Raw genomic sequence first — 144,179 nt, forward strand, 5'->3', positions numbered from 1 at the left:
AACATCTCCACCTAGAAACCTATCCAGAAGTCCCAGATGTTGCATCTCAATGGTGAGGCCAAGCCCAGCTATTATTTTGTGATAGAGAACACAGCCATGGTGTGTATGTCACATCATCTATCCTGGTATTCTGAACGGGGCTTAGAGCATCATGTAGGGTGGAAATAGATGGTGGATTCCATCCTCAGAGATAAGCTAAATTTCATTTCTCAGTCCAATTGCCTTCTGAGAAGGGGAGTCATCTTGTCCTTTGTTTCAGATAGTCAAATGTCTCAAATGAGGCCCACAAAATAGCTCTCAGTTCAGTACTCAGACGAAATAAATTATTTCAGTGTTTCAAACGCAGCCAACAATGTGTACAACCTAATAGTGCAAGCCAGGCATATTTTATCTTTACAGCTTGCTTTCTGAATTCATCAGGGCTCAGGGACATTTCTCAACGGGAAAAAGAAGTGGTTCTCTTTCCTCACGACCCTTCCCAGTGAATGCTATGGTGCTAAAGGGAGAAATAATCTCAACGAGCCTGCAATGTTAGGCTGCAAGGAGGCCCATAATCCAGGGAGTTTTAGCTCAGGCAGCAATCTCATAATTATGAATGGAAAAAAAAATCCATCTGATTTGTATTTTGTGTTTGAGGATGTTTATGGAAATTGTCCATATCTTGGGAGAGTTGCAGAATCAGAGTACCCCCCCTCCACTCATCTTTTTAAATGAGGACCAATATCCTATATCAGAAGACATATCACACATGCATAACGATGATACATCTTCTGTCCAAACCCCCTTCCCTCCATTGCTCACTTTTTCTCTCTTGTATGCTACACAACATGACTGTTGCCTGGCTTGTATTGAGTAGAGAGAGTGTCAGAAAAGTATCCAGCAACTTTCTTATAGCTTGATAAAGAGCAATGACATTATCCTCAGAGACCTCTCAGAGGACTTCCAGGTGGTCCAGGAAAATGTTTGTCACTGTTTAATATAAGGGACACCATTTTACTACTATTTAATATATTTAATATATGGGACATTTAATATAAGGGACACCATTTTATTATGTTACTAAATATAATGGGACTTGAGCATCCATGGATTCTGATATCCGCAGGGGATCCTGGAACCAAATGCCAGCAGATACCACAGGCCCACTGTACTTGTTTTTGTCTATTAAGTGTGAACTTGCAAGGTGGGAGAAAGAATTAATGATTTTGTGATAAGGAAAGGTAGAAAAATAAATCCTGACATTGAACTGGACTTTTCCATATCATGCTTACAGTCACATTGGTCTTTGTGGCTTTAAAAAACAAGGCAAAATGACCAGGATAATATCTTTATTAGGACCAAACAAAAAGTTACAAAATAGTCTTGTTCAGTCTGGATCTTATGTTCAACCAAAATGGGGGTTGGGTGGGGTGTGTATTAGGGTCTATAAATGGAAGCCCCCAAAATACTAGGATATGACTTCAAAAATACACAAAATGTAATTTCAGAATTAAAATAGAAACATTTATGATTTCATGACTTGTACAATTTTATGTAGGGAGTAGGATCCTATCTGAACGGGTGTTTATCTTGACACACACATATGACCATGATACAGCCATTCCTCTTCCTTAGAACAAATGAATGAACTAATGGTTCCTTCTCCTTAGTAGATAACTAATATACAATTTATATTAGACATATGCAATTTTCTACATTTTAAACAATGTATGTACACACACACATACACAAATGCACCCTCTCTCACAAATATACAGGAGTAGTCTTGAAAACAAACTTTAAGTGTAAGAATATTACTATGAATTACATATAAGTAAAAGGAAGATGAGTTAAATATTCTACAGAGAGGAAAAATGGTTTTTCTGTGGAAGTAATGTAAAAGGGCTAGAAAGTGGGGAAAAACTGAAGCAAATCTGTTCTATTGCAGTCTTGAAAGATCAAGAGAACACTGGATGATAGAGAGATGATGATCCTTGAGTTATTTCTTATTTAGTTCTAGTTACTGGAATAATCTATACTCAAGTGTCTTCCTTTCTTAATATATGTGCAAATGTATCGCTCCATCTGCTATAATATAGCAGAGCTTGATAGTTCTGCCTACAGTGGGCCAGTGTTGTTGCCGACTATTGCCCAATCTGGAAACCTATTTAGCTGGAAGAGTTTAATTCCCCAAGTATTTATTGCCAGTGTCACAACTACTAGACCAATCAGATTGACTCCAAAGCCAGCTTTAATCTATAAGTAAAAAAAAAAGAAAAGAAAACAGACCTCAGTATATAACATCAGTTGGGGCAGTTCATCAGCCAGTTGTTAAGAATATCAGGCTATAGGTAGACATGGGTTCAATAAAGTTATAAGGTTATCAGTTTTATTTTCTTAAAGTTAGATCAGAAGTCACAACTTTGTGAAATTTGGGAACGGAAGAAGGTCATAGTTTAAATCTTACTCCCAAACAACTACAATGTCAAATTATTACTGTATTAAGTTGGAGATTGCCACATCTAATTGATTCAATCATAATTCTTGTCATATTGCTCTTAGTACTTACCATATCTTTTATCCGACAGTGGCCATAATTGAAGACAATGGCATTTGGGGGATTGCCCACTGGTAACATCACTGCAAAAGAGATGCACATGGTGACAGGGATCAGGGTGTACAGAGGGTTGATTTGCAGGGTTTCTGACTAGAGAGAGAGGGGGAGAGAGAAAGAAATTTGTGTTAATAGCTGAAGAAGGAAATTCCCTAACAGAACTGTGATTTCTTCAATTACAAAGCATGGGTGAGGAAACCTCCAGTGTCCCTCCATCCTTTATTATATCTTGCCTTTCTCCCAGGACTCAAGGTGACTTGCAACAAGACAGAATACAATGAAACACATATAGTTAAAAACATGCAAACTCAAGATTAAAACAGTATTAAAAACAATTGAATGAAAACCAATTAAAATCTTACTTTAAAACAGATTAAAAACAGTATAGCACCATAAAAATCAGTTTTGTCCAAATCAGTTTTCAGAAGCTTGCTGGAAAAGAAAGGTCTTAATCTGTCACTGAAAGGAAATCAAAGAAAGAGCTACCTTAACTTCCATAGAGAGGGAGTTCCGAAATGTGGGAGCACCCACAAAGAAGGCCTTCTCCTGTGTTCCCACCAGCCATGCCTGTGTAGGTGGCAGGATATAGAGAAGCACCTCTCTTTAGAGCTTGGGTTGGCTCATATGGGAAGATATAGATCTTCAAATAGTCTGGGCCTGGACTGTATAGTGCTTTATAGATCAAAACCAACAGCGTCGCAGCCAGGGGAACTGCGGCAATAAGGGGGTCAGCCAAATGCAACCTATGGGGATTCCCCCATTGGCTCAAATGGGATTGAGTGGGGACCCAGCACCTCTCCCTGGTATGAGAAAATTCTCCTGCACAGCACTACTCTTCTGAGATCCTCGAAAGGGAATGGCGAGATGTAAATAAATACATCATCATCATCATCATCTAGGAAGGTGAATGTTGTGCGGGTTATCTCAGACTATGGATCAAAGACAAGAATGGAATAGTCTCCCTATGACACTCAGGCTGGCCTTCTGTTAGTGATATGTGCCAGCCTAACACTGATATATGTATTTTATTGGTCATAACACAAGGAGAGATTCAGTATCTCTGTTGTGCAATGATGCCCACAAAATTCACCTGACTTTTGCAGGACCCCCTGATGTGGCCATTTATTGGTGGTAGAGAGTAGGGGCAGCAGGAAAAGAGCATCTGGCTATGTTCCTTATGTTGACACCATCCTCTGGGACCTCCAGAAGGCTGCTTTGGTGTTGTGAATCCAGCTGCAGGAACATACCTGGACACATCTCCTTCATCTCAGCAAGGTGACCCAGAAGGATACCATGCTTGAGGGTATGGAAAGCCACTGAGAGGTCCAGCAGAACCAACAAACACATTCCTCCTGCCTAGTTCTCATGTAGATCATCCAACAAGGTGAGTAAAGTTATCTCTGACCCTTAGGTAGGCCTGAAACTGGACGGAAATGAATCTAGATAATCACTGTTATCTATAAATGGCTGAAGCTGGGAGGCCACCACATAATTCAGTACTTTGCTCAAAAATGGAATGTAGGAAACTGGCTGATAGTTGTCTATCACAGGTAGGTTCTGCATCACAAAATAACTATACCCCACTAAATAGTGATCTGTCCATGGCAATGGGGCTATAGACAGTTCCTCCACTGCACCACCCCATCCAGTACAGAAAACACTGCTCAGAGTGTACCCAGAAGCATGACTGGGCCAAGATCACACCTGGGGCAGATCTATGGTTGTCATGGCAAGCAAGAAGTTCTGAGCCACTCCCAAGAGGACAGTTTCAGCATGGATGTTGAAACTGATCAGTACAACAACTCCAAAACCAACCCCAAGACCAACCCAGATTGCTCAGGAAGGGAGATGGTTGAGCAGCTGCATAGGTGGTACACCTACCAAACTCTCATCTGTCCTGGTCAACCACCTTCAGGTACACAAACATGAACCCAGAAGATTTTGGAATGGAATCCCAAATTACCACTGCAATTCTACCTCTCTCCCCCAAGTCTCCCCTGCTTCTGTGCAGAGAATCTCAGCATTAAAGCTGAGGGAGATTGACCCCCCCCCCCCAAAAAAAAAAAATCTGGCCAGGTTTCTCTAATACACACAAGTCTCTGTTCATCCAGAATCACATCCTGAATGGCAGTTGTTTTACCATCCTCTAAGCTGGCATTCCCTGGCAGAATTTTCAACTCAGGAGGGTTAGCCAAGGCTATTCAAGTGATTTCAGCTGGAGACAGTTAGCGAGCAACAAATACCCCGTTTCTTTCCCCACAGCATGTTACTTTCTGGCCTAGTGCAGACATAGGAAGAACAAGGAGGAGGCCATTCTGGCTATCCTGAGAAGGGAGTTCCAGGGACAGCCACCACTAAATCTCTCTTTTATGTCTTCACCAACTGTGCTTGCGATGGTGGTGGGACTGAGACAAGGGTCTCTCTTGGTGATCTCAGAGCCCAGGCTGGCTCACACAGAGAGATATGGTCTGTCACATAGCCTAGACCTTAGCCATATAGGGCTTTAAAAGTCAACAAGTAATATTAATTCCACAGTATTGTTTTTAGGTGGGCACTTGGAAGAAATGTTGCCTTTCTCCCTATTTTTGGAAAGTATGTTTTTGTAAAAGAATAATAACAAACAATGAAACAGTAATATGTTAGTAATGCAATGCCAACACGTTAGTCTTAAAGTAACAAGCAACATAATATGTGTTTTCAAAAAGTAACAACTAATGTTGAAGGGTTCCTTTTTTCCAAGTAATTTTCTAAGCTCTATTCTACCTTTGGTTGTGGATCACTTGGGTTTCAGAGAAGAGTTTTTTCCAGCCCACATGCATAAGCCTCTTGGCTGAACCTAGGACCTTTTTTATACATAAAGCATGCCCTTTACAACTGAGCCCTTTCCCCAAACCAAGAATCTCAAGTCTATTCAGGAGGGCTACAACAGCTGTGGCACTAGCAAAATGTCCAATACAATATTTATGGAATACTGTTGGAATACTAGGACAATATTGGCAGTGGCAATAGGCAAGTGTAGAGCCATAAGGGAAGTAAGACACTGAAGAAAAATGCTCAGAGCTGGCAGATTTTGGCTCCTTTCACACAACACAATTGTAGTTGTTTGATACTATTTTAATTCCCATGGTTGTACCCTATAGAATTCTGAGATCCGTAATTTGGCGAGACACTAGAAATCTCTGGCACAGAATTCTAAATATAGTACCTCACAAAACTATCAATTCCACGATTCCATAGGATGAAACTACGGTATTTAAAGTGGTGTCCAAGTGCTATAATTATGTAATGTGAAAGGAGTCTCAGTCTGCCTTTCCTCACTGCCACTGTGTGACTCTGGAAAAGTACAACCACTAGCACAGTACACTAATATGATTCTGGCCATTGCACATGAAAGTCTTCAAGTGTGCAAGAGACTGATGGATGCCCTAGCACCAGGGCTGGGAGTACTGAGTCCTGTCCTACGCTGTGCAAACCATATATTTTGGACACCTACTCAAGAAATCACTCTTAGTTATACTTAGAATTATATAATCCCCAAACTGTACTCACCATACTGCATAAAATAGGCAAGAAGATTGTTATGGTGGCTGGATTGCTAACAAACTCTGTTACTACAGAAACCAAGAGGCAGGCCAGCAGGCTGACAGCCCAAGAAGGAAGGCTACTCAGAGATAACATTTGCCGCCCAATCCATGTGGAAAGACCTGATGTCTGAAGGAAAAAAGACATTGGTGAAAGAGAGAAAAAAAGTTGGGATTTTCTTGTCCCTAGAACATCTTTTCCAGGCATGAATCCTCCCATTTGGTAAGATACAATGGAATGCAGCCAGAAATTCTGAGTTGGGCTGCACTATAATGATGGTGACCAGCACTGAAAAGTAATATTTTGTCAACACATTATCAATTAGGCTCCCAGAAAGTTATATGTTCACACAGAGAAGAAGCACAGCCCTGTGGGATCAATGGCTGATCTAGCCCTGCTCTGGGAGTCAAGCTGAGATGGACCCAAGGGTCGACCTAGCCTCTATGTACCTCCACGGGTGTAAACTCAACCACATAATTGACTTGATCACAGAATTAATGTTTCTGCAAGCTGGTTGCACTGCTATATGCAAAATGATTATAACAGTGCTGAAATCTACCAGTTCTACTGTGATCATTTCATGTCTGGCTACAGAGTCATAGCCAGACACTTCTCCAGTCCTGCCCATTCTCCATGAGACATGGAATAGCCATGCAGAGGGGCTTCAGGGACTGGATTGCAAAGGCTTTGAACACTATGTGGGAAACACCAACCTCTTCAATGCTTTGAAAATGACATATGTAGGCAGAAGGGAAACTTGTATATGCATATGTCACCGACAGTATGCTAGTGAATACCTCTAGTTCTAAAGTTCACCCCAACACTAAGTGTAACCAGGATACTCTTTACAGTGAAAGCCATGAAAGGATAAGCTGCAGAGCATAATTTCAGCTCATTGTCACTAGGGCATAAGGAGAATATAAAGACAGAGGGAGGCAATTCAATTGAGAATATATAGAAAAGGTGAGGCAATATCACCCATGCTAAATTAGCATTGTGGTATAGTGGGGTTGGAGAGAGGGGCAGCCTGGGGTCCCTTTCAAATGGACTGTCATGTTTACCTTTAAAGATAAAAAGGAGAGGAACACAAAGGAATCAAACAGCACATATCTGGTTTATTCTCACATAAACTTTTGTGATATCAATCCATATGGAGGAGTGGAGTGATGTCCATAGACACTCATGCTAAAAGAAATCAGTTAATCCAAAGGTTCCTTCATCATTCCCTCCCTTTCCATTTTCCATTTTTGTTTTTGGCCATTTTTAACATCACCCACTTCTGGCCGATAGCTCCAGACAGCTTACCCCTGAGGGAATGTGGCGCTTGTGAAGAAAAATCTCTCCTATTTTACAGAAAGAGACATTTTTGCCTGGAAGACAGACATTTCAGTGTGTGGTCTCCATTTAATCACAGAAGATTGTCTCAGATTTGGGGATAATTCTCTTACCTTGCATCCAGCTGCTAAAGCATAACCTCCCCCCACCAGGACTACAATCTCCCATGGCATTGTTTTCTCAAAGTCTTTCCAGGTGATGATTGGCTCCCCTGGATTAATGTCGGTAGAATTTGTAACATCTCCTGTAACAAAGTAAAATACATCTAGAACAAGTCTGCCCCTATTACTGGACCTCAAAGAGCTCTGCTCCAACCCTTAAAATATATAATTTTAAAAAAATTTAAAACCTTAAGTCCTTACTCAAAGTGTCCTTCCCCCAATAAACTTCTAGATTGCTTCATGGGTTTTTAAAAGGCCTGTAAGGCTTCATCCACAGTGCAGAAATAATCCAGTCTGACACCACTTTAACTGCCATGGCTCAATGGTATGAAATTCTGGGAAGTGTAGCTTGTTGTGGCACCAGAACTCTCTGATAGAAAAGGCTAAATGTCTCACAAAACTAAAATTCCCAGAACTCCATAGCACTGAGCCATAGCAGCTTAGTTGGTGTCAAACTGAATTATTTCTGCAGAGCGGATGCAGCATAAAACAGCTGGTTGTGAAAACATGGTGACATTGTCCCCACCTACTTTATAATAGGTGGCATGAAAGTCTAAGTTTAAAAAAATCCAAAAAATGTGGGGGAAGCCTGTGGGCTTGTGAGGCTGGAGACCAATAGTTGTTAATAAGGTTATGTCAATTGCAACTATATATATAAATCCTTTATACCTTTGTTTTTCTTTCCAAAGCATGGTTTCCTTGATGGAATCATGAAGAGGAGAAAACCAAGGAAAACAGAGACTGTGGCATCAGTCCGGTATCCTTTCCTAGAAAAGAGACATTGGCATCTTTTACAGTAGGCAGGAGAAATAAGCAACACAAGGATGCTTGACTCATATTGTTTCCTCTCAGTAAGGTAACCTCATATTTTAGTGTTTCATCTTAGTTCCTCCCAATGCTATGGCATATGTTACAGGAATTATGATGATTGATGATGATGATGATGATGACAATTATATCCAATGACAATTATATCCACAACACACTTATACGTAATGCTTTTGTGTGTTCAAAGCACTTCACATCCATTATCTAGTTATAATCCATAGAGCAACGAAGTAAACTAAGTTGGAGACTTCCACTTTATCACAGCTCATTGGATGGTGGACGAAGGCTTATAAAATCATAGAGTTAGAAGAGACCTCAAGGACCATCAAGTGAAACCTCCTGCCATAATTTGCAAATCTGATTCTTGAAGCATGTATCATTGAGGAAATCCTGTGGTCATGCCATGAATGGTGATGGGTGGAGGTCTTCAAAGAGGCTGGAGGGCCATCTTGCTCCAGCCTATGGCAGCTGGTGTCTTCCATGTCAGTGGGCCATGGGTCTTAGCCCAAACTGGGTCTTAGCCCAAACTCAAAAGGTGCAAACTGGCATGCTGAATCTATTTGGGGGATAGGGATCATCACCTTGGATACCTCCTATAAAGTTTGGACTACAAACAGAAATTTAGGAATGTAATTTTTTGTATACATATAATTTTGCTATCCCCCCCCCCCCAAAAAAAAAAGTTTCCAAAAGCAACATGGCTCCGGAGGACTATTTGCATCTTGGGACTTATTCCCCCCCCCCCCAATGCACATACAAACCATTTTCCCCATAGAAAACAATAAGTAATCTTGTTTCTGTTCAATATACCCAGCATTCATATGGATAAAATACTGTTTTCTACACTAAAAACCATATAGGTTTTTTAAATTAAATTTTATTAGTTTAAAAAGAAAAATACAGTGTATTAACTGACATATATACATCTTTCTATATTACAGTTATATGTTCAATTTATATAAATCAACTATTCCAAATAAATATATTTAGCATTTATGTTGACAATATTAACCTTCCAATAGGAAAAAAACCTATAAAGGATGGTCATCATTTTCTTTCTTTTCTTGCTACATTATTCTACACAACTTCTTTTTAACTTAGTCATATTAATTATTTTGATTGCCTCAAAAAATACAAAGCTTGAACTCAATACAAACGCACATGAAAATAAAACTGTGAGTACAATTGTCTCTTAGCCAGTCATTTTCAAGTAATTATTCTAATTCATGTAGTTCCACTTTTTATCACAGTAAGAGTGGAGGCTTATCCATCATTCTTCAGATTTTGTATCTGGTTCTCCCACCAAAGATTCTGATATTTTATCTATTTCAGCAATCTCTGACATTCCCAGTAGCCAATTATCTATTGAGGGCATCCTCAAACTGTTGTGATTCTTCATTTTGGGGGTTTCCCAACACTCATGAACCCCCCTTTTTGATATGTTTATCAAACATCAAATATTTTCTAATATTCTTTCCACCTAGAACAGCTTCATCCACTGACACAGAAGCCATCATCCACCACTGCTTCTAGCACTGGCTTTCTGCATAAAACAATTGATTTCACTAGAAACCCTACAAGTCTCCCTTTAATGGTATGAATCTTATGTTTTGTTGTACAACTTACTTTTCAAAGAAAGATGACCAGCCTGGTACAAATCCGGGCTCTCTTGTAAACCAGAGCAAAGTCATCAAGATGAAAAAGAATGCTGTCACCATCTCAGGATAACTGGAAGAGGCATTTAGAAAAGAAAGCATTTAATACTCCCTAGAACCAAAACTTTTGCTGCTTAATTCTATTCAGACTGTAACATTCAGCTCCTCTGTGATCTTTTTGGCCTTGCTGCTTGTTGGTTCCTTTGTCCACAGTCATACACAGGAAGGATAATCTGGAAGCTTCTTTTACCTTATATTTCCCAGTTTCTCGTATTCTTCTTGGATTCTCTTCTCGGACATCTCTTCGCGTTTGGTCTTCTTCTTCTTACTTATTGAACAAGTCTCTTTAAAACTGAGAATAATAAGAGAGGTGGAAACAGGAAGCATTAGATTATGGAACTAAAGCTTTATTTGCACCAGATAATCTCTATTTTCAGTATGTACTTTGTAGTTCACATACTGGAGGCAGCTGAACTACGTAATTAATAAGAAAACACATTGGCAAATGTTTGTATGTTTCAATGTACATCAAACAAAAAGAAATATATCCTTTTGCATATGCTCCAATGAAATCAGTGACTTTACTTCAAAGTACAGGGTACAATCTGTTGGACGTACCCTGTTGAAATGAATGGGATTTATTTGCTGAATAGTATGGGCTCCTTTTAGGCACGGAAGTTTTTCTTTACACCCAAACAAAAAGATAAGAGTCCTGATAGAACAGACTAAGGGCCTATCTAGTCCATCGTCCTGTTTCTCCAAGTGGTCCTAAAGATGTTTTGTGGAGAGCCTGCAAGTTAGTCATGAATGAAGTAGTTTCCTCCTACTTCTCTTTCTTAGCAACTTTGGACCAAAACACACTGCAGAAATAATCCAGTTTGAGACCACATTAACTGCTCTGGCTCAGTGCTAGGGAATCCTGGGAATTATAGTTTGTTGTAGCACCGATGCTCTCTGACAGAGAAGGCTAAACGTTTCACAAAAATACAGTTCCCAGAATTCTCTAGCATTTTGCCAGGGCAATTATAGTGGTCTCAAGCTGGACTATTTCTGCAGTGTGTTTTGGACCTAAGATCCTTTCACACCACACAGTTCTACCACGGTGATGCCACATTAACTTGTATGGCTCCATCCTAGGAAATTCTGGGATTTGCAGTTTAGGGCAAAGTATTTAGAATTCTCATCCAGAGAGCTCTAGTGTCTCACTAAAATACAAACTCCAGGGTTTCATAGGTTGAACTGATGGCAGTTAAAGTGGAATCAGAGTGCAAAATTGTGTAGTGCAAAAGGACCCTAGTATTCAGAAGGATGTTAGATCTTATCTTGGAGATAGCACATAGCCATTATGATTAGTAACCATAGATAGTCTTAGCCTCTATAAATTTCCCCAGTCTCTGCTCTATTTCATACACTTTAAATAAATGATATTAATACAGATTGATTTTCATATAATCAATTCATTGCTTTGGCTTCTAGAAACCTTGGATTAATGCCCACTAAAGTTTGTAATTTAACACTGACAGACATTTTCCTATGATCAATTGCATCTCATTGTTGCAGTTGATTTTACTGTTTATTGTTTCTCTAGTTGTTGTGAGATATCTTAGGAGACTTAATGTTGATGGGGAAGGATGATTTTTAAGTAAATAAATAAATTTTTAAAAACTCACTCTCCCAACATTTTTAGATAAACTAATAAGCCTCTTTATAATTCAGGGATAAGTGCAGCTGGTGGATTGCATATAGCGCCCGCAGCCTTGGCCCATTTGTTCTCAAAAGTAATTTGGAATATTTTTGTGTGAAAAATTGTCCCCCAGTGTTCAAGATTTGCTATGTTCCCCTGGCACATTTTAGGTCTGAGTGGGACCTTTTTTCAAACAGAAAGACACCCAGAAATTGACCTTCTGGTCACTTTCTGTTGAAACAAAGGCTTACCCTAGACCTAAAATGGCTTAGGATATCCATAATGTGTCAAAATTGCTTCTTTAAATAGCATCTGAGTGGGGGAAAGGGAAAATTTTGTTTTGGGGAGTTGGAGGACAGCAGAGAGGGCATTTACTCTAATATTTTCTTATTTATCTGTTCACAGAAAGGTCTTTTCCAATTCTGCTATTTAAGATGCTGTAGAATCCAAGAATTGAAAATGGAGGACCAATGCACCCCACAAGAACCCCTCAAGGGGCAGTGCAGCCCCTGAACTCCAGCAGTTGCCTATCTCTACTCTTATTGTAGTTGAGGACTTGGCCATGATAAATTATTTGGAAGGAAGTCACTATCCTAAAAGTTATTAGACATGCAATCATTGTGTAGCTCAGCCAAATGTAATCTAAGATTGTCTTGTCTAGCCTAAATAATTTACAGACATGACTACATTAAAGTTCCACCCCACTGTAACTGAGGGTTAAAAGTCAAAGCCAAACAACTTTGCTTTCCGTGTCGGTGAGTAAATTTTATGCTTCTCTGTAAGAAAGGCAATCACAAGTACATTACATGGTTGACCAGATTTAAATCTCATTTCCTTCTCTATGCAAATCAGGAGCATGACCTGGGATCAAGATTATCATCTTCATAATATCACAGGACTGGACTTCTTAATTTAATTGAAGTAGTTCCAAATATTCTTGCATTACAATTTTCCTTTTCTGTAGTATTGCTTTTATGCTGAGAGCTTGGAGAAAGTATTTTTTTTGGTCAACAATTTCCAGAATCTTCAGACAGCATGGGCACTGGCCATTCTAATGGGGAAATTCTGGGAGATTTAGACCCCAAAAATAACTTTTCCATGATGTGATCATATGTGATGACTTAGTGGTGCAATGCGTCAAATTCTTGCTCATTCTTTAAACTCAGTTGATGCCCTTGGGCCAGTCACAGTCCTTCAGCTTGACATTCATCACAGGGTTTCTGTGACAATACAGCAAGAAAAGAACTAAACAAGAACCATGCATGTCACTCTGAGAACCCTGGAGGAAGTTGTAGGCATGAGGGTAAAAATAAAATTAATAATAAGCTGAGTTATAAAAACTGCTTCAGCATTACAGAGGCTATGTTGGCATTTGCTGGTATGTAATAATAACGCAATAATATATCTTTGACCCTTGACTGATGGCTTTGCATGCCATGTGTCCCTGGCTCAGCCCTTCAGCAAACAAAGAGACAAGCTCCATGAGCTCTAAGATGGTCAACTGTTTATTTAGTGTTTTAAAAGCCCAAAGCATTTTGGCCACCCTAGGCCTTACTCAAGGGCTGAAAACAAATATAAAGACATTTAAGATACAGTATTTTTAAAATACTTTATATTCAAAATGTTATACATGAATGAAATGTTAAAATGAATGAATGTTAAAATGAAATACAGTATTTAAAAAATGTTTAAGAACCCTCATCAAACTGTGATTCAAAAATATCCATATAGTTCTAAACAAGTTATACATAAACAAGTTATACAAAAGAAATCACTGGCGTTGTGAACATTCTCCAACATACATAGAGATAAAGGGAACAGACACTGCAGTAGACCATCTTAGAGCACATGGAGCTTGTTTCCTCTTTGTTTGCTGCTTGGCTACATACTTTCAGTTCCTTACCTATCTTGGCTCAGTCCTTGACATTTGCAATATCTTGGATATCAGGAGGAAGAAATTGCTTTCTTGGCCTGTGAGTGTCTTCTGGCCAAATAAGGAATAGATGGATATTGTTTTAACTCTGTATTTGTTTGAGCTTCCAGAATAGGTGGTAAAAAAGACTTCTACTGGAGAATCTGAAGAATCATGGGGTTAATGGTCTTATGATCTAAGTCAGATATATCATGTCCGTTTTATTTTCTGCTAAGTGGAAAAATCACACAAAAATATGGCATTCTACAGTAATGTAGGATGTGAACTCCCCCTCCCCGTGTTCAGGTTTTTCATTCCTAAAGAGGCTTAGAGATGGTTAAACAGATCTATGTATCTCCTTGAGTTTAGGGGCCTGGAGAATAAAGTCCTTGATAGCTCAAGATCAGTTGAATACAACAATGGCCCTCCACATATTTTTAGATGGTGATTCCATAACCAATGTGAGGTTGAAGGCTTTCATGACCAGCATCCATAGGTTTTTTTGTGGGTTTTTCGGGCTATGTGGCCATGTTCTAGAAGAATTTGTTCCTGATGTTTCGCCAGCATCTGTGGCTGGCCTCTAGATGCCAGCCACAGATGCTGGTGAAATGTCAGGAAGATACTCTTCCAAAACATGGCCACATAGCCTGAAAAACCCACCAAAAAAACCCCAAAACAACTATGGATGCTGGTCATGAAAGCCTTCGACTTCACACTAGAAGAGTTTGTTCCTGATGTTTCGCTAGCAGCTGTGGCTAGCATCTGAAGAAAAAACCCACAAAAAACTATAAACTCTTCTAGCACGTGGCCACATAGCCTGAAAAACTCACCAAAAAACCCTATAAAAAGATTCCAAGATTCCATTACCCTTTACCATTGGCTATGTTGGTCAGAGCTGGTGGGAGTTGTAAGGCCACAATTTCCAGACCCCACTCTATATGCTTTATTTGTGTAGCCTCTTTTGCAGAGTACTCCACAAGGTTGGTGAACTGCAATTGTTGCTGGAGTATCTCTTTTCTCTGGTGCTTATTTATGTTTCTCACATTGTATTCCTGCTTGGCTTGATCACAAATCCCTTTACTCTTGAAAATGGCAGCTGGGGCCTAGGGAATAACATCTTGGAAAATAGTATTGTGCACAAACCTAGTTGAGGTTGTGTGGTTTGTGGAACCAAGCAGTGATCAGTTCCTAATGTAGGAGTGACCAAGTGCAGAGGAGCAGTGGCCAATTTTCACCTCCCAGTCCCACCTCCACATGCACACTGCACCCAATTAGATATAGCCCAAGTTACCTCTGTTTTTTGTTATATCCCAGCCAAAATAGTGAACAAATACATTTTCAAGACTTTTTTTAAATTTAAAAAAAAAATGGGTTGGAGTAGACTTTTCAAAATTGGTGAGACTTCAAGGGCCACAAAAATGTGGCTCAGGAGCTACATCCAGCTCCTCTCTAACTGAACAGTATCTGGGGAGAATAGGAGGCTTTTGACATGATGACTAATCTGTCTCATCAAGAATTCCTGCAATCTCCATTCAAGGCCCAGTTCTTTCTAGTCTCTAGATGTTTAATGTGGTATGCCAGATTATTTTCCCGCTAACTCATTCTCTACAGTTTCCTACCCTCCCACAACTTTCTGCCTTGTGCATTCCTTGTATTCACCTCCTTCACTTTTCCTACCTGCTTTAGGAATTATAGCCCCATCTCTAGCTCTGTGATGGGTTTGCCTAAGGGGCTGTGTCCAGAGACTCCTATCAACTTCTAGGTATGTCTGTGGTTGCTCATTGCCTACATACAATGTCATTGATGGACAAAGGTGTTCACTGCTACTTTAGATCAATATTACAAATGCTGGGGCATACGGGAGAGAGAAGCCTACTGGTCCCCAGTACTCTCCCAAAATGCATATGGGGCTTCTACTTGAATTCTGTTCCATAGGCTTTCTTCCTCCCATTTTCTGTTTTTACATGCCCTTCCCCATCAGCCGTGTTTGACAAAATATCTGCGGTGTATGTGTGTGTGTGTGTGTGTGTGTGTGTGTGTGTGTGTGTATAGTTCTTGGACTATTGCAGCACCAAGGTTCCAGTGTAATATATCCTTGAATGAACTGCAGTAAATAGGAGTCAGAGATTAATGAGCCTCAGAATCTGTTAAAGTTTCATAAAAGCTTTAATTCTGTTATGCATTTATTTTTTTTTAAAGAGAACTTTGTTAGTGGAAACTCTTGGAACTACAACCTGGAATGTGAATGCTCTTTGTGAAATAACTGTGGATCATGTCAGGACTTGCTGTGGGATTATACATGATTTCTGATTTATTAGAGCCCATTTTTATTGGGAAATAGAAAAGCTCAGGCAACGGAATGGAGCAATTGCATGTTCTAAGCCAGACATTGACAGGGTCAATGTCAATGAGAGGTCATTGCCATCATCTAGCTATTTCTGTACTAGCACAACAACCATTTCTTCTTTTAAAATAGTTCAAAAGGTGACTTACAAAACAGAAGAGCATCATTAATGAGCCAGTAGCGTGGACTGTCTTCACCAATGCAGCAGATGGCTGGTAGGTTAGGGGCGGTGTGAGTTATGATCATGGCAATAGTGTCAAAACCATGATTAGTGATCAAGAATATTTAACAGTTACCTAACTGTAGCTGTTTTATATTCACATTATTGCCACAATCATAACTCACCCCCCAATCTACTTTACTGGACATCAGCTGCATGGGAGGAAGGAAATCCTTTCTTCTGATGATGAGAGCATGGTTGATTGATGTTTATATCAGGTTTGTAGGGATGGGCCCAGAGAAGTTATTTGGTTAAGTACTTAGTTAAGTATAAACTGGATACAGGATTCTGGCCAATATTTCAATGCAGAAATATTTCCTATGGGGAAAAGGCAGTTTCCAAGGCAGAAAATGCTGTAATTGAGGACTTGTTCTGCACAAACTTTGTACGATGGTTGATCTGCCTATAAAACAGCATTTTCTGCACAGGATACAGCATTTCTGCATATAAAATAATATTTCTGCATATTTTCTAAGCAGAAAACACTGTTTTCTCTCTAAAACCACCATGTGTGATTTTTTTGCATAGACTAAGCGGCTGTAAAGATCGGTTTGAAATGCCAGCGTGGGGGTAGCATGGGGGTGTGGAGTTTGGCTGATGCATGCCCCAATGCCACCCACACAATGGCATCACACTGCCTGCCCAACCACCCAGCGGGCGGCATCACAGCACTTCTTTGGCACGGTGTTTATACAACGCATGCTGAATGGAGTGCCGAAAAGTGCTGTGGTGGCAGCAGGGTCACCTTTTTGCCGGCTCTAAGAGAAGCGGCATTTTGCCATTTCTTTTAAAGCTGGCAAAACACTGGATCAGGACCACAGCATGTGGTTGCTGCAGCCCCAATCTGGTGTTCAAAGAGCCGGCAGCAAGCTGCTCCTATGGGGCCATCTGTTTTGCCCCTAAGTCCTGAATTGTGAATGGGCTGTGAAAACTGTGTGATTGCTAAAGACTTTCTTGAACTGGGAAGAAAATGGATAAAATTGTTCATTTCTTCATTCGTGAAAATTTTTAGCAAAGAATTGTATCCTTAATAAAAAAAATAGACCATTAACTTAATATAAGGAAGGGAATACTTAATAGGCAAATTTGCCCATACACTGTCTGCATACAGAAACTTAGTGCAGCTAAGAAAACCAATTCTTTCCCAATCTTTTATCTCAAGAAAATACACTGATGTCTTCAAGTTCAACTAGTACAAGGTTATATTTCTGTTCTGAAAAAGTTTCTGAAAGAAAAAGGGCAGAGAAAGAGGAAACAAACTCATTTCATCCTGCACTCTCCTGTAAAACAGTGATTCAAAGATCACTACTTTTTAGATGATGTTAGATACGTTAAGACATGGGGAACCCTGGCTCTAATTGAGCCTTGGTGCTTGTATGTTAACAGGATCAAAGTACTATATTTGAATGATAAGTGTCAGAATGTTGGACTGTTAAATAGAAATGAACATATCTGTCGGTTCTTAATCCCCATCAATTTCACATGTTTATTCATAAATCCATTCTGCTCCGCTTTTACCTTTATGTGCAATTGTTTAAAAATCTGCATGAAAGTACGCATATAAACATTGTTTAAACATATATACAATATTTGCATGTACTTTCTCACAAAATACTCATTTCTAAATGTATTTATCCTAAAATATGTATTTTGATGCATTTGGGTACATTTTCTTTTGGACAATAACAGTTCTGTAAAAGTTGGAAAAATATGAAATCATCTACACATTCCTCCAGGAGGTGCAAATCATTTCTTAATACAAATTTCTCAAGAATGCCTAGTGTTAAAGGAACGATTCTAATCTTTGGGAAGATATGGTGTGGTCTTCTATTCCAAATAGGGGACTTTTGCACATATCCCGCATATTTCACTTACTTGCAACCCAGGAAAAGCCAGTGCATCCAGAACCAAGTTAGCACCAACATGATAAGGGAGATGGGTAAGCTGAATAAAAACCAGGTTCCAAAATTTACCACGTCAGCATTGGGGTAATGGCTGTAAAGAAATTTAAAAATATGCCTATTATAACCATTTCTTTGATGCTTTCTCAAGCATCACTGATGAGTCTTTTTGCTCTTACAGCCCACTTCAAGATACATTCATACTTACTGTGCGTGCCAAAAATATTCCAAAGATTATATGAAAGAAATATAGATAGAAGTATGCAGAGGAAGGATGCAGAACTGCAAGTAGCAGCTTCTTACTGAGGTACATATTGCATAGTGTAATAGTGGTATCCATCTATCTGTCTTGGGGGTGAGTGAGTCAGTAGCATAAGTTTATTCTTGTTTTTAGTTTTGTTTGTTTTGTGATTGTTTGTTATTATTGTTTGTATTCTAGATATATTGATAAAATGTGTTTGTGATTGTGAATATGTTTAATAGAATGATTTTTTAAAAAAATATTCTCCCTGTCACCTCTTCTACATGGCTGCTCTTTAACAAGAACAGCATAAACAGAAATGTAAATTTTGATCATGTGCTTCATTGCCATAAGTTGGAAATGATTTGAAGGCAAACAACAACAACAGCAACATGGAGGGTGCAGAAGTGATGAAGAATTGCACTGTGTCTTGACAGCCATTTGTGTCCAACAGGTTCTGATTTATCTACTCCAGACTGTGATGGATGGTTGCTTCCATATCAGTGTGGTGGTGAACCTGTCCTGGATTTTAGTCCAAATTTTAAAGAAGCTATTCAAGGTGCTGAACCATATCCTAAAATAGATTCAGAACCCTGAATGGCTCCTTAAAACCTGGTGTAAATTCATTACCTCACCTATTCAATGATGAAACTAGAAAGTATAAAGTGTAAGGTAGCCCTCCACAGAATTTGACCCCTGGCTTATATGAACACAAGTTGCAGATAAGACCTCTGTTCTATTTGGCAGAATGCGAGAGCTTTTGGATAAAGATTCTGACCATTGTCTTTAAATGTTGTTCTCCCTTTCATTTCCTCTCTTTCTTCATGAATCCTTAAAAGTACATTTGCATGCGAACATTCATAAAATCATCATTTTTCTTTTGAAGTAGCCTGGGCACGCCTTTGGCTTCATTAATTTCCCCTCTATTGTTAACATAATTTGCTACATTAAAAAGCATAATGATGTTGCACTTGAAAGATTATTACTTTGCAGGGGGAACAAATCACCCGAACAGATGGAGCTATCATGGACACAAAAGGATCCTCCCTCCTTCCCAGCCACCAACCCATTCCAGAGCCTGTAGTGATAAAGAATTAAGGAAGAATGTGCACAGAAATGGAAAAGAAAGCTGTTCTGCCTACGTACTGTTCTGATATGTAACAGAAATCAGCCAATTTAAATCCCCATTTAGTAAAGGAACACTCTGAGTAGCTTTAAGAAGGTCATGATTTCTCAGCTTCAGCAAACCATCAACAACATGGAGGCAGTATTGCCTTCTCTTAAGGGTTGTAGTGAGGGGTTTGTACTATAATATATCAGAAATATATGGATCATTTAGGCTAAAGTCAACAGAATTATGTCTCCTTTCCATCTAACTCCAAGGAAGGTGCTTTGGTACTAAACCACTGTCTGCTATCAGAAAGGTGCTCCTGGCCAAATCGAGGAAAAGGGATATATTCATTGCTGGATAGCATTACACTCCACCCAAAATCTCAGATGAACAATTCGGTGTACTTCTGGACTTATGTGGATGCTCAGTTTTCAGCCGTGGCCAGGAGTGCATTTTTATAACTAAAATTAATGTACCTGATGCATCCATTCCTGGAAATGTCAGATCTGACTTGACACATGCCTCGGTTACATCCTGTTTGGATGACTGTAACATACCTGTGTGGGCCTGTCTCTGGAAGCCATACAGAAATGTCAGCAGGTTTAAAATGCTGCAGCCAGGCTGCTGACCGAGACTGGTTACAGGCTGGTAACTCCCCCACTGAAACTGCTTCAGTGCTTACTGGTCCATTCCCAGGCAGAATTTAAAAAGCTGGTTATGAACTTTAAAACCCTATGCCATCTGGGTTCAGATTTTCTGAAAGACTGTATCTTTTCCTACAGGTCTACCCACAGTTTAAGATCCTTGGGGGAGAGCTTTGTATTGGTCCCACCACCATCACAGGCACATTTGGTGAGGATATGGGAAAGATGGAGGGTGGACTCCTTCTGGATGTTGTAGTCAGAGATGGGAGAGAGCCTTCTCAGTGGCAGCTTCATCCTCCTAGCTACATCAGGTGCTCTAGGCTTTATGGGAGCCACCTGTATGTTAGATTACCTGTGTCAAAGACAGGGGTGTAGCTACATCTAGCATTGCAGAAAGCAAGCCACCAAAAATCCTTTATACCTAGAACTCTAATATTTGTTGTATTTACATTCAGAGAGGTAATTTTACCTGTGCCTTTTCTTTGGATGACTTAACTGTATTTCTAATTGTTCAATTGAAGTTTTAAGTTACTACAATGCTAGAAATTTGGGGACTGAAATTTTTACTTGGATGGACAATGCCTTCATTTTCCCCCTCTTCCCCTTAATAACTGCACCCTCGTTTGGCATCAAGAGCCGCTGAAGAACTGGGTTTAACACTAAGACCAGATTCCTCACACTTGCAGCAGACACCCCTGCCAAAGTCAACTCAACTTTAGGCACATAGGAAGCTATCTTATTCCAAGTGATGACACTGGTCCATATAGTCCAGTATGGTCAACTTGCAGGGTTTCATCCAGCAGTTCATCCTGTCCTATCTGGAGTTGTTGAGGAATCATCCTGGGATGTTCTGCTTTCCAAGCAAGGTACCACTACACTGAGCTATAGCCATTTCTTAAGTTCGGCTTCATTTTACTTACATTGCCCCTTCCAGTTTCTTTAGGCTGCTATAACAAGATTATAAGTGTGTTTGACAGGGGCTCTTGGAGTGAGCTAAACAGCACTATGTACATTATTACTTACTTGTTGAAATACTCCAGGAAGATGAGGTTAGTGGAAGTACCTATGATGGTTGTGAGCCCCCCAATGGTTGCTGCGTAGGAAATACTCAGTGAGAGGCACTTGCAGACCATATGATCATGCTTGGATGGGTACTGGTGTTTACTTCTTAGGTCCAAATTCTGAGGCTGAGGTGGCAGGACAAGGATCTGTGCCTGTAAAAAAACCCAGATCATCTAGGTTAATAATAATAAAATAATAAAAATTTTATTTGTATACCACCCTTCCCATGATCAGGGCGGTGAACAGCACATCACAATACAACAATCATATACAATACAATAAAAACAAACTATTAAAAATACTAAAACCCCATCAACCAGCTACCATTGCTGTCGAAGACGGGGAGACTAGCTGGAACTTGTATCAGGGAATGCCAAACGGAACAGGAAGGTTTTTAATTCCTTCCTGAATTGGGCCAGGGAGGTGGCCGAGCTGAGCTCTATGGGCAGCGTGTTCCAGAGGGTCAGGGCGATGATGGTATATGCCCTCCTTGTTGTGGAGGCTAATCTAGCCCCTGGGACCCTGAGTAGTTGCTGCCCAGATGTTCTGAGTGTGCGGGGCGGAATGTATGGGGAGAGGCGGTCCTCAAGGTATCCTGGGCCCAAGCCATGTGGGGCTTTATAGGTTATAACCAACACCTTGTATTGTGCCCGGAAGCGAATGGACAGCCAATGCAGATCTTTAAGTATAGGTGTAATATGACTGGCCCTGGAAGTACCAGTGACCAGTCTGGCTGCCATATTCTGTACCATCTGTAGCTTCCGGGTATGGTACAAGGGTTGCCCCATGTAGAGCACATTGCAGAAATCCAATCGAGAGGTTACCAGAGCGTGTACTACCGTTTCAAGGTCTCTCTGGGCCAGGTATGGGTGCAGCTGGCGAATAAGCCGAAGCTGATAAGGTTAGCAGAAGACTTTTAGAATCTACAGAATGCCAGACCTACAGGCCAATAGGTAGTGAAACACAATTCCAAAATAATAAATAGCACCTTTGTGGTGCCTTAACAATGCTGCTATAGACATTGTACCTCAATTAATTATTTCATTGTCAGCCATAACAAAAAGGTATACTGCTTCTCATGAGGAAATTAGAAATTAATCTAAAACACCACCTCAAGAATTGATTGTTACAAACAATGATTGATGGTGGCTTTATAAATTAAATTAACATGTTACATGGAATTGAAAGAAAATAATCTTTCAGCTATGTTTGTGGAGGAAAGGATTTATTTATATTGCACAGAATCAGTATATTTTCAAAATAATATTTACCCTTATACATGATATCTACTTTTTAAAACCATAATTCTTTTTGGTTTCTGTAGTATATTGCACCATTGTATTTGTTTTGAAAGGGAAGCTATAACTCACATACTTGGGAATATGCCCCATTGAAATAAGTGGGAATGACGCCTGAGAAGATGCATGTAAGATGGCTCTTTTTAACACACCCACCTACTCACCCCTGCTTCCACACCCTAATCTAGTTTGATTGGCTAAATCTTTGGATTCAGCTATTCTTTCTCTTCTATGTCCCTATTCTACAAAAGCCCTAATTCCTCCTGTCTCAGATGAGTAGTCTCTGGCCAAAATCCTACTTAAGGCAAATGGAGTGGAAAGCTGGTATACTTATTTGAAGACTGGAGGATGGATGCAGAGAATGAGGATGGTCATCTTGGTAGTCTCAGCTCATGGGGTGGAAACTGCCCCCAGCTAGGAAAAATCCTTATATAACAAGGTACCACTTACCTCCTTGCATGAGTGTTCAAATGGTGCAATCCTTTGTGCAATTGAAGGCTGAATAAGTGTAGGACCACTACTGTGTTTCCTTCCCCCCATCTTTTTGGCCTTCATTTCTCCACAGCACCCCAACTTCCAGCATAATGGAGAAGAGGGTGCTCTCTGCATTGGCCGGGATACTGTGGGGACAGCCTGGTTCCAGAGCTGCACTGACCTCCTTGTGTTAGCTCAGTCCTCCATTTCAAAGTAGGACAGTTATTCCCATACATGTACTGCTATGCTGCCTCATTCAACCACTACATGTCACTCAGTTCTGCATGGTACCAGGGCTGGTGCTAAGTGGCACAGTGGGACATGTATGGAATGGAGGGCTCTTGATCTTCTGGGAAGATCTGGAGAAGAAAGTGAATTAATTTAATTTGTGTTCAGATGAATATATTCTGGGTTTGGCACCAAATGACTAAGACATCATCTGAACTGTTCACATCAGACTTGGGGATTGAACACTGTAAAGTCCAGATTCCTCATCAAGAAGAAGCAGGTAAGGTCACTTTATTTGTCCAGTGCAGACAGAGCCTATATGATCTATATCTTTCCACCCGTTTTTGAACAAAGGTGCTCATATCCTCAAACTGTACAAAATTTTAACTTCTTGCCAAACAGACATTTCCATCTTCTTAAAAAAATCTCCCCAATCTCCCAGTTTTACGTTCTCTTAGAAACTGGAATGTTTGCGAGAGGAGAACAGACAACAGTGGACAATTATATGTTCAATCAGATCGTAAACATTACTCTCTCCTATTTTTTTGTTGGCTAGGGATTCTGGGCTATGCAGGCTCCACAAAGTGACATTTCCAAGCTCTGGATTCTGAAGTAACCCCACAAGTATTAAAAAGAATTCTGTTCTCTCATTAGTCATGGGAAGTCAAACCAGAAAGATACTACAATAAGAACAGTTTTCTGTAACTAGAAAGTAAATGCACTATAGAAAGTCTCAGACAACAATACATCATTTATTCACATAATTACGGGTTTCCATTAAGGGGTTGTTAGACGCTGAAGAGAACTTTGAAAAAAACCTGGGGAATCTTCTAACTGAAACCACTTACCAGGTTGCTTTAAAACTAGGTGATGGTGACTTAAAACAGCCATGCCTGATAAAATTTATAAAAGTTTAGTCTGCCCAGAAATAGAACCTTTTCATGTGCCAAGATGTCTGCATTCTGAAGGCAGCTTATTTTCCCTGGGAACAAATAGGAGCCCTCTCCAATTCCCTGAAAACTGTTTAGTCAATGACAGAAATGAAGGATCAACAGTAATCAGGCTTCTGATCTGCACGCAAGGTCTGAGCAAAGATTCGGTTCAGACAGGTTTGGCCAAGAACTTGAATAATCCTCGGGACACGTGACTAGAAGGCCAGGGCAAATTTGGCTGACATTTCACCAGCAATTAAGTATGTCTGGAATGGTCTTGGGTAAATTGCTCTGCATCAGCCAAGTCCCCTGCAAGAGACACCACCAATGCCTGCCATGGAGCTATGATTTAACATAATTGCTTTTCAGTGCTTCCAACAAAACCAGGTGATTGAGTCTGGGTGGCATGTATCCCAATTAAAGTATCATTCTAGGGCTTTGTGAGATATTAAAAAATGATTTCAAGTCCAGTCAACCAGTGGTGACCACTAATTAGGACCACTGGTGGTGGTACTCCTGTCATCACTAGATAAGCTTCACTGGGGAGCATCAGTGAGGCAAAGGGAGACATGGAGCACTTTGCTAAACCCAATGGGAAATATCAGTTTATATCAGCTATATTGTGAGAGAGGAAAATAGGTAACTTACATGGGCAGTCCTGTTCTCAAGTGTCCTGAAGTTTGGATGAACAGTGAATCACAAGGTAATAAATAAAAGAATGGTGAACCTAGGGTTATCAGTTGCCTGTGTATGGAATGGTTTGAGTGTTGGACTATGACTCTGGAGACCAGGATTTGATTCAGCCATGAAATCCACTGGGTGATCTTGGGCAGTTCACATGCTCTCAGCCTCTGGGAAAGGCAATGGCAAATCTCCTTGAACAGCTCTTGCCAAGAAACCCCCATCATAATTTCACCTTAGGGTCATCTTAAGTCAGACATGACTTGAAGGAACACAGCAATAACAATGTGTCCCACACAGAAGCAGGTTTTCTCACCTGGGTCCGATGCTGCCCATTGGTTTTGGAGGTTACTGTTCCAATTGTGTTGGCTATCATATGTACACCATTCATATTCTATGGGAAGAGAAATGTCAATTCATTAGAAAGCATCATTTTCAGGGATATTCCAGGAGACCCATGGAATGCCAACCTTGAAATTCCTCAGGGAAGATTTTATGCATGGTCAAGCTTGCAGTAACTATGTTACAGTTGCTGCCTGTTCTATCAAAAAAGTAAGTTAAGATAACAACAAACATTCCATATGTCCTCCCATCTTGTTTTCCATTGTTTTTCTCCTGTAGTGTTTAGAGGCCAAAAGTTCTCCCAAGTAAGAATGTAAGCCTCTCAGATACTAAAAAGTTGCAGGCTGCATTGCTCTATAGTTCCTTCCCTATTCAAAGCCACAGGTCAACTGTTCCAGCATTCCAGACACACAGTAGAAAAGCTGAATTTGACTATCTTTCCTTAGTCCAGGATATTGTAATGAACTTGAGCTGAATCAAGGGATGAATTTGTTGCAAATATTACATCTAGAACACTCAACATTGACTACTGAACATGCACAGGGGAGTTGTGGAAGACTTTCTTTGTAAAGGCTCTCCCTGCACAAAGATTTTTTCTTGTGGGACTTCTGCAGAACTGAGGAACACAACTCTATTTTTTGTACAAATCATTAAAAAAAAGACAAAGAAGTTCCCAAATGGAAAAAAATCTCACAGTAGTTGACCATTTTCTTCACAGGGTATCATTACGTGTCAAGCCACTTTTTACTGTCAGGGCTGAGAAAATGTATGAGAAATTCTTTACTAATATAATAATAATAATAATAATAATAATAATAATAATTACCCATACCCTGCTCTTCAGCCAAAAGGCCATCAGAGCAGTTTACAAATTGTTAATTGGACATTTCCCTGTCCTCAGGCTTACAATGCTGCTATAATTGATGCATGTTCTCACCACTTACTAAACTGAATGAGTTGCAGGCTCTTATCTCATATGCCATGTGGAAGAGCAGATTATAAAATGAAGCCTACAGAGTGTTTCACATGTAATTTCAATCCACCATTTGAAATAACATGCATGATCTTTGAGCTCCCATTAACTGCTTCTTCACCCCTTTCATTCCTTCCATGCTCCATTGCTTAAAATTTGGCACTCAGAACTGAACAAGTATGAAAAAAGTCTTCCCCACTGTATGGACTTTATGCTTTTGTTAATGCAGCCTACATCTGCATTACAGTGGACTATTTCACTCCTTTGGTAATCTGGATACATCAGAACATTTTTGAAATAAATAAAAAAAGGAGAACAGCCATTCCCAAATGGTTATAGTCCAAATATATTGGACTCCATCCCCAACCGTGGTGATTATGATGATGTCTGGTTCTACATAGTAGGAGGTCATCAGGTGGGAGCAAGCTTTGTTAGAAGGAGGGAGAAAGTCAAGTAATTACTATTACATTATCCTGTTCTGTTTTCTGTAACAAAGATGATTGCTTTATAAAGAACAATCTCCTCCTATGAAAATACCTTGGAATGCATCAGAGAGCTGAAGTCAGCAGTTGTAGCACTACAAGAAAAATGAAAAAAAGAGGGATCTTGTTATTATTAACCTTATGTACTATTTCTCTAGTCAATTTGGCTTCAATTTATGGTGACCTACAAATGAAAGGCCTTTAAGGGATCCTGTCATTAACATCCCTGCTCAAGTCTTGCAAACTTAGGCCTTTGGCTTCATTTATTGAGTCAGTTCATCTGTAATTCAGTCTTCCTTTCCTCCCTAGTGTCTTCAAGTTTCCCAAGCTTTTTTTTAAATTTGGACATTATTAATATCCTTCTTTCCTTTTCAAAAATGAGACTTAGGATGGCTTACAAATGAAAACAAGTACAATATAATATACATATACAAAAATTAACATCAGAAAGTAAAACATTTAACTACAGTGTTAAAAATGTAAAAGATACCATCAAAATTAATAATTAAATTTAGATTCAGTACAATTAAAACCTGTAACCTTTACAGCACTCTATTGAAAGACTTTTTTGATCTCCCCATAAAATCATTCAGAGTGATTCATGCAGACCTACTACTCAATACATTTACAGTCGATCATGGTGTTTAACACATGTTGGACAATCCTCACCATAAGACCCTATGAGAAAAATTAGGCTGACTAGGATTGGCCTCAAGTAATTTGTTGAGTTTCATTATTGTCCAAGCAGAAATCATGGTCTAGAACAGGGTAGGCTCCAGGCATGTGGAGGCTCTTTGTGTTTCAGTAGAATATAGGACCCACCAACCAAGGCCACAGACAGAAGTGAATGTAGTGTTAAAGGATTCTGAACCCATCAATCAATCAATCAGTCAATCAATCAACCAACCAATCAGTCAATGAAATGAAATGAATGACATTCACAGTCCTTTCACATAAATATCCACTCTCTACTACCCCAAGCTTTCTTCATTTCAGTAATGTCTCTCTGTGTGTGTATGTGGGTATTGTTGTAGTTATTTTTGCTGTAGCAGAAGGGAAGGAGTCATTTCCATCAGGACTGTAGCTGGGAAGGGAAGGATTAAATTCATTGAAAATCATGGTGATGGGGGGGCATATTATATTGGAGCCCCTTGGATCGAACTCACAACCTTGCAGTACAGGCATTTAACCACTGCGTCACCAGGGCTCCATCAACATCAACATCATCATATTTGCTAACCCTCAAATAAAAGCAGTATTCAAGTGCAGGCCTATGATTCATGGAATGGGATACCTTACCCTGATCAGACTGTGGGCTGTTGATCGTGTCTGGTTTAGCCATCAAATTAAGCAAAAAGTCCTATTTGATTCCCACCCTTCTTAATGCCCATTCTGTTTAAGTAATTTAATGTCTACTCTGAATCATGCAAAATGCCAGGTTTTTCCTCTTTCTCTGTGCCAACAAGGAAGAGAAAAAGACTGAACTTCTAACCAATCCTGCTTCATTTTACTTTTCTCAACATCCCCTCTTTTGAACCTATGTAAAGCAGCCTTTGTGATCTATCATTTGCTCTTCCTGCTTTTACATTTTATCTCATTGTGATCTGAAAGGGTTCAAATGCCCATTAGAGCTGGACAGGCTTCATTCTTACTCCTCGTTGATGAAAATGAGCTCCAGTGATGCTTGCCCACGTTTGTCACTGAGACCTGTAGCAAAAGAAAGGGAGGTTGGTGAATATGTGTTCATTTCAGCATCCATGTAAGCAATAAGGCAAGATCATATTTTTGATTGCTTCTAACAAAGTTTTGATCTAATGTGATTTTTTTCTGAATCTCCCTGATATAAAGCTGCCTTATGTGAGGCTTTTAAAATTAATTTTAAAGCCCCCTATGCTTAGCAAAATATTCTAGAGGCTTTAAATTTAAATTTTTATTTATGTACATCTGTCTGTCTGTCTGTCTGTCCGTCTGTCTGTCTGTCTGTCTATCCACTCACCCACCCACGCACAAATCTTGGAAGCAAGTGAAGTGAATTCAAATCTAAATAATTCTTGGTCTTGCTGAATTTTGGGTGTGAAACCAGTGGCTGATATCTTGCATCATCAGATGTAGCTATGATTGTGAAACTATTTCTGCTGATGCCATCCCTTCAAAACCTACCTCTTAAGCCAGGCAATGTACCATTAGTACAATGGTTCTGGGAACTGATTGCTGCAGTAGTCTCCTAGTCATGGGGCATGCTGACACAGGCAGCTGCAGAGCCCCTTTGGAGACCTGCTACAACTACTTCTCCCAATGAACCTCACAACTGGAAGAGTGCTGAAACCACCCTTTCCCAGAGCCCTGATCTGCAGCAGCCCAGAAGCCTTTCAACTGGGGCACTGCCTGATTAAGAGATACGAATTTGAGGTCACATTCTGTCTATAATGACTGTAAATGTGTATCCCAAAAGTTATGAGATTGTTAAATCCATTTTACAATCTCTTAAATATTGAACAGGATGCCAGTCTACATTTTATGGACCAGTAGTGTGAATGAAGAAATCCATTTTCCATTGCAATCACCACCACCACCACTTTCCAATAAGTCCTGTCACCCTCAACCAGGCAGAATGGTAGTTGGGAATGAATGAGAACAGAGAGGAAAGGAACCAACTAGAAAAACTAGACTAGATGAACCTTTGGTCAGACCCAGTAATGCTCATATGATAACTTTTTTAAAAAAAATGCAGAAGAATAGTGGCTATTATCACTTTGTACATACTTATTGTCTCTTTCTCTTCCAGGATGGTGTTGCCTGTGGTACCATTCACCTCCTGATCCTCCTCAGCATCCACAAGTTCCTGCAACACTGCTTCTACAATGGGCATCACCATGGCTGTGGTAGATGTGTTGGAAAGCCACATGGACAAGATAGTGGTACAGCACATAAAGCAAAGGAGGAGCCTGAAATACAGGAAAGAAAATACCTTCTGGGAAGCACTGTTAAAAATGTTTCTTATTTCTTTTTAAATTCTACCATTCTGGTAGATTACCAGATAGCAGCCCCCTGCTTGGACCCACTCATTGTGGTGGCCAATGGATTTTGTGTTATGAGTGTAGGGAATCCACCCTGGGGTTTATTAGAGGAGCCATTCAAGATACTGAGCCTATTTTAGGTGGATGGAATTCAGCACATTGGATAGCTCCTTTATAATATGGAATGCATTTCCAGAGTGGAGTTGGTCCTTGCCTCTCCTGAGACAGAAGCCAGTAGCTGTTATTGCCTCCTCCTCCAGCACACACACTACCATCCTTATTGTTATCAAAATGCTCTCAGGCAAGTTCACTCTATGTGCAGTAACTATCTGCTGTGAAGATGCATGGTAGATAAACACGCTATTGACAATAACATGAATTTTCTGGAATGTCTGGGAAGTATCATGGATTTTCCAATTTACCCTTTAAAATCAAAGACATATCAAAATTAGGCAGCCAAATGGTAGTTATTTTAGTTTCTATTATTATTTTGACTGTATTTTTCCTAAAATGGAAAAAAAAGGGGGATGGGGACATCTGGTTTTTTTCTACTTCAGGAATCAAAAACAAACCTTGAATGGCATAGCCAGCATTACCATGATACATAATGAAGCAGCTGCTTCAACAGTGGCAAGTACTGCTAACTATGATTCAACAGCTGACAACGCATCGGCCACCTCAGGCATCAGAATAACATGACCCGGGGAAAATCTGCAGTATGGGCATCACAGACATTTCTCCTGTGCTCTCCTGGCTGTTGGAGGATAGAGCTGTGTGTGCCACCAAAAATGGCTCAACTCTATATCATGTTTGTCTTCAATCTCAAGATAGCCTGCTCCCATCAGGTGCATTGTAAAGTGGAGAATATTGCCTCATCATAATTGAAATAACATGAAGAATAAAGGGGCAGAACTATTTACTAACAGAAAATGTGCCAGAAAATTGTGTGCTGGTAAAATTAAGCAACCAGTGCAAATAGGTTCTCTGTGTGGAAATGGAGGAAGCCAGCTAAGGATGGAACAATGTTTAATACTACTACTACTACTACTACTAATAATAATAATAATAATTGCACAAGCATTTGCACTCTCTCAGAAGATGCACAATTACGGTTTCCAGGGTAGACAATCTATTTGACTGTTGCAGAGTGAGAAAACTTAAGGTCTTTGCCCCTCACTGTGCACAACTGTGGGATCCACAAAACTATACTGGTGTATATTTAGACTGAGCCAATAGTGTGTAGGCTCTTGGCTAGAGTTTCACAACATTCACATGAATCTAGGACCAGAAGTAAACCAAGTTGGGTTTGGGAGAAACTCATACTAAGTGATTTTGACATGATTATCTTTTGCTTTTAGTCAGCAAAATATCTTGGGTCAGCCCCACTGACTGGTCTAAACTGGAAAGGGAAAATCCCAAATTGCTGCTCTGCCCCAGCTTCAGAACCTCTTGGATTGCCCCAGGCATGGAAAAGGTAGGATTCTAACTAGTGTGAGAGCAAAACAAAGACTAAAGCAGCAGCATGAAAAATAGGAGAGAATAAGTAGGAAGGGAAAGAAAGAGGAGACTATTTTCAGACTAATGAATTATATCTCATACTTCCCTTAAGGCACACAGAAGCTAATTTCATTGACTTGTAACATTTGTTTCTAGCAGGCTGCTGGGCTCATATTATTACATATGACATTTAATGGCTGCTTGTGTTTTGTTTTGTTTTTAATTAGCCGCTTTCTCACTCACATGCCAGGTTTTGCTCCTGCCATCATCACCATGCGCAAGGCGATCCGTTTGTGGAGGTTCCACTTTTCGACCGAGGCTGCCACGCAAATTACTCCAATGAGGAGCAGAGTGGTGTTCTTGATGTATTCTCCAGCCACCTAGGGGCGGAAAGGATATTCAAAAATATTGACAAAATGGCAACAAAACCCACGTTTTCCCAAATGTTGAGAAATCCTCATAAGGAGGGTCCTGGACTGATGAGAATCTGCAGGTCAGAACTTATCCTGCACAAAATTCACATGTAGTCATTTTGTGCAGGAAAGAGCATTTTCTGCAGAGGAAGCAATGTGTGCATAGAAATATTATTTTCTGTGCAAAAAATGGTGTGTCCTGTGCATAAAATTGTGTTTTCTGCATGAAACAACCATGTGCAAATTTGAATAGTGAATAGGCTTCAAAACTATATGGTTTTCAGAGACTTTCTTGTAGTGGAAAAAAAGGTAAAAATCACATCAATTTCTTTTTTATTTAATTCCTCCTTTTCTTAATTCACTTTGTTCCACAAGCCACAGCATTTAACATAATAATAATTAGACAATCCAGAATTCTGTGAAATGAAACACAGCATAAAAGGGTTCACTGTTTTTATTAATATCTATTTGAGAACTTCCCATCACTACTCTGGGGAAAAACAACAACCCAGTGATAATCTTGGTTGTCCCAAGATTCTTTTTGTTTCTTCCTTTTGCTAATCTTTTGTTGAGAAATATATATATATATATATATATATATATATATATATATATATATTCCATTGCCTTACTAATATCTTTAATACTAGGGATAGCTTATTACCAGTGGCTGCTAATCATACTTAGGCCAGTTTTGGATCAATGACTATTTAAGCATGGATTGATAATTTTTCTCAGGTTGTCATCCAATAACTGGGTCATTTCATAGAACAAATTCTGGCAGGTAATATATAAACATGACAGACATTTTTTTTCAGGATTTGAAGGTAGGTAGAACTTCCAGGCTGAACATGAGAAGTGAAGAATTAGCAGCTCTTCCTGTTTGATTTCTATATTGAATGCTACCATTAATGTTATTTACCTAACAGTTTTTCCATAGTTTAATAGTAGGGAATATTTGCATGCCAGATTGAACTCCTGGTACTTCTAATTAGGGCTGACAAAGACTTCAGTATGATTCTCCAAAGATCTGCTGCCAGTTACTGTTGCTCTAGGATATGTAACCTGGCACCTCCCAGATGTCTTTGACTGCCACTCCCATTATCCCTAGCCAAGGGATATTTTAGCTGGAGCTGATACAAAATAAAATCCAAAACCACCCATGCCATTCTGGAACCACAGACTTTGAGTTTGCAACCTTAAGTTTCCTTTCAGTTGGTTGTTGTAATATGTGAAGCCCACAGAGAGACTCCATTGATATTCTGTAGTTGTGTTACATGCAGGTTCCAGGTTCAATCCCTTTCTCAATATCTATTTGGGCAGAGGCAACTTTTACCATATTAGGTTGGTTTGACAACTTTGTCCTTCTTTTGGAGATATTACCTATCCACTGTGATACCAGTGTTGTAAGCTCCAGACTGGACTACAATACTAGGCTTTGTATGGGATTGTTCTTCAAGACTGTTCAAAATACATATTTGATTTAAGTAGGAGCAGCCTGCAAATTAATGGGAGTTAAGAGGAATAAATAACACCAATTGTGAAAGAACTCCACTGGGTTTCAATATATTCCTGGACATAATTCAAAAGGTCAGTTTTGATCTTTCAATCCCTAAATAGCCTGGACCCAAATTGCCTACGGAAGTGTGTTGTTATTCAATAATAAGATATTCAAAAGAGGCCTTGCTCAAAATCCCATATTTGGCTGGGGTTAAATTGATGGGTTATGGAGCAGGATAGCACCTATTTTATAGAACAACCTCTCCAAGGGACCTCATAAAATCAACACCATTGCATAAAAAATTAAAATAAAACCATTAAAATGGATTGCATTTTTAATTTAGTCTTACAAGCCTTTAGAGACCAGTGAGGACATTTTAAACCCATAGACTTGGTTACTATTTTATTTCACATTTATTTATTTTAACCATTTTAATATTGCATTATATTTTTCATTCTAGATGCATTCATTTTACTGTATTTATTATATTGTAAGCTGCTACAAGATTTCCTTGGAAATTTATATCATTCTAACATAAAGAATGAACATCTGTTCTTACTAATTAAATCCCTGTGGATTTACCTGAATAGTATGCAATTATCTCAAAAAGGCTCCTTACAATGTTATAATTGTTGCTATTATTATTATTATTATTATTATTATTATTATTATTATTATTAGGCTTGCTTCCATCTGCTCTTGTTTCTTTTCCCAGCTCCTACCTTACGTTTGTCTGTGCAACAATATTAATCAAAGTATCACTGAATGGAAAGAAAAGACTCCATCTAAACTAGCAGCACAAAAGCCTTTATTATCCCACTTTATCCCTTTAACAATTTTTTTAAAGGGGGAGAGCAGAAAAAAAGATTAATGTTCTTAAAAGCATAAGGCTCTGTGTAATAGGAAGCAGTTTAGCTCTGGTTTGCATGGGAAGAGAACTTTTGTCATGTTTGTTAGTATGCCAAAATGATTTAGCCTTGATCTTGCAGAACTGCCATCTGCTGATGCCATCCAGTTCTCTGGATGAAGTTACTGCAGGCCTGTTGTACAAAGCTAGAGTAATGAGAGATCAGACTGCTGGGCTAGGATTTGAGAGATCCAGGTTCTGTTCTCCCCTGAACTGTGAAATTCACAGGATGATTTTGGTCTAGTTATTTTCTCTACAACACTGGGATTCTGTTAGGATAAAAATGGGCAGAGGAGAGCAATGTGTGTCATGTTCAGCATGTTGGTAGAAAAGCAAGAAATAAATACAACTAATCAGTTATAAATTGTAAGGCAAGCCACATTATCTGAGGGGCTGTACAAATCATCCCTTCTTCAGCTGGATCGGGGCTATGGCAACTGCATGCCACAGCCCTGATCCAGCCTTTCCAGGGTGCAAAAAGGAGCTGCAAAAAGCGACTCTTTTTTGTGCCCTGGAAAGGGCATGATAGCTGGGGCACCACGGCTATATGGTGCTCCTTCAGTGCTGCTTCATATGGACACAGCACCAGAAGAGTGTTGTGATGTCACGTGTCGTGTGGGGCAGCCCATGGCATCATGGTGCCCTGGCGGCAGAGCCGCTGTGTACATCATGGAGATGCTATGCACGGACTCTGCCCCCTAGCCAGCCCATAGGATAGGATTGCTTCAGGAATCAGCCTGAAGGCACAAAACCAAAACTAAGCCTACTTACTTGGGTATAATTTATCAGTAGTGGAAATGGAAGCAGGTATGATAGGCTCACAGATCAAGTGGGTAGGGAAACTGGCTAACCTACTTCCCACATCAAGATGGACTAATGTCATGCTGCAATGCCCCTGTCATACCAATGCTGGTAAGATGTGAACTAGCTCTATATCAGTTTACTTATACCTATTTAAGAGTATGTATACTCCACTGAATTTAGTGAAACTTTTTACACACTGAAACAGGATGCCAGTTTCACTAAAGTCTCTGGAAATTACAGCTTATTTGCTCAAATAAACCAGTGATGAACTAGGAAAGCAGCGGTACTGCAATAATTCCAACACCACTGTTGGCACCATATGGACCAATTACATCTCACTGAATTCAGTGAAAGTTATGACTTAATGATGCTCAGATCACAGCACTCTTTAGAACTGGATCTCAGGTTTCATCCTCTTGCCAAGTGATACATCTCAAAGGATATTCAGGCAGACATATGACACCCCCCCCCCATGATATCTTCCTTTCTTTTACATCCTCAATAGATATGTTCCTAATGGGTTACCCACTATTCATTTCATCCTCCAGTATTTTCTACCAATGCATACTCTTTCTTAAATTATGAGAAATGAAAAGTGACCTTTTGGACTCCAAGAATCCAACAGACAGCACAGCTAGAGGCCATGCTAGCTGATGGAAGCAGGGAGTTGTAGTCCAAAAATAACTTTCCTAAATCCTGGAAATATAAAGTTTCCACCTTATGGAGAGGGGAGAAAGAGTGGGAAAGGCCAAAAATATGAAATGGCTCCATGTCTTTTTGACATAAGGGTTCCTTTTAAGTTAAAAAAGAAAAGAAAAGAAAAGAAAGGCATTGGAGGTATGGTTTGAAAGGAAGTGCCACATTTAAAGTATTTTTGAAAATACAAAATATAAGTTACATTTAAAAGAAAATACCAGTGAACACATTAACACTGTATGTTTCCACTGTCCATTGGCAGCCATCTAAATGACTGAGTGTTATGACATCCACCCCGGACACATAGGTGAATCGGCCCTTGGGACCACAGAAGTTAAAGGAACACAGATCTGACCTCGCTGGACTTCATGACTCCAAACAGTGGATAGAGGAAAGCAGGAACGAGAGCTGCTGCCCCAAGTGGCACTGCTTCTGAAACCCAGTACACAGCCGTCACAATCAGCACATATGCACATGATGCTTCCTGAATGAGAAAGGAGGAAGTAGTTCAGTGTTATGCAAACAGTCTGCCTTTGTGTCATGGTTGGCCCTCTGTTCCCAGTGCTCAGAGGAACTACCATGGAAGTATCCCGAAAGTTACAAATGAAAGATCATGTTTCCAAGGTATAGCAACCTCCCATTGCCAACTGAAATGATTTTATATAGTGACCATGCTACCTGCTTTGACTTGTGCACTTGTGCACCAATGCATACTTTTGCAGATCAATGTTTTCAATATACAACAATTTCTCATTCCCAATTGAAATGATTTTATACAGTGACCATGCTCCCTGCTTGTGTACTTTTGCAAATCAATATTTTCAATGTACAATAAGCTCTCATTGCCAGCTGAAATGATTTTGTACAATGACCATGCTACCTGTTTTTACTTTTTCTCCTTCCCCTCTCTGACTGTTTCCCACTTTTTATCATGTCCATTAAATTGTATGTCATTTTAAACTGTGGGCTACATTACATTCATTTGTAGAATGGCAGTATATAATACCACATGGCAAACATATAAACACACAACACTTTGAAGGGATGCATCCACCAACCTTTAGTAGTAATTTTTCCTGTGAAATATTTATGTTTGGACAAATAGTAGTTTATAGCTGTTGTGACTCTTCATTCATGTTTGCACATAAATGATGATTTAGCACTACAGGCAGCTGTTGGAATGAGCCAAATGAATGCCTTGTGCTTACACATCCCCCATGCATCTCCTCGTCTTCTGCATAGTCAAAAGAAGGATTTTGCAGCATTAAGTTTCACTTTCACAGATGCTCTTTTTTTCTAACAAGTTACTTTGGTGATTAGTTGCTTCTTTGCAGTAACTAGTTATTGTTTTGACCATGACTTTAATTCATTATTTTTCACTGGAATGGAAATTGTCTTGTTACTGGGGATGTGTTACTGTTTCAGTTTGAGTAATAGGATAGGAAGTAGAAATATACATGGAAGGGTTCCTAGTGCTGCAGCTGGGAAGTGCTTTGGGTGTATGTAAACTGTAGAGATAATGTAGTTTGAGTGGTGTACCACCATCTTATGGAATCCTGGGATTTCTAGTTTTACGAGGTGTTTAGCTTTCTTTGCCAGAGTGCTGGTGCCTTATAAAACTACAAATCCCAGGACTCTGTAGGATGGAGCCATGGAAGTTAGTGTGTCAAATTGGATTATTTTTACAGTGTAGATGGACCCTTTGTAATGCCTTCTCACAATTTCCAATTGCAATATCAGAATTGGTCTCTTGATGGAACCAGACAGCATTTTCCAATGGCTGAGTAGTAGTAAAAGTAGCTGGTTTGTGCTAGCAATGAGTAATTCAGTGGGTTTTCTCCCTGTATACCACTAGCTGTCAGACGTATGATCCACTGGGGATTCAGTTATGAGTCAAATAATTAGTTCCAAAAGATCATCATAAATTCCATTTAGTTCAAAGGTTGGGAAATCATTAGGCAGGAGTCTGAGAATTGTAATCTATAAAAATATTTTCCCAAGCTTTAAGTTAAACAAGCTGGCATCATATACCATGCTTAGATATTGTGTGTCTAGATAATGAACAGAGCAACCTCCTATACACTTACCTGTCCCCTTTTCTGTTTTATTTTTGGTAATGCATTGAAGCCACAGAGATAGATATCTGATATGGTCCCCTTTTCCATAAGGCATCCCTACTCCAGCTGTTTTATGTTATTCATATTGTCACTGAATGCATCAAATGCCATGCTGAAAGGTAAGGTGTTTTCCAAACTACCGCAGAATACAGTTTTTCCTGAGTCAGGGTGGCCACCTCAGGCATTAGATCTGAGGTGTCAAAAAATGGCAGCAAATATTCTTAGTTAATTGTTTTTTCTTATTCTGTATTTATTGCTAGGGATGAGAGGTTCTTGTGGGTTTTTTTTTTCTTCATGGGCCAAAATACTGGATTTTGATACCATGAACATTGACTTTGTGGGTTTCCTGCTCTGCCTCATGCAGCAAACTGTTTTAGACCAGCTCTGCCTTGTAACATTTGTAGATTACTTTCTAGTAGGGTGCTGGGCATCTATTGCTACATACTACATTTAATTACTGTTTGTGTCTTGGATTATTATTATTATTATTATTAGCATCTTCACTCACATGCCTGGCTTTGCTCTTGTCATCATCACCATTTACAAGGTGAAGGTGTAAACCAGAAACAGGATACAAAGATGAGATCTTAAAACAAAAATGTTTGATGGACACAGTCACTCATGAAAGAATAACATGAAGATAGACCCTGATTCTCAGGGAATCTTTCCTCCCCCCCCTCCACCATGCAAGCATTTTTAGGATATCAGACTCTTCCAAGAAGAGGTTGTATGGTGACGTTAGGGTAGGGTAATTGGATTTGCCACAAACGGTAGGCCTCTATGGTCAAGATATCATCCCAAGCCGTGTTAGATCTAATGATAACATATAGGCTGTACAAACCAGCATCAAAGTCAGCATGGGGGAGGAGTGGGGCCATGGTGTCCGCATGGTGCCTGCATGGTGCATGCCCCGACTCTGCCCCCATGCCAGCATGACGCTCTGCACCCCACCACATGGTGGGTAGTGTCATGATGCTCCTTTGGCACTGTGTCCAGATGATGTAGCACCAAAGGAGGGCAAAAAAGCCATGGCGCTAGCAGGTATGGTGCCCTTTCCATAGAAAGGCCGGATCAGGGCCACGGTGTGTGGTTGCCGTGGCCCCGATCGGGCAAAGAAAGAGGCAGCTGCAGGCCACCACTTAGGTACGGTCTGTTCAGACTCATATTCAACAAACCTGAAAAGAATATTTATCTGCGAGATAAATCCAGACCCAGGCATGGCATATGCTAGAGCCCTGATGGTGCAGTGGTTAAATGTCATTGCTGCAGCTACAAGGTTGTGAGTTCAATCCCAGGGCTCCAAGGCTGACTCAGCCTTCCATCCTTTCGTAGGTTGGTAGAAAAAATACCCAGCTTGCTGTGGGCAATTGGTATACAGATTGTAAACCACTTAAGGAGTTCACTGATAAGTAATATAAAAATATAAATGCTATTGCTATTGGTGCCCTCATGACCCTCGTTACAGTTTGGGGGGAGCTTCTGGTCTGAGAGGTACTTCTCTTTTTGTAAAATAGATGGACAACCTGGAGGATGTTTTGTCCTCTTATTTCAGACATGCCAGATACAGAGCTTGGAAAGCTTTCTTTTTGTGGACTACAGTCTCCAGAATCCCCTACTTTGTACAATCAGCAATCATGCTGTCTGAGAGATTCTGGGAGTCATATCCCTTCAAAGGAATTTTTCTCGGCTCTACCTCAGTGTCTTTCTAAACACATCTGAAGCCTTTCTCATTCATTGCTAGGAAAATAATCCTGATTTCTTCAACCTAAGTGGCAAATTTATTCCTAGCAAATTGTTTAGAGCTGAAGCATTATGCAGAAGGGGATTCTAGTGTTAATTCAATCAACTTACTGGGGAGAAGTTGGCTTCTATGACTCTTCAAAAGTTGGCATCAATGGTTCAGATGAAACAGCAGTTTCAAGTTGCTCTACAGCTTTAAACAGGCGCACAGCAGCTCTTACAGTAATATAATCCCCCACTTGAAACTTTGTTTTGATACTTAACCATTATGTAACTTTGATTCATGTTGTAAGCTTTCCAGCAGAGGGTCCATTATATTGCTTCACTTGGGGATCTGACTATATTAAGGAACAGAGAACTTTTCTCAAGTTCCCAGAGAGGAAGAAAGCGAAGAAAGCAGTCAGAACTTGTGGCTTTGCCCAAATCTCTGCAAAGCTTTGCGATTTGCACACAGACAATCATGAATACAAAAGGTGTCCCACCGTCACCAAGGCAAGGGAAGAGTCAATCATCTGAGAGACGGACAAGATGCAATGGGCTTTGATGGAAATGATAAAACTACTTTTTAATGTGTCAAGCTATTAGTCCATTGGCTCAGTATTACCTGATCTGATTGGCAGCTGCAGGAGCTCTTCAAGCTCTTTCTCGTTCGGCTTTTATGAATAATAAAAATGTATTGCAATTTATTCAACTAGCTGTTTGCATGGATTTCACTGCTGTTTTTACCTACTGTTTCTTTAAAACTATTTTTGGTTCTTATATATTTGTATGTATATCCTTCTGCTCTTAGCCACTTTGAACACCATTTGGTGGAAAGGTATAGCAAAAAAATAAACAGGAGATGGGGAGGTAGAATAGGCACATAAGAAATAAGTAAGACATAATAGGAGATGCCTGGAATTGAACCTGAGGACTTCTACTTAGACAGTCTGCTCTATTAAAGTCACTGGAGTTTATCACATGAGGGACAGGGTGTCACTGTCCCATCCCTGTCTCGTCCCCGTCGTTTCCTTCTTGCCTGATCATGGGAAGGACTTTCACACATGACTTATCATTGTCCTGGCAGGGAAGCACAAGTGAAAGTGATCTCACAAATCACTTTTACATGTAAGCATGCTGAAAAACGCTTTCAGCCATCAGCTGAAAGTGCTTTCTCCTGTCATTTGCAGTCTTTTGTATTAACGGAAGAACCTACTAATACCATGATGGTTGAAAGCACTTTCAGCTGACAGCTGAAAGCACTTTTCAGCCCACTTTCATGTGAAAGTGATTTGTGCAGTCACTTTCACTATGGGTACGGATGGGTCATGGATGGGATAAGGATGAGAGAGCAATCCCTTCCCTATGACCTGTCCCCTGACTGATAAACTCCACTGACATGGGAGCTACTAACTGACACTGTTTAAGGGAATAAACATTGGGGGTATACTTATCAAATTTGCAGATGACACCAAATTAGGAGGAGTAGCTAAGACCCCAGAGGACAGGATCAAGATTCAAAATGACTTTGATAGATTAGAAAGCTGGGCCAAGGCTAACAAAATGAATTTCAACATGGAGAAATGTAAAGTACTGCACTTAGGGCGGAAAAATGAAATGCACAGATATAGGATGGGGGACACCTGGCTGAATGAAACTATGTGTGAAGGGGATCTGGGAGTCCAGTAGACCACAAATTGAACATGAGTCAACAGTGTGATGTGGCAGCTAACAAGGCCAATGCGATTTTAGGCTGCATCAATAGAAGTATAGTGTCTAGATCAAGAGAAGTAATAGTGCCACTCTATTCTGCTCTGGTCAGGCCCCACCTGGAATACTGTGTCCAGTTCTGGGCACAACAATTTAAAAAGGATGTTGAAAAACTGGAGCATGTCCAAAGGAGGGCAACTAAAATGGTGAAGGGTCTGGAAACCATCTCCTATGAGGAATGCCTTAGGGAGCTGGGGATGTTTAGCCTGGAGAAAAGAAGGTTAAGAGGTGCTATGATAAACCTGTTTAACTACTTGAAGGGATGTCATATTGAGGAGGGAGCAAGCTTGTTTTCTGCTGCTCCAGGGACTAGGACCCAGAGCAATGGAAGCAAGCTACAGGAAAAGAGATTCCACCTGAACATTAGGAGGAACTTCCTGACAGTAAGGGCTGTTTGACAGTGGAACAAACTCCCTCGGAGTGTAGTGGAGTCTCCTTCCTGGAGGCTGGATGGACATCTGTCAGGGATGCTTTGATTTAGATTTCCTGCATGGCAGGGGGTTGAACTGGATGGCCCTTGTCGGCATGTGGGGAGTGTGTTGTTAATTCCTATCAACAGAATTCACATTTCCTGTGTAGTGACAGGTCAAATTCTTCAACATTTTTCCCTCTTTTTTAAAGTTCTGATGATGATTATTCACAGAACACACAGCAGGAAATAGAAATTAATTCATTACAGACATGTATTTCTTTGATTTTTCTATACGTCACTGTGAAGAGTTGGCAACTGAGTTGTGTGACTCAGTATTTATGCTGGACATGATTGAGCAAAATGCATGGTTAGACCTGTGCATGTAGCTGAGTGTCTTGCTTATTTTCCAAACAGCACTCTCCAACTGTGCTTCATGATCACAAGCAATTCTGGAACCTGAAAGAGTCATACAGAGTTGATGGGGTAGGTTGGAAGTCTGATATTTGGGGTTCGGGGGAGTAAGGAAAAAAAGTCTGACCATACAAACCTAACTTGACATTAAGGCAAAAGGAGTGAGTGGTCTGGGAGTGGGATTTTGAGAGGGTAAACAATTTTGTTCAATTTTTTTTGTTAGCTACCTTGAACAACATAAAATGCATTTAGTCTTTTTGTGTGTGCATAAAATTAATATCTAAATGCTCTTCTAAACAGGGGGATAGGAATCATGCAGCCCACAGGTCACATTGAGACCCTTTCAGAAAACAGTGGGTGGGTTCACATGCCACATGTATCAGTGAAGCCCTTTGGACACTCACTGATCTTCTCCAAGTCTCTGGCACCTCCTAAAATTTTTTTTTGGGGGGAGAGACTTATTTATCAGGTTTTTTTCAGTGTTTTAAAAAATCTCCTGGGCCTTAGGGGTCTGATAAGTCAGAAACAACTTGAAGGCACACAGCAACAGAGGCTATAACATGCTGTTTCAAGGAGATCCCCACTCTGAAATAGCCAGGTCACCCCCAAACATTCTAAGATACAACCAGAAGTAACATATCATTACTTCCAGTTTCTAAAATGATGGCTGCGATAACATTTTTTGTAGCCCTCCAGAGGAGCCAAAACTTGGGTGATACTCTGAACAAATCTTCCTAAGAAAACACCATAAGCCTTGGGTTGCCATAAGTGAAAAACAAATTGAAGGCAAACAACAACAACAACTAGCTCTCCAGGTGTCATGGCCAGCCAAGAGCTGGACTCAGAGGATGAGGAGGAGGATGTGATTACTCCAATGCAAGGGGAAATTGAGGTTCTGTCCTGGACTGTGGCCAGCACAAACAAACACACGCCGATAAGGATGGCTCAGCAAGGTAATTAGCTATGCAGCTGGAAACAGTCCACAAACCTTGCAAGGATTGAGCAAGAGAGCAAGCCAAAAGCCAAAGCCAAAGTCAGGAATACAGAGATCACGATAGTCAGTCCAGTCCAAGGTCAGGTCAGCTAGAAGGTAGCAATAGTCCAGTTCGTTCCGAAGTCAAGAGTCAAGGCAACAAGGAGTCAAGATACACAGAGCCAGTGCAGGCAGCAATCACACCAAAGGATCATGCAATAAACTCTGGCACTGAGTTGGCATCTCTCTGCTCGTTAAGTAAGAGACGCTCTCCCCCATGCCACCTGAGGCTGATTTACTAATTGCCTCTCCGCAATCCTCCTGGATCTACGCACACAAGCACTCTCAGCCCTGCGTTGCCTAAAGGAAGGAACCTCCAGGCATGATTCCTTCCCAGAGTCACCTCTAGGCTGTTGCACCACAAGAGGAATCCCACCAGCACTAGGGCCTGGCTGAGCCTCCTCCTCTGGGGCTGGGAGATCGCAGCTGGGATCTGGCAGAGCAGGATTAGCACCTGGTGTAGCCTCAATTTCCCCTTGCACTGGAGTAATCACACCCTCATCCTCATCCTCTGAGTCCGGCTCTTGGCTGGCCATGACATCAGGCCCCAAAGTCTAACTATTGAGTTTATCACATGGGAGAAATTGATAGTTTAAACAGTGATTACCACTTAAACCACTTAACCCGACAAAATCGCACAAATCGAGATTAAAATGCGATTAAACGTGATTAACATTTTCACACACAAGAGCAATTATCCTGAGAATAACCAGGGAGTAACCAGGCAATAAACAGCAAAAAATCATTCACAGGAAAATCTATGAATGATTTGTTACTGTTTATTGCTTGGTTATTCACGGGATAATGGCACTTTGATAGCTTTTCACCACAATGTCGTGTGAAAACCATTAGTGCAAGTGTGCGATTATCTTGGGATAATCGCGCTTTGAACGCGATGTCATGAGAATGATAATCTTGATCGTGCAGTTTTAATGGGTGAATCATTGTTTATACTTCCAATTGTCCCTGCATGATAAACTAGTATGTCTTTTCTAAACTAATAAACAGAAACATTTAGATCAACAACAATAATTTATTTAAACTTATTGGAAGGTGAAAAGTAGTTAGGGAGACATCTGGTACATTAGACTGCAAGAGAACAAAAGGTTTGCTCAAAGTTGATAGGTAAAAGCTGAATGAATTATTCGTATCTATCTTCACTGCAAAAGATGTAGAAGAGACATTTGTACCTAACCTGACTTTTTCAGATTGAGCATCTGAGTCAAACTGCGGTGACAAATAATGAGGTGCTAGAGCTTATCAGCAAATAAAAAATGAGTACATCACCAGTTTCAGAGGGCATGTGCCTGAAAGTTCATAAAGAAACTTAAATGTGAAATTGCTGATTGTTCTAAGCAAAATAAGTAACATATTTTTTTTTGGGGGGGGGGGGGAACCATCTGTTCCAAGAAATAGAAAATAACAATTTTTTAAAAAAAGTATGGAAGGATTAGAAAATGTCAGTCCTTTTCATAAAAATATAGAGTTGTAGTCCAACCCCATGTTCAGTGCAGGGTCTCCACTTAAAGCATCCCCAACAGGTAGCTGTCCAGACTATTTTTGAAGATGTACAGAGAAGGAGACCCCAGCACAAGGCAATTGGTTCCACTGCTGAACAGCTCTTAGTGCTCTTACTGTCAATATGTTCCTTCCAATGTTCACTTGAAATCTACTCTCCTATAACTCCACACCATTAGACCTGCTCCTCTCCTCTGAGATAGCAGAGAACAGGTGTGCATGCTCCTCTCTGTGGCAACCCTTGAAGTTTTTATACCATCCAATCACGCCTCCCTTCAGTCTTCTCTTTACCAAGCTGAACATGCCCAGCTCATTCAACCTTTCCTCATATGTTTTGTTCTCCATATATCTTATCATCCTTGTTATTCTGTGCATTGGTGTATACGACAGTTTGCCCTCCGTATCCATAGATTTACCCATCCACAGCTTGAAAATATCAAAAACGAATATACCAAAAAGCAAAGCTTGATTTTGCCTTTTTATATAAGGGACACCATTTTACTATCCATTATATTTAATGGCATTTGAACATCCACCGATTCTAGCATCCACCAAGGGATCCTGTAACCAAACCCCAGCAGATACCAAGGGCCCACTGTATAGCCATTTGAAGCTTTGTTTGTTTTCATTTATTAATTTACTGCCAGTTTTTCTGTGGATAGCATTCTCTTCCTTAGCTACTCCTCTAGAATTCATATCCTTGTGTTTAGAGTTTGCCTTTTGGCTTATATTGGTGTTAACATCTCCAGCCCACAAGGATTGTTTAAAGCTCTGTTGATCAGACCTTCCATACTGTTACGAAAGGCATACTTCCCAGTTTTCAAGAGCTGCATCCCATCTATATTCAGAGGTCATCCTGGACTTTGCTTGTCATAGTTGACAGGAAGATGGAAAAGAAACTGCATAGATGGCTATGCAAGAACAGTCCAGGACATTTTGCTGACTGAGGTGCAGAAGATCAGATCCATGCCCCTGTGCAGAAGTTGATTGGACTGCTAGTTGAGCCTTAGTTCAGTACTGATGCTTGATCTCAAGGCCTGCCCTTGAGTCTCCTATGTTCATGGGTCATTTTGAGGCATTAGTTGGCTCACCTTCAGGCAAGAAGAAAGGGCTGAGTGCAAATTTTCAGCTCAGCTAGTAGAGCAGCAACGTACCACCCTTTGCGAGACTTAACCAATTTGTTGCTTCAGCTTGCAAAAACTCTGGGGATTTCTGTATTTACTTAGTTGTCTTCCTCCAGTTACCAGTTGTCACACCAGGTCTCATCCCCTGGTCTGCTCTACATCACCTTCTGGCTAAAAGCAAGCAGGCTAGATTAAAAGTGCCTTATCCAATCTCCCTAAGTAAGTGAAAAGGAATAATCCCCCTCATTTCACCTTGATCTGAGAACAGCCCCGTAGATAAGATTTATGTCTTTATTTCCAAATATAAAAGTAAGTTCATTTTCTCCCTCCATATATGTATGAATGTGAATGACAAGCTGTGAGCAACCGTAGTTGATACTTAATGCATAACACACTATCATACCATCAGGAGATCATCCCTAGGTCTCAGGCATTGGTCTGGAAGCCTTAGAGCCTGAGATGATCCTGAACTGGCAATCCTATCAGTGGACCAGTTTAGGGAATAAAGGACAGGCTATTTATTTATTTATACCTGTATTTATACCCAACCTTCCACAAAACTGGAACTCAAAATGTCTTGTACAAAGGTATGTTGTGCACACAGTTTTGTCTTCCAGCAAAGGGGAACTATGGCAGATGTATGTGCATAGAAAGAACAAACAAAGGACTGCTGTAGACTCCCATCTACCACTTGAGGTAAACACCTTGACTTGAGTCTTACTAAGGATGGTCTTGTGGATATGCATAAAGATTTACTGAGAAATGGTTTGGGATGCATTAACAAGGAGCCAATAGAAGACTTCCAGCAACATTAATCTAGCAACAAGAGGAATTTTAAAAGAGATGTTTAGATGTATGCACATTCCTTATGCAAACACTAAATATTTTAACAAAAACACAGCTTATATATGTTTGGATTATAGAATAATAAGATAAAATAAAAACCAAAGAAGCAAAGTTTCTTACAGTGGGCAAACATAAGGAGAGTACTTGTTGTTGTGTGCCTTCAAGCCATCACATGGTTTTCTGGAACTGAGAGTATGTGACTCACCCAAGGTTACCTGGTGGATTTCCATGGCTGAGTGGGGAATCTGATCTCATAGTCCAATAATAAAGCCACTAGCTCTTAAAAAAGAGTTCTCCAGAGTGCCAGTCTTGGGGGTAAAGATGGGATACAAATGAAGTTAACAACAACAACGTTCTGCCTCTATTCTTCTAGGCCAACATGCTGAAGCTCACAGGACTGAACTGCACATAAAGCCAAATTTGTTGTTGTTATGTGCCTCCAAGGCAACTACAACTTACAGTGGCCCTATCCTAGTGGTTTCTTGGCAAGATTTATTCAGAGGGACTTTGCCATAACTTTTCTCTGAGGCTGAGAGATGTGACCTGTCCAAGGTCACCTAGTGGGTTTTCATGACTGAGTGAGGTTTCAAACCCTGTTCTTTTATTGTTGCACCCAGGCAACTAATATTCAATAGCATACTGCAGTTGAACAAAAATGCTCTATGTAGCCATGATGACTAATATCTTGACTGGCAAGCAGTTAGAGAGAAAATAATTCACAATAGAAAGTTTTTTTTTAATTAATCCCAGCTAAAAATTAATCGGCTTCTGTTGGGCTATTTAATGATCAAGTAACAGGGCTGCTGGATGACTAGGCTATTTAATGATCAAGTGCTTAAAAGCCAGCTTGTCTTTAGCTGGCACTGTGCTAATCTTTTTCCATTTCACTTGACTTGATTTTATGATAGTCAAGACTAAGGAAAAAGTTGAGAGGTTTTTTCTAGTTATGTAACGTTATTGTCTGCTCTCCCATTGTTCACACAAAATACAAAAGGATTGATTAGCTTGGTCATTCTTATTGGCATTTTAAAATTCTTCCTGGAGAAGGCCAAGGAACACCACACCTGTGGTTCTGTTCTACCAGTAGGTCATTTGTTGAGAGGACACTGGAATAAGAAGGTTGGGTTTCTCATTATCAAGAAGTGAAACAGAAATTAGGCCCTGCATTTAATACAAAGCTCCTTTAGTGTTTGGGCAACCACTAGAATAATGGACAGTTATCCTTGGTTCAGGTTTGATGCTTTACCAATGGTAGCATCCAGTATCCATACACATTTGTAATTCCACCTTATTGATATATGGAAAATCAACTCATTTAAGATGTGATGCTGGAGAAGAGTGCTGAAGATACCATGGATGGCCAAGAAGACAAATAAATGGGTTCTAGAACAAATCAAGCTCAAATTCTACCTGGAAGCCAGGATGTCTAAATTGAGACTGTCATACTTTGGCTACATCATGAGAAGGAATGAATCATCAGAAAAGACAATAGAATCATAGAATCATAGAGTTGGAAGAGACCACAAGGGCCATCCAGTCCAACCCCCTGCCATGCAGGAAAGCACAATCAAAGCATGCTGGGAAAGGCAGAGGGAAGTACAAAGAGAGGAAGACCACATGCCAGATGGTTAGACTTGATCAGACAGGCTTTTAAAACAGATTTTTTTTAAAGAATGGGCTGGGGATATTGTATTCTTTTTAAACTGAATTTTATTCTTTTAATTAATAATGTGTTTTAATACTGCAACAGTTTAATTTTATTGTTTACTTTTGTATTATATATATATATATATATATATATATATATATATAGAGAGAGAGAGAGAGAGAGAGAGAGAGAGAGAGAGCTATCAGCCACTGCTTGTGTGTGTGTGTGTATCCATCCATCCCACAATAGCAGTGGTTGGTAGCTCTCATGTAGATAGTTTACAGGGTTGAATCGGAACTTCAATGATGCTAACAGAAATGTTGAATGCTATCTGCAAAATACGGTTTGGACTAAAACATGATGCAATTCACCACCCCATCCACCATCAATCATTTTCATTCCAACTATTCCTACTAAATGTAAGGCACAGAAGATTAAGGGAGAGAAGAGTCAGATACAGCTCCACCATTCCTAGCCCAGGGGCAGATGAAGGACCCTCCCTCCATTCCAACGGCCACCACCCTGCCTTTGGAGGGAGAGAAGAACTGATAGTATCTACTGGACCTGTTCCCCTTCCCCACTCTTTTTGTGATAAGTCTTTTTTAGATTGTAAGCTTGTGGGCAGGGAATTGTCTAATTAACTATTTTTAAGCCACTCTGGCAGAAGAATGGGTATAAATACTCTCAATGAATGAATGAATAAATGAAGAGAAGCTGCCCAGTACTGTGGGGTGCACATACTGCATTACTATTGTTTTTTGTTAGGATTTTATTTTTATACATATACATTTTAAAAAGTATTGATGTTTTAATAGAGTAGCTTGTTTAATTGTGTTTTAACCTTTTTGTTTACTTTGTTTAATTATAATTGAAGTACGTTGTTTTATCTCATGGATGAGGTGCCTTGGGTCCCATTTGAAGAAAGGTGGGATATTAAATAAATAAATAGCTGAAGCAGCCTTTCAACTCTTAAACACTTTTCCTTTTCAGAACTGTGTGACCTCAAAATGTGCCCCATCTCAAGCCCACTGATACTCCCTCATCAACCCATTTATGTTTTGTCAAATGCCCCCCCCCCCCCCGCCATGTCTCTGGAGTATTGTGTCTCCAGATTCCTCTGAGTACTGTATCTCCATACTTCATAGTCCTTTGTTAAATCACTGGTTCAGGAGAAGGGATACACCCCTCCAGAGTATGAAACAGCAAAAACACAAAGATACTGAAGTGATCAGAAAGTCCTTTGCAGTTTTGGAATATTAAGTCATTGCAGCACAGCTGGGTCCAAGAGGGACACAAATTTGAACGTGCCCATCTTTGCTTACATGAAACACAGGTTCAGTAAAGCTATTCCCAGTCAGTTCTGATTTCAGTTTTTGCAGGTTGAGTGGGGAGTAAAGAGGGAAGAAAGCCAACAGCCATCTTCCTATTGATTTGTCATAAGAAAGACATAAATCTTTGCCAAAGAGAGCAAGAGAAAGCCAGAAAAGGGTTAATTTAATTTTTATGCTTTTACAAAGCATTTGCTACAAGGAGGAGTGAAAGAAATTATCAAGCAAGTTGAGTTGAATCTTATCAATTGTAGGATGCAGTTTCAGATTTAGGCTTCAATGCCTATACTGTAAGGCTATAGAAGTAGTTTTTCCTGCATGAATAGTGTACCTGAAAGAAGCACACAGGACATCCAAACAAGGAAATCTGTGCCACAATATTACTGCTGAAATGATGGGGACTAGAATCCAGTGAAAAGACCTCTTTTTATTTCCCATTAGCAATAGCAAATACTTCAGGTTCTCTGTACAAAAATATTGCATTTCCTGCAGAAATAATTTGCAGAAAGCCCAACATTCCCCCCCTCATCATGTCAACATTTTGTTTGGGGGGGAAGAACCTCCCAATATGCAGAAAATCCACAAAAATTCTCATAATTGCCCAGTGGTAAGAAAAATTTGGAAAAGTTAACATATTAGACCTCTAGTATCAGGAACATAGCAGGAAACCAATTTGAGCACTTTTCATTCTTTAGTAGAAGAAGGTCCTTATTAAAGCCAATGAATCTTAATCTCCCATTCAAGATCAAGCCACCCTGAAATATTTTGGATGACAGCAGGACAGCCGTTCTTACGTAGTGTTGCTGGAAAATGCATTCACCCACATACTTGCTATTGCAAGGATTGCAAAAGTCAAAGGGAAAAGGAAGACTAAGGGACTGTGCACACCGGCCATAAAGGCCAGCCTGGGAGTGGAGTCCGGGCATAGCGTCCATCTGACACATGCCCCGACTCTGCCCCCAGGGTGGCACGGCACTGTGCAATGGGACACCGCACGACACTCCACACAGTGCACGCATCACGGTACTCCACTGGCGCTGTGTCCACACGATGTAGTCCCAAAGGAGTACCTGAAAGCTGCGATGCTGCAGCTATCGCACCCTTTACAGCTGGAGATGGCTGCAGGCCACCTCTTGGGCAGTCTGCACAGCCTCTAAGGTACTTCACTCTTCATGGGTTGAAGAGCACACTTCTGCAGAAGGGAGCTGCCATACTTGTAGAATTCTTGCACTATTTCAAAAGCAAACTGACTAATCCCCAGCAACTGATAAACACAAAGGCATATTGTCACAGATAACTGGAGGTGATAGCGCAACTAATGGCACCACATCCTCCATGAATTTTTTCCTATCCCCTTTTCAAACCTTCTAAGTTATAAGCCACTATCAGTCTTGGAGTGGTGAATTTAACTATGTATCATGTGAAGAAGAACTTCTTTTTATCTGCCCCAATCTCCTACCATTCAGCTTCAGAGGATGGCCCCAGGTTTCAGTATTATGGAAGCAGGAGGAGCTTTTCTCTGTCTCCCTTCGCCATTTGTTGTTGTTAACTGTTGCCAAGTTGACTTTGACTTATGGTGATCCCATCAGTGAGATACCTCCAAGACACCGTGTTGTTGAATTAAACCCAGATTTAGAACATGACTCTTAAAAATGACAACTAAACAAAACATAGACAATACAGAACCCAATCCCCTTCAGCAGTCAGCCTTCAAAAGCCTGCAGAAATAGAAAGTCTTAACCTGCTTGCAGAAAGAAAGTTGGAAGGGTGCCAATTTAACTTCTCTCAGAAGGGAGTTTCAGAGTTTCTATGCAGGCATTTAGATGTACTTGTGAGGATATGAGTGTGTGTCTGCATATGTATATGTGTCTTCAAGTCAACTGTGAACTTATGGTAACCCCAAGAATTTTATAGGGTTTTGTTAGGCAAGTAATATTCAGAGGTGATTTTGCCAGTTCCTTCCTCTGAAATGTAACCTACAGCACTTGATATTTGTTGGTGGTCCCCTGTCCAAGTAATGATCCTGCTTAACTTCCAAGTTTAGAGAGGGTCTTATTGCTTTAGGATATTTGTAACTGTATACAATCTGTAAAGGGGACTAATATTGTATTTTAGTTTACACACACACACACACACACACACACAATATTAGTTTCCTGTCTGTCTGTCTATCTGTCTGTCTGTCTGTCTGTCTGTCTGTCTATCTATCCATCCATCCATCCATCCATCCATCCAGTGCAGGAGAACCTTCCATGACTTCAGAAATTCTGAAAATGTTACACAAGTATGATATTCTTGGTTTTCTTTCTGACTTCTTTTCAAATTACGCCCAAAACAAAATTTGCTCCTGCTTTAAAAAAAACACACAACTATATTCTGCATGAACAGTTTCATTACGTTATCCTCCAAAAACTCCAAGATCTTTTTCTTGATTAGTGCTTGCTAACTTAGGTTCCATCAATGTATGTACGATGGAGATTATTCACACCAAAATGCATTGCTTTACGCTTGTTTACTTTGAATCTCATTTACCATTTTATTATTCATTCTCCCAGTCAAGGGGGAACATTTTTGAGTTACTCACAAACTATTTTTCAAATAATTTGGTGTAATTTTTAAAATGGAGTCTGCTGTCCTGTCTATTGAGACATAATTGACTGATGTTTTCAACCCTCATTAATGAACCCTAGTGTTAGAAGGAGGATTCCCTCTTTCACCAAATATTGTTTGCAGGACAGGGATGGAAACACTAGTCAGCTGAATTCCAATGGATGGAAGAACAGCCTTCTACCACTTGCAGCAGCTGCTGCCCAAAAAGTGAGGACTGGGGAACTTTTACATTCCTTACATAGTTCCTCAACTGTTCAATGCATAAGGATCATGAATACAAATCACTAATAAATGTGTAACTCTAGGTTACACATTTGTAATTGCAGTTGTGAATTCTGGCCACAATCTTTAAAAATCCTACACAAAATGGCTCAATCTACACCTCCCCAGCTAATGCACAGTCTGAAACTTGGGTCTCAGTTGCATTTCACCTTTCTCCAAATGCTGCAACAGTTTTCAGATGTTATTTCAAAATATATATTTCAATACACAGTGTGTAAGCAAAATACCCATTTCAACACGTATAAAATTACATATTAAGTTCCTATTTTAAGAGGGCTAAGGTTTGTTTTGTTTTTTTAAAAAAAATAAATAAAAATGAATGAAAAATGAGGAAAAATTGCAAGTAAAAATATGTGAAAGCAACACAGGACAATAATCATCTTTAGAAATATTATACAAAACCTTACTGGCATCTACAGCTGTTGGATATTTGAAACTGTATTTTATTTTTTAACTATCATAGTTTAAAAATTAGAATTTATGGTGCCTTTATAATTTCACACTGATTTTTAACTGTTTAATATTGTAAGTTCGCCGTGGGAAAACCATGGTCTTGAAAGACAGCTAGGAAATATATCAAATATCATGCTTTCCTTTCATTGCCCCTGGCTGTGAGATGGTTAGCTCTTTGGAAACAGGATAGGATAGGAATATTTGAATAAATGAATAAATAAAAAACAAATTGTTTTCCCGGTCCCTAATCTAATTAACTGTCTACCTGTTTGTTGTTAATTGAATACTTAGTGCATGTGTGTGCGTTCGTTATGCCTTAATTCTGTCTTCATTATCCTGCTGGCTCTGTAACTTGTAATTGCTTAGCTCTTGTCACCTCGAGAGGTGCGAAGGAAGGAAACAACCTCATTTATCTTCCTTTGCTCTGCTCTTAGTTTACCCATTTAATGAGGTTGAAATTAGTTTTTGCTGACTTCTCTTCTGTTTAATTTGCCTATTTGTTCCTTTGTTTTCTCCAACCCTGATAAACAGGGGGACACCATTAATTAAACAAGTTCCAAACAAATTAATCAAAAAGGTGCATCTTGACTTCATTAAAATAAACAATGCAAAATAAACAAAGCTGCCTTCCTTGAGAATATTTGCAACGGGGCATGATTGTTCTTGAAGCTAATTCCTAGAGCAGATGGGCAAATCTCATCCAGACTCCTCTTCATTTCAAGCAATAATGCAACTCAGCCCACATTCTTTGGTAATGATGATGATAGAAGTGGAAAGAAATGAGAAATATAACTCCATGCCTAAAGCAAGGCTCCCAGATTGCAAATTGGATTTAACTAGAACACGGTTTTTCACAGCTCATGGTTTTGAGCATGCACAGAGTACATTTTATTCACCACTGAGTAACATCTCACAAATCCGTAATATTTAAGGTCTGGGAACATGATTTGGGAGGAACTTGGCACTCTTCTGGCTACTTTTAAAGAAACACAGAAGCTTGCTCAGCCTGAAGATGTAAGTTTCACCCACGAAATTTCTACCTGCTTAATAAAGGCACAGGAATCCTGCTAGAGGGTAAAGGTGAGAACAACAACAAATGGGCTTAGACTGCTTAATTTACTTTATTTGAATGTTATGAATGAATAAAAGATAGTAAGTCTAACAGGAGTTGCCTACTGGACGAGTGATTCAAGAACACAGCTTTCTTCTCATTTTCCACAGGATTTCACCTGCTTTGAGGTGACATTCCTTTTGGGTTTCCAGATTGGTACCTTGCAAACATGGCCCAATGGAGTCCAGAAAATTCTCAAGATGTATCTCTAAATTTCAAATATTTAGTACTGTACATTTTGATTTTTTTTCTACCTGACTCAAATGCCAAACATAGAATCTTCAAGCATTCTTCCCATCTGGACATTCTCCAGACTGACATCTACTTATGCTTTATCTACACGTGCCTTCAAAAACTTTCCAATTCTCTCTTCCTTCCCAGACAATTAGGAAAGGGCCTTGGCAAAGTAGACAAAGTGTCATTTTTTGTGGGGGTTTTGGGCTATGTGGCCATGTCCTGGAAGAATTTATTTCTGACATTTCACCTGCATCTGTCGCTGGCATCTTCAGAGGTTTGTGGCATGGAAATGAGTGGGGTATATATGTAATACTGGACAACCTGCTCTACCTGAAAACTTCACAAAGAAGGAGAGACAAATCTATCAAGTTCAGTTCCTCCCTTCCCATTTTTAATCTTACCAAGATTTGACAATTTTCACAATCTTAGATTCAGTTCTTCCCAAACATTGAGATATGTGTGATTCTTCCTGAATCTTGTTTTAAATAAAAGTTCCCACAAAAAATCATAATCATTTTTATGTGTATTTCTCCTAATATATGCATTATGATGTTGTTGATATAATGATGACGTTGATGCCCTATCACAGGATTTTAATACCCTATCACAGGGTTTTTTTGGCAAGATTTGTTCAGAAGAATTTTGCCATTCCTTTCCTCTGAGGCTGAGAGTATGTGACTTGCCCAAGAGGGTTTCATGGCCGAGTTGGAAACCAAACTCTGGTCTCTGGCATCATAATCCAAAACTTAAACCACTATACCACACTTCTCATTATGGTACATACAATTTTGCTCCATAGTTGCAATTTTTGCAGTTTTCCTAATATAATGCATTTATGGATGTCATTTTCACAAATATATACATTTTCTGTGCACAATCCCATAACAGATCTATTGTTGTATACTACTTCATCATCTACTTCATTAAAAAAACCTTTTTTGTACTGCAGAGCTCCACAAAATTCAAGATGTGTGAAATTCAAAGGATAACTCAGATTTAGTTCACATAATGTCACAGTGCACAACATTATCAGGGCTGTATTTGCATTGCAAAAATAATGCAGTCTGACATCCCTTTAATTGCCATAGCTCAGTGCTATGGAATTCTGGGATTTATAGTTTTGTGAGATATTTAGCCTTCTCTTCGGTGCTACAACAAACTCCAAATCCCAGGATTCTATAGGATGGAGCTATGGCAGTTAAAGCAGTGTCAACATTATTTCTGCAGTGGATATGCATCCTAAGCTTACAAACGGAACAAATTTCTTGTCCATCCCTACTTAGAGGAACTGTATGAAGGCAACAACCTTTTATTGCTATTTATTGGCTGCATCTATCATTCAATGGTATACCTCCATTCACCATGGAAGTACAATTTACTATAGCCAGAGCTTGTTAGAGGTATTTCTTGGACTACAATTCACAGAATCTGCTGGCCAGCATGGCTAAAGGTTAGAAGAGTCTGGTAGCTAGTCACAGCTGACAGCCAGATCAGTGGTTCTTTCATATTCCACAGTAGTAGCACTACAATTCCACTTTAACTGGTATGGTAACTAGTGTATGAAATCCCAGAATGTGCAGTGTAGGGAGGTGTGGTTATAATCCCTAGGCCTAGAAATCCTCTAGTGCCTCACCAACATACAACAGTATTCATAAGATGCAGCCATGGTAATTAAAGTGGAATCATAGTGCTATGACTATGGAGTGTGAAAGGGCTCTAAGTTGAGAGGATACAGTGGAATAACTCTGGGACTTTGGGCAAAGAAATTTTATGGGGGCAAGATTGCATAAGTGTTGTCGTCCACAGAGCCCAAACCTTCTTCAACTAGCAAGAATGCTTTGTGAGTTTGGTGGAAGAAAGCCTTGGAAATTTCCCTTTGTATTTTAATAGGCTTTAGAGCAAGGGAAGGAAAAATGTGGCCCTGTGACTGTGGATCTCCCCACAAGAATGTTTTTGTAGCCTGCAGCCCCAGTAGATTCTCTCTTGACTATCCTTTCCTTTGAAAAAAAAAAAGGGGGGGGGTATACTGACTCTTTGAGAAGCTGTAAAAGGCCCATTCATGCTACAGTATTAGAGCACTGTTATTCCACTTTAACTGACATGGCACCATCCTATGGAATCCTGGGATCTTCAATGTAGTTTGGGGAATTTAGAATTCTCAGCCTGAGAGCTATGCTTTGCTCATGAAACTATGAAAACTCAGGATTCCATAAGATATTATTCAGGCAATTAAAGCAGAATCACAGTGCTGTAATGATGTAGCTGGAAATGACCCAAGGATCAGCAATGCACCTTTGAAATAGGCTGCAGGTATTTCCTGCATGGTTTTCAAAAATAGAAGTGGATTCCTAAGTAATTCAAGGTTTTCAAAAAGCATTTTGGCCTCCAGAAGAAATTTCCAGGACAAACAACAGTTGGTCACTTCTGCTTTAGGGACAAGATGTTTAATTTTATCCCCAAACCAGGAGGTTTTGCTAGATCACCTCAATGCACACACACTTTTAGGGTTTCCTCCTTTAAAAGTGACTTTGTGCCTATACTTTTAAAGGGCATTTGGAAGTGAGGCTGAAATAGGTTCCTGGTTATTAGGGATTGATGGCTATCTCTGTCTCCATTCCATGTCAATTTTGCAATTTTGCATTTCCCCCCCATCCCATTTCTACATCACTCTGAATGTTGTAAATGTGCCAAAATCATGTCATTTTAAATAAGCATTTTAGCCTATCATGATTTTTTTTGTATACAGCTCAGCATATTTTTAATATATAAACAGTATATTGTAAAACATGGCAAAGTGCAAACACCGAAGGATAACAACTTTCTAATACATACATTAGTATGGGAAGTATGAATTGAGTCAGTTTCTGTAAAACTGCAGACTGAACAAAATCGTTGAGCATCCATGCTTGAAGTCGCTTTTTTCTTATTCAGTACAGAGGTACACCAACAGTCCAAATTAGGAACTGCAGATTACACATGTCTGACCCCCAAAATAAACATTGATGCACCCTTAATTATCCCCCCCCCCCCCATCTACTATCTGGTTGTCCAGGATGATGCAGCCTTCTCATGCATGGTGAGGCCCCAGGCTAGCTGTACTCTTTTCCTACAACTTTTGTAGAGAAACAATATAATTTGAGAAAAGGGGTGCAAAATTACACTATCAAACTCCTCAAGTAAAAAACGAAGCTTTGGGAAACAGAAAATGCCAGGGCCACTCATGGGCCATTTTCTCCAGGTGGCAATATAGTACAAGTTCAGAATTTTAGAAATGAATCAGAACTCATTTCAGGATGCAAAGCCCTCACTTCTTTATTTGTACAGGTTTAGACAAGGAAAGTATATGGTTGAAATGAGGACATCATATTCAAGAACACTCTTCAAAGAAACAATGCCTTAGGCGATACATAGTGCTATGGCACAGCAAAGGGCAGCAAGGATATACAGTAGTAGTTGTATCAGCCTGGTGTTCATAAAGAATGGGGGAAGTGTCCAAACATCGGTTAATCCCTTTGGGGATGCTTTGTATTAGTTGGTTGAATAAAGAAATAGCAACTAGGAATTTCAGCCTTCTAACTGTGTAATGTTATGTAGTGGTTTGATTGTTGGACTATTGCTCTGGACACCAGGATTTGAATCCATACTTGACCATGGAAGCCCAATGAGTTACAAGTCACATTTTATTAGACTCAGAAAAAAGCACAAGCAAATCCTCTCTGAACAAATCTTGCCAATAAAATTCAGAGATGACAAGTTTGGCTTAAGGTCACCATAAGTCAAAAACGACTTGAAGGCATACAACACCAACAGTTTGTTAGGTCATTTTCTCTACTAGTTACACATATACTTCCCTGCCAACTTCTTTGCACTGACTGTCTGTTTTTAACAATTCATCTGTCCATCCATCCATCCATTCTAAGGTAGTTCACTTAGTAATCCAGACTCCCAGCTTTTGCTTTGTTTTCCTCTTTTGCAGACTAGCAGGACAAAGATGTATAGAGTCTAAAAAGAAGAGCCCATACAAACCTGACAACTTTCCTTGCTTTTTCCCCCTTGCTACTTGCTCATCTTGAATGCCTTGCCTAGTTGCCTAGCAAAGAGCCATGGGACACCTTGAAGACTAAGATATTTTATTTTTCAGCACAAACTACCATGGTTCTCCCTTCTCCTGCTCTAAAACATGTCTAGGGGGCAGCCTTATCTTCCATGGCTCATGCCAATCCATTTCTATGTCCCCCAAAAGAAGAGAATGCAAAATACTTACACTAGTGGGGTACAAGAGTGGCAAAGGAAGCATCAAGAGTGGAATTAGGATAACCAAGAGCAGGTTCCTGGCCCGGAGTAGCTCCTTCACTATTGTCATCCTGCTCCACCTGCTGTTAATTCCTTGATGTCCCAATGGATATTTCCGAATGGAGTCTTCCAGTCCCTGACCAATGGTTTCCTTCTTTCCACCTAAGACTTCTTCACTGCTTTTTTTCTTTTTCTCTCCTTTAAGGAAGCCTTATTGAATGCATTGACGTGAGTACACCTTTTAGGTAGGGCTGACTAGCACATCTTCTTCACCATCACACTGTAGGCACCTGAAGAACATAATGTTCTCCTGCTTGGTTACAAGTAAGGAAATCACCAGGCTGACTCCACATTCCTATGGTCTTTCCTCTTTCCGTCATAATGTTGTTGTTTTTAAAGCTACAAACCATGCATAGGGAATCACTACTTTAAAGTAGTTGCCCACTTTTGGGTATGCCCCAGTTTGTGTCAGTAGTTTAAGTTGTCCTTAAACACAAATTAAACTACTAAACAAAATTCAGAACATTCAAAAAGTGTTTCTTCTGCTTCTCATTTCTGCATTCTTTCCTGTAATATTTCTTAACTGCTTAGAGATTATCTAACCCCCCTTCCTCTGCTAGGAAACTTACAGAGCAGCAATTCTTACAAAGATTACCTTGCATCTCAAGATAAAAACCTGAGAAAAAGTTTCGGCCTACTGCAGTTTGCCAATGAGAGGGATAGAAGAAGGCTGAGGCTCCACCCCTTAGTCGACACTGCTACAGTATAACTGAGAAGGAAACCAATGTTCCTCCACAAGATGTACTATTCCTCCCTCCCCACACCATGTCCCCATCCCTGCCCACAGCTGCTGAACAATGTGACTGTTTCAAGGCCAAGGACCTGCTGTGAAAATATGAATCCCTGTTGACAATACAACATGATTCACTTTTGATCTTACTGCCCCCACACCCCAACACTTCATTTCTGGAGAACATGCACATTTGGAGTACTTTAGTCCAATGAAACCAATGGTGAAGCTCTGTCACATCTAATGTCACCCACCAGTGATGTATGGTGGACCACATCAGGGTCACCAAATCATCCTGCCTTTGTTGCTAGCCTGGCATTGCAAGAATAAAAAGTGTCAAGTAGTTGGCAGGCCCAAAACACAGTGGCTGCAATATAGAATCATAGAATCATAGAGTTGGAAGAGACCGGAAGGGCCATCCAGTCCAACCCCCTGCCATGCAGGAAATCCAAATCAAAGCATCCCCGACAGATGGCCATCCAGCCTCTGTTTGAAGACCTCCAAGGAGGGAGACTCCACTACACTCCGAGGGAGTGTGTTCCACTGTCGAACAGCCCTTACTGTCAGGAAGTTCCTCCTAATGTTGAGGTGGAATCTCTTTTCCTGCAGTTTGTATCCATTGCTCCGGGTCCTAGTCTCTGGAGCAGCATCTCATGGAATTATACTAATATCACTGTACTATGGCTTGGGATTTAATGCCTTCTTCTGGATAGGCCCAAGACAATGTGTGTGAGCCTTTTGTGACTCATCCCAAACCAAAGGTAGACTCTCCTAAACAGGGATAACCAGTGGATACATCTTCTGCTTTAAAAAAATTAAGATGTAGGAAAAGAAATAAAAAACATTGAGAAACCACAACAAAATGGTAGTCCATTGTAATCAGTGAGCTGTCTTGTATGATATGGGGGGAAATGTTTGAGTTAGCTGTTTATATTTTAGAATTCTGCTGTATTATGTGCGGGAGCGACTATGCTGGAAAGAAGAGGAGATTATGGTGCATTACTTCTACACTGTAGAAATAATGCAGTTTGAAATCACTTTAAGTGCTGTGGCCCCATCCTATGGAATCCTGGGATTTGTAGCTAGACAAGGCCTTTAGCCTTATCTGCCAAAGAATGCTGGTGCCTCATGAAACTACAAATGCCAGGATTTGTTAGGATGGAGGCATGGCATTTAAAGTGGTGTGAAACTACATTAATTCTACAGTGCAGATGCTTGTTGCTGCCTGAGCCAAATGGCACTGCATTCAACAAACAGTTGAATAGCCTGGCTCCTTACTTCAGCACTTACAGTGGGAGAATGTTCTCCCCTGCACCTGAAGCCAAGAGACCACAACCAAGTCATGGTGGACTTATGGGGCATGACAGTACTTTAACAGCCATGGCTCTATCCTATGGAATTCTGGGGTTTGTAGTTTGCTGTGGCAGCAGAGCTCTCTGACAGAGAAGGCTAAATATCTCACAAAACTACAAATCCCAGAATTCCATAGCAGTGAACCATAGCAGTTAAAACAGTTTCAAACTGCAATAATTCTGCAATGCGGATGCAGCCTTTTTTTTTTGCCTTAGACAGCAAAATGTACTTGTCCAACCATGAGGGAATGTCGCCACAGGCACACTGTTTTTTGCTGCAACAGTGGCCTCCATGAGGCAAACCCAGCTTCTGAACATCAGTAGGTGATATTCTGGGAGCTTCCTAGTATAGCTTCCTTTAAGAGAAAAGATGCTATGGTAAGTCTTTAGTCTGAACCAGCAGATCTCTTCTTACATTTTAGGTGCCATGCAGTGTACCAACTATTCTTTCACACACTGTTGAGGCTCGTTTTTACTTTGCTAACAGGCTCCTTGGACAGAGATGGAAGATAATGGGCTTATGTCACCAAATGATGCTTTTTCTATAAGCTATCAGAATCTTAGTGGCTTGGATTAGTTAATGAAGGATTTGGAAGCTCTGTGTGGATTTGTATGTGTATGTGATCTTATTTACTACAGGACTAAATATGTTTTGAGGAAAATTCAATTTTAATGTTTCTTAATGTTTCTTAACTTGGTAATGTGGATTTAGATGTTATGTTATGGATTTGATTTGTTATTTTTATGACTGTTTCTTATCCTTCACCATTTTACAGATGAAAACCAGACACAGGTGCCCAAGCAACATCAAGCAGTGATCAAGTTGGCAAAATGTACTAATGGGGAAGAGCACCCAAGTGAAGAGAATCTGCAGCAGTTTGCTTTTGCCTGAGTTTACTGAGAAGGGAAAGATTCTGCCCCCTTCTCTCCCTTCCCCCTTGACAAGTTGAGTGCAAACTATTTTTTTGCATTTGGACTCAGTCTGCAGCCATTGAAATAGACTCAGGAAACAGGGGAAAAGTGAGAGGAGGAAACTGGGATATTTTAAAAGTAGCTGAAAAAGTGGGGAAATGGAGGATTAATTAGGATTGTCCCTGTTAAATCAGGACAGTTGATGGTTATGCCCAAAATAGTAATTTCTGGGCTTTTTTTTTATTTTTTGAGGATATGCTGTTTTTCTGGTTTTTGTATATAGATTCATTTACAGTTCTTGTGAACCAACATAAAAATGATACAACAACTCAGGGCATATAAAAAAAAGACAGGGCATCCTTCTCATGAATATCCTACTTATTCTAGACCAGAAAACATCTGTATGGCTTTCATCAGAGAAAAGCCCAAGCTGGGATCCTAGTTAATGCTAATGGACTATAAAGCTCCATCAACACAGTTACATAGACATTCCAGATGGAAAGGATGCAGATGGTTTGGGGAGGAGGAGGATGCAGATTCATCAGGCTGCCTGCTCAAAAAACATCTGGTTGGCCACTAGGAAAATGTATCATTTTGGATGACAACATCCAGAATATACCAGCTGGCTGTGGGGGATCTGGGAATGGTAGGGGGGGGAGCTTTCCAAGCTTTGTGGGGAAAGAAGATACTGAAGTAGAAATGGATGCAAGCTCCAGGAAAAGAGATTCCAACTCAACATTAGGAGAACTTCCTGACAGTAAGGGCTGTTCGACAGTGGAACAAACTCCTTCGGAGTGTAGTGGAGTCTCCTTCCTTGGAGGTCTTTAAACAGAGGCTGGATGGACATTTGTCGGGGATGCTTTTATTTAGATTTCCTGCATGGCAGAGGGTTGGACTGGATGGCCCTTGCGGTCTCCTCCAACTCTACGATACTATGATTCTATGAGCTCAAAAGGACATATTGGTTGCATCTACACTACAGAATTTGACATCACTTTAACTTTTGTTGTAGTTAACTGCCCTCGTGTTGCTCTCGACTCATGGTGATCCTCTGGATGAGACATCTCCAAGACCCTTTGTCCTCCACTACTCTGCCTAATTCCTGCAACCCCATAAAACCTGTGACCTCCTTAATAGAGTCCATCCATCTTGCATGTGTCCTTCCTCTTTTCTTACTTCCCTCCACCTTTCCCAGCATTATTGTCATTTTTAGTGAGTCCTTCCTGCTCATGATGTGCCTGAAGTAAAACAGCCTCAGTTTGGTCATCTTGGCTTTCAGGGAGATTTCCAGCTTGATCTGCTGTAGGACCCATTTGTTTGTTCTTTTGGCTGTCCATGGGATCCTCAGCACTCTTCTCCAGCACCAAATCTCAAATGAATTGATTTTCTTCCTATCTTTTTTCTTAACTGTCCAGCTCTGACATCCATACATGGTAATAAAGAATATGATGGCTTGTATGATTCTAACTTTTGTGGTCAGTGATATATCTTTGCATTTTAGAATCTTTTTGAGTTCTTTCATAGCTACCCTCCCCATTCTTAATCTTCTTCTGATTTCCTGACTGCAGTCCCCATTTCTATCAGTGTTTGATCCCAGGTATAGGAATTCTTTTACTATTTCTATTTCTTCATTGTTTAAGTTGAACTTAGTGGTCATTACTTTTGTTTTCTTTATGTTCAACATTAAGTTGCCTTTACACTTTGTTCTTTGATTTTCCTTAATAGGTGTTCCAGGTCTGTGAGGTTTTCTGTTAGTACTATTGTGTCATCTGCATATCTTAGATTGTTGATATTCCTTCCTCCTATTTTTCTCACTTTATCTTCCTCACTTTAACTGCTATGGCTGAATGCTATGGAATTCTTAGATTTGTAGCTTTGTGAGAAATTTAGCCTTCTCTGTCAGAGAGCTCTGGTCCCGCAACAAACTTACAATCCCAGGATTCCATAGGATGGAACCATGACAATTAAAGTGGTGTGAAACTGCATTAATTTCGCAGTGTGGCAGCAGCCATTGAGAGACCTCAGTTCGAGATCTCCTGGCCCATCTCTCCAGCAGTCTTCAGCCCTTGGAAAGATTTTTTCTTAAAAAAGCCAAACAACAAAAATAAATTAGATGCTGATATAAGACCTTCTAAATACATTATGTGCTCGTTTTCCCCAGCCTCGTTACGTATATCTTGTGATAAATATACCCCAGATCTGAGTATATCTTGAAACACTGCTGTTTTATTTCTTCATTAGAGATTCTTTAGTAAATAAAATAGATCTATTGGGCTGCCATTCTCATATTTTGTGTTCATGACATTACCCACAGTAAAAGTGGTGGGTGGAAATCACAAGTGGGGAGGCTTTATTTTACAAGCTGGAAGTGGAGAGCTGTAAGAGTTATTTCTATGGTTCATTGCTCCATGGGGAATCCCAGGGTGTTTTATGCTTTGTTTGTATATGTATTATTCAGCAAGCAAGCAATGCTGGTGTTAAATCAACAATACTATGTTTTGAAGATGGGAGAAGTCTCACTGCGCTGTGGAAATGTGCTTGAAAGTTTAACTGAGGCCTTGCTAGGAGACTCTCCCATTAAAGCAGGGATGGGAAAGCGTAGCCTGCAGCCCTAAGGCAATTTTAGCGGCTCCTAGAATCCCTAATATTTTTCTCAGGGCCATTTTAGGCCTAGGAGAGCCCTGTTTTTATCAGTAAAATCAATCAGAATTTGATGCCTGCTTCACTTATTGTTTGAAAAAAGCCTCTCCTGGCTCTAAAGCTCTAAAGTGGCCCAAGGACACTTAAAAATGTGGCAGAATCCCCACCACCTGTGGTGTCACCAGGCATGTGTGAGATGCACCAGGTGGCACCTTAACAGGAGCCCTGATAGTGCAGTGGTTAAATGCCAGCACTGCAGCCAGTATTGCAGCCAAGTGTGAGTTCAATCCCAGGGCTCCAGGGTTGACTCAGCCTTTCATCTTTCCAAGGTAACTAAAATGACTACCCAGCTTCTTGGGGGCAATTAGTTTATATGTTGTAAACTGCTTAGAGACTACTTAGATAAGTATGAAACAGTCTAGAAATGTAAATACTGATTGCTAAATGCTAACTGCTAGCAGGGGTGACACCACTGCCTTTCAAACATCTGCATTTTGAAAGAAACGGGCTGTAGCATTTGCTTATGTCTCTTTAAAATGCTGAAGACATGGTGTGAATGGGGCTCAGTGGGAAGAGAAAGAGGCCCCAGGGGTTTTTTGAAGGTTTAATAATTTGTTTTTTTTAATTGAAATAAAAATTTAATAATAAAAAATTAAATTTCATTTTTGTAAAAAAGTAAAAAACATATTTTTTAAAAAATTAAAATTTTTATTTTTTAAAACTCTTTAAAACACCACATTTTATCAAATTTTCCCTTTAACCACATGAGTTATGCATATGTAAATACATTTATTCTGTGCATTTGATATTGTAATGTAAAGGTATAATTGTTATTTTGCCAGTTGTTTATGTCACAGCTATTGCCATTCCATTCAGTGATACATGGGAATTGTGATTTATGAATAACATTAATATCAAAACATTACTAAGGTGTCTGTATGGTGTGGTATGGGAGGAGATCAGTAGGGAGGGGTGATACCATGAGTGACACTAACCAGGTATCATGCACAGGTTACTTACACTAGTCCTGGTGATGCCACTGCCCCCACTAGGGTTGCCATACTCCTGGTTTGGCTGAGTTTTGCCCTCAGTGCCTGTTTGGTCCATCATCACTATTGTACTTTCCTCTGGGCTAACCCCACTACAAGAATGTTTGAGGCACAGTTGACAGATGTTAGGCGGTTCTCCCTCAACCACTCTCACCCAGTGATCAGCTTGCCTAGAAAAGGCAAGCAGCAGACATATCAGCCATTGGAAGCAATGTCTAGTACCCATTCTATGGACCAGACACTCTAGCCACTTTGGAGACTCTGCCCTGCTTTCTGGACCCTGAGCACTGGCGTCACAAAGCTTGGTGTCACCCAGTGTGGTAACTCATGGTGTCACCCCCTTCAAATTGACCTCCTGCCATACCACACTGTACATAATCCTTAATAATGGTTTTTTCTACTAATGTCACTGATAAATTGTAATCTCCATATATCACTGAATGTAATGGCAATAGTTGTGACACAAACAACTAGCAAAATTAAAATACAATATGAGAGCCAGTATGGTGTAGTGGTTTGAATGCTGGACTACAATACTAGAGACCAGGTTAGATTCCGGGTTCAATTTCCCGCTCAGCCATGAAACCCACTAGCTGAACTTGGACAGGTCACACACTCTTGACCTCAGGGGAAGGCAATGACAAACCTTTTCTGAATCTTGCCAGGAAACCTTGTGATAGGGTCACCATGAGTTGAAAATTACTTGGAGGCACACCACCACCACAATAAATTACACACACTGTCTAAATGTAGTTATATGTACAGTGCGCCCTTGCTTTATGCGGGGGATCTGTTCCGGACTCCTCTGTGTAAAGCAAATTCCGCCTATGCTTGAGCCCCATTCATTTAAATGAATGGGGCTCGTACATGCGGCGGTGCAGTGGCGTGGCGGTGCAGCGGTATGTGCATGCCACAGGCGCACACCCCATTAGTCCCTATGGGATGTGCTGCCCCTTCTTCCCATGCATAAAGCGCGCCTGCGTATGACGTGGGCACACTGTACATAGTTTCATGTGGTTAAAGTGAAAATTTAGTAAGATGTAATGTTTTACAGAAATTTTTTAAAAAATAAAAAGAATAACTGACTTTAAGGAGTCTGAATATTATGGGCGAGTGCTGTAGTCTCTGTATAGCCTTTTCGAGAAGATAAATACATGTAAGCAAAAATGCTAACATAAACTGGTTAATATTAAAAGTGGCATAAAACTCTCCTCTTGCTTCCCCTTTCTTTCTATACCAAAACAGACTAATATCACTCTCTCTTCTACTTGAAAGGAGAAAGAATAATGTGTGGCTGCTGTGTTTTCTATGTTGATGTGATTTTAAATGCTTTTTTAATTCAGCTGTGTTTTATAATGATAATTTGTTTAACTGTGCTTTAATATTTTGACTTTCTGTATATTCATCTGTCTAGCCAATGTGGTGTAGTGGTTTGATTAGGAGACCTGGGTTCGAATTTCTGCTCAGCCATGGAAACTTACTGGGTGGCCTTGAGTAAATCATACTCTTTCAGTCTCCAAGGAAGGTGATAACAAGCCCCCTCTGGACAAAGAAAATCCCCATGATAGGATCACATTAAGGTTGAAATAAATCATAAATAGCTTGGAGGCACACAACAATATCAACAACAAATTTTCAGCTGTGACTTCTAAAGCTAATCTTGTTTCAAGCTGCCTTGAGTTTCAGTTTTGAGACAAGTGAAAATACAAATAAAATTAAAAATATATAATGAAATGCTGTATTTAAATAAAATATAATGATATACAGAAGGCAGCCAGAACTAAGCAATGGTCAGATGATGGCCATCTAGGACTCAAATCATCATACAACTTTTAATCAGTTATGGATGGCTTCAGCTAGTATTTGTATTCATTATTCTTCAAAGTAACATTCAAAGATGGATTCCAAAACATCTGGAGAGCATCAAGGGTGCATTCATAATACAGCTATAACATTTTGAAACAACTTGAATTGCCCTGTTTCCATCCTATGGAATCGTGCAATTTGTAGTTTGCTGTGAGGTTCTTATAATTCTGTGCTAGAATGCCCATGTACTGTAGTTTAAGGAGTGGTGACACACTCTTGAGCATATATTTTTTAAAAGAACGATTCAAATATCAATAAATAACAACAACAGAAGAAACAACTAAGTACTATGTACAATGTCGCACTGCAAATACCAGGATTCTGTAGGATGGAGCCATGGCACAATACGGGGTATCAAGCTACTATAACTCAGCAAGGTGAATACACCACTGGTTGCCAACCCTGAGTTTGTGAAAAAGTCTCTTCACTCTGAGGTTGCATCTGTACTGCAGAAATAATCAAGTTTCACACCTCTTTAACTACCATGGCTCCATGTTATGGAATTCTTGGAACTGTAGTATGTTTTGGCACTAGAGTTCTCCGAGTGAGAAGGCTAAATATTTCACAAAACTATTATTTCCAGAGTTCCACAGCATGGAGAAGTGGCAGTTAAAGTGGTGTCAAACTGGATTATTTCTGCAGTGCGGATGCAGCCTGAGTGAACAATCCTCCACTATGTATCACTGCACAGTGGAGAAGGAGGTCCTGCCCAAAGTGATTAACCCCAACTTGATTCTGGGCTCACAAAAATGTTGTCAGGTTCCTCTCTGGCCTGCCAGCCAAAGAACACCATCTGCCTCTCTGTTTGGCTGCCCTAATAAGACCTGAACTGACCTGTCTACTCACTCCACAAGACTCTGGCCCAAGCTATGGGGAACTATTCAGTCACAAGACAGTAAAGGCTAGGAACAATGTAATAATGGCACAGCAAGTAGTGACTTAGCACTGGCATTGCTGAACAGATGTTTTAAGCCCCCACAGAGCCAATTCTAGGCTCTGAGCCATACTGGGATATTGACTCTGCTTGGGCCTTTTCAGTCTTACTGTGAGTGTGCTGTTTTGGGACATAGAAATAAACACTAGCATTCCTAGAATTTCCAAATCATTTGTAGAATATAAATGCCCTGTATGCAGGAAAAAAGATCTTGCAAAACACAAAGCTGTTGATCTGTGGCTGTGCTAAATCTGGAAGTGGTAGTCCAAAAAAGTAACTTTTCCAAACTCTATGCACAATCTACAGTCCTAAAGGTACCTTCTTTAATTTCCAGGTAACAATTTCTTTTCTTTTGATAATTTATCTGATTTTTAAATGATGTATGGTTTGTATAATTCATTTTCTATCACTGGTGCTTGGTGGTTGTGACCCTCTTGGTAATGCCAGTGCTGCAACAAGTGGCACCAAAGGTGCTTAAAATCTGCTGAATTTATGAAGAGTATGTCTGTGTGTGTGTTGTGTGCCTCCAAGTTGTTCACAATTTATGGAAACCTGAGGATGAACCTATCATGGGGTTTTCTTGGCAAAATCTGTTCAGAGGAGGTTTGCCATTGCCTCCATTGAGGCTGAGAGAATGTGACTTGTCCAAGGTCACTCAGTGGGTTTCATGACTAAGCTGAGAATTGAATCTTGGTTTCCAGAGTTGTAGTCGAACACTCAAACCACTATACCGCTCTGGCTCTGTTAGATGGGAATTTTCTCCAGTGTGAATACTGAACATCCATCAGTTTTCAGGTCATGTGGGAAAAAAACAGTTAACACAAACCATGCCAGGGAAGCTTCCTATTAAAGGGGGGGGGGGGGTTACTTGGTATGTTTTAATGTTTTTATATTTTTAATTTAGTATTTTAATGGATTTTACATTTTTATTTGTTATATCAATATGGTGTTTTAAACATACTATATTTTAGAATTGTACTGTTTAATGTTGTTGTTTTAAACTTGTGTAAGTTGGCTTGGGTCAACATTGGAAGAAAGGTGGCAAATAAATAAATAAATAAATAAATAAATAAATAAATAAATAAATAAAATCAAAGACTTACATTCTATGCATATTTACTGGTGACCGCCAGAGTGGCAAGTGATTTGAGTGCAGGACTATGACTTCGGATACCAGGGTTCGAATCCACTTGGCCATCAAACCCACTAGGTGATCCTGGGCAAGTCACATGCTCTCAGCCTCAGGGGAAGGTAATGGCAAACTGCCTCTGAATAATTTTGCTAAGAAAACCCTTCACCTTAGGGTCTCCATAATCTGGAAGGGTTCACCTTTGGGTCTTCACAAGTTGGAAAGACTTGAAGGCACACACCAACAACATCTGCCTAGAATACACTTGGACTTGATTCCATGTAAACTTTCTTAAGAGTACCCATCAAGGCTGTGTTCATACAAACAAGTTTTTCCAAAGGATATTTGGCTCCTTACTGCACTTGTACCAAAACAGCCATGCCACTTTACACACATTCTCACAAATTTGCAGGGATTAAGGAAGCATCCATTGTTGTAAGCGACAGTCATTTATTCCTTGGGATAAACAGCTTTACAGTACATTCTCTTCTTCATTTGATTCCCATAGAAAGCCATTTAGCATTTTATCCTTCCTCCTCTCTTAGAATAAATGTTCAAGCACACTGGAAACAAACATACTGAACTAGAGAGGGAGATCAATTAATAGTGGCTTAATCATAAAATGTCCCTGAAGCACCCAGATTACCATCAAACAGCTACAGTGGTCTTCAAGATAACTGCTTTTTTCAAGCTGGCTTTCCACCTTGGTATTTGGCTACCCAGCATTTCAGGGCAAGAAGGAAGAGAGGTAGGGCAGAGACAACCCTTCATTCTCTCCTTTTATCACATACCCAGCCCTGCTACTCCTGTCACTGTTGCTTGAGAGAGAAAGGAAGGGAAAGGAAAGGGATGGCCTGACCACTAGGAAAATTGGTGGTAGAACAGTAGGGTGGAAGAGGACCAAGTTGTGGATGCTACATAGACTGCTATTAACCCCAATTGTTGACTTGTTGTCCTAAGATGTGGTCTAGGATGCTGTCCTATCAGCAGTGTTAAAGTAGGATGGAACAATGGGTGCATCTACATTGTAGAAATAATACAGCCTGACACCACTTTAAGTGTTGTAGCTCAATTCTATGGAATCCTGAGATTTTTAGTTTTACAAGGTTTTTAGCCCAAGAGTGCTAATTTAGCCTTCTCTGCCAAAGAGTGCTGGTGCCTCATAGAACGACAAATCCCAGGATTCTATAGGATGGAACCATGGAGGTTAAAGTGGTGTCAAGTTACATTATTGCTACAGTGCAGATGCACTATATATTACTCTGGTTGCCTTCTGTATGTGGAGGTGTGTGTTTATAAGTGTGTGTGTGTGAATGAGAGAGAGAGAGAGAGAGAGAGAGAGAGAGAGAGAGAGAGAGAGAGATTTTCCTTTGCCTCAGGCATCAAGATTCATTAGCTGATCTTAGGAAGTGGAAGTGTGTTTTGTGGATCACAGGGCTGATATGGAGGACTATTATATTCTAAGACAGTTGATTAGTGGGTATGAGTGGAGGCATTTTTCCAAAGCTTAATATTAACCTTTTTTTTAAATGATGCAAGTATTCTTCCCACTTGAGCAACCATGAAAACTCAGTTCACTATCAAATTAATCTGAACAAACCTTTCAAGAACTTGCTTCTCTCTCTCCTGTGGTAAAAAGCAAATGAAACATGATCCATATAATAATTAGAAATTAAACAAAACAAAATAAAAATGAAACAGTGGACACACTTTTTGTTCAGAAACAAGACCAGGGAACTGGGTAATAATTGGGTATTCCTAGATCCTGGAATTACTTCAGGGAGAAATTCAGACAATGAAAATTTTGGAATAATCTCTAAAACCAACAAAATCAACAAAACCAAGACTTTTAGATGGAGATGGAGATGGAGATGATTTTACAACAGGCCTCCTCTAGGAGGAGCTGGAGAATAAAGAATCTTTCCATGTCTGCAGCCCTAAACATTTTCTTTCTAATACCAAGCAAAGAGGCAGATGTATTTCTGATCAAATTGAAGTTCTGGTCTATAAAGTCCTTTCAGATGATGGCATTTGGCTGGATGAGAACATCAAGTCATGTTTCAGGGCTTTGTAGAGATTCACAAAGGATTTGGCCCATGTGTCCTTCTGGTGTCCTTGGGATTTAGCTGTCCTGTATGCAGCGTAGACCATGGTCAACACTGTTCTTTCAAAATCTTCTTTCTTAAGCAATCCAGGGTAGCCTGACAACCTGGCACTGAGCCTGCGAATATCTGTGATGCTTTTGGGGATGACATCATTGCACAGAGTATCAAATGCCATTGCCTTCCTCATGGAAGCCAGTTCCTCATCTTTGACAGAGATCTTGAGATCATCACTGATTTCCAGCTCACCTAGGAGAAACTGGGATAGAAACACAGATAGGGTTTTATGTGGGTTACATTTAGTTTGTTCAAATGGTAGATAAGGTGACAAAAGGTGCATCTGGAGTAGGGATGTAATTCATTCATGAGGACAAATATTTGAATGTCCTGAAGTGCTGCACAGGAATTATACTGCATAGAAAAACACATTTACTGTACAGTGTTTTCTGTACAGAAAATCTGTTTTCTGCACAGAAGTAGAAAGATATGCATAGAAAACACCTTTTAAAGTAACATTCTCCTGTTTTCTGATAAAATCCATAAAATGTATTTTCCTAGTCACTTCTAGACATTTGAATACTGTGAGAATCTGAGAGCTTCTGTATGCAAAGTGCTCTGTCTTGGAGCTAAGATTTTTCTCTGACATGTATTTCTCCCTTGCATGCTAGTTTTCTGTCAACAGAGATTTGTTTTTGAAACTAAGCAGCATTCCATCCTGTGATCTTCATCTGCACTCTCAAGCAGTAGGGTGCAAACATAATTTAACTAACATATTCTTGGTGTGAACTGGGGTTGCATCTGCACTGCAGAATTACTGCAATTTGACACCACTTCAGCTGCCATGGTTCAGTGCTATGGAATTATGTGATTTGTAGTCTTCTCTGTCAGAGAAGATATGGAGAGATATGCAGCCTTCTCTATCAGAGATCTCTGATGCCACAACAAACTATAAATCCCAGGATTCCATAGGATGGATCCATGACACTTAAAGTCGTGTCCAACTGCATTAATTCTGCATAGAAAAACACATTTACTGTACAGGGATGAAACAGACTGCCCCCAAAGAGTGGATTTGGGCTGCCACAGAGCTGCTTGCCCTGGAGCCACAGCAAGCACATGCTGTAGCCCCAACCCACCCTAAAGCAGACCCATAAAGGAATGGAAAAGATCTGTTCCTATTTGGGCTTGTAAAAAGCCGCCTTAGGTGGCTCACCACAACCTCAGGGTGGCTCCAAGCTGCTCCAGGGGTGTGCAGTGTCAAAACACTATGCCCCTGAAGTGGTTTGAAGCTGTTCCTGTCTAAATGGCTGGATGGCTTCTGGGCATCTTCGGCACATGCAACATCAAAACACCATGCCCCCAAGTAGCCCTTTTGAGGGCACAAAAAGGAGTCACTTTTTGTGGTTCTTTTTTCCAACCTCGAAAGTCCAGATTGGGGCCATGGCATGAGGTTGCCACGGCCCCGATCCGTCTTGAAAGGGGTGGTCTGTAGAGCCCCTGAGTCTTCCTTTGACATTCACTCATCTCACGTCATCTATAAAAATACACAGAGGGAGGGGGTTGGAAAGACATTTCAGGACCAGGAAGATACTGGAGAGGGGCATGAATGTCTGAGAGGATAGCAAGGCCATGCCTTAACTGGAGCATACATTTTGGTAAATAGGAGAGATTCTGCAACTTTGCTTGTTATGCCTAATATATAAACATTGCAGAATTCAGCTTCTCTTGCTGCTGAATTTGGACTGTTTAACATGTCAGCTTCCCTGGATATTCAGCTTATAAATCTAATAAAATCTAATAAAATGATTAGCTAAATTTACATTTGCTAAGCATAAAACTCAGGCAAAAATAATGGAATATATGCATTTGATTGAGAGCTCACACCTTCCCAAATTCATGGAATCATTTGTAGATGGTGAAGCTGGTTGGTGATTTTATGAAATGGGAAATATGCAAATTAATGCTATTGTATCTCTGCTCCAAATTCTTTATCGACTCTGTTGTTGTGAAGATATTATTTTGCAGTGTAGGGAGTGTGCTTCTGATATGGACAAATTGTGCATTCAGAAATGAGCTCGGCTGATTCAGACAGATTTGAGAGATATTTGAATTGAAATGGAGATTCTTCTAAGTGGACTGAATCTGAGCACCTGTGATCCAGACAAATTGATTAGATCTCCACACATAAAGACTGGGGATATTCTTTCATTAATACTGAACCTCAAACAGAAGATCCACATCATCCTGAGACTTCTGAAGCACTGGATTGAGAAGAGCTGCTGAGGACCTCTTCACTCGTTGAGCAGATGGAAAAAGCATTGCTAGAGGGTAAAGGAGAGTAAGAAAGAGATTGTCAGTGATCATTGCATAATATATTACTCCTTTCTTGTCTGAAAGAGCTCTTGTGCTTTTCAGATCTTCCATGCAGGCAGAAATTCAATGGAAAATTTAAACTATCCTTGTTGATTTCTACTTGGTATTTAAAAACAAACCTAGCATTTGCACTCTGGTGAGCTTTGGTGTAAATTAAGTCCTGCCTTACTGTGGATTCTCACTTCTCAATATTTCTCAGTGCCAGACTTAGGGGATTACTGAACTGCACCCTTATAGTGCAGAAATCCCACTTTTACTGTGCTGGCTGCCTCCTGGGGCATTCTGGGATTTGCAGTTTATAGAAAGGCATTTAGAATTATCAGCCAGAGAGCTCTTAGGCCTCCCTGAACTACAAACCCCTGAACTACAGAAGGCAGCCACAGCAGTAAAAGTGGAATAGCAGCACAATAAGAATGTAATGCGGTAATCTTCTTAGTCTTTGTTATCATTATCTTTATTTTGATACTTATAGGAATATAGCAGAATGGCCTATAAACTCCAGAAACTTCCAGGCCTTCCATATGATTTTGCTGGATTTTGTCCAAGCCTTCAGCTAGGAAAGTAACTTTTTAAAAAGAATTCATTATGTATCACAACTCTACAGATAATATAATATTTTAATGACTGTTGCGCTACTGATTCCATTGTTCGTTACTTTTTAGTTCCTTTTCGTTGAGGAGAAAAATCCATCTGAAAATGTAAGGACATGGCATAAAACTTCAAAGAAATCATTCAGCATACCTCCCAAACCATTTTCCACCCCAAAAGTAAAAAGTAAAAGTAATATGTAAAGATTATTTACTGCATGACAAAAATGATGATGTTACTAATTGCATTATTTTGCGGGAGGTACCTGCTTATTTCCTTATTACTTGATGTCATTGTAACACATTATTTCCAAGACTTTGACTTGATCTCCCAGATACTATTCTAGCTCCTCTGCCACCCTGCTTGGTTCAGCCAAGTCTATCTTCTAACTGAGTATGCATTGCCCTGGCTTTGTCTCCTGCCATTTCACAATCCGGCTTCATTTCAGGAGACAATATATTTAGCTATTACGGAACTTTCTCAGAATGCAGTGCGATAATCTCCTTGGTTTCTGGATCTTTGATCATTTTGTTTCTCTCCTCTGGGCATGTTCTAGCTTGTCTATACTGCCAGTATTCACTGAGGCAAAGATTTATCATAGGGTTTCACATTTGTATCTGGGTCCTATTTACAATCCCTATGAAATCCCTAGTTTAGGGAATTCTAAGACCTCTAGATTTTCTACTGTTGGCAAGTGGAGGTTTAGTTAGGATAATGTTTAAATGTCCCTCTATGAACTGCAAGGAGCTTCCCCAGCAGGGCAGCACATGCTGATATGCAGGATGCCTGTGAAAACCAGAAATCCCTGTGGAAAGCTCATTGCCTGTCAATCTAATATCCATTGAGTGTCTTCCAGGACAAAGGGTGCAGACAGGATGTTCCAGGCCAGTTTGTGTGAGAGTCCTTGGATATGCTGTATTCAAAATGCCTCACTTTCCCAACATGGCTTTGTGTCAGACATTTATAAACTACACCACCATTATTTTTAAGGGGTGGAAAAATAGAAAAAGAAAAGTGTAAGTGGTAAAGGGGGAGAAAAAGCCCTTCTCTTTACTCCACAGAACTAAACTAGCAAGATTCTGGAGGGTGCATTCACATGACACCATTATAGCCTTTGGATGCCACTTTAACTACTATTACACCATCCTATAGAATTCTGGGATTTGTAATTTGGGGAGGACTATTCCCTACCAGGGAACCTCTAGTGCTCCAGCTCAGAGGAGTGCACTACACAATTCTGATTATCTCATGAAACTAAAACATGGGATGGAATCCTGGCAGCTAAAGTGCCATCAAACTATATAGTGCGGACATGCCCTGGAACTGAGGTTTCCTCTTTTAGCAACAGCAAAAGCATGTACATTTATATACTGCTTGTCAGTGAACTCGGCACTCTCTAAGCGCTTTACAATCTGTAAGCTAATTGCCCCCAACAAGCTGGGTACTCAGGATGGAAGGCTGAGTCAACCTTGGATCCCCTGGAATCAAACTGACAACATTGTGGCTGCAGTACCAGCATTTAACCACGGCACTATCAGGTCTCCATCTTTTACTTAATTTCCCACTCCAGTCTTTATCCAGACCCTTGAAGCTAAGATTTCATGGTGACATATACGGAGGGAAGGTTATTCCAAATTTTAGCATCACAATATCCCTGGGAGGTAAGATGGCAATACAATCCTTTGATCTTCATCTCATTCTGCAATTCTTTAAGATCTGCTCTCATTGGCATTCCTTTCCTCCTGCCTAAGCTGGGGCACCTTTTACTCCTGCGGCTCCACCAACTGCATGCAACTGTTCTGCACTAAAATCATGGAGTGCTAATTGCTTGGTAATTAAAACTTCAATCACCCAGCAGTTACAATGTTTATTTGCTAAACAACTGCTGGCAGGGATACAGACAACAATGATCAAATTAATAACTTTTCAGAGCACCCTTCCTTGGAAAACAAACCCATATACATCCGGAAGCACATATTCCCAACTGGCAGATGTGCCGATCTGTAGCAGAAACTAACAATTTAGGCACATGTAATAAAGTGGTCTCCACTTCACAAAATTTAAGCCATAACATCTTTCTTAGTTATTGTTGTTGCCACAGGAATTTTCTTTGCTTGTTTCCAAAGAACATATGGGTGTGTAACAGGATGGCCATTTCAAAAACAGGGCTGGAGGTGAGATTTGCATGAAAAAGAAAAAGGATAAAAATGGGCATAGATTGACATAAATGTTACCTACACTTCTTTATATATATGGGTGCCTATTAGTAAACAATTAGTATTATTTAAAGAAAAACAACAGACCACACCACAACATGTGAGTGTTAACAAGCTGACCTGTGTGCCTGCCCAGTCTGCTATCCTAGTGCTAAAGGCTGATGGAGAGCTTCAAGGCTCCCGCTTCCTCTTCTGGTAAAAAGAAAAGAAAAGAAAAGCACTATCTTTATTCCCCACATGCTAATATGCAGGATGCCCTGAGGGATGCCAGATGTCAGCTCTCTCTTAGAGGAGCAGTTGTCCCCCAGCATCACCATCTGGAATCTACCCGAGAGGTAAGAATGGAGCCACTGGAGTGCAGTGCCTCCAATACCTAACCCCCTCAGGCATGACCCATTTCAAACTGGCTTCTGAGTGGGCTATGGAGTTGAGACTGCCATGGTCGCCTTGGTCGATGATCTCCGTCTGGGCATGGACAGGGGAAGCGTGTCCCTGTTAATGCTTTTGGACATATCAGCGGCTTTCGATACCATTGACCATGGTATCCTTCTGGAACGCCTGAGGGAGTTAGGTATCGGGGGCACTGCGCTCCAGTGGTTCCATTCCTACCTCTCGGGTAGATTCCAGATGGTGCAGCTGAGGGACGTCTGCTCCAATAAGAGGGAACTTACATCTGGTGTCCCTCAAGGAGCTATTTTGTCCCCCATGCTATTTAACATTTACATGAAACCGCTGGGCGAGATCATCCAGAGACATGGGGCGCGGTGTTATCAGTATGCTGATGACACCCAGATCTGTTTCTCTATGTCTCCGACTGATGCAATGACTAGGGATGGCATCTCTCCTCTAAATGCCTGCTTGGAGTCGGTAATGGGCTGGATGAGGGAAAACAAACTCAGCCTGAATCCAGAAAAAACGGAAGTACTAGTGATAGGTTCCCCGGGTCCGGGTAGTGAAATTTGTCCACCGGTCCTGAATGGGGTCACGCTCCCCTTGAAGGACTCAGCTCGCAGCTTGGGAGTGCTTCTGGACTCGTCGCTCCAATTGACATCTCAAGTGGATGCGACGGTCAGAAGCACTTGTTACCAGCTTCGGCTGATACTCCAGCTGCTCCCCTACCTGGACCGGAGGGACCTTGAAACTGTAGTACATGCTCTGGTAACCTCTCTATTGGATTTCTGTAATGAACTCTACATGGGGCAACCCTTGTACCAAACCCGGAAGCTTCAATTAGTGCAGAACATGGCTGCGAGATTGGTCGTTGGATGTTGCAGAGCAGACCATATAACACCTATCTTGAAAGATCTCCACTGGCTGCCTATTCGCTTCCGGGCCCAATACAAGGTGTTGGTAGTTACCTATAAAGCCCTAAATGGTTTGGGCCCAGGGTACTTGGAGGACCGCCTCTCCCCATATAATCCGCCCCACACACTCAGGTCAGCCGGGAAGAATTTTCTGAGGGTCCCAACTGCACAATACGTGGCGACCTCCCAAAGGGCCTTTTCCATTTTGGCCCCAGAATTGTGGAACAATCTTCCCGATGAGCTCTGTTCCACCACCTCCCTGGATCTTTTTAAAAAGAATCTTAAAACCTTTTTCTTTCAACAAGCTTTCCCCCCATGAGTTGTGATATTATGTCCTTTCCCCCTATTTTGTAATGCTTTTTGCATTGTTTTGTGGATTTTTAACTTAGCTGGCTGTGTAATAGTTTTTAACATGATATTTTTATATACTGTTTTATTGCAATATATGTACTTCAATGTTGACATTTTAATCTGTATGCCGCTTTGATCATCGTGGAAAAGTGGGATAAAAATAAAAATTATTATTATTATTATTATTATTATTATTATTATTATTCTAGAAGGATACCATGATCAATGGTATCGAAAGCCACTGAGATGTTCTAGAGCACAGCAGGGTCACACTTTCCCCGTCAATGCACAAACGGAGATCATTGACTAAGGTGACCATGGCAGTCACTACTCTGAATCCCTCCATGAAGCTGGTTTGAAATGGGTCCAGATAATTAGTTTCATCCAAGACAGCCTGGAGCTGGAAGGCAACTACCCTCTCGATCACTTTGCCCAAGAATGGTAAAAGGGAGACTGGTCTGTAATTATTTCTCACCATGGGGTCTAGGGAGAGTTTTTTAAAAAGTGGTTTAACTATTGCTTGTTTCAATTTTGATGGAAATATTCCCTCCTTGACTATGACTCTGGAAACCAGGGTTTGAATCTTGGCTCAGCCTTGTTAACCTACTGGGTGACCATGGGCAAATCACAGTCTCTCATCCTCAGAAGATGGCAATGGCAAATGCCCTTGGAAGAGACTGACCAAGAAAACCCCATGATAGGGTCATCTTATGGTCACCATAAATCAGAAATGACTTGAAGGCACACAACAATAACAGCAACAACAAAACAACTATAGGCAGTGACGACTGGTAGCATCCATGTCAATGGAGTGGTGAATCCATTCTGTGGTTTAAGAGACCTATTCAAGGTGCTGAATTCAATTCCCCAAACAGGTTTAGTACCTTGAATATTTCTTTTAAAGCCATATCACCACACCACTGATGCTGGAGCTACCAGCCACTATTGGCTATAGGGTCCTCAGAATAAAACAAGGGGTACTGCTCAAGGATATAAAAGGCATATCCTTTTCCATATCCTGTTCTCCCTGTAAATCATTCCATCTCCGTATTGTTGGGATTGAGACAAGATGACTTCTCCATGTTCATCCCTTTGGATGAAAATGTGGTTTCTTGGTTGATAAATGCCACAAAGGAGAAGAGTAGATATCCCCTCTAGTACTGGAACCACCAATCAGGTGTGGGATCTCACACAGCTTTATATTAAAAAAAAAAACTTTAAAAAAATCACTTCCAGTGCTAGAATTTTGTCTCACCAGAAGTGGCTACCCTTAGGCCCTTTTCTGGTGAGTCTCATGCTTTGGAATGCTGCTGATTTGGCAACTTATGTTGAGCCTTATAACAGGCTCCAGGTCACCCAGTGCTTTGTGGCTGAGAAACTGTTTGAATCTAGTTTTCCCAGAGAGGCATCCAAGATTGCAGCCTCTAAATCACATTGGCTCTCTAATAATGTATATCTTTCATTGTAGTGGTGCTCAAAATCAGCCTTTAAAATTGAAGTGGACCACATGTGGCTGCATGCATTTGTTGTTCAGTTTCATAACAATGGTTGAAACTGATGTTGTTGAAATTGATGCTGTGTCTTGAAACCTTTGCAGCTTGGTGGTGGCATCAAAAAGCAGAATCCAGCAAGGTCTAACATAGACCCTCACTCTCCAGAAGTTGTCCAACCATTTTTTACTCTTCCAATCTAGATGTCGGCCAGAATCCTTTGAGGCCCTATACTAGTGTAGAAACTTTCTCAGAGACTGCAGTTCCTAATGCAGCGAATCCATCTGCAAGCACATGCACAGCCCGCACTCTCATTTTTTGATTGATGGGTGGAGGACTTGCCAATTGTTGCAAGTGAGCTCAAGGTTATGGTGTCTGTTGGAATCCAGCATAACTTCCCTGCTGTATAGTCCTTTATTGTTGCTAGGTGCCTTCAAGTCACCTGTGACTTATGGCAACCCTATCATAACGTTTTCTTGCAAGGGTTATTCAGAAGGCATTAGTCATTATCTGCCTTTATTCATCTATTCAATGCAGCTTACTCTCAGTGAAGTGTGCCCAGGATAGATGGCAAGCAAGCAGGCTTTATTATTCCTGAAAGAGTTCAACAACAGCTGTCTTAATATTAGTGCTTGGTCATTTGCTATACTTCTGACTGATAATGCCTGAGGCTCAACTACAAAAACAGCACCTTCTGGGGTCTGAGGTCCATGGTGACTTCCCAAAGTCACCTAGTGAGTTTCCATGGCTGAGCAGGGATTTAAACCTAGGTATCCCAGAGTCCTAGTCCAACACTCAAACCACTATATCATGCTGGCTCTGCCATATACAGTCAACCCTTCTTATACGCAGATTTTTTATACATGGATTCAAGCCTCCACGGTTTGAAAATGTTCCAAAAAAGTATAAATTTACCTTGATTTTCCATTTTGTATAAGGCACACAATTTTGCTATGTCATTATATCTAATGGGACTTGAGCATACACAGATGTTGTTATACACAGGGATCTTGGAACCAAACCCCAGCATATAACAAGGGTCCACAGTATTTGTTGTTGTTCCTGTTGTGTGCCTTCAAATCATTTCCAACTTATGGCAACATCCTAGGGTTTTCATTGGAGGATTTGTTCAGAGGAGGTTTGCCACTGATTTTCTCTGTGGCAGACAGCATGTGACTTGCCCAGGGTCATCCAGTGGGTTTTATTGCTGAGCTTGGAACTGAACCCTGGTCTTCAGAGTCATAGTCCAACACTCAAACCATTATGCCATGCTGGATTTCAGCATATATTTAAACCATGCTAAAAGTATATGGGATCGTAGCCATGGTATTTTAACACTTCTGCTTCCTTGCTGATTTCTATTCATGATTTATATGCATGATATCTGGTTTGGTTTTGCCTCATTACAAGCTAATGAACTGAGCAGTGAAAAAGGAAGCCTGAAATGGAGAAAGTTATGCAGCCAATCTTCCACTTGATGATTATGAACTCATGAAGAATTTTTTCTGCTGATTCAGCTTCCTCCTACGCCTGCTCAGGATGCATGGTACTTGTTCAGTATCAAAAAAGAGCATGGATGTATTAATGTGATTTGCTACCTCCTTTTCATCTCCCCTAGAGGAATTTATGTAAAACAATTATTTCATCTTGAGATGCACTAATTTATTTTAATGATGCATCTGACTCACATCATGCACAATAATGATGACTGCTTGGAGACAGAAGATTCTTATCCATCATAAAACGAGATTTCATATTCAGCTAGTTCTAGAATACCAAAATGTAGTTTTTGATGAATCTCGGTGAAATCAATGTGGGGTCCTTAGAGGCAGTAAAACATATGATATAGAACAAGATACAGTGCACCCACATCATACACGGGTGTGCCATACGCAGCTTCCAGCATATGCTGGAAGCCGCGCCAGAAAGACTTCTCCCATGCCCCAGAAGAAGCAATGGGGCACACCGGGTGCATGCCGTGAGAACGAGCCCCATTGTTTCTAATGGGGCTTGAGTTTACACGATTTTTCCCTTACGTGATGGGGGCCGGAATGGGTCCCTCGCGTAAAGGAAGGGTCAACAGTAGTCGTATATTTACTCACCTAGCATAATATTCTCTACTCTGGTTGCCTGACATCCTGTCCATTTTCAGGTACTAGATATTGAAAGAAAAACCATGGAGAGGGCCATGGAGTCATTAAAGGAGAGATTAAAAGTTACCCCCCCCACCCCCCCACCCCAGTTTTGGACTACAGCTCCCACCATCCCTTAACACTGAACATGCTGGCTAGAGCTTCTTGAAGTTGAAGTTCAAAACATCTAGAAGACAAAAAGTCCTCTGTCTTTTGATTATCTCTCCTTTGTTATCATCCCTTCACTGGCTCCCCCTCCCTTTCTGTATTCAGTATAAGCTCCTGTTGTTGACTTTTAAAGTCCTCCATGGGCTGGCCCCTCCTTATTTATCAGACCTTCTTTTTCCACACCTTCCTGCTTGGGCTCTCCGTTCTGGTAGTCAAGGTCTGCTGTCTCAGCCCAGGATTTTTTTTGCCCCATTCTGGATTCGTCCCTTTTCACTTGCTGCCCCTCACTCCTAGAACATCCTTCCCCCACGAACACAGGTCATCAGTTCTTTAACTAGTTTCAAAACTGAGTTCAAGACCATCCTGTTCAGAATAGTGTTCCCAGGCATTGTTTGACTATTATTTGCTATTTGACGCTTTTAATTTTTTGCTTGTTTTATTGAACCCTTTCCTGCATTGTTATGTATTATTTATATGTATTAGGCTACTATTTCTTAGATTGTGCGCCATGGGCAGGTTTACTCTTATCTATCTTAATGTTTGTATGTACATTGCTGTGCAAATCTACAGCACTATATAAATAAAGCATAATAATAATAATAATAATAATAATAATAATAATAATAATTGAACCTCTGTTCAACATGGTGTAGTGGTTTGAGTGATAGATCACAACTCTGGAGACCAGGGTTCAATTCCCTGCTTGGCCATGAAACCCACTGGTTCACCTTGGGCAAGTTACCCTCTCTCAGCTTCAGGGGAATGCAATGGCAAACCTCCTCTGAACAAATCTTGTTAAGAAAATCCGATGATAGGTTTGCCTTAGAGTCACCATAAGTCAGAAACTACTTGAAGGCACACAACAACAACAACTTCTGCACAGTGAAGTTTTACCTGTCCTAGATGATATCAATAGTCTATTGTTCTAATATTTTAATTGTTCTGTAGTTGGAATTGTATTTTAGTTTTAATCAGATATGCTACCCACAGGAATTGTATTTTAAGTTTTACTAAGTTTCTGGAAACAGTTGTGTAGAAAGGTCTAGTCTAACTGAATGTCCTTCACCCATTTTCCTCCCCGTCATTGCTTCTTCCTTTCCATCATCTTTCCAGATTCCTATTCTTCCTTTTCTGACATTTCATTTCAGTGACATCAGGATCTTCAATGGAGTGCCTCACTATCCACCTGCCACCCTATCATGATCTTTCCTCCATATCTCCACATACACTAGAAGGGCTTGTTGTCCTTTCTCAGTCTAAGATTCTATGATGCAATGATTACTTTTAGCCCAACTATCTTCATATCAAAAAACAATCAGCATTTCTCAGATTCCTGGAGGTAGCAGTGAAACCTCAAGGAAAAAAAACCCATCTAGATCCCAACTTTGAGGTTCTGGGTGGTACTCAGGGTTGCCAATTTCCAGGGAATTCCCCAGAAACAGGAGAATTTAATCTCTTTCCATTTAATTTCCGTGTTTGCAAAATTTCCAGGTTATTTCCAGGAAATTGAACCTTCCTGCTCAGTGGCCAATCAGGAAGTTCGGATGAAAAACAGGGGCCAATCAGGAAGTCCGCATGAAAGAACTACCAGTTATTGCAAGCTTTAGGCCTTCCCATAGTGCCTTCCCCCCTGAACTGGAAGCCCCACCCCCTTTAGGCCTTCCCATAGTGCCTTGTGCCCCCCCCCCGAACTGGAAGTCCCACCCACCCCAAACTGGAAGTCCTGCCCCATTCCAGGTAATTTGGGGAGGATTTAGGGAATCCAGGAATCAATCCTGGGGAATATCTTCAAGGGTGATTGGCAACACTGGTGGTACTGCACGGGTGTGCCAGACCCAGAGCCCAGAGGCAGGAAGGGAAAGGAGGCAAGCAGAGGCTTGGAGCAGCCAGGAAGCTTTCTTGTGTCCTGGTAAATGTGCAGCATTGCTGTATGCATAGTGGAACTTTTTGTTTGCTTGGGACTGGAGCTGCCCTTCCCTCCAGCTGCCCCTCTTCTACATAGAAATGTTTGTATATGTGTGCATTTGAAAGCGGGGAGGGCCTTTTCTTAAGGTCCAGAGGCCCCCTTTCCTCTTAGTTGCATGCTAATGGGCTGGAGCTCCCGTTTCCTCCATTTTCCTCCCTGATAGAAATGTGTCCATGTGTTTGGGAAAAGGGGGGGGGGGGCATATGAGCTCTGGAAGACAAACAATGAAGCCCAGGAAATAAAGGCGGGTTACAGACCGCCCATTTGGGGCGGGCTGTACCCGCCCCTTTCCCCGGTGTATTGGGGCCTCAGCAGCCAGAACGGCAGCTGCTGCGGCCCCGATTCGCCGCTTTTCAGGCTGCGGGGAAGCGGCAAAACGCCACTTCCCCGCAGCCTGGAAAGGGGTGTCCTTGGGGCTTCAAGCCCCAAGGACACCCCGCGGCGGCGGGGAGGAGGAGAAAGGGGCCACTTGGCCCCTTTCTCCTTTGGTTCGCTGGGCGCAGCCGTCTGAAGGCTGCACCCAGCAGACCAAACCAGGAAGGAGCTCCAAAACGGAGCTCCTTCCTGCTCCGCGCTAAGGGCGCACTAGGCGCCCTGGCGCGGAGCGAGGACATCACTTCCACGCCGCCCCGTATAGAGGCGGCACGATCGTGACGTCCTCATGGCGGCGGTCGTGTGGAACGGCCGCCACCATTTTGTGCACGCTCTGCACGTCCTAGGGTTGGGTGCATCCGGAAAGGACGCGCCTTTTTAACCCTAGCATGCGCGGAGCGCGTACTAAAGTGCCCATTTGTAACGGGCCAAAATTTGTAAATAAGTCTATTTAACAACACAGGGAGAAACCTTCTTTATTTTTCTCTACTGTGTGAAAATATCTGCCCCTTCCTTTGGCAGATAATACAGTGGAGCCTCGGGTTACGAAAACAATCCGTTCCGCGGCCGCTTTCGTAACCCGAACGGCTTTCGCAAGCCGAATCCCCATAGCCGCTAATGGGGAAAAGCCGCGATTTGGTGTGAAATCGCGGCAAAAAGCACCAAAAGTTTTTTCGGGACCCGAAAAAACTTTCGTAACCCGGATCAATAATTTCCAACGGGGTTTTTTCGGGTCCCGAAAAATTCGTAACCCGGGTAATTCGTATCCCGAGGTTCCACTGTACTGAATTTCTCAAGAAGTCTCTGAACTTTAAATGCTGCATAAAACACATCAAATGCAGTCCCATTTAAAAAACAAAAACAAACTTTTGACTTTTTTTTTGGCAATAAAGATCTCAAAAAGTTTAGTCTCAGCCCTTTGTTCTTTAGGAGTCTCCTGATGTGTCTAAAATGCAGTATCCTGAAATCTAGAAAGCACATCCAGGAGTAGTTGTGTTGGCCACACTGCAAACAATAACATCCAAAACCCACAAAACAGTGATGCCTTTCTCTTGTTTGATTTTTAACACCTTTGCCCAATAAAGAAGCCAGTTGAACTTCAAAAGCTTGCTTCAGCTATTTTGTGCATTTTGGTTGGCCAATAAAGGTTTTGTGGATTTTGGGTGTTGTTGTGCTTTGCTGTATTGGCTGGCCAGCACGGCAACCCTTGGATGTGATTCTTAGAGTAGGAGTCCCTCTTAATCTCATAGCTGTTTGGGAACTTTTCTCCCTCCCTCCCTCCCCCCTCCATAGAAATGGGGGGGGGGACCCACCTTTGCTAAGTTCTCTTCCAAGTGGTTACATTTCAGAGACTTATTATTATTTATTATTATAGTTTATTTCTGTAGCACTGTAAATGTATACACTTGCATTACAGAAATAATACAGTTCAACACGCTTTTACTGCCATGGCTCAGTTCGATGGAAATATGGGATTTGTAGTTTTGTGAGCTATGTAGTCTCTCTCCGGAAGCTCTAGTGTGACAACAAACTACAAACCCCAGAATTTCATAGCATTCATGATTTTAAGAAAGGCGGTATACAAATAATTTTTTTATTTTATTTATTTATTTATTTATTCAGCCATGGCAGTTAAAGTGATGTCAAACTGCATTAATTCTGCAGTGCAGATTCAACCATTAATCATGTTAGTCTGGAATATCAATATGCTAAGGGCTCTTGTAGCACTTTGAGATTAACTGTGTGAAAACGTTGTAGCATAAGCTTTCATAGACTTGCCTCTGAGTTTTTGTGGAAGAGAATTGCAAATTGATTGGAACATATTCAAATGACCCTGGTTCTCACTTGAAGCAATTCACTGAAGCAATTTGGAGAGGTGGGCCACACGCTAGACCCATTTAACCCACATCTTTTTGACGCTGATGTTTTCCACATCTTTTTTTGATAACTCGATTCTGCACAAGGGTGAACCAGATGTGGACTGGAATCGAATTAAATTTGCCCTTTGGCCAGCTGAAGTGGGTCCATTGTGAACCAATTCATTCATGAATGTGAACCACAAGTGGGTTATTTTATAGGGCAAAAATGTGATTGGGGCAAATGTAGTGGGAGCCATGTTCCACTGTCAAATTAATCCATCGATTTGGATCACAAACCACTTTTTTTGTAAGTGGGAATGAGGCCCTAGTTGCAAGAAACTTCTTTTGTACACCATTCTAGCACAGGAAAGAGGGAGGCTGAACAAAGAGTTGCGGGAAACAAGCCATGTCTGTCCAGGCTGAGAGGCAAGAGACCTATCATGGCCCCTCCACCTGTCCTTCCCTTTCTCCCTCCTCTCTTTGGGCACCCAAATACTTGCCATGCCCACCTCTTCCCAGAAATTGCTCAGCTGCCCTCTGCAAGGAGGCCAAGAAAGAAAGCTTCTTTGGGTAAGAAAAACATGGGCAAGGCATGGCAAGGCAAAATGGAAGGGGGGCAGGCATGTGCTCTTCATGCCCTTTTGTCTCGTCTAGCTAGCTCAAGCCAGCTAGCCAGGGCAGAAAGGAAGGGAAGGGGCAGGCTCTTCCTCTGTCCCCTCTTGCGTTCGATACTGAAGCTTATCACACCCATTCCCCCCCCCCCCATTATGGGAACAAGAAGGGGACACTCGGGGCAGCATGTCACCAAGAAAAAACAGATTTTACCGCACATCAAAGTGTCCTCAAAATGGCCCCATTCTGTTTCCCGGGCCCAAGCTGTCCCCATTCAGTGCTGAGGCATGCCATTTTGCTCGTCCAGAAGACTTCCGACCTGAACATTTAATGCCCCCTCAGCACCGAATGGGGTCGGCTTGGGGCCAGGGAATGGAATGGGGCCATTTTGAGGACACTTTGATGTGCAGTAAAATCCATTTTTTCTCAGTGACACACAGCCCTGAGGGTCCCCTTCCCGTTCCCATAACGAGGGAAAAAATGGGTGCGATAAGCTTCACTGTCCATGCTCGCGTTCGATACTGTCAGTGCTCTGGCAACTTCTGGGGTTTCCTGTTCCTTCCCCTCCCCCCTTTTATTCCCCTCTTTGCCAAGAGAAGCTTGGAGGAGAAGGAGGTCATCTGTAATGAGACTGATATTCAGAGAGCGAGAGAGAGAGTGGCAGGGAGAGAGGGAGGAAGAATTACGGCATGTAATTCTCAAATTCAAGCATAGCTGCAATTTGAAGAATAAACTGAAACCTTCTGGCCATTGGAGCCAGCATGGCATAGTGGCTTGAATGTTGGACTACAACTCTGGAGTCCAGGGTTTGATCCCAGCTCAGCCATGAAACCCACTGGGTGACCTTGGGCAAGTCATGTGCTCTCAGCCTCAAGGGAGGACAATGGCAAACCTCCTCTGAACAATCTTGCCAAGAAAACACCATAATAGATTCTCCTTAGGGTCACTGTTAGTTGGAAATGTCTTGAAGGCACACAACAGCAACAAAGAACATCTGGCCAGCATGGTGCAGTGGTTTGAACATTGGACTATAATCTGGAGCCCAGGATTCAGTTCCCAACTTGGTCATGAAACCTTGGACAAGTCACATGCTCTTAGCCACAGGGGAAGGCAATGGCAAACCCTCCTCTGGACAAAGCATGCCAAGTAGGCACACAACAACAAAAATGAAGAATATCTTGCATCCTAAAATAGCCAGCACAGAGGCAGAAAATATGGTAGAAATGCAAATAATTCATTCAGAGCTGGTGGAAACAATCAACATCATGGGGTGTTTTAAGTCAGTCAGAATCTCACCATCATGGAAAGCATGGTGTGCTATTTTCCAGCCACTCTTGGAAGGACAGAAAAACCAAACACCTACCAGCCTCCTCAGAAACATTACATATAGCCAAACAGTAGTCAAGAGGACAAGCAGTTTCTCCTTATATCCATATTGCTTCAGCCAATGTTCTCTGCTATTTTTCTCTTAGAGAAGGCGAGTCATTGGCAGGGAACCCTAAGGGCTCTTGCCAAAGGCTCATGCTTTTAGAACTGGTTGCTGTTATAATAACTGTGTTTCAGAAAGGGAGACCAAGTTCAGCCCAGGTTGCAGAAGGTAGAATAATTTGTTTATTTTTTCTCCACCTGGAAAGAAAATAAATTAGGCTTATAAATAAAAAGGAGGAATAGTGTTATGAATCAGAATAATAGCTAGTCTATGGAATTTTGCTGAATGCCAACTCTAGCTGGGCGTGATTTGTTTATTTTTTTATAAGGTAGTGCTGTGGAAAAGATCATCATATATTTAGGCAAGCCAAATCCCTTTTCCTAGCACAAAGAAAAACTCTTTATGAATAAACCAGTTCTAGGAGTTTATGAATCCTGCAATCTACAGTGTATGAGCTGGAGTTTTACAGAAGCAGTTAAATTGTATAAAATGTGGCAAATGTGAAAATGATTTTGGATTGACAGGAAGGCAGAACAGATGAGACTGGAAAGGAAATATTTGAAAAGCTAGAAGGTTCACCTCTGGCTTTATATTGCAATTAAATGTGAATTCTAAGATCAGTATTCAGGAGGAGTTAAACATTCATAATTAAGAATCATGTGCTTTGGAATAAAAAAAGAAATTCAAGGAGTAGTAGCTAAGGGGAAGAAACAAAAGCTGTCAGCAAGCCAAGATTAACGATTTAAGAGAATACAAATTCCTGACTCCCACAGGGACGAACCAGATTAGTTTGGAAATCTGTAGGACAAGTAGGACAGGAACGCTATATCCTACTCTTATTATTGTTCCCCAGGAGCATGTATTTAGAGAGCCTGAAAGTAACACGTCATAAGGAATGATATTTCTTGTAACAATGTGGCATGGGCATAACAAGGACAAAACATTGTTCCTTTTGTGAAAAAAAGGGGCTGTTCAGACTGGCAGTTTGGGCCGGCTTGGGGTGTGCAGTGTCACGCCGCTCCTCTGGCACTATGTACAGATGATGCCACACCGAAGGAGCATTGCCAAGCTGTGGCAATACAGCTATCACATCCTTTGTAGGGTGCAAAAAGAAGCTGCTTTTTGTGGCTCCTTTCTGCGCCCTGAAAAGGCCAGATCAGGGCCATGGCAAGTGGTTGCCGCATCCACGACCTGGCTGAAACAGGGGCGGCTGCATGCCACCCCTTCGAGGCTGTCTGTACAGCCTCTAACTTGATAAATGGTCACATCATTACTGCTTTAGCATATCAAGTCAAGCCTGCTCATTACTACCAAAGCACTGCTTTTCTGGGATCATTTGAGAATTTGTGTTGTAAGTGGGTTTTTAAAATAATCATAAAAATAATGAAAAAATAATCTTCATTACTATTGTTCCTGTTAAAGTAACAAGTAATTGATAATAGTTAACTGAAAAGTACTGAGTCATACCTAACACATACATCCTCATGTTCCAGGTTCTGGATATTCAGTTGTCCTTACTGCCTCTGAACAGAGAAGCTCTGTGCAGCCACAATGACTAGCATGCACTCTAAGACGGATAATCCATAAATGTGTCCAACTCCTTTCTAAAGCCACTACTACATCTTGTTGTGCTCTGTAAATCAGTCATGCACTGTGGGAAAAGTGCTTCCTTTTGTCCACTTTAACATTTCAGAAAACTCTCTACATACTGATTCTATGGACTAACACAGCTATATCTCTGGCTTCTGAAATCATATTCACTTGGTGACCCTGAGGGGCCATTCAGACTACACTTTACCCTGGATCAGAAATTGATTCTTTCACGTGAAGTTCATATTGGTCCCGAATCTCCCACAAGCAAATCAGAGGCATGCACAAGTGTTTCATGTCAAATGCCCCTTAACGCGGGCCATTTGCAATTGGGGCAAAAGCCATCTCTTTTGAAAAAACCTGGGTTCTGCCAAATATGAACTTGCCCCCGATCATGATCAGGTAAAGTTCAGAGAAGTGATTTAGATCAGAGGGAGGGCAGAGCGCGAGCATTCCCTCCCCTCATTGGGGCGAAGGAGGAGGAGGAAGAGGAGGAAAGAGTCGGAGGAAGGACGGAAAAAAGGGGAATCTGACAGGAGGCAAAGGGTGACAAGAGGCAAAAAGGGGGAATCGGGGTGACGGGGCTGAAAAATGCAGTCAGAGGGAGGGCAGAGGGGGGAACTGGAGAAAGTGATGGAGGAGGAGGAGGGGGGAGCTGGGGGGGAAGAAGGGGGCCATGGAGGGCATTCTATAATGGAGCAGGAGGAGGCGAAGGAAGAGGCAGGAGGAAGGGTCAATTCAGATCAGAGGGACAGAGCAAGCCAAGCCTCTGCTCTCCAGCAGGGACTTTTACCTTTTTATTTTTATTTTTTTTAATTATTTTTGGCAAAAAATGTGCATGTTTTTTACAATAGATATATAGATAGAACGTGAGCTGGAGGAAGGATCAATTCAGGGCAGATCGGAGGGACAGAACAAGCCAAGCCTCTGCTCTCCAGCAGGAACCTTTCCCTTTTTATTTTTAATTTTTTAAAATTATTTTTGGCAAAAAATGTGCATGGTTTTTGCTTCAGGTAGATATATATTAGATAGAATGGGGTGGCAAGGAGGGAAGATGCAGGATGCAGAGATGGCATTAGTTTGCATTTTGGGGTTGAAATCATAACCTGCACTGACCCAAATATCCACAACACACACACACACACACACACACACAGAGTTTTTAAATTTGACAAAATGTGCGCATTCTGGCGCCTGGTTCTTTGAAAAAAAGGAGGGGGGAAGCACACTTCTAATTGCCCAATGAGTGCTGGAAACATCACCTATGATGATCGCGGAACTAAATTTGATTGACAGCCAGGTGCCTTCATTTTAAACTCGAATTCTCCACGAGGGCATTCAGGGTTAAAATACCCTCATTGGTAGTCAGCACTGGCTTCCGGAGGGATTCGGGGAGGGAGAAACCAAACTTTCCCAGTTCCTTCCAGCGCAAAAGTGCCAGTGAGAATGGGGCCTGTCTCAAGAGAACTATGCCATCCCTTTCTCTTCCAGATTTCATGAACCACACAGAATCCATAATATGTCATGAGGAAAGTCAATAGAAGAGCTTAAACAAACGTCCACTGCATTTTTTGGTCCCCTTATATCATTGTCGTGTTTGAAACAACTTTTCAAAGGTAACTTCATGATAAGCTTGTCTATGCGGGGGATGCTGAATTCACCCAAAACTGGTGTTGTCAGACCTCATGACATAGGGTTACTTCCAGGGAGATACTGTGGTTTTTAGTCCTTAATTTGATTTTCCTCCAAACTAAGCAAAGTTAGGGGAAAGCCCAGTGTTTCCTAGAAACCTTGGAGTAGCCTCAGGTTTTTTTGGTGTCTGGACAGCTGGATTGGGTCCAATTTGGCCCAATCCATCGTCCATATGCCAAGACGTGTTTCATCCCTCTTCCTTGTGCTGAGCTTGTGCTTGTGCTGAGCAGCATAGGGAAAGGGATTAGCCTATTTTTGGAGCCACTTGTACATCGTGGGCATGAACTCCATGTAAAGCCTGCCCAGCGTGCTGCCACTGCTGCAGAAGACACAAATGGGCAACCAGATATGTGATCAACATGGAGTCCAGGTACACATTTCTGTCCTCAGCAGAAGTGATGGTGTGGCAGGCAGGCTCTTGCAGGGGGCTGCTTGGATGGTGAGGCTGCACCAGTAGTGGCTGCATTGAGAGGGATGGACCAGTGGGGCTGATGTGATGTTGGCTGGCTCACTTGCACAACAATGAGATGTCGCACTGGATTCGGCCTTGTGCATAAGGTCACCATCATGGTTGGCCTGGGGCCAGTCCAGGGCATAATGCTCTGGACTGTTTCCACATTAAGTGGCCAGTGTAAACACACCCTCAGTCCTCATTTTAAAAACACAGAAATAACTTATCTGCAATGTTATCTATAATGTATTACTTTCAAAGTTTTGGTCTTAGAAGGCATTAATCTATGGAAATATACCTTTATTTTTTCTATATTTATCTGAAAGGGCTAGAGATGTAGAGAAGGAATCCAAAAGCCTGAAAAGTTAACTTTGTTTCAGATCCTAACAACTCTAGTCAAGAGTGAAAGATGAGCAGCACCACAAATATCTACTATAGTTCTGATTTTATACTGCATTGATTCATTTCAACCCTGTCTGCTTTAATAATTAGCTGTCTTTGCTATATGCATGTGATCACATTTTAAAAATGTCACTGACTTTGCAGTCTTTGTTCCATAGAGAATGAGGAATATTGATTGTTAGAGACATCTGTCCTTAATCTACCCTGTCCTGATTCTCCCAAGATGACAAGGATTTTAGTCAACAGTGGTCATGATTGTTCCTTCCCTGCCTCACAGAGAAAGGGCCATGCTGAAATAAAACAGACATCTAATTTTGTAAAACTGTTAAAATTATCTCTGCATTCAATTTTTGCCCACAATAATTTGGGGAAGTATGCTTGTCTTCCCAAGCTGCACTGTGGCCAAACCACCATATCCCATAGATTTAGCAACATGCCTGCTATTAAAAATTCAAACCAGTTCTGAATGCCATTGGTTGGACATGGACGCCACATTCATCTTGAGACGATTGTGAGACCACACAGAAAGGAGGAAGACAAGAAAGACCATCAGTGGTATGGAAAAATAAGTCCCAAGAAGGTATGTTGAAGAGCTGGGTACATTTAGCCCAGGGAAGAGAAGATTGAGTGGAAATGTGAAAGAAATCAAATCAACAATGTGTAAGCTATCCTGGGAGCCTTTTTGTTTAAAGAGCAAGATAAAATACTCTAAATAAATGGTCTAGATCTGCCAGGTCTCATATCTTCAGATTGCAGGGCCAAAAACCAGGACTAGGAATGAGCCCTTGTGATTAAAACACAGGCCCTGTCTGCACTTACCAAATAAAACATTGCCCCCCCCCCCTTTCCCCAGTGGTGGGTCTGGACAACACAGGGCCCAATTCCTGGTTCTGGTGTGAATTGTCTGGATGACATCAGCACCTAACCTGCTGTATAACCTTCTTAAGCCATTTTTTTAAAAAAGATCTCCCGTCTTGCTTGGGATCTTCCTGGAAGACCTGGAGCTCTCTATTGCGATGCCAGATGGCTGTTTACAATGTGTCCAACTGTGCCCTCTACCACTGCCATATTGTGTTGCTCTCTCTGAGGTCAGAATAATGTGGCCAGTCATGTGATTGATGCTGGGCACCTTGTTCTGACCTTAGTGTAAGAGACACAACACCCTGCTGTGCCACCAGTGGCAGTGGCTGGTGGCACAGCAGGTCACACATATGAACAGAAGCTCCACATTGCAAAGGGGGACCCAAGGTAACAAGAAGATGTTGGGACATGTCTCGTGCCAGAATACTCCAGACTGCTCCCAGAGTATTCTGGCCCATACAGACACAGTCATCGTAATGGAATAGTTGTGGTGGGGCATAACTACTTCTGGGCCAGTTTATTCTGGAAATGACTACAGGAACACTAAGTAATTGGGCCCAGAACCTGGTTAAACCTGCCTGACCAGGTGATCTTCCACTTTACTACCTCTTTTGCTGCAAAACGAGCCTAAATGCAGCACTGGCCCACCAGCTTTCTTCCTCAGACCCTTTCCCATTCCCCATGCACAACAAACATATAGACACCCTTATGATGAACTAGTGAGCCTTGGCTCCAGTAAAGGATAAAAAGAAGGTGGTTACCCAAGTTTTAAAGCCATCTCACACAAAGAATCCATTATTTCCTCCTTCACCCACCATAAGATTTGTCCCCTTGGCTGGAGACATAGGAAAGCACAGCAATTCTCTGAGACTTCAGCTTGTGTCTTGAGACCTGGCAATCCTTCATAGCACTCATATGCCCGAAGTACTGTCACAGTTTAGTGGACAAAGGCTGGTTCTGTCCCAGAGAGGATGATGGGATCACCCTCACTAAAGACCTTTAATAAGAGGCAAGGCAGTCACCTGTTGGAGCTTCTTTAGATCTGGATTTTCTCCATCAAGCAGGGGTTAAACTTCATGGCCTGCAAGGCCCCCTCTCACACTGTGATTCAATGAACAGACTCACTTCAAAGACTCAAGCTGAGCAAAGGCAGCACAATTTTTCTTTTCTTTTTAAAATACTGACAAATATAACTCTTGCTCCTTGCCAAAATTCCCTTGGGAAACCTGTGGATTTAGGGCTAGTCCCAAAATTTCTGCAAGGAACTATTTTCCTTCTCTTCTGCAAACATTTCTACAGAACAGAACATGTCACTTTCTCTGTTCACCCTTGGAAAATGTTCAGATACAATCATATTCAGTAATAAATTTTAAACATTTCTAGGAACTTCTTTGAATTTGTGGAACATTTTAATTTCAGCACCAGAATCCCAAAAGGAAATGCCCATGAATTAAATAATTTTCAGCTTGATCTTTCAAGGAACAGCTAAGAACATGAAATCAGGTCTTTTCATGTACTGTACATCTAATACTCATCTAGTTCCCCAGTGAACTACTTAGATGACTTCAATGCAGTGCCCTCCATGAGTTAGGCACAGGCTATCTGAAGTACTACAGCTTGCTGGGCATTGAGATCTTCAGTGGAGGACATTTTCTTGGTACCACACTGCCTTCATAGGGATATCCAGGGAGGCATGTGCTGTTTCCAAGCTCTGGAACTCTCTTCAGATGTTGTCTAAGCAGTCTTACTCCCAGTAGCCCTTCCACTGGTGGGCAAAGACATTCTTATTTAGGTAAACCTTTGGCAACAGACCTTGCCTTGCACAGAAACAGATTTTAACAGGATATTTGCTGCATTTTCTTTTATTGATGTGATATATAATGTGTTTTAAAATGCTTATACATTTGTTCATTTTAAAATTTTATTAATTCTACTTCATTGTAAGCCAGTTTGAATCCCATTCTTGGGAGGCAGATGGGATTGAACTAACTAACCAACTACTGTAATCTTTGAATGCCTAACTAGAGCCATTCTTTCTTGCAGAAGACAAAAGCCAGATCAGATTTTCTATATGTAGATAAAGTGATCTTTGCAAGTGATTATGTGAACACAACTAAAAATAGTTCACTTGTGTGATGCTATTGCCACATCACATATACCCTCTGATTCTGTTTTCACCAAATCTTCAGCAGCCCAAAGAAATTAAGGCATACTATATACCAAGGCCAGAGAAACTGCTTCCCTCTGATGTTGATGAACTCCTTCTCTTCTTCACAATTGGTCAAGTTGGCTGGAGCTCCTAGGAACTGGAGTCCAACAACATCTGGAGGTCAACAAATTCTTCATTTATGCTGTATCTGAATACTGAGAGCAGTGTAGGTTAGTAACCTAGAGTGTCATGTCATTATTCCTTACAGACAACAGAGATGTGAAAAAATGCCTCAATTTTGGTTAACTATGTCAACACATGAAGCCTGTGAAGAGTTCTCTAACGCCCATGAGAGAGCTCATCTTCAGTACAAGGCTGAGGTAGGAACCACTTTTTAGGAGATACAAAGCAGGTTGTTTGGCACACAGCTCTACTCCCTGACACTTTGTTGCTGGGAGCGTCCAAAGGTCTGGATTTTTGGAGCCCTAGAGTTGTTTCATAGGCTAGAGTTGTTTCATAGCCCACACTTCTTGTATAAAGAGCCAAACACACACAATACAACCTACTGAAGCTAATTTTGTTCTGATTTTGGTTATTGAAAGGCTGGGGGTACTAAGTACCCTGCTTTGAGCTCAACAAGGAAAGGAGAGCTATAAAAGTAATAACCTGAGAGCCAATATAGTGTTGTGTTTAGATAGTTAGTCCCATGTAGTGTAGAGCAGTGAGCCAATTGGATTTATCTATGAGTTGACTAACCTTTCAACAATAGGCTCCATGGATATACTCTAGTTGGAAATAATCAACAGTTTCAGCCTAGGAGTTAAGAGACCAAGGTTCAAATCCCCACTGCACCATGAGATTCACTGGGTGTTCCAGTGATCCACCATGAAACCTAGTGATCCACTGTTATTCAGTTATTCTGTTTCAGACTGACCTCCAGTTATTCTGTTTCAGATTAAACTCCCTCACGCAGTGGCTGTTGCGAGGATAAAGTTGGTGGGGGAAAGCTAGCTATGCTTGGAGAAAAATAAATGTAACCTCTAAAGCAATAAGCATTAGATCAAAACTACAATAAATAAGGGCTATTCATTTATGTATTTACAAGACAATCAAAGTAGTGTAAAATGTATGTAGTTTTTAAAAGAAAATGAGATCTTTCCAAATGGCTATTCAATTGTTCCTTCTATGAAATCTGGTTTTAAAAGCATATCTAGCAGAGCCAAGGCAGAGACAGACATTCCAGTGCAATATGTTTAAAATTAATCTGACTGAAATGCATAGCTTCATGTGCTTGCCTTGAACTCAGCAAAGGGTGAGTTAAGGTCTCCAGCCAGCAGAGTTGCTGCTTGTGTGAACAAAGCCCTTGTGAACTTCCATGTAAAAATGTCTGAGAGAAAGTGCTCTCAGTGCTCACATATGGGAATTCAACCCAGATCATATGATTTCCATATTTTATAGCTGGAAACAAATAATGTGTATTTCAATCTCTCTCCCCCCTCCCCACAGGAAAGAAAGTATAGTTTGGTTCAATTAGCTGGAAATAACAAACAAAACTCTCCGCCACCCCTAAACCCACCCTCATGAACTGGTAGAGGTGGCTGATGCAGTTTAAGGCTCATTTGATGAAATACCTCTTCTGCATCTCCGTTTTTCTGCTGAAAGCAATTCATATTTAACTCTTACCTCGGTTCCACCTAGGGGGCACAGTGGCATGTGCATTGTAATACAACAAGAGCAGCAGCACCATCTTCCAACACATCCTTGGTTTCCACAAGACTGAGGTCTGTCTGCGTCTACAGGGCAGGCCTTTTTTCCCTCAGTTTCTCTGTGTGGCTTGAAGAGCTGGCTATTTTGAAAAAAATCCTTTCCCTCAGGATTGCAAAAACTCTCCAAGCACAGTTTCCCTGACACTGTCAAGTAGCAGCACCTCGCCTTCAACCTAGTCTCTTTGGGATCAAGGAATTTATTCGCACAGACAGCCTCTGTTTTATATCCACATCTGGAATGACTCACAACTGCATGTGAGCTTGCTGGCAAGCTGTGGGGTTATAAATATCATTACTTTTTTTTTTTTTTGAAGTACAGTTCCATTCAGTAGTTGGGCCAGTTGGAATTTCCCTGTGTCAACAGACACTAGTAGCAGCATTAAGAGAACACTATTAAATATTTAAGGCTGTATGCTTCTATGCACATGATAAAACTACCCCTATGCTCCTCTAGTGACGTATGGAATTTCTTGGATGCATAAATGAGGGAGTGGAACACGCTGTCTAGGAGAACTTTCCAAAGTTTTACAGTGCTTATTTGTTCCACAGAGAAAATGCTAAAAGGGAGGGAAAAGTCAAGTTGAGATTGGGTAGAAGGTGTGCAGAAATCAGTCTTTGATTGGAAAAGATGGTCTTGTAAAACCACATATAATAGTGTGTAGGGAGCATCTATAGAGGAGAGAGTCAGCAATTATTATTTTTATTATTATTAGCACGGCGATACTGTTCTTTTCACTGCATGTGGGATATATTTATGTAAGTGCCTACTGAATTCAATAGAATTTCAAATTAGGCTGCATGGCTCTAACATGCCATTAAAAGGAAATTATGGTTGGCATATGTTGGTAAATTCTACAGAAAATTAAAACTAGATTTTATTTGGAAATGTGAGTGATAACAGATGGTCTCTTATACAGAGTAATCAAATTGGTAGACAGGAGCTGAACAATAACCAGTCTTACACCCATTCACCTATAAGGCAAAATCATGGTTTTTTTTACACTGTGGCAATAACCATTGGGGATGAGTACTGTGATTCTGGGGTGTAGAAGCCCAAACATCCACTCCCAATTGGGACAGTAGTGGACAAGTGAGGCATTGCCCATAGAGTCAGTTCTGCTCCCAACTTCAATGCTCTTACCTTTTCCATCTACGGTCAAGTTTCCCTTCTGACAATGGCATCCTGTTGTTGTTGTTGTGTACCTTCAACCTATCAGCCAAGGCAAACCTATCACAGGGTTTTATTAGCAATTTTTATTCAGAGAGGGTTTGCCATTGCCTTCCTCTGAGGCTGGATTTTGGAAAAGTATGACTTTTCCAAGGTCACCAGTGGGTTTCCATGGCTGAGTGGTGAACTGAAGACTGTAATAAATAGCCTAAAGGAACCAGATCTCATCTGATCTTGGAAGCTAAACAGGATCAGCCCTGGTTAATATTTGGATGAGACTACCGATGAATACCAGGTGCTATAGGCAATATTACAGAGGATGGAACTGTCAAAACCACTTCTGAGTATTCCTTAATTAGAAAAACTCTATGAAATTCATGGGGTTTCGATACCATTGACCACGGTATCCTTCTGGAACGCCTGAGGGAGTCGGGCATCGGAGGCACTGCGCTCCAGTGGTTCCGATCCTACCTCTTGGGCAGATTCCAGATGGTGCAGCTGGGGGATACTTGCTCCACTAAGAGGGAACTAACATCTGGTGTCCCTCAGGGAGCTATTTTGTCCCCCACTTTGTTTAACATTTACATGAAACCGCTGGGAGAGATCATCCGGAGACACAGGGCACAGTCTTATCAGTATGCCGATGACACCCAAATATGTTTCTCTGTGTCTCCGACTGATGCAGTGACTAAGGATGGCATCTCTCCTCTGAATGCCTGCCTGGAGTCAGTAATGGGCTGGATGAGGGAAAACAAACTCAGTCTGAATCCAGAGAAAACGGAAGTACTGGTGATAGGTTTCCCAGGCCCAGGGAAGGAAATTTATCCACCTGTCCTGGACGGGGTCACACTTCCCCTGAAGGATGAAGTCCGCAGTTTAGGAGTACTTCTGGACTCGTCCCTGCAGTTGACATCTCAAGTAGATGCAACGGTCAGAAGTGCTTGCTATCAACTTCAGTTGATATGCCAACTGCGACCCTACCTGGGCCAAAGGGACCTTGAAACAGTGGTACATGCTCTGGTAACCTCTCACTTAGATTTCTATAATGCGCTCTACATGGGGCTACCCTTGTACCAAGCCCGGAAGCTTCAGTTAGTACAAAACATGGCAGCCAGACTGGTCACCGGCACATCCAGGTTTGACCATATAACACTTATTCTGAAGAATCTTCATTGGCTGCCCATTTGCTTCCGAGCGCAATACAAGGTGTTGGTTATTACCTATAAAGCTCTACATGGCTTGGGCCCAAGTTACCTGAGGGACCGCATCTCCCTATATAATCCGCCCCGCACACTCAGAACATCTGGGAAGAATCTGTTGGAAACTCCATCTTCCAAATATGTTTCCACATCCCAGATGGCCTTTTCAGTGGTGGCCCCGTGGATCTGGAATAGTCTTCCCAAGGAGCTCCGTCTTATGACAACCCTAGAAACATTTAAAAAGAGTCTTAAAACCTTCCTCTTTTGTCAAGCCTTCCCCCCCCGAGGAATGAAGTTGAGTGTTCTTGATGCCATCAATTCTCTGCCTTACCCTGTGAATGATTGTGTTCTGTATAACTGTATTACTGGAGTTTATCTATTTTTATGTGTAATAGTTTTAGTAGTCTGTAAACTGTTTTGATCTATGGAAAAACGGTATACAAATAAAATTTATTATTATTTTATTATTATCATAAATCAAGAGGCAACATGAAGGTGCTCACACTTACATCCTTGAGTCATAGCCCATCACTCAGACCATTACACCATGCTGGTTCCACTACACCAGGCTGGCTCACTACTTTGCCAGTCCCAATAGCACCAGCTTGGACTGAATGCCAGATTGGTGGTGGACAGAGATGTCTGCAATGTACTTTCGTAGGCCTGTTACAGACAGCCAAAATAAAGCTGCTTCGAGTCACAGTGGAGGTATGGTGTTTCAATGATGCATGCGTCCTAAAAGTCCAGAAGTTGCACCAAAGCCACGCTCCAGCCCTAAGGACTGGAGTGTGGCTTTGGTGTGGCTTCTGGATTCTTAGGACGCATGCATCATTGAAACACCATACCTCCACTGTGACTCGAAGCAGCTTTATTTTGGCTGTCTGTAACAGGCCTTAGACAAAATAGCATACAGAAAACATTTGGTCGAATAATCAGATTCATTTGCCAGTCCCTTTTATAATTATGTCCTAAACAGAATCTGCTATTGGTTTTGTTTTTGTTTTGTTTTTTTGATATACACATTGGGTCAAATTTTCATCAGACTATTGGTCAGTTTATGGTAATTTAGTTATTTTCATTTCCCCCAAACATACGTAGTTTGCAGTAATTTGGTTTTCTTGGGGCTGTTTTGATTCTGAATACAATCCCCATCTCCACTCCTAGGGCAGAATATGAATTGCACTGAATTTTGTTCTGGTGAAAGGGCTGTTGTGAGATATACTGACATGATGTCTAGCATCATTCCAGAGGAATTTAGGCAACTGGAGGAGGGAATTAAGTTGCCTTCTAAAAGAATTATGCTTGTGTAGTAAGACAAGGCAAGGAAAGATGAGAGGTAGCCAGTATGTATTACAGTAAATGCACCAAATTGGTAAAATTCCCACATCAATTTGCCACCTGTGAACAATGTTTACAGGGTTGGGGACAACCATTCCTTTCTCCCCTGGTGAAGGCATTTTTGGACAGTGTTAATGTTCTCTGCAAACCATGATTACCAATAAATGGAGCATCAAGCCCTCTGCCTGTTTCCAAAGCTTTGGACACATGACACTGAATGCCTGGTACATGAAGAAGTTGGTCACACCTCATTTCTGCCTTCACAAAGCTGCTAGCACATGCTGTGCACGTAGTTCAGTTGGTATTGGCAGTTCCATCTAAATTGGCAAAATGATCCTAAAGCCAACAGCTACTCTGGAAACACCCTGTGTGAATAGCCTTCAGTCTCTCAATGCAGTGGTTGCTTGGCTACACCACTCAGCATACCATCTTGCAGTCCAGTTCTATTTGGGGATTCCTCAAAAAGGTGTGTGCCATTTAATGAAGGAAATGCAGTAGAAGCATGAAGTTATAATGTCTAAAAATAGCATCAGGGAAATATTTCCCTTTGTAGGTTGCCAGTGGAAATATAGCAGTATGACGAAGCAAATGGTCCAGAAGGGCATGTGATGCTAATGTAAGGTATCCTGTAACACACCCCTAAAACATACCTATTAAGAAATGTCAGATTAAAGCTAGGAAGAATGGTTTAAGGGTCTATGATGCTGTTGCAGTTAATCTGGCTTGGATCTTTCAGCTTTTTGGATGCCAGTTTGACCTGTTTGTATGCAGTGAATTGCCTTATACGAGTGATTCCCAAACTTTGGTCCTCTAAGTATTTTGGACTTCAGCTCGCAAAATCCTCAACCAGCTTGGACAATAGTCAGGCATTCTGGGAACTGAAGTCCAAAACATCTGGAGGACCAAAGTTTGGGAACCACTGCCCTATACCAACCTTGACTCTCCAAGTATTATGGACTTCAATTCTCAGAAGTACCAGCCATTTTGGCCAGAGGCCAGGGATTCTGGAAGATGAAGAACAAAAACATCTGAAGGTCCAAAGATTGAAAAACACTCTTTAGTCCCATGCCGTACTGTTTGTCTATCTAGCATGATGTTGTACAGTATATTGTATTTGACAAAAGTATTCCAAGATTTCAAGAACAGAACTTTTCCATGACCCAACACTATATCCTTTTCTCTGTTAAGAACTGATGTCAAAAATTGAACCTGGAGGCTTCTGCATGTAAAGCAAATGGTCTATCACTAAACTATGGCCCTTGCTCCAGATCTGCTTTGAGCCCTTTGTTAGAAAAGCAACATCTCCCCTTTTACTTGTTGCCTTTCAGAAATGAACATTATTAGTTTCCTTGTTAGAACAAATAGATATTTGCACTGTAATTGCTCATAGGTGAATTTCATTTCAATTCATTTCTCTAAGCCCATCTGCTGTTTTGAATTTCAGCTGATTCCTATTGTGTCACTGCTGTTTAAATTTATTACAGGTCAAGTCTCCCTTATTCAAATGCTTGGGAACAGAAGTGTTTTGGATTTCAGATTTTTGGGGAGTGGGTGGGATTTCAGAATGTCTATATTTGTACATACATACATACATACAGAAACATCTTTGAGATGGGGCCCAAGTGTAAACATAAAATTCATTTATATTTGATATACACCTTATACACGTAGCCTAAAGGTAATTTAATGCAATATTTTAAATAATTTTGTGCATGAAACAAAGTTTGTGTACATTGAACTATCAGAAAGCAAAGATGTCACTCTCTCATCCACCCATGAGAAAACTTTTGGTTTTAGTTTTTGGAATATTTCAGATTTTGAAATTCTGGATAAGGAAGGCTCAACCTGTATCAATTGTTTTCTTTAATCAAAGACCTCAGATGTTTTTGCGTGTGTTCTCACTCAGAAGGAACTCATCATGAAGACTATAGCTGCATAAATAGATCCCCATTCTCATGTATGTGTTTTAACTCATGTTCACACAGCATCTTAAGTTTTATCGGCCCGGTCCAGACAGATGGGATAGGACGCCCTCGTCACATGCAAGGGGCGGCGCTTCTAGACGCCCCTTGCCCCTCGCACATGATGAGGACATCAAAATGGTGGTGCCCTGTACAGATGGGCACCGCCATTGTTACATGCTGCAGGCATAGCGTCCGCACGTCATGGCACCATTATGATGTCATTAGTGTGCCATTGGCGCACTGCGACAGCATAATGGTGTCGCAAAAAGAACCTGCTTTTCATGGGTACTTTTTGGTCCGCGGGGAAGTCCCGCGGTCTGGAGGCTGCGGCTTCCCTGTGGACCAAAATTAGGTGCCAGGAGACCGTCCTTTTTGGACGGGCTGTCCCACGCCATGGTCTTAAGGCTGGGCAGATAGCAGCTCTTTGGAAGAAACACCTCTAATTCTTAAATTCCTCTGTTGCCCCTTAATTGCTAAATAAAGGCTAGACTGGATTGCTAATGTACCTGGAAAGCATTTAATGGTATTATTTGTATATTGGAATAGACTTCCTAAATCAACACTGATAATCACTTAGATGCCAATAATAAAATTCTGAAATCCCCCAAGAGTCACTTTTTCAGAAGTTTGATGTAATTTACCAAGATTAGTGCCTTGGCATGTCATATCTATCCCTAACCTCTTTCCCAGATGTCTGGAAACTGGGAACCATTTTGTGAATTGTCCAGCTTATTCTTGGACTGAAAACCCTGACAGATTTTTCTTAGGAAGGATCCTTCCTTCCTTCCTTCCTTTCTTGGTTGTTTATTTGATAATCTGAAAGATCAGAATTTTTTTGTGACAACCTGGTATGGGCCAGGCACATCATGCCTTGACCCCAGCCCCTGGTTAAAGATCCTCCTTCTATTCCAACAGCCACTGGCTTATAAAGGAAATAAAAGGATTCAGCTTTTGCTGGACTTCCCCCCTCCCTCAACATACCCTTTTCCTTGTGTATCTTATTTAGATGGTAACTACACAAGAAGAAGAAGAAGAAGAAGAAGAAGAAGAAGAAGAAGAAGAAGAAGAAGAAGAAGTAGTAGTAGTAGTAGTAGTAGTGTACCTTAAACCAAGAAAAAATGACCAACAAAAGTTAGTGTGTGTATGTATCACAATCTAAAACAATACAACCATATTTAAATTTAAATTTAATGTAAATAAATCTACCACTAAAAGTATATATCACACAATATTCAAGGAACAGATTGGGCAGTAATCCTTCAAAGAAGCAAAAATATGTGGCTTCCATTTGCTTCAGTCCTTTATCTGGCAAATTGGCAAAACAGCCAGGACAGATGTGTTTTGATACCAGTCTTCATCAGTAGCAAATTTGTCCTCAAACGTATTGAATGGGATAGCTGGATACCCCTAAGACTGGAACTCAGATCTTAGAAAAAATACTTTTTAAAAAAGCTACAACTCCCAGCTGGCTGCAAGATTCTAGAAATCATAGCAAAAAGTAACTTTTCCAAGTTCTGATCAAAGCTCTGAGCCTGGATGGACAAATTTGTCAGTTCCAAGTTCTTCTACATTCATTTTTTTAAAAAGTTCTTTCCATCTTGAACTTAAAAAATATCTGCAAACTTTGGTAAATTCTTATCAAAAATAGTCCTACAAAACACACCCTGCCCTGCTCATGAGGTCATCATAAGCCAAACCCTATGTCTGAAACGTTTCTTAGAAAAATGAGGTGAGAGCTGGAAAAATTCAAAGCAAAGATCAGCCATGAAAAGAAGCAACAATGGAGGTTAAATAGGACAGAACAGATCTCTGCTGGGTAATTCAGTAGCTTTGGAAGCCATGCATACATAAGCTTCCTATGTCTTTCAGGAAAATTGTCTCATACTCTAGATGCATAGATTCCCACACAGCCTATGAATTTCCTTTTGCTACTGCACAGTCAATCAAACACAGAGAAACCTTGGGAAAGCCAAACCTCATGACTTTAAAAAAATATGTTTACACAGACTTAACTAGCCATATTTCTTGCAAATACGAACAGCTTGGTAGAATCAGTAATCAAAATGGTTTTAAAAGCTTGAAAATGCTACCTTTTTGGCCATTAGTCAAGCTGGCTGTGTAATTCTGAAAGCTGTAATCCAAAACAGTAACTGCTTTCCTGTTCAGTATCTATAAGAAAGATCCCCCCACCCTCTCACCCCCTGCAATCCTTCAAATGACTTCACAGTTTAGCATCATAGTCAAAGGCAATTTTTTCTCCCTTAAAAATGACTCACAGACTTCCAAAGAAACCAAAATTATTTATCTCTCTTCCATGTACAAAAGATTATTGGCTGTCCAATCTCATTATTTAACAATGGTTCTTGCTTGGCCTTTTGTTCCAGCATACAGCTGCTTGGAATAAGGGCTTATGTTGGAGGGGGAAACTCATGTCACTATGTAAGAACTGCTAAGAAGCCTAAGGGCCTGGAATGTTGCTCTGTGTCTCTCTCAATATGATGTCAAGGCTGAGAAAATGCTGCCTATGAACATAAGTTGAAAAAGCCTCATTAGATATCTGGCCTCTAGCATGAGACAATGGCCAAGATTGGGATTGTTCCGTGCAGGAGGCCAGATATCAGGGCTGTGTAGTGTCAATCTGCGCATTCAGACTGATGCTTTCACTGTAGTACATGACCCTTGTGTTGAATGGCAATGCTGTGCAAATGAATGTGCAAGTCAGCACAAAGTCTGTGAATGTGAAAACATATCTTGAGACACAACTGAATGTGATACTGAATGTGCAACCTTCCACACTATCAAATGCTCCTCCACATACACAACAGCATCACATTCACAACTCCATGACCACAAGTGTGGACTAAATGCAGACCCTGTACATCCATCAATATGTCCTGTGCCTATGGACAGAAAGTTTCCATTTTGCACAAATTGTAAAAACCTTAAGGGGGGGGGGACCCCTCTATGGCTGTTGGTGCCTTCTGCTTGTACACATTTTCCACCAAAATGTTTAGGCATTGTGTTATAACTCACCCCCTGGAATCTCAGGAATCTGTTGCAGAGGAGTTGGATTGCAGTCAATTTCTGGCTCCTAAGAAAAAATGTTTAAACAGACTTGACTAGCCATATTTCTTGCAAATACCAACAGCTTGGTAGAATCAGTAATCAAATTGATTACATGACCCCTGGTGGCACAGTGGTTAAATGCTAGTACCTCAGACACAATGTTGTAAGTTTGATCCTAGTGGAAGGCTGCAACATCCACTCAGCCTTCCATCCTTTTGTAGGTTGGTAAAATGAGTAACCAGCTTGTTGGGGGCAATTGGCTTACACATTGTAAACCACTTAGCCAGTGCTTGTTCACTGATAAGCGGTATAGAAATATATTCACTATTGCTATTGCTAAGAGAAGCACCTACAGGGAAACCAATCCAATCCAGGTCATGCACAGGAAATACAAGAATGAAAGAAAGAACTCAAGAAAGAAAGGGAGGTGCAGGGGCAAGGCCCCAACTGATCCAGAAGGCATTAAGTAGTCCAAATAATCAAAGCAAAAAGGGGTGGAATAAGGAGTAGTTAACCATAGCCCAGAGGTGAAGAATTCCAGGAAACGCACAAACACTGAGAGTAATGCCAGAGATTGAATGGTTGTGAGCAATGGGGGCTCCCAGCAGCTGCTGGGAGATGTATAGGTGTCTGCCTCTGGACACCAAGTGGTTGATGTGACAGCATCTCCTACTTAACAGCTGCTGATCCTAATGAAGCTTCTCTTTTTCTCTCTCCTGGACTTTATATGGGATGGTGGTGTTGCTTGAGTATCTTATAGCAATAGCAATAGCAAGTACATTTCATTACTCCTTATCAGTAAAATAAGCACCCCCTAAGCAATTTACAATGTGCAAACTAAATGCACCCAGCAAGCTGGGTACACATTTTAGCGACCCACAGAAGGATGCAAGGTTGGGTGGACCTTGGAGCCCCTGGGATTAAACTCACAACCTTGTGGCCGCAGCACTAGCATTTAATCACTGTGTCACCAGGGCTCTATCTTATCATGTCCTGCTGATGAGATCCCTCTCAGCTGCTTCAGCCACCAACTGCTCTGATTGAGGAAGGAAGCCATCATCTGAAGCCAGAAATTGACTGCAATCCAACTTCTCTGCAACAGATTTCTGAGATTCCAGGGGGTGAGTTATAAAACAATGTCCAAACATTTTGGTGGTAAATTTGTACATACAGAAGGAACCAATGGCTGTAGAGGGGTTTTTCCTTTAAGGTTTTCACAATTTGTGCAAAATGACTCTTCAAAGAATGAGTTCCTTTTAATCATCATCATCATCATCATCATCATCATCATCATCATCATCATCTTTATTTTTACCCTGCTTCTCTGTCAAAAGACAATTGAACCTTCAGAAAGCAAAACACACACACACTGCAAGTACAGCTGGGCTTGTTAAATTACCCAAAGGGGGCAAACAACCCATCCAATGCTTCTGATCTTTAAAAAGGGGCAGTTTAGTTTAGGTGTGCATTTTGTGCAATTTGCACAGTTTGCCCCAAACTATGTTTTCAAATGTGAAAACATCTCTTGAGACTCGCCGAAAATACTTAGCCATCTAAAGACAGGAAAAACAAAATGTTTCTGCTACTTGACAGGTAAGATTTCCATCTATATCAGTGGCCTCCACTGAGTTCCCAAATATAATTCAAACTGTTGTTTTGATCTAATAAAACTCAATTCACCTTGGGAACAAAGTATCTGTAAGTCATGTCAGGTAGAGCAAAATCAAAGCAGGCAGGATTTTAAAAAGGCAAGGCATGGGCAGTCAGGACCTTGGATAGTGAACTACAGGAGGTGGTGACTGGCATGTTCCCCCACCAAAAGAACTGATGTCCCAACAGAATGACTGCAGTCATCTTAGGAAAGCAAGCAGAAACTGGAGCTTTTTCACACCACATAATTATAGCACTTTAAATGCGAGGGATGAATCCTCTAGGATTTGTTTGGGTGAGCACTAGAGCTCTCTGGATGAGGTTGCTGCCACATTGTAGACTTCCTGCAATATAGCACTTCTTTAGCTGTCATGGGTCCAGCCTGGGGAATCCTGGGATTTGTAGTTTGTTGTGGTACCAGAGCTCTCTGACAGACAAAACTAAATATCTCACAAAATTACATATCCCAGAATCCCCTAACTTTAAGCCATGGCAATTAAAGCAGTGTCCAGCTGCATTAATTCTGCAGTATAGATGCAGTCTGAAAGTTCTAACTACCCCTCCCTAAATTGCAGGTCCCAGGATTCCATAGGATGGTACCATGGCAGTTAAAGTAGAATAATATTATCCTCTATGTTCCTGATCTTATAGTAGCTGTACTCCTACTGGATGCTGACTGTAGTTCATAAATAATTTCTGTAGCCTTACATTCCTGTGTTGTTGAGGGAGAGGAGAATGTACTTTGGCCTCATCATGAGAAGGCATGACTCACTGGAAAAGACAATAATGCTAGGAAAGGTGGAAGGCAGTAGAAAGAGAGGCAGACCGTATGCCAGATGTATAGACTCAGTCAGGGTTACCACAGGCCTGAATCTACAGGACCTAAGCAGAGGATGATAGGAGCTCTTGGAGAAGTTTCATCCATAGCGTTACCATGAATCTGTGCCAACTCAATGGTATCTGAGCCCCTTTTCAGGTGATGGTGGCCTTTGGAACCTGAGTGTATGACAACAATCCTGGCTAGACATTCCATTTTAGCCTGACCTACCTGAGCTCTGCTAATGAAGGGTGAGAGACAAATGTGAAAAAAGCTGTCTCTGTGTATAAGCATACATGCATATATTAGCCATCCAGTTCACGCATGTGATGAAACAATCCCTTGCAACATGAACTCATGTCATAATACACTTGATCAACCTACATGGTCCGCTGCACTATTATGATTACAATATAAATACATAGCCCACAGTGGCCATAGGAACATTCCTTGGGTCCTGCATCTCTTTGGATATGTGGCTGAGAGGATAAGTGTCTATCTCTGATTTTTCAAATAAACTTACAAGTTGAAGTTGAAGGCTTTCATGGCCGGCATACATGGTTTTTTGTGGGTTTTTTGGGCTATGTGGCCATGTTCTAGAAGAGTTTATTCCTGATGTTTCACCAGCATCTGTGGCTGGCATCTTAAGAGAAACTCCTAATTTTCATTTAGGTTGCTAGGGATGATGGGAGTTATAGGTCAAGAACCATACCTGTCCTTTAGACACTGGCAGCTGTTTTCAAGTTGAAGCCAATCCATCTCTCAAATGTAGGTACAACATTCATTTTCATTCACGATAAAGGCTATGGTGCCCTTGTTTTGTCTAATGAACTTTCTGAATCTGAAGTTGAGATTTGCAACTGACTCTTCAGCAGCCCCTTAGAAAGAATTCTGGGGCAGAGAGCCAATCTAAATACTGAGGCCAGGCACCCCATTACTAAATGAAAGGGAATGCTGGTAGAAATATTATGGAAGGGATATGTTCCAAAATAAAGCTGACAGCAGCTCAGTGCTGCAAATTGCTGCTAAAATCATAAAGGAAGGTCAACAATGTGAAGAATTTCCTGCCTCCTAGCCTGCAAAGTCAACAACCACTGCACTGAATGTTAACAAAAGAAGGATTTATGATTAATTCTCCGGGACAGCACCAGTTTGCTTTTTCAGTAAATTTCATGAGGCATTTTTTTTCTTGAAAGAGAAAATGCAAAGAAAAGGAGAGGAGAACCTTGAAAGAAAACAGAATTTGGAAATACAAAGCCAGATTGAGTGGTACCACTCTCAGAGAAGAGAGGAAAAAAAGGTCGACTGACCCAGATTAGTAACAATTGGGCTTGTTTATTTGGCTTCATCAGGCTCAGATAAAAAGGAGGAGATGTTATGGCTCAGAAGGGGAATGACTACACCAAAGAAGAACTGTCATATGTATTGAATATTAGTGACAACAAGGTGATTTAGAGAGCAAAATAACAGTATAATCCCTTCCAGTACATGGAAAAGTTAATTTTTGAACTGCAACTCCCAGAAACCCTAGAAAATATGGCCCAATGGCCATGCTGATTGGGGGACGCAGGTAGCTATAAGTCCAAAAAACTAACTTTCCTAGACTCTTGTCTCTGGCCCAAGGCTTTAGAACTAATAGATTTAGTTCTGTGACAAACCATAATACAGTGCTGTCATACTAGCAAGATAGAACAATAATTCTTCCAAAGTGCTTACTCAAAGAAGAAAATGGCTATCAAATAATGGTAATGATTTATTTTATTACTCTTATACCAATGAATGATTAAATTATTTAGTTATAGGCTTTGTGATCTCTAAAGTCTGAACCTATAAAGAAAGCTTCCTTTATCACTGTTCTGGACATATCTGCTTCTAATATAAACGTGGGCGGTATTATCATCCAAATGTGTATTTCCTGTCTCAAATTATGGATGTAATTCTTTACTAAATTTCTTCTCAAAGGAAGCAATCAGTAATTTCAGCAATTTTCTCCTCACTGTGAGAAAATCTTAGAAAATCATGCAGTTTTCAAAGGCAATTTGAAATTTTGGACTTGCTCTGCACAACATTTGCATGTGGTTGTTTTTGTACCAGAAAAAGACTTTTCTGTGCAGCATTTTTTGCATGGAAAATAATATTTCAATGGACAAATATTAATTCCAGCACCAAAAAATGCTGTTTTCCATACATATCAACCATATATGAAATTTATGCAGAACAAACCCCTAATTACAGATTTATTTTTATTATTTATTTATTTATTTCCACAGAATAAGTCCCACACTGGGAAGGATTTCATCAATCCAGGATTCTTCACATCAGGCTTTCTCAACACTAAAATAAAACAAAAAAGTGTTTTTGACCATTTTAAAAATATTCTTTCCATCCATGTCTCAGACCAATGGATGGCAGAGGAGGGGGTCGCCAAGAGAGGCGGTGGCAAGGGTGGTGGGCAGAACTGCTATCCTTCTTTCTTCCTTCCTCTCTTCTGAGGAGCCTTCTGCTGGGAGAGGGACCCAGGAGGTTGCCACCTTCTTGATTATGGGTGTATCACCACTGTAGAAATAATGGTGTTCGACATCACTTTAACTGCCATGGCACCATCCTACAGAATCCTGAGATTTGTACTTCTGTGAGAAACCAGCACTTTTTGGCAGAGAAGGCTAAAGACCTTGTTAAACTACGAATCCCAGGATTCCATAGGATGGCGCTAAGGCACTTAAACTGGTGTCAAACTTCCTTATTTCTACAGTGCTGATGCACCCTATGAAGGACAGAAATACAATGTCCAACCTCTCAAGGACTGATGTCTATATTTTGAGGGGAGGGGGAGTAAAAACGAGGTAGGGAAGGGAGGGAGAGAGAAGGGAAACAAGAGGGATTATGTTAAAGCAGATGCTGGCCAGTCTGAAAGTGAGATTAACTGTAAACACTAGCAAACTGAAAAAGGAAAGGGAATTTAACATAATCCTTTTTTGGAATTATAAATTAAAGAAGGATGATCTCTTCTTTTCTCCCTTCCTTTCAGTATATCTGCTATCTCTCCTTCTTGTTTATTTTATTTTATTTTGATAGTAAACCCAGTGGAAAACATCAACAGCGGAGCTGTTTCTCCATCACAGAGAGCAGGCACATCAGGAGGACACAGAGCAGCATTTGCAGGTTATGCCTCAGAAACAATTGATTTGTGTCTCTGACCTCTCCTTGCCATGGAGATTGTTTCTATTTTCCTTCCTTTTTTCCTAATAACCAGAAACAGAAAGGAACTCAAGAGATAAAATGGGTATGAGCATATGTTCTGGCAAGATAATACTCCTGAAGTTATAGTTTTCTCAGGGACAAAATATGGACTGTTTTTACAGAAGCCACTGCATGCCTAGTAGGACATTTTCAATGGATGAGAATATCCTACTGGGCAAGATGGAATGGATTGGCCAGGTGTAATTTGGGATGCCAGTTTGAAAACTGGAGAGAGCTTCTGTATCTTTAGTGGTTGTGTAGAAGATGGAATTTCAGTGGGTGTTGCATGTTACATACCCATAGAACAAGCATCATCTACTAGAATTCCCTCTCCTACCTAACCATTCAAGGTACAAGCACCCTCTCCAGTTTTCGTTCTGGCAAGCCTACTACTTTAGAACAAAGCCATACTCCCAAAGTGTACAATGTATGGGAGAAAAGTAAAAAAAGTTTACAGGATAGGAGGAAAGGCCTCCATATATGGCACATTAACGCCTGTGTCAAAGCATCTCAGTAAGATGTAAAATAGCTTTGAGTCTTGCCTGGTTGCAGTTCCAAGGGCAGGGATCATGCGGCCTTTTGTATGTCACTTGATTACAAGTCCCAGCAGCCCAGACAATATAGCCAATGGCTAGGAAGTTGGAATCCAACAAAATGCAGAATGTTTTTGTGAGATATTTAGCCTTCTCTGTCAAAGGGCTTTTTTGCCACAACAACCTACAAATCCCAGACTTCCAAAGCATTGAACCATGGCTGTCAAATTACATTATTTCTGCAGTGCAGATGAGGCCTAAGTACCTGATAAAGGATTCTAGCTCTAATTAATAATTATGTTTTAAGTGCATTTCTAACTATTTTAACCATGCCCTCCCCCCAGTAATATTGTTATTAAATCTTTTTCACTGTTGTAAAATAAGATTTTAATGAAATCTTGGGCCGGTTACAAACCGGCACTTGGGACGTCCGCAGGACGTCCCATTTTAAAAAAGGGGCGTCTCTTCTAGACGCCCCTGGGTCTAATACGGACTCTGTCCGTACAATATGGCGCCGGCTGTTCCACACGGCCGGCGCCATCTTTACGTATTGGACGCTGTGCGTCCAAATGTGTCGCGGCGCCTGTGACGTCGCGAATGTGCCCCTGGCGCCTCGCGACGTCACAGAGGCGCCGCAGAAAGAAGCTCCATTTTGGAGCTTCTTTTTTGCTCCGTAAGGGAGCCGCGCGGTGTGGCTGCGACGGCTCCCTTACGGAGCAAACGGCGGCGGCGGCAGACCGCCTCAAAGCGGCGGTCTATAACCCGCCTTGTTTTAAATTTCTGTAAACTGCCTTGGGGCCCATCCTGGGAAAAAGGTGTTGTATCAATCAATCAATCAATCAATAAACAAATAATAATAGTCCAACACAACGGTAGAGGAGCAGACTAAGGGTGGCTGCTCTAGATTATCCTCTATGGAAACCTATGGCTGCTGCTGGCTTCTAAGGCTGCATCCACATTGCAGAAATAATCTGGTTTGACACTACTTTAACTGCCATGGTTCAATGCAATGGAATTATGGGAATTGTAGTTTCTTGTGGCACTAGATCTATCTAACAGAGAAGGCTCATAAAACTACAATTCCCAAAAATCCATAGCACTGAGCCATGGTAGTTAGAGTGGTGTTGAACTGGATTATTTCTGCTGTGCTGATGCAGTGTGTGTGTGTGTGTGGGGGGTGGATTTGCTCTGGGTTTTAATCTGAATGCTAAAAGAATGATGCAATATTGATGAACTTATTTGAAGGGGAGAGATGGTGGTCAGCCCTGTGTCTAACTCCTTTAAAGACCAAATAAACCTTGGAGTATATTCACCACCACCTTGACATGGAAACTAGCAGCCATCACTGGCCTGTCGACTGTTTCCCATTTCCCATCAATCACAAGTTTACCATCTACTTCAATTGTGTTAACTCTCCTCCTTCCTATCACTCTACCCTCTGAAAGATCCCCCCTCCTTATCCCATGAATATCCTAATTTCCTAGCAATGTCACCCTTTCCTCCAGTCATGCACAGGACATTGGAGAAAGCTTGCCACCAACACCAATTTAGATGGCTTTCAAAGGGGATTTGACAGGAGCTATCCATCTACCTTACTCTAGCTGCTGGCTTGTCCTGATGCAATTGACCTGAAATTCTCACCGGAGATGTTAAAGCAGGAAAAACCCTCAGCAGAATTCATTGAGAAGTAATAACCATGTAATGCGAAGAAGGACGAAAAAGGAGCCTGGTGACTTGTTTAACCCTATGCACTTCATTTCAGCATAAACTTTCATGGACTATAGCTTGCTTCTTCAGATGCATCTGAGCAAGGGAGCTGGAATCAATGAAAGTTTATGCTGAAATAAATTTGCCAGCCTTCAAGGCACCACAAGACTGCTTTCTCTTTTCCTCTTTTTAATACTCAAAACAGACTAACATTGCTACTTCTTTGAAAATAATGAACAAACACACACACACACACACACACACACACTTACAAGACCAACCAAACATACTAAGTGAGGCTAAACTGAAATTTAGATACTTTTTCAGGGTGCACAGTAACCAAAGGTATTTCTGAGTGTGATGGGAAAGCCACAGTGCCACAATCTTCAGGCTTTAACAATCTTACTTTATTGCAAACAGCAATTTATGAAGATTAAAAACACAACTAAATCCTGTGACCATTTACTGAAGCTAAATGGTGGCAGATTCTGGAGAGAGAGAAAATCCAGGAGAGTGGTACTTTGTTATACACAACTGATCTGTGAAAGTTACTTCCACAAGACAAATCTTTTAAATTATTTCATACATGTTTATCCTCATTTATGAGTGAGCACCAGGCTGCCCCATACATGACCATCCCAGGCCCTGAAGTTTCTGGGCCAAAACTTGAGACCTAGTAGTAGCTCCATTAACCATGAGATATTAGGTACAAATCACAGTTGCTCACAGTTTATCATTCAAACACATAAACACTATATTTTCCAGTTTAAAAAGAAAGATTTAGCAAAAAGGGCTGTTTCCAGATTAAGATGAAATGAGGGGATTATTTCTTCTCACTTTGGGAGACAGGATAAAGAACATTTAATCTAGCCTACTTGCTTTTAGCAGAAAGGGGAATGCAAAACCAAGTAGAAGGTGAGCCCTGGCACCACACCCACTGCAAGGAAAGAAGGGTGCTAATTAAGTAAATACATAGACCTCCTGAAAAGGTAAATTGCAGAAACAAATCAAATAAGGCTTGGAAATTGTAGCAAGCTGCTGCTTTAATAGCTGATCTGGAGAGTTGTACACAGTCCTTTCCTCTTGCCCAACAAAACAGGAGAATTTCCACCCTCATCTCCTGCTTGGAGCTGATCTATGAAAACTGGAGACTTGGGGCCTAGCCCTGAGATCTGGCAACCCTGGTGAGTATGGCTCTTCTCCACTAATGAAGATGGCAATCATTTTGAATAATTAAAAAAAATGAGATTAGACAAATTTATAAGGCCACCAATTGCTACTAGCTATAATGGTTATTTTATAGATGGCCCTCTAGGATCAGAGAAGGTATATCAGTTGCTAAGGAAATATGAAGGGAATGGTTTCATTTCACTAAAGCCCAGCCATAGAAATCTGATTGGCCATTGTGTGGATGGATGGCCCCAATAGGCCTTCAGTCTGATTGTCATCATCATCAGATCAAGCCAGAAATTTCCCTTGAAGCCAAGACAAAACTGAGGCTGTCGTACTTCAGACACATCATGAGAAGGCACAACTCACTGAAAAAACCCCAATGATGCTAGGAAAGGAGGGAAGTAGAAAAAAAGGAAGGCCTCATGCTAGATGGATGGACTTCATTAATTCACAGGTATGAATTTGCAGGAACTAAGCAGGGCAGTGTAGGATAGGGTCTTGGAGATGTCTCATCCACAGCGTCACCATGGGTCAAGATCAACTCAAGGGCAGTTAACAACAAAAGACATTCTCACTAGGCAACAGCTTCAGAAAAGAAATCATGTTATTCTATTTAACCAGCCAAGGCAGTCTTGACACCTGTCATACCTCAAAGACTAGCAAGTTCACTGTGAATTATATCAGATGAAATGTTATGGCAGGTGTGCATATTTGTAGGTTTTTTATTATGTCTCTTCAAGTCAATTCTGATTTATGGTGACCCTGCTCAAAGGGTTTTCTTGGCAAGAGGAGGCTTACCCTTGCCTTTCTCTGAGGCTGAGAGACTGTGACATTCTCAAGTCACCAAGCAGATGTCATAGCTGAGCAAGGGTTTAAATCCTGGTCTCCCAGAGTCCAAGTGTAACACTCAAACTACTCAATCATGCTAGCTGTCTACACCATACTGCCTGTGTGCATATATCCAACTCAGAAATAAGTCCCAATGAAAGTGCCAGGAAAGTGTACATAGGATTCAGTATGTTCAAAGTAAGCATAACAGCCATATTCAACATCATTAATATGTGATCACACACTCAGATTTGTATAATGAAGTCAATGAACATCTGAAGTGAGACAGGAATTCATTATCTCTATTCCAACCCAAATAAATATAATTAAACTTTGTTAGGAGTTCTAGTTCCATGTTGGAGTCTCACTTAGAAATAATGGTCCTGTTTGGAAAAGTTAAGCACCCATGGTCCAGAATCATCTTGAGAAACTCTTCAAAGAAGAATAATGTTCCTTGAAAAATGTCCAAGGCCATGCAAAGAACAGCTCTGCAATTTAAAAATAAAATAAAATAAATCTAAGAAACAATTGGCTATGTAAGAGACATTATAATTTATAATGAATACATCAGCATTTGCTGAACTGCAACACTTTCTTGAACATGATCTGCCCTTTGCAATTCAGGATACTAAGGAACAAATCACTGCAGCAAAAATTTATCTTATCTCTTTGACAAACAGTGCAACAAGACAAGAAGTCACCTTAAAGTGCTATGTGGTGAGACAAGAACATAGCAAAGAGAATAAATTATTTGTCTGTTGTCTGGAACTTCTTAGACTTTCTAATGTTAATGTTTCCTAAAACAATGAGCTCAAACAACTAATTCAAAACATTTTAAAGCCAGAAGCTAGGCTAAGTGAGGCTTCACTCATTTATTTTGGAGAGGATAATTTTCTTTCCACTCTGCTGCATCATCTCTCTCATTTAGGTTTTTTTTTAAAATCCTACCTTTTGACTAAAAAAACACACTATTTTCACAGAAGTGGAAAAAATAAAAAAGGAAAAAATACAAAAGCATTAAAATCACTCAATAATAAAAAAATATTGAAATAATCACAATAATGAACATCAGAAGACTTTTAAAAGCCAACATGAAAAACACACCCTTCTCCCAAAACAGCAAGAGTAGGAACTGGTCACAGATCTAAAAGAAATTATTTCATTATCTGGGCAGAAGGCAGGAGAAGATCCTCCTTGCCACCATCAGAGATGCTGTTCTTGAAAAGGCCTCCCCTTGAAATCCTAACATCTATACATGTTCATAATGAAACATGCAGAGATGCTGTATGACCAGCAGGAGAACACAGTAAATGACCAAGTAGGGAAAAAAAGGTTGTTGGGAACAACACATTGAAGAACAATGTGAAAGACATGTAAGGATGACAGATCCATTCGAGGAAGTACCATTTGAAGATGAACCTACAATTTTAGAAAGTAAAGTGGAAGCAGCATTCAGAGTGCGTGGGAAATATAAATCACCAGGAACATACAGCATACCAACAGAGCTGCTTCAAACTACAGAGACAGAATCTACTCTAGTTCTAACTAACATCTGTCAAAATATGTGGAAAACAAAACAGTGGCCCACAGACAGGAAACACACAATGTACATGCCAATTCCCAAGAAAGGGAATTGCAGTAATTATGACTTGAGCAGGGCTGTTGAAGATATGGTGACTTGGAAGTCTCTCATTGATAGGGTCACCACCATAAGTAGAACACAACTTAACGGCAGATGATGACGATGACGCCCAATGCACATCAGTCCCATTGTGCATCAGACACTCTTGCTGGTGTCCCATTAGGCATCTTTGCAATTCTGTAAAGAAGAGTGGATGGATAGTCAGACAGACAGGTCCTTTTGTAGCTACATTAAAGGAGAAATATACATTCACCATATATTTACTATGTATTACATCAAGATGGGCAATTTAACACTAGTGATTTGATCTGTTTATTTTTCAAAGGAAGAAAAAGAGAGCATTTAGCAAGAAGCCAAACATTTTACTAAGTAAACTCTGCACCAGGCCAAGGTGGATCGGTGGGGGATATCTTGAAGCATCTTCAAAGGAAAATAATTCTTTAAAAGTTCAGATGGGATTCTAAGCCAGTTTTGAACAATGTTTTGCAATCATAAAACTTTATGCATACTGAGAAGAACAATTAATCAGGATGATCATCCTTTAAAGTCTATGCAAGCTGTCCAGTTATTTGCAGTTCCTCCTGCAGTGTTGGCAGAATGCAACCTGGACAGTATTCCTGTATCATTAAGTTCCTTATTGCACCACAGTGTTGATTGCTCTATTCCATTTAAGCTGCCACGCCAAGGAATTCTGGGATTTGTCATTCAGTGAGACCAAAGAGCCTTCTGGCTGAGAATTCTAAATGCTCCTTCCTAAATTGCAAATCCCAGGATTCCATAGGATGTTGTCATGGCAGTTAAAGTGAAATAATAGTGCTATAAAAGTGTAGTGTGAGGGAACGAGTCGCTAAGGAAACTTATTTTTGTCCTGCCTATATTCTCTTGGATCTTCCTGTCCAGTGCTGTAGGAAGAAAAACATAAGTAAAATCAGTGCTGGTCTGTTGCTGTCTACTCTGGCAGTAGCTGTACAGAGTCTCAGGCAGGGGCGCTACCATCACATACATCCTGAGCCCAGGGTCATTCCACACTACCCAATTATACCACTATGATTCCAGTTTTTTTTAATGCATTATAACCATAACTGCTTTCTGAGACTTTGGAACTAAAATGTTCAGTGACTGCATTTAACAAGTAACTTCCAAAACGTTGGATATGGTCACCTTTCAAAACAAAATAATATATTTTGTACACTGATATATGTCAATCAGTTTGCTTTCAGCAACCAGCCCCATGAATGAAACATTGCAACAAGTTTTGAAGAACTGAAGGGAAAAGCATAGCAAGTATGCCACAGTATGCTTGCTTCTGGCAGGCAAAGCTCTTTATATTGTAGTGGCACAAACTATGTCTCCTCAAGCATTCCTTCACTTCTTTTGTGTTTGAAATGGAAGCCACAGAGCCCCTTTGGCCTGCTGCAATTCATATCTGATACAGCAGATGAAGGGATTAAGAAAGTGAACATGGCCAATTTATAAATCTCTCTGGAACCTCCTGTCCACATTCCACAGTCTTCACAGTCCCTGTAAGACATATTTGACTTAAATCAGCTCTTTGTCTAGATCAGCGAAAACATACCAGTGTGAGGTGAGGGGTGGAGGATGCTATGTCAAATAAAAAATTAAAACCTGGTTTGGTTCTTCCTTTCATATGGCTTCCTTAAGAGTAGCTGTTTTTAGGTAAGCAAGGCAGTGTTGGAGTTTCAAGAGGCTGGGAGACAGAGAAAGATATTCATGAAGCAGGGAGTTTCCAATTCTCAATCAATCATTTTATTTATCACCCATCTTTTCCCCAAGAACAGGCCTCAAGACAGCTTACAAAATAAAAGAAATGCACATAAAACCATAATAAAGGTAAAACATACAAAAAAGGTAAGATGAAAATAATATTAAACTATTGATAGAATTAAAACAATAAAAACCATAATTTATTTATGAGCAGAGATTAAAAATAGTATAGCATGGTGTGTGTGGGTGTGGGTATGTGTGTGTGTGTGTGTGTGTGAAGCAATCCATGCCCAGATGCCTGATGTAATAGATATGTTTTCCGCAGATGAAGTAAGAATAGCAAAGAGAAAAACCAGTCTAGTATCACTTGGAAGTCATTTCCAGGATATAGGAGCAACCACAGAGAGGCCCTCTCTAGCATTCCCACTAAACATGCTTGTGAATATTGGGACTATGAGAAGATCCTCCCCTTAAGATCTTTATTGTTGTTAACTGCCCTCAAGTTGTCCCCAACTCATGGCAACCCTGTGGGTGAGACATCTTCAAGCCCCCATGTCCTCCACTGCTCTGCTCAAGTTCATGCCTGTGACCTTCCTGTTTGAGTCTATCTATCTGGCATGTGGTCTTTGTCTCTTTTTACTGCCCTCTACCTTTCCAAGCATTAATATCTTTTCAAGTAATGTGACGTGGCCTCATGATGTGGGGCCAGTGGGATTTCTGGTTTGATCTGTTCACAGATCCATTTGTTTGGGTTTTGCTTGTTTTGTTTTTTGTCTGTTCATGGTATCTTCAGCACTCTTCTCCAGCACCACATCTCAAATGAGTTGATTCTTTTCCTATACATTTTCTTCACTGTCCAGCTCTCACATTCATACATGGTAATGGGAAATACTATGGCTTGGACAATTCTGACTTTAGTGCTCAGTGGTATGTCTTTATTCTTTAGAATCTTCTCTAGTTCCTTCATAGCTGAAGATCTTAGGCAGGATCATATGGGAAGATGGGATCCTTCAGACGGTCTGGACCTGAGCAGTATAGGACTATCTATGTTATAACCAGTATTTTTAATTGTGCCTGAGAAGGCTCTTTCTTGGCTCCTCACCAAGTGAGCCTGTGATGGTGGTGGGACAAAGAGAAAGCCTTCCCCTGATGATCTTAAGGTTCTGGCACATTCGTATGGTGAGATATGGTATTCCAGAAAGTCTGGGCCTGAGCCATATAGGGTCATAACTAGTACTTCCAACTGTGCTTGGAAATTGACCAGTTTCCACCTGAATAGTTTTAATATAAGAGTCATATGCTTCCCATAACCAGCCACCAGTTGTTTAGTGCTCAGTTTTCAAAAATTCTTCAAAAAGCACATTACAGTAATCTAAACAGGATAAAATTAAGGCATGCATCACTGTGGCCAAGGCAGATGTTTCAATGAATGGGCACAGTTGGAGCATTAGTTTTAATTGTGCAAATGCACTCCTAGCTACTGCTAAAACCTAAGCATTCAGGTTTGCATCCAGGAGTACACCCCGTCCAGGAGTATACCCAACTACAATTCTGTTTTCAAAGGAAGTTTAACCCCATCTAGCACAGGTTCAATCCCCAATCCCTGATTTTATGGCTTTACACCAATAGCAGACAAGTTCCAGGTTCCTCCAGGTACACCTGGACAAGACCAGAAGGTTATGTTTGACCTAATGGAAAGTGTTTTCAGTTTCTTCTCTTCAAATAGATGTTTTGAAAAGACAATGTTTGTCCTCCCTCCACCACTTCACTCTAAACAACAATTGCTGCTCTTGATGGCTTCTCAATTTGCATAAATTAATAACAATTTGGAAGGGTGAAGGTGAAGCCAATTCCCTCCAAAAACATTTTCTGGATCCCAGGACTGCATAATTCTCACTCTACCCTGTCAGAAAAGGACTCTGACTTGCCAGGTATGAGCAGTGCACTCATCCATGCCGCTCTGTTACTGTTGCAGCTCACAAGTGAGTGGTAACCATATGGTACTCCAAGCGTTGATAGTACCAGAAGCAGAAATAACATGTACAGAAAGAGGATAGGTTCCTATACAGATCCCCAAAGCAGTTCAGTATGTTTTAGCAAGCTTTTATCTAATGCCTTGCATAGGCCATGCATAGGTACTGTAAGCCTTGTATAAGTAAACAAAACACTTTGTAACTATCTAGAGACCACTTGCACACTTCTTCCAAAATTCATCCAGGGATAACCTTTTATTTTACCAAGTTCTACTTTTTCTCTTTTGGTGGACAAACTTACCCATTTGTGTGTGTGTTTTTAAAAGATATTGTGTGGGGAGCTGGGAGGCAGGCTAATCTGTCTTCTCGCTTTCTCTCCTTTTTGCTGTTCATGCACACCATGTACCTGCAATGCAGAAATAATCTGGTTTGACACCACTTTAACTGACCTGGTTGAAATCTATGAAAATATGGTAACTGTAGTTTGTTGTGGTATCAGAAGTTTTTTCATTTTTATTTTTTTTAAATTAAATTAAATCAGAGGTGCCTCAACAAACTACAGTTCCCAGAATTCCATAGCACTGAGTCAGAGCAGTTAGTGGTACCGAACCAGATTATTTCTGCCATGTGGATGCCGTCATAGACATAAGGAATCAAGGAGAAAACTGTTTTTACCTTGCCTGTTGTATGCAGGCACACACAGCTGCAGTAAGATTACATAGGGGCTGTGCACACCGGCCATAAACGTTGGCTTGGGGGTGAAGTCAGGGCACGACACCCACATGATGCACACCCCGATTCTGCCCTCAGGGTGGCGTGACACCACACACCACTCCATATGGCACAGAGCATCATGATGCTCCTGATGCTGGGTCCACATGATGCAGTGCCAAAGGAGTGCCTTAAAGCCACAGTGCTGTGGTTATCTCACCATTTCTAGGGTGCAAAAAGGAGCCGCTTTTTGCAGCTCCTTTTTGCACCCTGGAAAGGTCAGATCGGGGTCACAGCATGCGGTTGCCCTGGCCCTGATCTGGCACAGCTGGAGGTGGCTGCAGGCTGCCCCATAGGCTGAATCTACGTTTGACACCATTTTAACTGCCATGGCTCAATGCTACACTTCTCCCCACTCTTCCAGTCTTCCTTCACCATCTTCCCAATATTGATGCTACTAATAAACTTCCAGCTAGTTAGAAGTCAAGGAGGAAAAGGATGAGTTGTATGAGCACAAAAGAATTGTAAAAATAGAACTTCTTTCTCAAAAGCATTGTTAAATGAGGTATGCTTGTATATCTGTATTACTGATGGGGGAAGGAAAGAGGATGAAAATTGGAGAAAGGTGAATAGGATTTTATACAGTGAATTAAACCAAAGCTATCAATCATTATTAGAAAAGGAAGGCATATTTAACATATACATTTTAACCTCCATGCTGATACGGAATACCAGAGTAAAACTATCTTAAAGCAATGTGAAACAAGAAGGTACTCATGGGTTCAACTAATTGGTAGTTGTCCTCACTGATCAGTCTACTAAATTTTTGGTTATTTAGTTCAAGTTTTCAGCTCTGCTCCCCTTCCTTCTCCCATTAAAATTGGGAAAGATAAAGGATACAATATGTGAACCATAAATTATGAGAATAGCTGTTGTTCTGAATAGCTCTTAGCATATAGGAATAATTGCGGCTGCAGATATTTTTGTTCCAGCATACGAAGAGATGAAATCATAATCTACAGTTGGCAGGATATAGCAATGTACTAGGAAAAGCAAACACTTTATGATCTCCTAAAACATTTATACAGACACAGTTAAGAGTTTTAAAATGCAGCCTTAATTGAGTAAAAACAAAATTAGCAAGTTATGTACTTGTTTGTGTTACAGTATTTATCCCGCTTGCCACAGTGCCATAATCTCCAGATGTTTACACATAATTTGATCATAACAAATGAGAAATATGAGTCTTGCAAACTTCTGTCACAAAATAGCATATGGACACAGTCCTTTATGTACTTAAAGTCTTGTTAAGTCACACTGGAGCAAATAAGGCCAGACAATAAATAAATCTCATGGGTCTCTATGCATGTATTGATTTAAAAGGAGGAGCATCTGTAAAAGTGACGCTCAAACTTTTGAAGTGGCGAGTTGGTGTCTTAACTTGGTTATTATTCCCAGTCCCATCAGTGTGTGTGTGTGTGTGTGTGTGTGTGTGTGTGTGTACTCAGACAAGTTTTGACTGTAAAATAGTCAAAACCTGCACAAATTACCATCAAATCCTGGTGGTTTGGGTCCCTTTAGCCTCCGCTTTCTCCTGCCCCCACTGAAATTTGGCTAAAAATGGAAGTAACACAATGTCACTTGGAGGTGTGCACCTCATTTTCTAATGAGGTGAAACTGCTCCACATCCTCCATAGTTGCTCACCCCTGGTATAATGTAAAGCTGGAAATCCTTTGGCCATCCAGATGATTGGAGTGCATACACTGTAGAAATAATGCAGTTTGCCAGCACTTTCAGTACTGTAGCTCCATCCTATGGAATCCTGGGACTTGCAGTTTTGCAAAGGTATTTAGCCTTCTTTGCTAAAGAATGCTGGTGCCTCATAGAGCTATAAAGCCCAGGGTTCTATAGGATGGAGCCAGGACGGTTAAAGTGGTGTCAAACTGCATTATTTCTACATTGTAGATGCACCCAAGGACTGCAAATCCCAAATCATCTAGATTTGCTAGGCAGGTCAGGATTTGACAGAGTTATGATGAGTTTCAAGTCAAAAATTCCAAATGGGGACCACTGGAAGCAAAACACAGGGGCCTGCCATAACTCATCAGGTCATCATGGGAAGCACTTCAAAATTTGGCAATGTGGTTTTGGTTGTCACTCAAGTTGCCATGTCCAGTTTCAAGTAAAAAGTACTAGAAGCAAAGAGAGAGAGACAATCCTTCTAGAATTCACCAGGAAATGCTTTTATATGACTAGAAAACAGGAGGAGACTCTCAGATGCTCTACTGCTATGATTCAATAGGCAAGAAAAAAAGCAAGAAAATAGGGGAGGATTATATAGTTGAGGTATGTTATGTTGTTGTGTGCCTTCAAGTAATTTCTGACTAATGGTGACACTAAGGCAAACCTATCACAGGGTTTTCTTGGTAAGATTGGTTCAAGGAAGGTTTACTTTTGTCTTCCTCTGAAGCCGAGAGAGTGTGACTTGCCCAAGGTCACCAGTGGGTTTCCATGGCTGAGCAGGGATTCAAGCCCTCATCTCTAGAATCATAGTGCAGTGCTCAAACCACTTTGGCTTTCTCAATGTTAAAGTTAAAGAGGAACAGAGAAAAAGGGAGAGAGCTCACTAAAGTACTGCTGGTACACTTACTGAGGAGGAAAGGGAAATGAGTAGAAAAACAGGAGGAGACTCAGTAGACCCCTTATGGAGCATTACATATGGACCTGGGTAGTAGTGGTTACACTTCAGTTAACTTCACCTGCTTCTCAAATTTCCTCAAGTAAACCACATTAAGAGGCGAGCACCCTATTACCAAAAATTGTTCAACAGCTTGAATTATAAAATTAGATTGCTTTGTTCTCTGAGCTTTCCAAGCTTCTCTGCAGTGGGTTTTTTTTAATTCCCTTTCAACTACAACTTGCAGGATTCATCTAGCAGGCAGAGATTATGGGAAATGCATTCCAGAAAGTAATTTTTCCAAATTCTGTGATAGCATACACAAGGTCTAACTGATTTTCTCCAGCATGGGTAAAAGCAGTATTTCTTGGGCATTAATACTGAGGTGAGACAGGACACCACCACTTTGTCCAGCTCTTGAATTACTTTGTATTGCCCAAGAAGTTATTCCTTCATTAAAATGAGTTCTGGGGCTCAAAACCATTTTGATAGAAATTAAACCTTCAATCGGAACTTTACTTTCTATTACGGTTAATTATATGGAATTAATTTGACAGCACAGAATCCAAGACTACCACACTAATTATTTTTGTTCCATCTGATTAGATGTTTTTCATTATAGTTTTAAAATGATGGATAGACTGTAGATAAAGCTGTTTACTCACAGATGGGATGCTCAGTAAATTTATCACCAATCTTGTTCATTTCTGTGGCATTCTGTTCACAGCATTTCCCAGTTTCTTCACAATATTCTGAGGGTCATTCAGGGTGGACTTTTCCTCTGATAACAATAATGAAATTAATAGGGGATGTGAGAGCATTACTTGCCATAGGTCTGGTGTCAACACGCCCCTTAATTGTTCTAATTTGGCAGGACAATCTCAATTCATCCTCTAGAAAAACACTTTTTCAGCTGCTTTTAGAATGTCCCACATTTTCTTCCTCCCATCTCCCAGAGTGTTTTGAGCATTGTACTATGGTTCTAGAGATGAGGGCTTGAATCTCTGTTTAGCCATGGAAACCCACTGGGTGACCTTGGGCAAGTCACACTCTCTCAGCTTCAGAGGAAGACAAAGGCAAACCCCCTTTGAACCAAACTTGCCCAGAAAACCCTGTTTGCCTTAGGCCTGTTACAGACAGGCCAAAATAAAGCTGCTTCGAGTCACTTTGGAGGTATGGTAGTTCAATGATGCATGAGTCCTAAGACTCCAAAAGCCACACCAAAGCTGCATTCCAGTCCTTAGGACTGGAGCGTGGCTTTGGTGCGGCTTTTGGGCTCTTAGGACACATGCATCATTGAAATACCATACCTCCAAAGTGACTCGAAGCAGCTTTATTTTGGCCTGTCTGTAACAGGCCTAGTGTCGCCATTAGTCAGAATTAAAGATGATTTTGTTTCGGGAAGCTTTCCAGCTTACAGCCTAATTTTGATAGTTAGATAAGTGTAAGTATGTATTACTTTTATAGTTTACTGTTTTAGAGTAGGTTGTTTTATAATCTTTGCTGCTTTTGATTGTAGATTGTACACCACAGGCAGGTTTTTAAACTGTATTCTTGTTTTGATGATTATGTAAGGTGCCATGCAAAACATACAGTGCTATATAAATAAACTTTAATCGTCATGGTTGTCATCCTCTCTCAGTGTCAGTGTGTGGTCAAGATGACAAAATTTATTACAATAACCAGGAAGAAGAGACAAGCTAGGAGAAGGTGCAGCTGTTTGCTTTTGCTTACTGGGAAAAGCAAGATCCCATCCTTTCATCTCCTCTTCCCCCATTGAGTTGGTTGAGTGAAAACTATTTTTTTTGCACTGAACACACTTTGCAGAAATTGAAGTAAGCTGAGGACAAAAGGGGAAAGTGGGAGGAGGAAGGAGAAACAGAGACATTTTAAAAGCACCTGGAAAAGTGGGTTCACAGAGGATTATTTGGAACTCTCTTCCTGTGTCCTGTTATGAGGTCCAGTAGCAAAGAAGTTGTATGCCTCTCTATGCCAGTTGCTATGAAACATGAGCTACTATCTTTTCAACAGAAACTGGTTGGCCACTGAAAGGCTAGATAGACATTTGCAACAATAATCGTTTGACACTGCTTTGTCATGGCTCCTTCCTATGGGATTTGTCATTTGTTGTGGCACCAGAGCTCTCTGACAGAGAAGGCTAAATAGTACACAAAACTATCAATCCCAGAATTCCATAGTCTGGGCAGTTAAAACATTGCCATGAGTCATGGCAGTTAAAACAGTGCCAAACTGCACTATTTTTCCAGTGCAGATGAATCCTTGACCACAAAGGGTTTCATGAGCAGCTATGTTTTATTAGGAAAAGGAACAACAGCATTATTGATGCCATAAAGTGGAGTCTAAATAGAATGCCACAGCAGAGAAGGCCTTCTCCTGTAACTTCTCATAGAATATTACCCTGACTGAGGGGATATAGGAGAGGGCCCCTCTATCAGGTTCTCATTTCTTAGGCAAACACACACGCATATATATATATATATATATGGAGAGATGCTTTTTCAACCGTTGGAGTCCAAAGCCTTTTAGGGTTTAAATATCATTTGTTGTTCTTTTTATTGTGTGCCTCCAGTTCATTTCCACCGTATTACAACCTTAAGATGAACCTATCATTGGGCTTTCTTGATAAGATTTGTTCTGAGGAGGTTTGTTCTTGCTTTCCCCTGAGGCTGAGAGAAAGTGACTTGTCCAGTGGGTTTCATGGTGAGTGGAGAATTGAACCCTGCTCTCCAAAGTCATAGTCCAACACTCAAGCCACTACGCCACATGGCTCTTACTATCACCTTAAATTCCAAGCAGTCATGTCCTGGAAGTTAGTACAATTCCTTTAAAACCAGTGTTAAAAGAATTGGTGAAAGAAAGGATGCATTTAGTTTTCTCAGTGTGTTTTGCTTAGGTTATGAGTGGAAGCAATACAGAAAAACATTTTTTTTAAAAAAACTACCCTTCTGCTTTCATAGCAGGTTCAAATATTTGGTCTGTGAGGAGGTACATCCCTTTCATATACAGAGCTGGACTTTCTTTCTTTTTCGTGGCAAGCATCTTGAGGCTTCAAAAGCTGTCTGACAAGCATAAGTTCAAAAGTGCAACTTTTCCTCCTCGCTGCCTTACACTATTGGGGAGATCTGTGCTGGCAAAACCATTGCCTGCTGGGCAGGTTTAAAACTATGTAAAAGGTACAAGAGATCTTGCACCGCACATGAAGGTGGAAACTACACTCCTTTAACTGAGAACTGGGAAACACCCCTTTTTATGAGTACAACATTCAGAATCCTATGCTGGCTGTGGGATTCTAGGCACTGTAATCCAAAGAAGTCCCCCTTTCATGGGCTTTACTGCCTCTGATGCCCATTTGAAAATAAATCCAGAAACTATATCTTGAACACCATCCAGGGCTTCAGTTTGTTGGGCAGGTCCACCCTTCAATACCCACCCTGGGTTTTCTTTTTTCTTTTTCTTTTTCTTTTTCTTTTTTTTTTTTTTTTTTGCTGTCCTGGCTCTCTGAAGGCAAGTGGATTTGTCAGGTTTTTGAGACATTTCCCACAATGTCTCTGGCTTAGTGTTCTTCTGGGGCATTGGGGACAATTAGAAGGGTCTCTAGACTAGATCTGCACCCCTTCCTGGAACCAGGAGACCTTGAAACAGTAGTACATGTGCTGGTCACCTCTCGGTTGGACTTCTGTAATGTGCTCTACATGGGGCTACCCTCGTGCCAAGTTTGGAAACTTCAACTTGTACAAAATATGTCAGCCAGGTTAATTACAGGTACTTCTCGTAATGATCACATAACACCGGTTATGAAATCCCTTCACTGACTCCCAATGAGTTTCTGGGCAAGGTGCAAGGTGTTGGTGATTACCTTTAAAGCCCTATATGGCTTGGGTTCAGAATACCTAAGGGAACGCTTTCTTCCGTACTGTCTGTCCCGCACTCTAAGGTCTTTGAGGAAGAATCTACTTCAGCCAAAAAAATCTACACTAACCTCAGTTACCCAGTGGCGGCGGCGGCGGCTCGAGCGGCGGAGCTAGGAGGAGGAGGAGAGCCGGAACAGCTGGGGCTATAAAGCCCCCACCAAGCCTCCCTTTTCCCGCGGCGGCGGCGGCTCGAGCGGCGGAGCCAGGAGGAGGAGGAGAGCCGGAACAGCTGGGGCTATAAAGCCCCCACCAAGCCTCCCTTTCCCCGCGGCGGCGGCGGCTCGAGCGGCGGAGCCAGGAGGAGGAGGAGAGCCGGAACAGCTGGGGCTATAAAGCCCCCACCAAGCCTCCCTTTCCCCGCGGCGGCGGCAGCTCGAGCGGCGGAGCCAGGAGGAGGAGGAGAGCCGGAACAGCTGGGGCTATAAAGCCCCCACCAAGCCTCCCTTTCCCCGCGGCGGCTCGAGCGGCGGAGCTAGGAGGAGGAGGAGAGCCGGAACAGTTGTTTTTTGTTGTTGTTGTTGTTAACCTCAGTTACCCAGAGGGCCTTCTCCACCGCTGCTCCGAACCTTTGGAATGACCTGCCGTTCCTCTCCCCGTTTACTGTGACTTACGTCGCTCTATCCACCAATTCTTCTCTTAAATTTAATAAGAAGAATTAAATTAAAATTAATTAAAATTAAATTCTTGCCTCAAGAAGAAGAACCCTCCCTCCGTGCCAATTGTCATCATCAGACCTGGGAGGGAGTGGAAAAGACAGGCCCAATTCCATCAGGTCTAACTGTGAATTATTGTGACTTAACATCATTCTGTTTTATCTTATTTTATTTTATTATATTCTCTATGTATTTTTATTGCTGTAACCCGCCCGGATTCCTTGTGATTGGGTGGACTATAGATGAATTATTATTATTATTATTATTAGTGATTTAAAACTTTGTTAATTTCATTCTCATAGGAAACAAATACTAATTTATTCAGTTTTCTTCCCATTGCTAGAACATCTTTGAAAACTGCTCTTTTTTCTAAGGTTGTATCTGTGCTGCAGTAATAATCCAGGCTGGCACCACTTTAACTGTCATGGCTCCAGGCTGTGGATTTCAGGGAATTGTAGTTTTGTGAGTCATTTCACTTTCTCTTTCAGAGAGTTCTGGTGCAGAACAAACTACAAACCCCAGAATTCCATAGGCAGGAGCCATGGCAGTTAAAGTGGTATCAAACTGGATTATTTCTGCCATGCAGAAGATTATTAACAATTTGGGACTTATTCTGTGCACGCACACTCCACAGGTTTTTCTGTCTAGAAAAATACATCTTCTCTGTAGGAATTCTTTTATTTTACACTTTAAATCAGGTTTTCTGGGCAGAAAACAACATTCCTGTGCAGAAAATTTCAATTTTCTCCACCAAAAAACACAAAATGCAAATTCTCATCAGATGAAACTTTTTTAATTGGTATGCAAAGGGATCTTTTAGCACCTTTCAGACTATCTGAGAGAAAGAAAGAAGTTGGTAGCATTAATGTTAATTGACTTCGGCACAACTGAGAAACTAAAATCTAGTGCTACCAACTTCTTACTTTCTCTGAATTAGTGTCACAGGTGCTTCAAGATTCCTTTGCATAATGATCCAAACTGATGCAGCTATTGAGATTATCAGACAGGGGACAAAACATCCTTGTCCCGTCCTTTCCCCATTCTCATAGCAAGATCTTTGTCTTTGAATTCTCTTCATTAGGAGATAAGGGAAACCCATTTTCCTTTGTTGTTCATTTTTATAACTTATTCTTTCCATCCATAGTTTGGACCCAGCCACCACAGCAATGGAAGAACATCTAAATGAACAGGGGGCTCGCCACAGGACATTTCCCCTAGGGCCCTCTCCATCCTGGAGGTAGTCTTGAGTGCTCCCATGTGAAAATCACCTGCTTCCATCAAATCTTGCCATCTTGAGAAATGATATCTCTACCCTAGCTTTCTAGAAGATAATTTGATATGCTCACAAAGTTGGCATTAATGGTTTGATTACAGTTCCTTCAGAGTGACTATTATGGACTTGGGTGGACATTTTGAAATAACACCCTGACAAAAACAGCAGACACATTAAGAAAACAAATCAGACTGTTCTAGACATAGTTCAGCAGGTATTCAAAACAAGACAGTGCTTTGCTGGCTTTGCAGATCTGGACAAAGAAAACCTTTGGAACATTCCTGATTGCTGATGGCCAAGAAAAAGATACAAGACAAGCATATGAGACATTAAGGAGAGTCTTGAAGGGTCTGTTTTCATACTCATCAGTGAAGAATGTAGAATTGTTCTGCAACAAGCTTAGCTTTTTCATTTATAAGCTGTATAACCAGAGTTATTTAGCTTCCATCATCTTCATGCACCCATTCACTGGAATAAGGCATTTAGTTTTGTCCCATAGAAAGGAGGCACAATTTTCTCTTTCTCTCTCTCTTGATATTGTAAAACTGTAACCACCTAGGCTGGTTTAGGGCTTTTACATGGCATGAGCAAGGTCTCATGTTACTCATTTTCATATTTGGATCAAGGACAGCATATCCTCCAATTGTCCCAATTTGTCAGGGAGAGTCCTGTTTAATCCTCTGTCGTCCCAGTTTTTCAGCTACTTTTAAAATGTCTCAGTTTCTGTCACCTCCTTCCACTTTACTCCTTTGTCCTTGTCTTACTTCTATTGGTGAAAACTGACATCTCATCCAAATGCAAAGACAGTTTCTGAAAGTACCATGTTTTGTTCCTGTACAAACTAATTTTATTCTGGAGAACCACATGAAGTTTTCCTCACTTTGAAGTATTTCCTGGGAACTCCTGACATTATCAAGTACTTTTCATTCCTACTTCTCATATCGTCTTAAATTAAACTAGTATTTTCCAAAATGAAATATATCTCTTCTTGGCAGTCTGTTTGTATTTGTATGCAAAGGGATCCTGTAGCACCTTTGGGACTGAGAGGAAAAGCAGACACAGAAGAAAATATGTATTCCCCTTGGTGGCTGTATTTGTTTTATTTTATTTTTATTTCTATGCTGCCTTTCCTCCCAAAAAGGGACCCAAGATGGCTCACAATATAACCAAGGCAGTTCACAATAAAAATATTGCCCTGGAATTCACATTTTGCTGAACAGGTAGTGATTTCTTGGTCCTTTCTGGGCCTAAATGCCCCTAAACTGTAGGGTCTCAAAACATGGCAAAAACACAATTGCTTTAGCTGTCATGTCTCAGAGCTGTGGAATTTTGTAGTTTTGTGAGATATTTAGCTGCCTCTATCAGAGAGCTCTAGTGCCACAACAGACTACAAAGCTCAGGATTCTATAGGATAAAGCCTTAATAGTTAAAGCACTGACAAACTACATTAATTCTGCAATGTGCCAGCAGCCTTAGTTACAGTCTCAGTTACAGTAACTGAGCCGATGGACAGGGAAAACTGGGTCAATTCCAGTTTTTCCAAACCACTTGGAAACCCCTCTGTCCAAATGATTTGCTCCCATGGGCAGGCTGCATCACTTGGCATCAACCTGCACTTATTGGTTTATTTGTTTTTTGCCTCCCCATGTCTCAGGTCATGTGTACCATCATACGAACATATCACCTGAGACCAAAATTACCATCCACTTCCCACCCATCTGCCATTGCATTGGCTGCTCCATGTGACTAGCCACACAGCCACACAAGGGATAAATTATCCGTACAGTGCATTGTTGCACCCAGTGGCAGATTGACAAAGCACAATGATGGAGCCCCCCCATACATGCCCCCTTTACCCCATGCCCCCCTGTTGGACTATTTGGTTTGTGTGTGTTTTAATTAGATCCATTGCATTATTGCCGTGTTTGTTGTACCTTCACATTCATGGGATGTGTGACAGTTTTGTGGTGTGATGGGCTGATGGTGCAGCTGGCCACTTGTGTGCCTATAAAAAACCAAATGGGGAGCAATGGTGCAGGTCACTGAATCTCACCAGTTCCTGGGTCTTCTGTATGCCACCTGGGCTTTCCCACATTCCCACACGTGCTCCATGTTGTTTATATGCCAGTGTGATGATACACATTTTCCATGTTAAAACAGAGTATCAGAGCTTCTTTTTGCTTTGGTTTTTAGCCCTGGAGCACAGTTTCATGTTGGTTTCCACCTGGTATAGCTCCGTGCATTGTCTGAACAGATAGGCTTCAAGTCTGTTTGAAGCCACTTTATTTTGCCAGTGTGGACAATCCCATGGTGACCTTCAGATCTTTTAGATTAGAGTTCTTATTCGTCCCTTGCCCACACTGCCAATAGTCAGTAGTGTTGCCAATTGTCCCTTAGGATGTCACTTATTTGAGGGCTGGAAAGCTGTCCCTTATAAGTCTGGCAGCAGGGACGTAGCCAAGGGGGTGGTTCTGGGGGTCCGGACCCCCCCTTCCATTAGAAAAATGAATGGTGTGTGCTGCTGCGCTGCCGCAGCCAAGCCCCATTATAATGGTGGCACTTAGTCTGGACCCCCCCCCCCTTCCTAAAATCCTAGCTACGTCCCTGCTGGCAGGTGTCCCTCAATATAAGGGATGTCGCTTATTTTAGGTTTGGAAACCTTTTCTTTTTATGTAAAATGAACAAAATATCCCCCCACCCCCGCTGCATCCAAAATTCTGTATATATGGCTGTTGGACTTCATATAGACAGAAATGTGTGCATATACAATTTATGAATGTGGACAATATGTTAATGTGGACAATATTTGGCTAAGTTAACTGAAATCAATAATTAATTCAGTATTTAGGTAGAATACAAACTTGTATTTTGACTGTCCCTTAGTGCTGTTTTGAAAACATGGAGACACTAATGGCCAGGGATGTTGGAAGTGAAAGTCCTAGATATTTGAAGCATACCAGATTCCTACCCATGTATGTGAATGGGGTGGTTCATATACAAGATTCATGAAAAAGTGGGTCCCTGTGCACTCTTCCACCATGGATCCATGGTTCTGTTATAAGGAAAGTGAAGCTTTAGAAAATACCTTCAAGAGTTGGAAAATGGAAAGAGGGAGTAAGACTGTTAAATCCATTGAATGCTGCATTTCTACACCACTAACCCCCAAGAGAGGTTAGACTGGACTGACTCTCTTCACCCTCTGCCAACAGGCAAGGACTTTTTAAAGAAATTGGCAGGCTTTCAGCAACCAACTGGAAAGGAATTTTGGTAGGCTTGCATTATGCTGCTTTTATTTCTTTTTATTTAAATGAACTTCTTTTCACTTGTTTTTAATTCATCAGTGTTTTTCATATTTTTGTCTATTATCTTAAATAGATGATGATGATGATGATGATGATGATGATGACGACAGCAACAACAACAACATAGTTACTTTCATTTTAGCAATCGTAACATTTTCCTTGTACATTTCCATCTCAGCTTGTTTTAGTTGTATCCATGTTAATCCTGTTAGCTGCATAGAGCCTCAGTTCTGGGGAAGTGATGTGAAATTAAATAAATAAGTAAATAAATAAATACATTTTAAAAGTGAATACTAGGCCACAGTGAAGTCTGGGTCATTCACTAGTGTTGAGAAATGTGTAAGCTAGTATTGCATTACTCTAGCACAGTAATAAGTAGGTAAAACAGAAGCTGAATAATAACCAGTCCCACACATGCCTTCCTACCCACAGGACCAAAGAGAGAAATGATATAAAGTGGCTTAGAGTCTGTCCTAGCTGGATCAGGGCTGTGGCAACTGCATGCTGTGCCCCCAATCTGGTCTTTCCACAGTGCAAAAAGGAGCTTCAAAAAGCGGCTCTATTTTTGTGCCATGGAAGGGCACCATTGCTGCCAGCACCATGGCTTTTTGGCACTCCTTTGGTGCAGTGCGTGTACACGCTGTGCTAAGGGAGAGTTATGACACCTCCTGCCATGCAGTGGGGTGCATGGCATCATGCCAGCATGAAGGCGAAGTCAGGGCTCACAGCATGTGGGCACCACTCCCCCACTCCACCCCGATGTCGGCATTTAGTGCCAGTCTGTCAAGGCCCTTCCTTGTAACAAACATAATAGGAGGTTTACATACAAATTACTTGATCTAATTACTATCAGATGAAATACATTATCTAATGGAGAAGAGAAGAGGAGGAAGAGGAGAGGAAGAAGAAGAGGAAGAGGAAGAGGAAGAGGAAGAAGAAGAAGAAGAAGAAGAAGAAGAAGAAGAAGAAGAAGATGATGATAAAGTAACTGCAGGCTTATTGTGATGCAGGAAGAGAGTGAGTGTGGAAATGCAAACAAACAGGCAGTCTGTAAACAAGCAAACTAGCAATTGCTGAATATAGGCATACAAAGGATGCTAACTCTAACCACTAGACATGCATAGGATTGCGCTAAGTCTGGATATACTCTCAGAATCTATAGAACAACAGACCTTGGCTCTGCAAAATATTCCCTGAAAACAGAAGGAAAAGAAATGTAAAGGAAGGCTTTTGAATGTCTTTTAGAAAAACAAACCTTTACAAAGGTGAAAACTAAACCATTACTTTAGTTTTCCAAAAGTTCCAAATCCAAATGCTATCCAAAAAAGAAGAGAAATTGGAAAAGTGCCATGTTTCCTGTCCTTAGGAAACCTCTGCAGAAAACAATCTCTGCAGATCTCCCCTTCCACACTAAACACAATAGCTCATAGTCAGAAAAAGACACATCATTATCAGTTGTGCTCTCTGAGAAATGCCTCCTACAGTGTACTACTGGCTTGTGGGAACTTTGGGGAACTAAAACAAGTCTGGCTGCCTGTATTTTTTCTTGCGCCAAGATCAGCCTCTTATCATACAATTACCAGTTTTAAAAACAGTTTTCCAGTTCAAGCAGACTCTGTTAACTTCAACTGTAATAAAACAAAAGTCCAGTATCCAGTTTCACACATTGTTCACTCCAGATGTCTCTAGAAAGCTCTGCAGCAAGCCAAACTACAGCCCTTATTACTACTCGTCTGTCAAATGTCTTTAATTAGGCATGAAAATATTTTCTCAGATTCAGTTCCTTTATTATTCCTTAACTTTGCTTTCTTATTGGATTTTTTTTTTCATTTTCTTTACTTATCTTTCTCCCCCCTCTTATATTCTTAAATCTTAAGGTTAATATTATGTGTCTATTTTCTTTCTGTTGGAGTGGTACACTTTTTATCATAGTCTTAATCTATAGCTCATCTTAGTTTCAATTGAATATATTTGATTTCTAGTTCTTTCTCTAGTAATTTTCAAGCAAGTTCCAGTCTTTCCCTAAATTTTTTATTATGTTCCCATTGATACTTCAAGATAATCTGTCTCTTATACCCATCTGTTTGATAGTCAGGTCTTTGATAGTGGGTATTTGTTTAAGTTTCCATTTTTGTGTAAAGAGGAACCTTGTCACTGTAATAATATAGAATTATTCTCCAGTGTTTACTTTCTGCTTCTCTGTCAATAATTAGTGTCATGTTTACGCATGAATGCATGTGAGTAGTTGTAATGCTGTAATGTAAATGTTGGAGGGTATGAAGTTGTGGCCTCTAGATGATGTTCTTCAGTTTTCATCATAAATCCCTATTAATTGTGCTGGATAGGTAGATGGGAGTCACAGTCCAACAACAAGCTGCCAAATGTGGCTTAGAAGCCAAGATCTTCATTTGGCAACAATAGTTTCAATGATCATCTCCCTTTCTGCTTTTCCACATCTTCAGCGCAGAAGAAGATAACATTTTTCCCTGTTATCTTTGGCCCCAAACAGACAGGTCAAAATAAAGCTGCTTTAGGTCACTTTGGAGGTATGCTGTTTAAATGACACATGCATAGACCATAAGCTGCACCAAAGCTGTGCTCCAGTCCTTGGGACTGGAGCTGGGCTCTGGTGTGACTTCCGGCCTCAGGATGCATGCATCATTTAAACAGCATACCTACAAAGTGATCCAAAGCAGCTATATTTGGGCCTGTCTGTTTGGCCCTTTAGATAGTTCTCATCACATTCCACCATACTATGGCTTACATCAAATAGCTAGAGTTCCAACTAGAGTAGCCCTATTAAATTAATGGAAAATACATCAGTGTTTCTGTTTTTTAAGTTATCTTTGGTAGTTTCCATCAAGTTCCACTGTACAGTGGCTTACATCAAATTGCTACAATCCCAACTAGAGTATTGTATCTGTACTGTCTTTAACTTTTAGACCCTGTTTTTATTACTGAATGTTTACTCCATTTCAGAACAGAAGGGAGTATAATATTTAAAAATGAGTGATTTCATTTTTAGAGTAGCCCCATTAAATCAATGGAAATGACATTAATGTTGACTTACCATTCAGCAGTTGATTTGGTGGGTCTGCTTTACTTTACTTTAGAGTGGAATAGCATTTCATTGTAGGCCAGTGGTTCCTAGAACATTCACCTAACAAATACTCTACAAATATGCAGTGTCAACTGTGTCTCCTGATGCAGGCCATGTATTCCTCATTTGTTTGATATGGTTTTGGCTTTTTAAAAAAAGAATTTGAATGGCATATTCTGTGAGACTATAACTGTTGCTTAATGTATCATCCTCAATGACATCGCCAGGGGTTGCCCTTTGGACATCATCCTTGTAACATCACCAGGGCGCACTCTCTGTGGCATCACAACAGGGCTTCTTCATAGGTCTCTAGTTTTGGTGCTGAAATCTTAGGCCTGTTACAGACTGCCAAAATAAATCTGCTTCGGGCCTCTTTGGAGGTATGCTATTTAAATGATGCATGGGTCCGAAGAGTCCGGAGGTCGCACCAAAGCCACACTCCATTCCTAAGCACCGGAGTGCAGCTTTTGGTGCAGCTTCCGGATTCTTAGGATGCATGCATCGTTTAAATAGCATACCTCCAAAGAGAACCGAAGCAGATTTATTTTGGCAGTCTGTAACAGGCCACAGGGTCTGAAAAAGTCCTAACCTGGCAACCCTAGAGACTCTCCATCTTGAAAAGTTCTAGCACAAACATGTGTGGCACACGAGGATAAATTCACAGTGTTTTCAGATAGGCCTGGGAAAGACCTCTGCCTGAAAGCATCCTGTAGTGCTGCTAACAGTCTTGAAATGTACACAGTACCGAGCTATGTAGAGCAATGGTCTAATGTAATATACAGCATCTTTGTATACACTGCTTTAAACCAATTCTCATACTGAAAGTCTTTTTTAAGTATGACATTCCTACTAAATATATATTCTACCTCAAATGCAGTGTGGAAAGGGGATGTGAGCTTGGCACTCAATTTCATCTAGGAGAAGGCTTTTCAATGCTGTAGAGTTCTGAGTTCAGTCCTGTCTGTTTTTGCAAAAGGAAAGGTTATAAAAATAAATGACCTGAGAAAGATTTAATGTTGACTGATACCTACAACCTGCAATTATTCCAAATACATTTTGTGCCACATAATTAAATGTTAACCTGGGGTCAAGCTGATCAAATCTTGCATACAATGGAATAAAATTTTGTCTTTAAAAAAGGATGCTGTCTGTTTCCACAAGATGGCACACTCTTCTTAGGTTAACAGCAGAGTACAGCCCCGGGCTAACAGCCAAATGTGTTTATGAATGCAAGTTAAAGAAGACTTATTCCCCAGAAGGTATGTATAGAATTACAGAAGGAGTAAAAATGTACTGTACGAAATATGGTCATCTAATCCATCTCTCTGTGTAGTTTACAAGCTAGTTTCCTTTCCACCTAATCAATCCAGATGAAAAAATATCTTTCTTTGCCAAAATATAGTGATCACTCATATTCTGAACATGAGCTATTCTGCTATATTACTCCAAAGATGCTTAACTGTGCACATTTACACACAACAAAACATGTGGAATAAATTTCCATTAGAAGCATTTAGATTAGATTATCAGTGAATATAAATAGGGAATGTCTACAGGTTGTCTCTTGGTTTTGCAACTTTTGCTTATGAATATTCATAATGTGTTCGATTTTGAAGAACCATCATTTCATGTTTATTTTGGGGTGTAATAACATGATGAAAAAAGGAGCTTGCTTAATTGTTTGGAATTTTCATATAAACAGCCTTCATTTAGATGCTTTATGAATACTGAGTTGTTTACTGTGTTAACATATAACTGAGATATATACTTGTTTGTTGAAGGGCATTGGGAGCTTTTTAGTGGGGAGGAACTGCGAAGTGGCGAGGAATCCTTATACGTAAAAACTGAAATTGTGTTCTTGACACAAGATTACACAAGGGGTAACTTTCTTTAAATAAAAGGAGTTCTAGAAAACCATTAAGTAACATAAACACAATATGGGAGACCTTCTAAGACCTGCTCCTTTTTGTTAAGTGATGGCTAATTTCCAGAATTAAATTGTTCAAATGAAACTTTTAAAAAAGTAACCTTATAGTACAATCCCACACTTGTTTCCTTGGAAGGAATTCCTGATAAGTTCCATAAGGGTTATTCTGAGGTATGTGTGCATAGAATTGCAGCCTCTACCTCTCTGTTTAACATGGTTGAAATACAAAAGGAAAGTTGTTGTTGGACTGCTTTGTAAGTGACCACATATGAAATTCATATGAAGGTTGGGATCAAAATTAGGGCTTTTTTATTGCCATGTCATTTCCATGTTTTGACATATGTTTAGAATGTGTAGAGATTTGATCATGGCTTAAATATCCTAAAGACACTAAATTTTGTCTGATCTTGCAAGTTAAGTAGGGTCAGCCCTTGTTAGTACTTGAATGGAAGAACATCAAGGAAGGTGCTGCAGACTATATTTCAGAGGAAGGAACCAGCAAAACTATCTCTGAGTATTCCTTGCTTAAGAAAACTTTATCAAATTTATGGGGTTGCCATAAATCAACAGGCAACTTGAAGGTACACACACATACACACACACACACAGCCCCGGCTCAGTTAGAAAGAATGCATGCTTAGTGTGCCTTTGTTGGCTTATCCTTCTTTGCCTGACTCTGTTTTTTTCTTCTTTTCTTCTTGAAACAGACTGACATGGCTGACACTCTCATCCAAAACCAGTAAGTTTCAGTGTCACCCATAATGACATTTCAGGGCGGGAAGTCCTGCATATGGAAATTATTTAGTTCTTTCTCAGGAGGAATGTTCAGTACTTTTTCATCCTTATACAGGCTTTGTTTCCCTTATCGTTGATGAATCTACCATTTGCAGCAGCACTTATGCATTTAGTATAATAACCAACAATTTCTGGATGATAAAGCTTATGCTTTACTTAAGCCTGGAGGTGTGACTGATGTCCACTGCCACCCCACTCACCTTGACAGACAAAGATCAGTAATTCTTTATAATGCTAGGACAGAGGTGGTAATTTTAAAAGCCTGCTTTGCAGTGCAAATGAAAAGCATAGCCAACTTCTTCTTCTTCTTCTTCTTCTTCTTCTTCTTCTTCTTCTTCTTCTTCTTCTTCTTACAGAGTCTTCATTCCTCATTCCACCTGTAGAGCAACTTGACAGTGAGGGAGGCTGGGTTGGTGGTATTTAATTTCAAAATGAGGGGTAGCAATGCCTTTGTTCAGGTCATTAAGCTGTGCTAAATTTCTAGAATGAGAAACACCAGAACTGCTACTAGCAGCACAAGATGGCAATAAGATGCATACCCATTTTCTGATATCCAGATTTTGGGACCCATTTATCAGTACTATAAGACTATAAGATTCCAAAGTATTTAGGAATCTATTGGATTCTATAATTGTCAAGGTAAGGACCATGTTAATGGATTCCCCCTCCCTGCTGTGGCAGATTGGTACCATGAGACTATACCTCACCACAATGTGGTCATACCATGACAACTGAATGATTTCCATCCTCTCAGTATTCAGACCACCCACCATACCCTGGGATAGATGCCACATAAAGTTGGATGTTTCAACAATGTGTGCTTTCAGCCAGTGCGTCCTCGCCTTACGCGGGGGATCTGTTCCGGATCCCTCCGCGTAAGGCGAATTCTGCCTATGCTCGAGCCCCATTAGAAACAATGGGGCTCGTGCGCGGCGGCGCGGGCGCGCGCGGGGCGCAACAGGCGCGTGTGCCCATTCAATTGAATGGGACGCACCGCCCCTTCAGCCCCCCGCGCGCGCCGTGGCTTCAGCGCATATGCTCAAGTCCGCGTATGGCACACCCGTGTATGGCGCGGGCGCATTGTATTTAGTTATTCATCATCCATCTTTTCCAACATTGTATATGCTGCCATGCAATAGCACAAAGGACCATGCAAGACACTGTCCTATGCATGTTTATACAGAAGAATGCGGCTGCCCGACTGCATGGGCCGGCTGCTTTGCCGCCGGGAGCTGGCGCGGCTCCCTGGGCCCAACTTCCGGGCTGGGCCTGCCCTCCGCCCTGATTGGTGGCGCCAGGTGGAAGGGCCCGCCCCTTCCGCCCGCAACCACTCTGTAGGGGCAGAGGAAGTCTCTATGGTGAGGCTTCAATCCCCCAGGGCAGCTCATTGGTTGGGGCTGCCTTGGAGGAGGAGCCTCACCATGGGGTGAGGAGGCGGGCCCTTGACCTTTATATAGGCCACTTGGCCGGGCCCCGCAGCCATTTGCCGCTTGGCTCTCCCACCCACCCTCCGCTAGGGTGCTGGGGTTTTTTTGTCACAACTTGGGGCGGCAGCATAGCCAGGATCTGGTTGGTTTGGATACCAGGGCTATGGAGCACTGGTTTGGGAGTCAATAGGGACCCAGGGGCAAGCTGGGCATGCATTGTGGCCATTGCGGGGGCCACTACTTGGTTAAGCCACCCGGTGACCAGGGGCTTTGAGAACAAGAGAGTGCCTAGTGTGATGGCAGCCAGTTGGCGTTCCATAGCCCCTAGGTCATCCCAACGCCTGGTGGTCACCAGGTATGCTGCTTATCGATTAACCGTGGGGTTAGTCGATGCTTCAGATCCTGACCTTATGCTTTGTGCCAACCCTTCTGTTCTGGTTTGCTGTTGCAAATAAAGTTGTGGCCTTTCATCCAACTTGGTTTCATGTGGTTTTTAGCGCCGGCCTCCCAGGCAATACATCCTACTATGTTGAGCAGGGCTGACACCCAAGTGAGTGTGTGCAGAGGATTGCAGCCACAGAGCCTCAGTTGTCATGCTTCATCATTACTGCAAAATACTTTGGGAGTGGGGAGTATGTATTATATATTTGTACTGTGAACCACCTTAGGAGATGTTAAAGGCCAAAACTGTTGTTTACAAATCTAAAAATAAGTTATAAAATAAACAAATACCATCTATCTCAGAACTAAGGATGGAGACCTAATACAGGGAGGTCAGCTTTCAATCCTTTCCAAACAGACAAATTGCTGCTAGATCAGCAAATAAATCACCCCTGTCTATTTATCTAGGACACAAGCCAGCACTCAAAATGAATGCAGCAAGACACAACAATAGTTCTATCTGGCCATTATCCCTCACATGACAGTATGCAAGAAGAATAACAGGACTGGTAACACACAGGGGAAGAAATTTGAAGAAGGACTTTGCTATCTGCCTGAAGGCTCATTCCCTTTATGTAGAACCCTATGTGATCGGGAGTATAGTATTTCAATGAGCAACTAGATTTCAGATGCATCAGTTAAATCTGATATGCTATTTATATGTGTGTATGTATGTATACACACACACACACACGTATGTATGTATGCATGTTTTATGTATGTATGTTTTATGAGTTTTATGCCTTATGAATTTTATGAATTTTTGGTGTAACTAATTGTACTTTATATTTTGGTGTATTATCTTAAATAAATGATGATGATGATGACGACGAGGGCAACACCATCATTATTCCAGACTTGTATTCCCAAAGATTAGATTGCATTCCCTGATTTCCTGATCATTTGTCATGCAGGCTGGGGCTTCTGGGAGTTAATGCCCCAAAACTTCTGGAAACAGTGGGATACCTAGTATATTTGGCACCCAGTGCGGATTGTTTTGTATTCTACCTCTCCTCTATTAAACTAACTTTTCTGGGTCTGATGGAGTGGTTGGCCAGGTGGGAAAGGGAGAAGATTTGCTTTTTCCACTTGACCAGCAGAGCTGCCAGAGGTGGACTTATGGCATATTCTGGGCCGAATACAAGGTGTTGGTTATTACCTATAAAGCCCTAAATGGCTTGGGCCCAGGGTACTTGGAGGACCGCCTCTACCCATACAATCCGCCCCGCACTCTCAGATCAGGTGAGAGATATCTTTTAAGAGTTCCAGATGCTAGATATGTTTCATCTCGGAGGGCCTTTTCTGTTGCAGCCCCACAGCTCTGGAACTCCCTCCCCAATGAGCTCCGTACTTCCACCTCCCTTGATGTCTTCAAGAAGAACCTGAAGACTTATTTATTCCGCCAGGCTTTTCCCCCCGTGAGCCTTGTTGTTATGTTCTTCCCCTTCACAATGTTTTGCTGTATTCCATTCTACACAGCCACTTGTATGGATGTTGTTGTTTGTAATTGTTTTTATTGCTATTCTTGTAATACTGTTGGGGTGTGGGGTTGTGATGTTTTTATCTGTTTTTATCCTTGTTGTACACCGCTGTGATCTTTGGAACAGCGGTATAGAAATAAAATTTTATTATTATTATATTATTATTATCTCTTACCACTAGTGGCCACTGCTGCCTTGCAACCTTTCTGGGTCTGGCGGAGCTGCTGGAGAGGTAGGAAAGGGAGGAGACTCACTTTCCCACCTGGCCAGCAAAGCTGCCAAACCCAGAACTTTAGCACCCCTCCTCACCAGCATACCAGGTGACACCTCCCTCTAAGGTGTCACTTGGTGATGTCCACATCCCCCGCACACCTCTATATCCCTGTCTGGAAAGCTAAATTTATGGACCACTGTTCATGGGCACTGTAAAAAGTCAAAATGGCAGTTTCCAGACCCTTACAAAGGGTGCATATTTGTGCACATGATAACACTATATAACAGGCATGGTGGAAAATTTAATTGGTGGCTCCAAAACTCAGGTAATTGGCATCTACTGGACTACCAGGAATGAAAATTGTTTCAACTTTCCTAGTCAGCATAGAAATAATGTTACAGCCATTAATTGGAATCATAAAGATATTTGTGAGGTCTCTGAGTAGTCCACAGATCCTACAGTGTGATTTCCCCTTTCCCAGAAGGGCAAAGTTCATCTGTGATACCAGAGTGGAAATCATGTAGCCTGGCAGGAGCCCTTTCACATCATACAGTTATAGCACTTTGATAGCACTTTAATTGTCATGAATTTACCCTACAAAGGCACCCACTTCACTTGCAAAGCAGACACTAGTGCCATGGAAAAGTTTTAAGGTAACACATTCATTTCTACTACTATGTTCAGTCTTTGTGATTAAAAAACCAATTGTTTAATGCCTTATAAAGCCTAGAGTAGGAATGAAAAATCATGTCATATATTGGAAGAGAGAGCGAGTTCAACTTTCTCTTCAGGCCCTTATTCATCATTTCTTAGAACTGAATATTGGCTGAAATATGTAAAGTAATATGAACTGGAGGGGGAAGGTTTCCAGAGAGGAAGGGCAGACAGCTGTCTGGGGAAAGTGAAGGGCAATCTCGGGAGGTTAGGAGAATGTCAATGATGAAAACTGAAGAAAGTATCAGGAAGAGAAATGGCTGCAGATTTTAAAACTTGCTGACAATTTCTCCAATACTGCTGCTATTTCTCTTTCCCTAAAAGTTGCAAGAGTTGTGGTTCACTGAAAGCTTGTTAGAAGACATTATTCCTATCAGTCAAGAACACTGTGGGAGGATGGTAATGGAGGGGGAAGGAAAACAAACAGTGAACTCAGAATTCAAGGAATTTCATTCCAGTGTGTTCTAGACCAGAATGAAAAGTGTCTTTCTTTTAAATATCTCTCAAGGAATGCTAATCAGCTTGTGGTTTAA

At 41.0% G+C, this 144,179-nt stretch overlaps 2 protein-coding genes across 3 annotated transcripts; both read right to left on the reverse strand.

Moving 5' to 3' along the window:
• Positions 1–1,313: 1,313 nt before the first annotated feature.
• On the reverse strand, positions 1,314–59,093 carry SLC13A4 (solute carrier family 13 member 4). 2 transcript variants are annotated; one of them, XM_089527861.1, is made up of 16 exons: positions 58,402–59,093; positions 35,874–36,002; positions 31,441–31,577; positions 29,447–29,628; positions 28,336–28,390; positions 26,739–26,778; positions 25,203–25,280; positions 21,235–21,425; positions 18,190–18,309; positions 10,405–10,506; positions 10,126–10,227; positions 8,341–8,438; positions 7,624–7,754; positions 6,143–6,304; positions 2,549–2,686; positions 1,314–2,235 (listed from the first exon to the last, which is right to left on the reverse strand). In XM_089527861.1, the coding sequence occupies exons 1-16, from the start codon at positions 58,498–58,500 to the stop codon at positions 2,098–2,100; spliced, it is 1,902 nt and encodes a 633-aa protein (XP_089383987.1). In that variant the 5' UTR covers positions 58,501–59,093; the 3' UTR covers positions 1,314–2,097. The 2 variants fall into 2 exon arrangements, with proteins under 2 accessions (XP_089383987.1, XP_089383988.1); XM_089527862.1 differs by lacking the exon at positions 10,126–10,227.
• Positions 59,094–71,106: 12,013 nt separating this feature from the next.
• Positions 71,107–96,968, reverse strand: FAM180A (family with sequence similarity 180 member A). Its single transcript, XM_089526707.1, has 3 exons — positions 96,893–96,968; positions 73,425–73,525; positions 71,107–71,463 (listed from the first exon to the last, which is right to left on the reverse strand). The coding sequence occupies exons 1-3, from the start codon at positions 96,966–96,968 to the stop codon at positions 71,107–71,109; spliced, it is 534 nt and encodes a 177-aa protein (XP_089382833.1).
• Between the last annotated feature and the right edge of the window lie 47,211 nt (positions 96,969–144,179).

Source organism: Sceloporus occidentalis, unplaced genomic scaffold, assembly GCF_023333645.1.
Source record: "Sceloporus occidentalis isolate IW3139 unplaced genomic scaffold, rSceOcc1.0.p SCAF_5, whole genome shotgun sequence".
Lineage (NCBI taxonomy): Eukaryota > Metazoa > Chordata > Lepidosauria > Squamata > Phrynosomatidae > Sceloporus > Sceloporus occidentalis.

Excerpts from the sequence above, each read along its gene's own strand:
- SLC13A4 (XM_089527861.1), bottom strand. The coding sequence starts at position 58,500 with ATGACAATAGTGAAGGAGCTACTCCGGGCCAGGAACCTGCTCTTGGTT. Across the intron at positions 29,629-31,440 it reads GCAGGAGCAAAACCTGGCAT|GCTCCTCCTTTGCTTTATGT; the intron begins GTGAGTGAGAAA and ends CCTGTATTTCAG. Across the intron at positions 2,687-6,142 it reads TGCCTATTTTATGCAGTATG|TCAGAAACCCTGCAAATCAA; the intron begins GTGAGTACAGTT and ends CTCTCTCTCTAG.
- FAM180A (XM_089526707.1), bottom strand. The coding sequence starts at position 96,968 with ATGTGTTGGAAGATGGTGCTGCTGCTCTTGTTGTATTACAATGCACAT. Across the intron at positions 73,526-96,892 it reads GCCCCCTAGGTGGAACCGAG|CAATGCTTTTTCCATCTGCT; the intron begins GTAAGAGTTAAA and ends TTTACCCTCTAG. Across the intron at positions 71,464-73,424 it reads ATGTGGATCTTCTGTTTGAG|TTTCTCCTAGGTGAGCTGGA; the intron begins GTTCAGTATTAA and ends TTTCTATCCCAG.